The sequence below is a fragment of the Dryobates pubescens genome, chromosome 20, assembly GCF_014839835.1.
Source record: "Dryobates pubescens isolate bDryPub1 chromosome 20, bDryPub1.pri, whole genome shotgun sequence".
Taxonomy (NCBI): Eukaryota; Metazoa; Chordata; class Aves; order Piciformes; family Picidae; genus Dryobates; species Dryobates pubescens.
The window spans coordinates 7,974,480-8,099,704 of record NC_071631.1 but is presented as its reverse complement, the minus strand read 5'-3'; the positions used below and the strand labels follow the sequence as shown (position 1 = coordinate 8,099,704).

The 125,225-nt window shown below is 54.9% G+C and overlaps 7 protein-coding genes and 1 non-coding gene across 11 annotated transcripts; 3 read left to right on the top strand and 5 right to left on the bottom strand.

Moving 5' to 3' along the window:
• Positions 1-6,846: 6,846 nt before the first annotated feature.
• On the top strand, positions 6,847-11,822 carry PTAFR (platelet activating factor receptor). The gene is made up of 2 exons (XM_009911511.2): positions 6,847-7,023; positions 10,632-11,822. The coding sequence occupies exon 2, from the start codon at positions 10,685-10,687 to the stop codon at positions 11,744-11,746; it is 1,062 nt and encodes a 353-aa protein (XP_009909813.1). The 5' UTR covers positions 6,847-7,023; positions 10,632-10,684; the 3' UTR covers positions 11,747-11,822.
• Positions 11,823-15,372: 3,550 nt separating this feature from the next.
• On the top strand, positions 15,373-63,686 carry EYA3 (EYA transcriptional coactivator and phosphatase 3). 3 transcript variants are annotated; one of them, XM_054170626.1, is made up of 18 exons: positions 15,373-15,478; positions 32,671-32,766; positions 36,572-36,615; positions 37,651-37,730; positions 40,234-40,300; positions 41,457-41,599; positions 46,162-46,299; positions 50,604-50,686; positions 51,892-52,075; positions 52,465-52,604; positions 53,747-53,830; positions 54,318-54,407; positions 56,896-56,954; positions 57,694-57,854; positions 59,960-60,074; positions 60,453-60,574; positions 60,806-60,906; positions 61,909-63,686. In XM_054170626.1, the coding sequence occupies exons 2-18, from the start codon at positions 32,734-32,736 to the stop codon at positions 61,987-61,989; spliced, it is 1,725 nt and encodes a 574-aa protein (XP_054026601.1). In that variant the 5' UTR covers positions 15,373-15,478; positions 32,671-32,733; the 3' UTR covers positions 61,990-63,686. The 3 variants fall into 3 exon arrangements, with proteins under 3 accessions (XP_054026601.1, XP_054026602.1, XP_054026604.1); XM_054170627.1 differs by lacking the exon at positions 46,162-46,299; XM_054170629.1 differs by lacking the exons at positions 15,373-15,478; positions 32,671-32,766; positions 36,572-36,615; positions 37,651-37,730 and adding an exon at positions 40,435-40,580.
• A 2,591-nt stretch (positions 63,687-66,277) lies between these two features.
• XKR8 (XK related 8) lies at positions 66,278-68,923 on the bottom strand. The gene is made up of 3 exons (XM_009911509.2): positions 68,543-68,923; positions 67,661-67,860; positions 66,278-66,978 (listed from the first exon to the last, which is right to left on the bottom strand). Exons 1-3 carry the CDS (start codon positions 68,836-68,838, stop codon positions 66,278-66,280), a joined length of 1,197 nt encoding a protein of 398 aa, XP_009909811.2. The 5' UTR covers positions 68,839-68,923.
• Positions 68,924-70,513: 1,590 nt separating this feature from the next.
• On the bottom strand, positions 70,514-77,168 carry SMPDL3B (sphingomyelin phosphodiesterase acid like 3B). 2 transcript variants are annotated; one of them, XM_009911508.2, is made up of 8 exons: positions 77,096-77,168; positions 76,776-76,989; positions 75,103-75,200; positions 74,492-74,635; positions 73,758-73,930; positions 73,464-73,644; positions 72,052-72,185; positions 70,514-71,207 (listed from the first exon to the last, which is right to left on the bottom strand). In XM_009911508.2, exons 1-8 carry the CDS (start codon positions 77,145-77,147, stop codon positions 70,824-70,826), a joined length of 1,380 nt encoding a protein of 459 aa, XP_009909810.2. In that variant the 5' UTR covers positions 77,148-77,168; the 3' UTR covers positions 70,514-70,823. The 2 variants fall into 2 exon arrangements, with proteins under 2 accessions (XP_009909810.2, XP_054027029.1); XM_054171054.1 differs by lacking the exons at positions 75,103-75,200; positions 77,096-77,168 and having other exon boundaries at positions 76,776-76,819.
• Positions 77,169-77,326: 158 nt separating this feature from the next.
• Positions 77,327-82,701, top strand: RPA2 (replication protein A2). Its single transcript, XM_054171039.1, has 9 exons — positions 77,327-77,466; positions 77,649-77,761; positions 78,033-78,134; positions 78,216-78,329; positions 79,812-79,886; positions 80,521-80,634; positions 80,933-81,043; positions 81,222-81,316; positions 82,072-82,701. The coding sequence occupies exons 1-9, from the start codon at positions 77,451-77,453 to the stop codon at positions 82,154-82,156; spliced, it is 825 nt and encodes a 274-aa protein (XP_054027014.1). The 5' UTR covers positions 77,327-77,450; the 3' UTR covers positions 82,157-82,701.
• Positions 82,702-91,899: 9,198 nt separating this feature from the next.
• Positions 91,900-96,284, bottom strand: THEMIS2 (thymocyte selection associated family member 2). The gene is made up of 5 exons (XM_054170905.1): positions 96,178-96,284; positions 95,099-95,239; positions 94,800-95,000; positions 92,625-93,719; positions 91,900-91,994 (listed from the first exon to the last, which is right to left on the bottom strand). Exons 1-5 carry the CDS (start codon positions 96,269-96,271, stop codon positions 91,900-91,902), a joined length of 1,626 nt encoding a protein of 541 aa, XP_054026880.1. The 5' UTR covers positions 96,272-96,284.
• Positions 96,285-106,128: 9,844 nt separating this feature from the next.
• On the bottom strand, positions 106,129-124,557 carry PPP1R8 (protein phosphatase 1 regulatory subunit 8). The gene is made up of 7 exons (XM_054170342.1): positions 124,452-124,557; positions 116,530-116,590; positions 111,837-111,990; positions 110,908-111,128; positions 109,738-109,882; positions 108,101-108,165; positions 106,129-106,526 (listed from the first exon to the last, which is right to left on the bottom strand). The coding sequence occupies exons 1-7, from the start codon at positions 124,511-124,513 to the stop codon at positions 106,173-106,175; spliced, it is 1,062 nt and encodes a 353-aa protein (XP_054026317.1). The 5' UTR covers positions 124,514-124,557; the 3' UTR covers positions 106,129-106,172.
• On the bottom strand, positions 113,409-113,574 carry LOC128898263 (small Cajal body-specific RNA 1). Its single transcript, XR_008462784.1, has one exon. It is a non-coding gene; the product is annotated as a small Cajal body-specific RNA 1 (non-coding RNA).
• Positions 124,558-125,225: the final 668 nt, after the last annotated feature.

Sequence of the window (125,225 nt, the reverse complement as noted above, 5' to 3'; positions counted from 1 at the left end):
GCCCCAAGGCTGCAGATTGATTTTCATGGCAGAATCCTCTGCGGACCTTCCCACAAGCCCTCCCCAGCTGCCCTGATGGCCATCTCCATACTTGGGTCTTATGGGTAGCCTCCCTCCATGAAGATGCTGCCAGCTCCTTTCAGCTGGGCTTGCTGCCCCTTGTGCCCTCATCTTCAGCTGTGCACTCTCCCTTGTGCTGCACTTTGTGTCTCAGGCACTCACAAGGTCTCTCTTCAGAAAAACTGCTGCTGCTGCCCCTGAGGAGATGCCTCCATCTTCTGGTATCTGGAACAAGCAGTGCAGGGGCTCAGGTGCTCAAAGCCCCATCCAACCCACCTTAACACTTCCAGGGATGGGGCTTCCACAACTTCTCTCCCAGTGCCTCACCACCCTCATGGTGAATTTCTTCTTAATACCTAATCTGGAATGTTCTGGGGAAGGACCTCTGCAGCTCTCCAGCTGGACCTTGTGTTTGAAGCAGGGCTGTCACTAGGTGAGGTCAGTGAGGGCTGTGTCCAGCCAAGTGATCAGGATGAGACCCCAACCTCTCTGGGTACCTGCCCCATGGGAGCACAGTCCTTGTATTGAAAAGGTCTCATCAGTGTGAAGCTCCTGAGTGTCCTGCACCCTAGGTTGTGCCTGCTGGCCCTTGTCACATCATTTGCCAACACTAAGAAGAGTTTGTTTCTGTCCTCTGCAACATCCAACAGCTGTGGGTAGTGATCACAGAATCATTCAGGTTGGAAAAGACCCTTGAAACCATCAGGTCCAGCCACTGACCCTACTCTACCAAGGCCACCACTGATGTACTGCTAAGTGCCACATCTAAATGACCTTTACACACCTCCAGGGACTGGTGACTCCACCTCCCTGGGCAGCCTGTGACAATCCTTGACCACACTTGCAGTGAGAAAATGTTTCCTAATGCCCAGCCTAAACCTCCTCTGGTGCAGCTTGAGGCTATTCCCTCTTGTTCTATCACTAATGACCTGTGAGGAGAGACCAGCACCAATCTCTCTATTCCTTTTGTGGAATTATAGAGGTCAATGAGGTCTCCCCTCAGCCTCCTCTTCCTCAAACTAAACAGTCCCAGCTCCCTCAGCTGCTCATCATCATTCTCAGGGCCCTTCACCAGCTTAGTTGCTCTTTGCACCCACTCCAGCCCCTCAATGTCCTTCTTGTAGTGAGGGCCTCAAAACTGACCCCAGTACTCGAGGCGTGGCCTCACCAGTGCCCAGCACAGTGCCATAATCCCTGCCTTGCTCCTGCTGGCCACACCATTGCTGATCCAGGCCAGGATGCCATTTGCTTTCTTTGCCACCTGGGCACTGCTGGCTCATCTTCAGCCTTTTGTCCATTAGAACCCCCAGGTCCTTTTCTGCCCAGCAACTTTACAGCCTCATTGCCCCAGTCCTGTAGCCTTCATGGGGTTGTTGTGACCCAAGGGCAGGACCCAGCACTGGGCCTTGTTGAAGCTCATCCCATTGACCTCAGCCCACAGATCCAATCAGGTCATCCCTCAGCCTTGGGGCTATCCCAAACCGGCTTCCTCCTGGAGATCAGACCATGGTGACAGCTCTCTGCCCGTGCCCCTCCAGTTCTCCATGTCCAATTTGAGGTGTTCACACTGCTCCAAGTGCAGCACCACCAGTACCAAGCAGAGAGAGTATTAACTGTCCTCAGCCTGCTGGCTGTGCTCCCAGCCAGCCCATTCCCAGGGGCATGCTGGCAAAGCTTCCTTCTGGGCCAGGCAGATCATCTGGGGCAGCTCTGCTGCTCAGCTGGGGCCTGGGGATTTGCTGCAGCTCCCCATGCTGCAGGCTTCGATGGCTACAGGACAGAGAAACAGCCAGCTCCTGCTGCTGGCAGCGCAGGTGCAGGTGGGGTTGCCTGCTCAGCTCTGCTTTCATTACTGTTCTGCTCCAACCAGTTGTGACTGTCTGGCTCTTGAGGGCTGTCTGGGTCCTCACAGTTTCTTCCTTGCATAAGAGTGCCAGTTCTTATCAGCCAAGACAGCCCAACAGCATTTCCTTGTCCACGGTGGCTCAGGGGCAGGCAGCCACACGTGTGAGCTCTTGTTCTGGGCAGGTGACTCAGGCGGATGTGGAAGCCATGCCTCAGGAGATGCCAGTGCTACAGGACAGCTCCGGGGAAATCCCATCTGCAACCTGAGCAGAGGAATGGTGGAGGAACGCAGCAGCGAGCAGTGGGTCCCTCCTGTGCCCACCCCTTCTTCTGAGGCTGCAGGAGCTCAAGAGCCATGGCAGAGTTGTAAAGATGCAGAGGGGGCAGGGATCACAGCAGAGCAGCCTCCCCCCGCAGCATCAGGTCCCCACCTCCAGTGGAAGGCTCTGAACAGCCTCTGCTGCTGCTGCGCTGGCTCCGGCCCCGCGGCTGGCAGGAAATGAGGAGCCCAGGGCACAAATCAGCCGCTGGCTCCCCCCGGCCAAGCCCCTGCACCTCTGTGACCTTGTCCGGGAAGGGACACTGCCCTGCGGTGCCTTTGCGGCAGCCCCACCCCATCTCTGCGAGGCACCGGGGACCACAGAAGCCCCTGGCCAGGAGGGAGCCTCTGCCACCGGTTCCCTGACACCTCCTGCTCCAGGAAGGGCTACGGGAGTCAGTGTCAAGCTGCGCGGTGCAACTGGGGCACTTCGGAGCTGTGTCGCAACTGCAAGGAGGGAAGTGAGTCACCCACCTGCGAGTAAGCGCCGTGTCCTCCCCACCCTCCGTGTCCTCCTCCCCACCCTCCGTGTCCTCCTCCCCACCCTCCGTGTCCTCCTCCCCACCCTCCGTGTCCTCCTCCCCACCCTCCGTGTCCTCCTTCTCACCCTCCGTGTCCTTCCCACCCGAGTCTCTTCCACGCTGACAGCTCGGCCCTGTTGGTGGCTCCACTTGCAGCAGGGCCCTGGCAGGCTGCGGTCTGCTGGGACAGGTGCTGTGTCCCGAGGTAAGAGGCTCCCCTTCCTTCTGCTTGCTTTCCCGGGGTGCTTCCCCGGGGTGCTTCCCCGGGGTGCTGCCCTCCCTCCCCGAGCTCCATAGGTTCCTTCTCTGTCTGGCTGTCTTGGGACGTCCCCTCCCCGGATCTCTCAGCCCTGGCTTCTCAGCTCCGGGGGCTTCAGAGCTGTCCTCGTCCTGCCCATTGCCGTGCCCAGCAAGCAGGGTGAGCTGTGCTCTGCTGGGACAGACTGCGTGCATGGGGACTGCCCTCATCTGGGTCCTGGCCCACACCTGGGTAGCTTTACTGGGACACTGCAAAGCGAGGTGAGGAGTCCTGCCATGGACCTTCCTCCCGCAAGGAAGAGGAGGCGATGCTCAAAGGCTCTCACGGAACCGAGGTCCATGCTGGCGCATGGTCCATGTCCTTGCTCCCGTCAGGCTAGGGCAGGGAGTCAGGGCAGAGCCTGGCCAGGGCAGAGGGCCGGCAGCTGCTGTCGGGTGGCAGCCTGGAGCAGCAGGGGCAGAGCGGCCTGGCCGTGGGCTGAAACTTTCCCCTTCGGCAGAGCTACAGCAGCCCGGGGGTACAGCACACGGACCCGGTGCGGTGCCCGGCGGAGCTCAGCTCTGTCCGCTGGGCTCCGGCTTCAGCCGCCGAGGCCAGCCGGGCTCTGCCCTGCTCTGGTGCTTTGCCCGCTGCCGGCAGAGCTGCCCAGCTGCCGGCAATGCCGTTCCTGCCAGGCTGGGTTATCCCAGGAGCTGTGCCCTGCCTCTGCAGCTGTCAAATGGCTACCGGGAAGAGTGGCCCCGGGAGGGGCTCCTGGCCGCTGGGCTGGGTGCGTTTCCCTGCCAAGCAACCGGCGCTCCGGGCACATTCCTAAGCGCTGGTAAGGAGGTGCGGATGTGTTGTGCTGGGCTCGGGAACACTGGCAGGGGAAAGCTGCAGTGGGGTAGCATTTCCATTGCCTTCCTGCAACAAGCACAGGGAAATTGTGCATAGGGTGCAGGATGAGCAGTGGAGGCTCAGAGAGTGCTTAGTGCCAGGCTCTCAGTGCTCTGGTTCAGAAGAACTTCTAAAGGGCTGTGTGGCCAGGACCAGCAAGGATGACTCTCAGCTGTGTGCTGGCCCTGCATGCTGTTTGCACCACACAGCTCTGAGCTCTCAGGTGCTCTTACTAGCTCCAAGTATTTCCTCTTGTCCTTGTTCCCTGCTCTTGTTACCAAAGAGCAGCTGTCTGCAGGCAGAGCCTGTCGGCTGCAACACTACTCCTCCTCACTCCATGGAGAGCTCCTCTCCACTACCAGGATGTGGCTTTGCTCTGGAAGGAGTTGTCTGGCTCTTTGTTTTCGTAACCAGGAGAGTTTCTGACCCTTGCAAAGTGTGTGTGTGGTCATCCAAAGTGGGGACAGCTACCAGGCTGCATCTCAGAAGTGACCCCCAGGACACACCAGAGGCAAGCATTGCCCACAGGAGGCAGTAAGCATCTTCCACAGCAGTGTGCATGAGAGTGCTGACATGGTGCCAGGAGCAAGAGGACCATCCCACTGCCCACCAGCAGTTTGCAATTTGCATGAAGTCGTTCCCAGGAAACAGCATTTGCAAAGCTGCTGCAGGATCCATGTCCTGGTACAAGAGCCTGAAGAGCCAAAGAGCCACTAGTGCTGCTCAGCAGCCTTGTGTGGGAATCAGCTGTGGTAGAAGCTGATTTGTTTTGATGTTTTTGATGAGTGTTTTACCACTGAAATTGGTGTGTTTGCAATTTGCTTCTCTGGGCTTTACAAACTTTGCTGAACTTCGGGGCCATGCGTGTGTCCCATCAGAGGCAGAGCCAAGGCAGGCCAGGCAGAGGAAGGATGAAGATTCTGATGAGAGCTCCTCCCTAGCTCTGAGCTTCCTGGGCTTTCATTTCCTCTAAGAACTTGGCTGTGACAGGACAGCAAACTGTGGCCACTGCTGCAGCCTCTGCAAGCTTGCCTTCCCTCTGTGAGCAGACAACCTCGCTGGCTGCTGCCAGCCTCCTTAGCTCTGCCCAGCCCGTGAAGGGTCTGCTGCCTTGGTCCTTCTTTACAGCGACTTATGGGGAAGGAGGGAGGAGGGCAGGTGGCAGAGGGACAGAGACAGCTGCAGCCTCTATCTAGCCCAGTACAGCTCTGCAAGAGGAGCCTCAGGTCACCCTTCAGGTCACACTGCCTTGGCCAGACAGAATCAGAGCCTGGGTGTTCCCTGACCCCTTGGTGCAGACCACGCTGCTGGGGCAGGGCAGGGCCTCCCACTCCGTGCAGAGCTGCTTCTGTGGTGCTGCTTTGCTCTGGGGGAGTTTGGGTTCTGCTCAGGTTGGGTAGCTTCCAAGTCCCTTGGACACTCCAGGCTGTTGATGTGGGAGACAAGGGTGATCCCAGAGCAGCTCAGGGCATGTCCAGCTGTGTGGCTACCTGTGGTGTCCACCCACCTCTGGGTCTTTTAGAGCTTCCTCTGAGCAGGACCTGGAGCAGCAGGACACCCTGGATTGCACAGCAGTTTGCTGAGCACTTGCACAACCCCTGCCAGGCTGGAAACTGGGCTGGGGCTCAGGGTGCCTGCAGGCAGCTGGGTGCACACCCTGCCTCTGCTCACCCCTGGGCACCAAGAAGTGCACCCCAGCTGCTTCCCTCTGTAATGGCCCTGGGAAAGCTGCCTGCCCCCTCTGGAGAAAGACCAGGGCAGAGGTGACTGAAGCAAAGAAGCCCAGATCAGTGCTGGGGTTTGCCAGGCCCCTGGCTGGGGACATCCAGGCCCTGCATGGACAGAGGGTCAGTCCTGGCACCATACCAGCTGCCCTGATGTCATGCAGCCCTTCGGCTCCAGGTGCCCGAGGCCAGGCAAGCCTGGTAGAGCAGTGCTGCTGCTGTCCCCCTTGCCCTCTCCATCAGGGGCTCATCTCCCCAGCTGATGAGGTTTCTGTGTCCCACTTGGAGCTAGGGCTCACCAGCCCAACAGCAAAAGCTCCGTGGCAGCTCCTGGCTCTTGGAGAGCTTTGGCTGGTGCCCTCAACTGGTGTGGCACAGGGGACATAACCCACAGCCCGTCCCTGGTGGCTCTCCCAAACATGGCACCACACCATGGGGGTCTCTGGTGCTCCTCACAGCTTGGACATGGCCAGGGCCTACCATGGGTTTGCCCCCCATGAGAAAAGCCAGGAGAGCAAGGGAGCAGCATGTGGTGCTTCAACTTGGACCATGCTGTTTCTCAGGAGCCTTGTTGCAGGCTCTCTTGTGCTGGTGATGGACTTTGTGGCTCTGTTCCTGTGTGTTTCTGTCCCTGCATCAGGCTGTGAGCTGCAGGGTGTGATTTATGGCTTGGCTGGAACCATGTGTGCAGCTCTGCTTTTCACCAGTGCTCCCTGAGCACTCCAGCAGTTTGCATCACTGAGATGAGTGATCTTCAGGCTGCCACAAACGATGGTGGTTGTGATATGAAGGTCAATGGGCAGGTGAGGACCTGCCATGCTGTGGTGTCTCAGTGTCCACTGAAGGTCCCTGACAGAAAAGGAGACTTGAGGTGGCTCTGTTCCTGGCTCTGTTGAGCCCCAACACAAGGATGAAGGCTGCTAGGAAATGAGTCTGCCCATGGGATATCTGAGTCTCCTGGCATTTCCTTTTCTAGAAGTCATAAAATGAAAGCTTCTCTGCTTGGAAGAAGGATGCTCAAATACTCTCTTATCCCAAATCTAATCAGGGGCATTCTATCTCTAAAGAAAAATCCCAATGTTGCCCTCTCTCAGGCTCATCAGCAGCAGAGGTACTTTGAGGAAACAGCTTTAAGGACTTTCCAGATCTTGGCTGTGGTTAATTGCCTCTACAGCTTATTTTCTCTCTCATTTCCTTTGAGCTGATGTCACACATTTCCTCTTCTCTAGTGACTCTGCATCATGCTGCAGTTGCTCCCATCCTGGTGTCCTCTTCTTGAGAGCTGCCTGTGTGGAGACCTTCCAGCTCCAGGTCAAAGAAAATAACACCTGGGAGACGCCTGATCATCTCCAGTAAAACCTCCTCACTGCTCTGCCAAAGCTGAAGATGGATGCCCTGTGCTGAACCCTTCTGACTGTGGTAAGCAGAAAATATCCTTTATTAGTCCTGCTGCTCTTGCAACACTGCTATGGATGGCACAGCTTCTGTTGGCACAGCTCCTGCACCCCACAGCCAGGAGCCAGCACAGCCTCATTGGGAGAGCATTGCCCATGGGAGCCTGCAGACCCCCAGAGCCTCCCAGAGCCCCAGGCATGCCCTGCTCACATCAGCCACTTGGGTGCTGTCAGCACTGGTTGGTGCACCACTGGCTGAGGCGCTCATGATCAAGGTAGTGCCTGGGCTGGAGCTGCCAGAGCCCAGCCTGCTGCCACACAGCCCAGGACATGTGTGACAGCTGTGCCCATGCACAGCTCCGTGCACTGCTCCAGAGCCTGGGGCTCAGAGCACCTCACAAGTCACAGGAGCTGGGAGCTCAAGTTCCCTCCGAGGGAAGTGGGCACTGAGTGCATTTAGTGGGCAGCACTGCCACGCTCTCCTCTAGCTGTGTGTTGTCTGGCTTGGCAAGCAAGAAGGATCTGTGGTGATTCCCTGAAGGAATCGGCACTGCACAGCCTACCCAGGCAAAGGTGGATGAGCTCTACCAAGTGCTGCTGGGCCCAGAGACAGCACTGCCATCTCCCACTGCCCACCTCTGCCAGCCATTCCTAGCAGGCTTACCCACACAGATCATGTCCTTGTGTCCCCCTCTCCCGGGGCCAGCTTAGCCTCGTAGCTCAGCCCCATCTTCTCTGCAGGGAGGGAGACATGCAGTTAGCTCTGCATGGCACCAAGTGCCACGCCCAATCCCCTCTTGAACACCTCCAGGGATGGTGACCCCACCACCTCCCTGGGAAAAAACAACTCAAGACAGCTGGTTGGTTTGAAATTCTGGATGGTGTGCACCCACCAGAGTGTCTCATCAGCATTTGGATTTTTAACGGACTGTAGAGCTAGAGGAAATTTCTCTCTGCACAGGAAGGAAAACCTGTTTCAAGTCTGAATTTTGGACTCCCCAAAACCAAAGAGAATTTGTGCAGGAGAAAGGGACCCAAGCTAACCTATCTCTATGTGTGTCTCCACTCTGAGCTCTCCACTCTTCTGACTCTCCACGTTGAAGGACAGAAATGGATGGCAAAAGAACAGTCACTTTTGCAGAGGCAGCAGTCTCTCAGAACATAGGGCATATAGCTTTGATCCAGTGCTCTAATTACCTTAGCTAATTAGACTCCCCTTTTGCTTTTTATTTGAACATCAGAATCCTGTATCAAACACAAAGCTCCCCACTGGTTTCTCTTGCCCTTGCACAGTCTCACCCCTTCCCTGACTGTCTGCATCTGCCAGGTGCCCTTCTGAGCTGAGAGATGCAAACTGTTCCCAGAGGTGGTGCCTTGGAGGGTGGCAGAGCTGGTCTGGGCCATGGGCATTTGTTTAAGGCAGTGTTGTGACAACTGCCACTCTCCATAGATGAGGATGTGGAAACAGACCATGAGATGACTGTGGGACTTGCCTTGGGTCCTGTGTGAAGCAAAGGAGGGCAGGGTACAGCACAGGCCATTGCCTGCTCTGGGACTGCTCCACAGGCCAGCAGGCAGTGACAAAGTTATTCCTCAGGGATGTGCCAGACCCTGAGATGTCACAGCCCTGACCATCCTGGCTACCACCACCTGCATTAGCTGCTACCCTTTGAGACCAGTGGGTTCTCAGCAGGGTGGCAGAGATCAAGGCAAAAGAGGACAGAGACTTGTGTCACCTGGCTAGCTGCTAGTACTGACACAGCTACCTTAAAGGATTTTCCAGCCCAGACTACTCTGATTCACATGAAACATGGCCAAAGATGGTATTGAAAGACACTCAACCCCCAGTGCTGCCCAGCATGCAGCAGCCTGTGAAGGTCCCAGGACAAGTTGTGGCCATCTGTAGTAGTCATGTACTTAGGGGTCCTGTGAGGGTGAGGCTCAGGAAGATGACTATTGCCTTCCTCTCCAAAGAATCACCCAGGGGGCTGCAGAGTGTTCTGAAGAAAGGGGACCCTGCTTGATTCAGAGCTGACTTCCCCATTTGCAAAGGAAAATTGCAAAGTGCCAATGTAAATGAGGAACCAACAGCAGACTGGCACCAAGAGAGCCTCAGCCCTGAGATGGTGAGGTGAAGCTTCATGCCACCCTCTGCTGCTCCAGGAGGTGTGGAGGCAGGAGGGTGCTGCTGAGGAGGCAGTACCCTTCAGGGGAAAATGCTTGGAGCTGGCAGGGCTGAGGTGAGCAGGTCACAGTGTGCAGCACCCAGGCTTCCCCTCACAACTCACACCAGGAGCTTGGGCCTCATGACTGGGGGTGCAGTGTGCTCACTCTCAGGGAACACCACCATCTTCTGCAAATCAGGCTAAACCCCAGCGAGTTTCCATCAGTGAGCAGCCTCATGTCCTTGCTGGCAGCTCTCCAGCTGCTTTCCCTGCTGCCAGTTACCTCCCCATGAAGGAAAAGGGAGAGAAACCCAAGCAGATATGCAGGGTGGTGTTATGGAGAGGTGAGTGCCTGCTGGCACTGCAGCCAAGGGCATCCTCTGAGAGGTGAAAGCTGCAGGGAAAGTGCACAGGGGTTAGACCCAATCCACATGTAAGAGACAGGAGGAGTGCACCATGGATGATGCAGGGATTTGGTGTGTCCAAACTGTAAGCAAGATCTGGAGAAATCCTGAGGTGGAGACTGGTAATATCCAAACCCTGAAGGAGCTTCTTTGGGGCCAGTGTTTGCCAGCATCCTCACCAACAGCACAGGGAAGTACAGAGCTGCTGCTGCTGCCACTGGCATTTGAGGCAGAAATGGTAGGGGGAAGACAAAAAACAGACAGATTGGTTTAGTGACATCTTGAATGCAAAATGATGACACAGGAGACAACAGCCAGGATGTTAAGAGAAATAAACTGTAGTTAAAATCAACAAAGCACCACAAAACACCACTCTGTGACTCATCTTTTTCATCAGTCAGTGAGTAAAGCAACTGAGAGGTCTGGGAGCCTCTGAAGTGAGTGTGAGATCCTGCAGTGCCTGCAGCTAAGGAAACAAATCCAATCTTGAGAAGGAAAGGGTCAGAAAACAGCTAGGGGTGACTCTGGACATGGCACTAGTGAGACATCTTTACCAGATATTGTTTCACTTCTGGAATTTCTAGGTCAAAATAAACATAGGCAGGTTAGAAAGCACTTAGGAACCACAGGGGTGGGGAAAAGAGACCCAGAAACCTGTTTGTTTACAGTAAAAGATGGAGCAGAGTGACAGTACCTAAGAACTTTCTGAGATGAGGGATCTGGGATCCACACTGCAGCAAACAGTGCTGGATGAAGACACAAAGGCTGGCGTGGTGAGGGAATGGGATCAAAGAGAGGACCAAGGGGTCAGGGCTGGTGTCTGTGACTGGAGGCATCTCCAAGGCTGCTCCAAGGCATAGAATCATAGAACCATGGAATGGTTTAGGTTGGAAGGGTCCTTAAAGGTCATTTAGTTCCAACCCCCTGCCACGGGCAGGGACACCTCCCACTAGAGCAGACATGGAGCAGAGCTCCTGATGCTACAGACAGCTGAAGCTGCCAGGTGGGGTTTGTCTTAGCAATGGCACCACAACAATCAGCTCATTCCATGTTTGTATTTCTAGGTAAGAAGAAAAGCTCCAGCAGGACTTTCTGGTTCAGACCACTCAGCACCACAATGTCTGGAAAGGGTAAGGCTGGTGCTGAAGGTGCTGCCGACTCCTACATTCCATGCCACATAGACTCTGAGTTTCGCTACAACCTCTTCACTGTTTTCTACAGCATCATTTTCATCCTGGGCTTTGCTGCCAACTGCTACGTGCTGTGGATCTTCAGCCGCATCTACCCCACCAAGAAGCTGAATGAGATCAAGATATTCATGGTGAACCTGACGGTGGCTGACCTGCTCTTCCTGGTGACGATGCCCATGTGGATTGTGTACTATCACCACCATGGGGACTGGATCATGCCCAGCTTCCTCTGCAACGTGGCTGGCTGTTTGTTTTTCGTGAACACCTACTCCTCCGTTGCCTTTCTGATGGTCATCACCTACAACCGTTACCAGGCCGTGACCAACCCCATCAAAGCTGCTCAGTTCACCACCCAGAGAAGAGGAATCTACTTATCAGCAGCTATCTGGATCATCATAGTGGGGAGCTCTTTGTACTACCTCTTTGACAACAACACTAACCAGGAGAAGGTGGGCTCCAGGAATTTCACGCGGTGCTTCGAGCGCTACGATTCCTCTGGCAGCGTCTCGGCGGTGCTCGCCATTCACGTCATCATCTGCATCCTCTTCTACATCATCTTCCTCTTCATACTGGGCTGGAACATCATCATCATCAGGACCCTGTTCTCCAAATCAGGGCAGCCACGGAAGAGTGCCCACGTGAAGCAGAGGGCACTCTGGATGGTCTGCACGGTGCTGGCAGTGTTCATCATCAGCTTTGTGCCTCATCACATCGTGGACCTGCCCTGGACCCTGACCGTCCTGGAGCAGTGGAAGAAGGAGAACTGTCAGCTGCGCCAACAGCTCAATGACGCTCACCAGGTGACTCTGTGCCTTTTGAGCACAAACTGTGTGCTGGACCCTATCATCTACTGCTTCCTCACCAAGAAGTTCCAGAAGCACGTTTCAGAGAAACTGAAAAGCATGAAAGGGAGCCGCAAGTGCTCCAGGCAGACCACGGACACAGTGATTGAGGGAACCATTCACCAGGAGGATGACGTTGGGATCTAGTGCAGCTCTGCTCTGGCTGCAGACTGAGGTGTGTGAATCAGTCATTCAGCTCAGGGAGACACACTGAGGGACACAGCAGAGGATTCTCCCATGGGGAATCCAGCATCAAAGCTGTAAGAGACTTCTAAAAGACCTGGAAGAACAGACTGAGCTGCTAGTGCCAAGTGACTTTTCTAAGCAGCTTGCATGCTTCTGTGAAGAGAGTCTGAGCTGAAGAGGCTCTGGGGTGGCTGGAAGGGGTGGAGTCCATGGAGATCTCTAAAATGCCATCAAAGAAGAGATCTGACTTCTGATCCCTTCTTACCTACTCTCACAGTCTGCTGGGCTCCATGCTTCACAGATCTCTGGAGGTGCCCATTATGATCATTTGCCTTTGCTCCCAGCTCCTGGAGCAGTCACCTAACTGGACTAGTGGGCAGGAAAAGGAAGAGGAATGGGCAGAGCCTCATCCCCCATCCCCAGGTCAACATTATGCCCAAAGGGGACTCTTGTCTGCCCTGGCTCCTTGTATGAGAGCAGAGCTGCCAACCAGTGATCTCTTGCACTCAGTTTGGTAATTTTTGACTGACTGATGTGTCTGTGAAATCCAACCTCATTTTGGAGGCTCCAGGTAACAGAAGAATTTTGTCAGGGTGGGCATTATGATAAAAAAATAAAAGCTTAAAATGCTTCAGTATTTTAGTTCTCATTTAGTTAAATACTGTTTGTAGAAAGCAACTGCACCTCATTCCTTCCCCAGCTTTTCTATTTCTGCTATGAAGAAGTGAGGCTGACTTCTTCTTGATGTCCTACCGCAAGTGAAGTATTAGATGAGGTCGTGGCCATTTTCCTAGGTCTGCAGAGGGTCACAGTGCAGAGGACCACAGGTAATTGGCTCACTCAGGACTGGCTGCAGTCAGTTGGGGCCCAGGATGTTGTTTTCCAGGGGTGCTGAGGTCTGCTTCCTGTCATGAGCCACTGTGGGTTCCTTTTCTGACCCAAATTACTCAATCCAGCACAGGAAATTGGGCAGGGAAGGGAAGGGAACTTCATTGTTTTCACAAGAGGTTTTGGTTCCCTAAACGACATGGGAGAGCCTGGCTGATGACAGGAAAAGTGTTTCTGACCTGTGACACTGCTAATTCTTGTGCAGGACAGCAGCCGTCTTACAGCCACCAGAGGATGTGAAAGCAGAGCTCCAGGCTCTCCAAAGATAGGACCAGGTTGTACCAGACTACACTCAGTGGACATAGAGGGCCTTTTGATGCATCTCCTGAACATTCTCAGGCAGCTTCTGTGCTTCCTTGAGAACTAAGATATTTATTTTTCTATTCCAGGCCCAGTGCCAGGCCGAGGAAAGAATTTGATCACAAAATGAATGCATTTCCCTCCTGGTACTGGCCTCTGCTCCGGTAATGGCCACCCACACTGAACACCTGCTGGCAGCTCTTAGCAGGGCTAAGCGCCTGGCGATGCCCCTCAGAGGCTTTGCTTTCAGTCTGCAGTCACCTGAGCCCCAGCATGCAGCAAGGGAGGGCATTTCTCCAATTTAAAAGGCTGAATCCCACTTGCTGGAGGAATCTGCCTCTGTATTTCCACCCTCACAATACACAGCATGTTCTGGCTAAGGAGCTTTGGCAGCTGTCAGAGAAGATGGAGCTCTCCCCCTTTTCCTTTGCCCTTTGCCACCTGAGGCAGCAGTGGATGGAGCTCTCTTGCTCCACATCCCCCTAGGCAATGGGCAGATGGAGTTCAGCAGCTCCTCAGAGGAAATGGGAAGGGATTTTATGTGGAGATCTGGTAAATGTGTGACCTCCTTCTATTGATTCCTGGAAAGCTTGCAACAGCATTTACAGTTTGGGTTACTTAATGCAGGTCAAGAACAAGATCTGCTCCAGAGAAACCGCTGTAAGGCCAGCATGGGCTCAGAGGACAAACGTAAACCTGCATCGAGAGGAGGAAAAGGCCCTTCAGGGGGCTGTGTTGCAGTAAAACTAGAGTGGTAACAATGAGCTTCTGAAAACCAGTCTGAGGTTCTCCTGCTCCTGAAATTGCTTTCTCAGTGTTACCACAATGCTGTTCTGCTCTGCAGTAAAACGGATCCTCAGAAGATCCTCTTTCAAGGGAACTGTGTTCCCCCAGCGTTTGGCCCTCGAACCTCACCCACCTCTCATCTTTCTGTATTCATGCTCAAGGTAGAAGCCTCAGTACCACGCTGACACAGACCGGGTTTGGTGTGTCTTTTAAACGCAGAGGTGAAATCAAAAGCTTAGCACGTTCTGACCTACAGGTGAAGGGGAAAGAAATTATGTCACGGAGGTAACAGCTTCTGAGAAACCTGCTAGAGCTCTCCAAACCCCAACCAGCCAAACCCTGCTCCGCGCACACGGGAAATTCCCTACACGCACCCTCACCGTGCGGCTTGGACAGCGCCGCTGGGAGGTGACAGACGACTGCCGCAGCGCCAGACCGCAGCCCAGGGCACGGCCCCAGGCGTATCACAGAATGTCAGGGGTTGGAAGGGACCTCCCGAGATCACCGAGACCAACGCCCCTGCCAGAGCAGGGTCACCCAGGGCAGGTCACACAGGAGCATCCAGATGGGTCTTGAAAGTCTCTGAAGTGGACTTCACAACCGCTCTGGGCAGCCTGCTAGAGGGCTCCAGCACCCTCACACCAAAGAAACTCCTCCCCGTGTTGAGATGGAAGCTCCTGGGTTCCAGTTTGTGTCCATCACCCCTTGTCCTATCCCAGGACATCACTGGCATGAGCCTGGCCCCTTCTTGCCCCCCACCCCTCAGTTATTTGTAACCATTGATCAGATCCCCTCTGGGGCTGCTCCTCTCCAGGCTAACCAGCCCCAGGGCTTTCAGCCTCTCCTCTTCACACAGATCTTCCAGGCCCTTCAGCATCCTCATAGCCTCTGCTGGACTCTCTCCAGTAGATCCCTGCCCCTCTCAACCTGGGGAGCCCAGAACTGGACACAATCCCTGTGGTAGTTTAAGGCTATACCTTTAAAATGTTTTTCACAGATCTTGAACAGAAAGTAGTAAAAATGTAAACAAATCACTATTGGGTGTGAAAAGGAAAATAACTATAGTTCTAAACAATCCCATTGGAGAACTGAGGAACCAAAACTGGTTGTACAAAACAATCTCCTTGCTTCCTGGGGCTAGCAGATGCTAACTTTTGGACACGATGATCTCGAAGGTCTCTTCCAACCTGGTTAATTCTATTCTAACTTGCTTCTGCTTGACCTGGGCTGCACTGCTTTGTTGTGACTGCCGATAACGTCTCTGCTTCTGTCTCTTGTCCCTTGTGCAGAGGGGTAAGGGGCAGGCAGGGAGGGAGAAGCTGGTAGCTTCCCCGGGTGCTTGGCCAGGGGGTTCCCGTGCTGATCGTCAGTTGTGAGCACTCTAAGTCCTGTCTAGCTGTACACATTCACTGCGTTCCCTTGCGGGCTGTAGTTTTGTTTTTAACTACAGCTGCCAGCTGGGCTGGCAAAGCTAATGCTGGGGGAGAGCTTCACCCCACCGCCACCCCACAGCAGGGCAGCGGCCAGCACCGCCACCGCCTCGCCCCGGGCCGCCCCCGCCCGCAGCCGTCCCCGGGCCCGCGGCGTCACTTCCGGCGCGGCCAGCTCTGCTTCCGGGTGGCGCCGCGGCGGGCGGGGCGAGGTGAGGAGGCGCGGGGCCGCCGCTGCCATGTCCGCTGCGGGACGCGCTCCCGGGCCCGGCTGCGGAGCCGCCTCTCGGTAAGAGCCCGCTGAGGGAGGCCGGGCCGGCGCTGCGCGCCCGGCGCCACTGAGGGGAGGGCGGCGCGGAGCTTTGCCCTTCCGGGCTGCGCTTCCCCCCGCGCAGCCCCCGGCGCCGCTCCCCCGCCTCGGGCCGAGGCCCGGCGGGCCCGAGCTCGTCGGCCGCGGGGCGCAGGCGACGCCGCGTGTGTGAAGTGTCTGCTCCTGCCCCCGGCCCGGGTGTGGGCCCGAAGGGGCGCCGAGGGGCGCTGCGGTCAGGGCAGGAGCGGCAGTGCTGGGCTAGAGCCCAGGGCTCGTCGCCCCGAGCACCGCTGCCCCGGGGCACGGCGGGGTGTTCCAGCAGCCCAGGTGCTTCAGCCGCGGCTGCTGGTGCTTGGAAGAGCTGGGAAGCGGCCAAAAGATGCAGAAAGACGCCAACTGATTCCCTTAGCTCAGGTAACGAGGAGTGGCTTGGAGGTAACCGACAAAACTGGCCTGGGATGTGCCCGCGGCTTGGTGGCTTCTGCACAGGGCCGGCAGCAGGAGGTGACCTCAGCTTAGGGCAGCCCTGCTCAAACTCTGCTGGCTGTGCGAGGACGCAGCTAAACATACCTCCACTTCTTACCCCGGAGTGGGTTTAGCTGCTCACACTGCAGCTTGTGTAGACAAGTCCAAGAGGATGTTTTTGTGCTTGGCAGGGCCAGGATCAGTCGGGCTTTGCAAGCTGTGCTGGATCCGGCTCAGCTCTGCTGGGCATTCCTGGTTCTGGGAATGCTGTGCTGAGTTGCTGAAGCTGTATGTGGAGCCAGCTCAAGCACGGCACGCCTTGCAGTTTGGTTTCTGCACTGCTTGGTGTGGTTAAATTGTTTCCAGGCTAGAGCTAGCCCTCGATGCAACATAGCTGTGGTAATTCAGATGGAGCATTGTACAAAACAGCCTGGGTGGACGTTGCCTTTGGAATGGAGCAGGTTTGCTGCTGCTTCTGTAATGCACTTCATCTGCAGCATTGTAGCTTCCACCTGGTAATTAAGTCAAGTCTACTCAGCAAGATAATGTTTTTACAGTTATCATCTGCCTCTGTTGTTTGGTTTCCTTTGATGTTGTCTGTTGCAGATTATCTTAAATCCATCATACTGGGTTAGGTTTTGGGAGCTGTGGCAGTTCACATGCCTGTCATAATCAGCTGCTTTTCAAGATGCATGCAGATAGTGGCTTCCTCAACCTGCAGACCCACTGGCCTATCAGAGTCACCTATCACATTTTGGGCTTTTTCTTATCACCTCATGCTGTGATGTTTCTTACTTGCAATCCTCCTCAATCCCACTTTTGCCAGGTGAACTGCAGCAGGTCCACTCTCAGTGCTGTGGCTGTAAGGCAGGTGAAGGTCTCACGGTTCACAGGCTGCTGGAGTGTCTGCACAGGGACTTGCTGCAGCCTTTGCCTCCCAGGCACCCACAGCACCTAGCTATGGCACCTTGGCCACTGCATTGTTGAGTCGTGTCATGCAGAGCTGTCACCTGCCCGTTACAGATGGATGCAGAGCTGCATTAACTCCTGAGTAATTGGTGACCTCAGAAGGGTTTATGGCTTCTCAAAACCTTGCCTTGTAAATGTCCAGATGAGTCTTGAATATTAAGCAGTTTGCATGTTGTGTATAAGGGGTTGGAGTACCCCCCCAGCAGATGAATCAATGATTTCCCAACTTCTGTGTGCCAGAGGGTTGTTGTGTGTCACTGGATATAAACCTGGATGAAATACACTGAAATAGAACCTGGCAAGTAGCACAGTCTCTGAGCAGGTCATGGTAAGCATGAAGAGGCAGGTCAAGGGAGGTGATTCTCCCCCTCTACTCAGCTCTGGTGAGACCCCACTTGGAGTATTGTGTCCAGTTCTGGAGCCCCTATTACAAGAGGGATCTGGATGTGCTGGAAGGTGTCCAGAGAAGGGTCACGAGGATGAGCAGAGGGCTGGAGCACCTCTGCTGTGAGGACAGACTGAAGGAGTTGGGGCTGTTCAGTCTGGAGAAGAGAAGGCTCCGAGGTGACCTAATTGTGGCCTTCCAGTGTCTGAAGGGGACTACAAGAAGGCTGGGGAGGGACTTCCCAGGATATCAGGGAGTGATAGGACTAGGGGGAATGGAATAAAGCTGGAGGTGGGGAGATTCAGACTGGAGGTGAGGAGGAAGTTCTTCCCCATGAGAGTGGTGAAGCCCTGGAATGGGTTGTCCAGGGAGGTGGTTGGGGCCCCGTCCCTGGAGGTGTTTAAGACCAGGCTGGACGAGGCTCTGGCCAGCCTGATCTAGTGTGAGGTGTCCCTGCCCATGGCAGGGGGGTTGGAACTAGATGATCCTTGTGGTCCCTTCCAAACCTGACTGATACTATGAGTGCTCTGAGGCTTCAAACAGGTAATGTGTCACTGTGGACAGGAGTGACTCAGTGCCTGTATCCCTGATTATCAGAAGTAGGACTGGGGGGTTTCCCCTCTCTGCAGCTCTGTGGGGCCTTTTTTTTGCCCTGAAAGGTGCTCCTAGACAATGGATGTTTGTTACAACTTGTACTGGCTCTGCAAAACCCTGTGACTGGAAAAGGAGTTGTCAGGATGGAGATGTAGAGGAAACTTCTGAGGCCTTAAATGAAATCGTGGCAGAATGTAGCAGCTGGTGGTGTGTGTGTGGTGCCACACTGAGCAGTGTCTGCAGACAGCCCATCCCCAGACAGCTTTGTCTCTTACAGCTCCTGAGGGCTTCTGTCACTTAAACCACAACCAGTGGCACACAGTGGTTACACTGTGTGAGTCAAGGAAGGTCTTTTTCATTTCTTTCTTCCTTTGTCTTATTAATTTTTTCCCCCAATCCTAATTTGTCTGGAAGTTTTCCCTTTGATTAGTTACCAGGCAACAGACCAGTCTCTTCAGCAGGCCCCCTCTAGCAGTGATCCAAGGGTGGTTGATGTGGATGCTGTAACTGGAGGCACTTCAGTCCCTCAGGCAGTAACTTCCTCTCTTAAGTCCTTTCTTCCTTCTTGAAGCCACATCCAGAGCTGCAGTGCAGGTGGTGCTGCAAGGCTCAGCTCTCCTAATGTGTTACTGACATTGAGGAGAGTGCTGTGGGCAGAGGAGCTGGTGTGGCACAGCAGGTCCTTCAGCCTGTGGTGGCAGTTTGAGCCATGCCACACCAGGCACTGCTGTCTTGGCTTTCCCACATTGTCCCTGTCCCATAATGAGAACTAGAACCCAGGCTTTTACTTAGCTTCATCATGATACTAAATTGTTTTCCTAACTGGGAACTTTTTCAATCTCTTGTGTCCTTAATCCCATGCTTACAGGGCTTGCCTGATTCCAGAGGTAGCTGAACAGTTCTGCAGGAGGTCTCTCCTGGTCTGAGGGCCATTTACAGAGCTGCTCTTACATCCCAAGAGCTTCCTTCCAGGTCTTGCTATCTGCACTGTTTGTGTTTGAACACTGACAGAGCTGCTTCTCTGTGTCACCAGCTGAAACAACCAAGTCTGTGGCAGCTTTTGACCATGGGCATGGCCCATCATCACCTTCAATTCTGTGCTGTCATCTGGGGTTCCATGTCTCCATGTCTTTCCTATGACAATTTCCCCCCAGTCCTGGTCAAGAGAGGTTAAGAAATGCTTCCTTAACTGTGATTGATTTAAGTTGATCAGAATACTCAGAACCAAGATCATTTGAAAGAGTAGGTGAGGAATTGTTTTCAAAGCAGAAAAGGAAGTGGCAGCTCTTCTCAAGACCAGGTGGAAGTGCTCTGAAGTAGGCTTGGTCAGTGTGTTCCTCTTGGAGTTTCCCCATGCTGCTTTTTGAAGGTGTGGTTGTTCTTGTATCACTTTGGGGGAAATACTGTCACAGAAAGTTACCCCATTGGGTCAGGGCTTTGGAGTTTAGCACAGAGGTTTGGTCTCATTTACAGTATCCTGGAATGGCTCAGGTCAGAAGGAACCTTGTAGATCATCCATTCCAACCTCCCCACCATGGGCAGGGACACTTCTCAACTGGACTCAGCTGCTGAAGGCCTGATCCAGCCTGGCTTTGAACACCCCCAGGGAGGAGGCATCCACAGCCTCCCTGGGCAACCTGTTCCAGAGTTTCACCACCCTGGTACTGAAGAACTTCTTCCTCAGCTCCAGTCTAACCTTGCTCTGCCTCAGCTTCAAACCATTCCTCCTTGTCCTGTCTCCGGACACCCTCAGGAAAAGTCTCTCTGCAGCCTTCCTGCAGGATCCCTTCAGGTACTGGAAGGCAGCTCTTCTTCAGGCTGAGCACCCCCAGCTCCCTCAGCCTGGCCTCACAGCAGAGCTGCTCCAGCCCTTGGATCATCTTTGTGACCTCCTCTGGACTTGCTCCAGCAGTTCTGTGTCCTTCTGCTGGGGACACCAGAACTGGAGGCAGGATTGGAGGTGAGGTTTGAGCAGAGTCAAGGGACAGAATCCCCTCTCTTGGCCTGCTGGCCAATATCTAATGTTTTGTTCATACCTTTATAACAACTCTTGACAGTTCAGAAGCTGCTGCCTTGGCTGTTCCATGTGCCCCATTTCCTGTCCATCCAGAGTTCTTAGGGTATTAGCTGGCCTGCCTAGAAGATAAAAGAACTTAAAGGAACTCACTCATTAGCTTAGCTGGAATGCTGGAGAGCTGTAGAGACACACAAGGGTTATTTTTTCTACTCAGTTATCTTTTTCTATTCAGAGTTAGCTCTCATGCCAAGCTTATTGCTGTGTTGACCTTTCTGGATATGAGGAGAAATTAATTCTTCTGGCTTAAAGAAAGAGAGAAGTTACAGAATGCTCACTCTTGCCTGACCTGAAGAGAGTCAAAAAGTCCCCATGAGCTGATGATAACCACTGCTCCCAGCATTTGAAAAGAGAGAGCAAAAGCAGTGTGACAGTGCTACAGTTCCCTGAGTAGCTTTCCAGGACCTAAAGAGTGTTGCTTTGTGCTGAAGGAAAACCAGCACCAAGTTGTTAAGCTTCCCTGATCTCTGAATAGAATGAGGATTTTTATGGGTGCTGCTATAAAGAGCAAATGTCATTGGTCTTCTGTGAGAGTGCTGGGTCTTGCTGAGCTGCTGCCAGGATGCAGTGCATGGCATGCAGCTTCTGTTTGCAGTGAGGGAAGCAGGAAGTGGAGCGCTCAAGAGAGTTTGGGCAGACTCCATTAGCTGCAGCAGGCCTAAGCCAAAGGTGGCAGCCCTGGGAGGGGTTTCTTGGTGTTGACTGATTCTGGAGCTAAAAGGTAGCAGGAAATCCTGTGGACTCTGGTTCCTCAAAGGTTATCTTAGCTGTGGTGAGCAAGCAGACAGAAATTGCTTAGCCTGAGGCTGTGGTCATCCTGGGTCCTCTTGGTCCCCTGGCTGCCCAGGGGCACAGGGCTGTGAATATGAGCTGTGGCTGTACTCCCTGCTCATCTCAGCTGTCAGGTAGCTCACTGGTGTGTGGGGTTAGCCTGTCTGGCTCCAGCTGCAGCAGTTTGCTTGGTGTGGTTCACTTTGCAGCTGATGCCAGCTAAAGCTGAAATGCAGGATGCTGCCACTTGCCACAACTCAGCTGGTTACCAGTGTCTTGTTAAGACAATCCCTGCCCATTGCTCTGCACACCTTCACTCTGTGCTCTGGATTTGCTGCACCCATCAGAAACTTCAGCACACACAGCAGGTTTTGCTGGTGTTCATTTGTTGTCTGGTTAGGGATTAGCTCTCAGATTAGCAGTGAAGGTATCTTTGTGATCTCATTTGTGTCCTCCTGGAAAGAAGCAAGCCTTGCCCACAGGGGAAGCTTGGAGGACCAGGTTTGCACAGTGCCTGAAGCAGTGTGACAGGGTGAAAAGGGAGCTGAAGAGCTCCTTGCACAGGAGACTCTAAGCAGTAAATACATTCTCTTGGTGCAGGCAGTGATTGTGTGGGGCTGCTTGGTGACCCAGGGTGATGGGGAGGGCACCTGGGGATGATAACAGAGAAGCTCAGTGAATGTTTTGTTGTTCTTCTTACTGCTAGAGATGGGCTCTAGAGGACATCCTGGGATGTCCTACAAGAAGGTTGGAGAGAGACTGTTTGCAAAGGCCCAGTCCATAGGACAAGGGGCAGTGGTTTGAAATTAAAGAAGAACAGGTTTGGATTGGATGTGAGGAACAAGTTCTACACCATGGTGAGGCTCAAGAGGCTCTGGCCAACCTGATCTTGTGGAGGATGTCCCTGCTGACTGCAGAGGGGTTGGACTAGGTGACCTTCGGAGATCCCTTCCAACCCAAACCATTCTATGATTCTGTTCTATGAACACCATACAGGAAACTGACTTCCAGCAGCAATAGGGTGATAGAGTTAGAAAGGACAAAATCTCTTCTGGCTGGAAAATGCACTCCACTGGGAAAGAGTCAGCAGGGCTTCTGTGAAGGGAAGTTCCACCTTGCTAATGTCCCAGAGTTCTGCAGTGCATCCACAGAGGGAAGCAACAGATGGGATCAGATTTTCAGAGCATCTGACTTGAAGGGGACATTTGCCCTTTTGCACTTATCAGTCACCTCCCACAGTGAGCCTTCAAACGTGACAGAAAGCAGCTCCTGCTGCATCCTGGTTGGTCTCAGGGAGTTGCAGATGTCCAGTTACCTTAAGGTGGTCTCATCAGAGCTTCATCTGTCTGTACATTGTTAGTGTCTGGGAGTAGCAGGGACATGCTGTCCCCAAGGGCAGGGGGTACTCAGTGCAAGGCAGGCAGCAGGAGTGGCCTCACAAGCAGGGGTTACAGTCGGGCAGGACAAGCCAGGCAACGGCTGGTAGCAGCGTTAAGGCAGGAGCCTGGGCTGGCAGATGGATGTATGGTGAGGCAGCTTTACAGTCAAGCCTGCAGCTCAGGTTTGTGCTAAAGATGACAGGCATTGCTTGAAAGTAGCTCCCAAGGCAGGGCTTGGAGATTTTTGCTGGAGGGATGCCAGTGGGCACCAGGGAGGTGTTGAAGTCAGCAGGCTGCAGCCACATCTCATGTGCTGTGTGCTATGCTGCCTGCTGCATCTCAGGAGGAAGCAGAGAAAGGCAGGGGGCTGGAGCAGATGCCTTCAGAGAAGCTGAAGGCTGGGCCCCTGGTTTGGAGAGAGGCTGTAACCAAGGGGTACAAAATCCTGAAGTCAGGGGAAGTGCTGCAAGCAGAGCCAGCTGGGCAGGGACTGAAGGCACTGAGCAGCCAGCTGTGAGACAGCCAAGAAATCCATTCTGTGGCAAATCCTGAGCTGGTTCAGCTAGGGCCCAGACAGATTGGTGGGAAGCATCCATGAGTGGAGGTTGAGGCAGGGCTGTCACCTCTGGTCCCATGCTTGTGGCTGCTGGAAGGGGCATGCAGGGGTGGCAGAGCGTGGCCAGGCTCATGCTCTCCCTGCTGCTGGTGTCTGCTGCTGGAGACTGCTGAGCTGGGCTGGAGGGACCATTTGGCTGCCTCTGCTTGTGCTCCCACCTGCCTCTGCCAGCAGGACTGATGCTGTGTGAAGCAAATGGTGTAGTAAACCCCTGAAATGAAAGCAGTGGCTGTTACTGAGCAGCTGAGTGTTGAACACCACTGCGTAAACTGCTTTTATCCCCAGTAGAAAATCTCCACTGTCCAGCACTTTATTCTTTCTTTCATTTTTTGAGCAGGTTACTCTAGCAGCTGTTGTTGCTAAGACACAAATAGCTACAGATGTTCTCAGAACTGATGGCACCCTGATAAATGCCATGGCTGCCTCTCCTGCAAAATAACAAAGAAGGAAATGGAACGTGGTCACAACTTCTGGAACAAAGTCATGGTGAAAGTTGAGTGCTGAAACAGTTCTCTAACTGTAGATTGATCTGGTAGCCTCTGGTGGCAGCTGTGTGGCAGCTTTTTCATTTGAGTGAAATCTTCTTATTCAAAGTACCATGTAGCTCTTCATAGCATAAACAAGGCCCTTTGTGGGCAACGTGAGGCTGATTTGCTGAGTGATAGAGGATTGAAAACTTCAGTCCTTTGATCCAGGAATTTCCCAATCTAGTTGAATTCATCCGAATTGGCTTCTAGAAGCTAAAGGCAGCGTGCTCTGCTGTTTGCACCTTTGCTTTAAGCAGCTTTGAGGCCAAAGAGCGCTTTTTGAACTCCCAAGATGCAGCTCTGGAGGTTTGCCTCCTATTTATCCGTTACCTAAAGCCACAGGGCGTGGAGTACCTTAGCATTTGGCATCTTGTGAACAAACCTGTTAATTCTCAGTGCAAGTTAAATCCTCCCGGACAGAGGAGGGAATCGGCTTCTCTGCTCTGCGGACACAAATTGCTGCGCTGTTCGTACCTCGCAGCTAGCAGCAGGGAGCTGTCCGTGCGCCGGCTCCGCTGCGCACGCCGCCGCGGCAGAGCCCGCACCCGCCGCCTCCTTTCTGGCCTCAGTGGGAGTTGTTTTTCTGCAGGATGAAGTTGTTCTTGCCAGATTTTCGCTTTGTGAAGACGGTTCTCCTCCCCATTAGAAACTTCCCTGCTGCGTTTCACAATCCCATTTCCCGAAGCGGCTCAAGAGCTGGGGGAGCAGGCGGCCCCTGCCCACAGCCCTGCAGGGCTTGCAGCCCGATGGGAGGGCTCCTGTTGCCGAAACAGGCGCTGCTGAGGGGGCTTTGCAGTCCCACATTGCCTCTCAGGGATTTTCTCACTTTATGAATGCTGCACGTTGTTGTTGTTTGTTTTGTTTTCCATTGTAAGATGATGAAATTTTAATCAAAGCAGGATTTTCCAGCCCTGCAGGGCTGGGTTGGCACTCTGTGGACGCTCGTCCCTTCCAAACCAGGACATGCTGGCTGGCTGCCTGCCCTGCAGCTTCTGCAGTGGTTTATTCTGAGCATTTCCCAGTTAATGAAGAAGGGATGAGAGAAGATGGAGAGGGAGCAGCAAACAATCCAGCAGATCTCATGGCAAAGGTCTGTTCTTTGTTGCTGTTTGCAGCATTTTGCAGGTATCCACATGAGGGGGGGTGTGTGTTTGTGTCTGGGGGCGTGCCTTGAGTGAGGGACAGCAAAGAGTGGCAGAGCATTAATCTTTGCCCTGAGATCTGCTGGATTGGATAAGGGTAGGAAATGGGCAGCCTAGTGTGTTGTAGCACAGCTTTCAGGTGTTAACTCTGTTCCTTTGTATTTTAAACCTCTGCTCTCTGCTGCTGAAGGAGGAAACTAGTAGAGAGCTGTGCTTAAGGAAGGGCTCAAGTTGTGGTGCCTTGGAGATTGATTTTGAGGGGAGTTTTTAAGAGTTGTTTTGGAAAGCAAGACTGGTGCCTGATTGTTGACACCATTAGAAAGTAGAACTTGGGGTTATCACAGTTTGAGGTTAGGAACTCGAGTTCCTTTCCTCTCTCCTGTATTGTCCATCCCTGCAGCGATGCCTCTCCTCTCACCTGCTGCCCAGTGCTGGCATGGCTGCCCCTGCAGCCTGCCTGTGGTGCTGAGCACCTTGCACAGGAGAGCATTCACAATGCTTACAAACCATTTGCTCTGACAAGTAGAACTGTATTAGCTCTTCCAGTCCTTAGTGGAGGAGCAAAGCCTTCATCTGCTCACTCTGCATGCCACTGGAGCTGCATTAGCTGATTCAAGATCACATCTCCTGTTTCTGGAAAGGTACCCCTGAAGTGTTTTGGGTGTGCATTCAGAGTCACCAGGCAGAACATTTTGCACACCCAGGCATCTGTTTACTCATTCATTTCATTTGCACCATTGTGATGGTACAACTGTACAAAGAATTTTCATTATCTTGCTATTGCCTGAGGGAAGGAAAAATGGAGCTTAGTACACAAAACAGTTCAATTCCTCACAGCAGCTGAAGGGGCTGGTTTGTGGCACAGCCCAAGCTGGGAACCAGGGGGATGCTGTCATTTCCTGTGACCTTTGATCAAGCTGTTTAAAACCCCCAAAAAAGGGGGAAAAAAACCAAAAAGGAGATATTCTTCCAAACCTCAAAGAATGCCAGTTTCTGCCAAACCCTGCTGAGGGATCTGTAGGAGTGGGCAGCAGGCTGAGTTTGCCTGCTGGGTGTAGCCAGAACCCCAGTTTGGCTGCATTGAGTACCACACTGGAAAGGCCTTGGCAGCTTGGCTGCTCCAGCAGGAGTAGGGAGGTGATTGCTCTCCTAGGCTGGGCACTGGTGAGGCCACATCCCAAATTCAGTTTTGGGCCCCTCGCTTCATGAAGGACATTGAGAGCTGGAGCAGGTCCAGAGCAGGGCAACAAAGCTGGGGAAGGGTTTGGAGAACAGGGCTGGGGAGGAGCAGCTGAGGGAGCTGGTGTGGTTCAGCCTGGAGAAGAGGAGGCTGAGGCAAGGCCATCTGGCTCTCCACAACTCCTTGAAGGAGCTTGGAGCCAGGTCAGAGTCGGTCTCCTTTCCCAAGCAGCAAGTGAAAGGACAAGAGAAAGTGGCCTGAAGTTGCACCAGGAGAGGTTTAGATTGGGCACTCGAAAAATGCTTTCACCAAAAGGGTTGTCGAGGCCTGGCCCAGGGCAGGGGTGGAGTGCCCATCCCTGGAGGGATGTAAAAGCTGTGCAGATGTGGTGCTGAAGCACCCTGTGTAGTGGTGGCCTGGCAGTGTTAGGATAATGGTTGGGTTTTTCCAACCTGAATGATTCTGATTTTGTTTTACCTTCCTGTTGCCAGCTCTGACTTTGTTGTCCTAACTGAGGCTTCGTGCTCAGGGAATGGTGGTGGTTTTAAAGTAACACAACCTCACATGCACACAGCTTTCTTCCTAATCAGTTTAATTACTGCTTGCTTTTATCACAGTATCCTTGACATTAATTATTTGCAACTTGAGAGAAGAACTCTCCTCAGCTGAGATGTGATGTGCAGAGGCAAGGCAGATGAGATGGGCTTGAAGAGAGTGAAAGCAGAGCCTGGTGCTCGGAGCAGATCGCTGTCAGAAATGATATACACAGCATCTGCTGATAGGAAGCCTGCCCAGGGCAGAGTGTGTGGAGTAGGATTTGTCCATGTTAAGCCATGGATCCTTGCCAGGGCTCCTGACAGGGAATCACAGGATCAGAGGATGTTAGGGGTTGGAAGGGGGGGGTCCAACCCCTCTGCCAGAGCAGAACCATAGAATCCAGCACAAGTCACACAGGAACACATCCAGATGGATCTTCAAAGTCTCCAGAGAAGGAGACTCCACTAATTCCCTGGTGAGCTTGTTCCAGTGCTTTGTGACACTCACAGAGAAGTTCTTCCTCATGTTGAGGTGGAGCTTCCTGTGCTGTAGTTTATATCCATTGCCCCTTGTCCTATCATAGGGCTCAGTGAGCAGAGCCTGTGCCCTCTCTCTTGAGCCCCAGCCCTCAGATATTGATAGACATCAGATCCCCTCTTATCCTTCTCTGACTAAACAGCCCCAGGGCTCTCAGCCTCTCCTCACCAGGCAGTGCTGCAGTCCCTTCAGCATCCTTGTAGACCTCCCTTGGACTCTCCAGCAGATCCCTGTCCCTCCTGAACTGGTGACCCCAGAACTGGACACAATATTCCAGACAAGGTCTCACCAGGGAAGAGTAGAAGGGGAGGAGAACCTCCCTGGATCTGCTGGACACACTCTTAATGCACCCCAGGACCCCACTGACCTTCTTAGCCACCAGGGCACATTGCTGTCCCATGCTGAACTTCTTGTCCACCAGCACTCCCAGGTCCTTCTCCACAGGGCTGCTCTCCAGCAGATCACCTCCCAGCCTGTCCTGCTGCAGTTTGTTCTTCCTGCCCAGCTGCAGGACTCTGCACTCATCCTTGTTGAACCTCATGAGGTTCCTCTGTGCCCAGCTCCCAGTCTGTTTAAGTCTCTGAATGGCCTCACAGCCTTCAGGTGTCTCAGCCAAGCCTCCCAGTTTGGTGTCATCAGCAAATGTGCTGAGCAGACTCTGTCTGTCTGCTCCCTCAATGTCATTGATGAAGATGTTGAACAGGACCAGACCCAGCACTGATCCCTGGGGGACTCCACTAGTTACAGCTCTCCAGCTGGGCTTGGCACCACTGACCACCACTCTTTGAACTCTATTTTGTAACCAGTTCCTAAGCCTGGCATAGCAGTCCTGGGCAGAGCAGAAAGCAGCTGCCCAGGGCAGTCCTGTGCTCCCTTCCTCTGCTCTGCTCACACATGTGATCTCCTGTTCCCAGGGCTCTCTGAGGTGTCTCCATAACATCAAACAAAGCCACATGGAGAACCTCTCCCTGATGACACTGTTCTGTGCAAGCTGGCATGAAACCAGGCTGGCTCCTCAAAGCAAGTCTAGAATAAGTCAAAAATGTTTAATTCACACAGTACAAAATAATTTTCATCAGGCAGATAATGAAAACCACTCCACAAAGGGAAGGAAGTTCAGGTTGCTGCATTTCAGAAGTGCAACACTTGACTCATTTTCCTGAGGGTTTCTTCCTGTGCTGCAGCTCCTCTGATGGCTTCTTGCACACAGGTGCATTTATTTGGTACTGCCTTTCCCACTCACAAGCCCAGTGGCTCACAGAAGTGTTCTCACCACAGAGTCTGCTCCTCACACACACAAGTATAAAGAAATGGAGAGATGGATGCAGAAGAGACCAAACCCCCAGCTGCCTCCAGAGCTGTTAGTCACAGATTGCCTCTCTCCTGAGGCCAGCAAGCATCAGTCCCTGCTGGGAAGCTGTGGCTTTGTGTGGAGCAGGGAGCAGGGCCAGTGGTGGTTGCTGTTCTCCTGTGTTGACATCCCATGTTGTGGGTGCAGTGCAGCAGTTTGGACTCTGGAGCTGAAGATATCAAAGATCTGCTTTGACATCTTCTCTGTTGCAGTCATTTATAGTTTCAAAGTTCTGTAAGAGAGACTGAGTGGTAGCCTTGTCTGCAGCACAGCTGCCTTGAGTTTTGTACAAGTTAGAAGTCAAATGCTGAGATCTGAGGTGTCACAAAACCCCCAAACAAAACCCAGTGTTGTTCATCCTCAGGTCTTAGACATCAGCTTGGTCCATGGCAAGCTGCTGGCTGCTCTGAGGCAGCCCAAGCCTGGTAGGGGCCTGGCTTTGCCTTCTGGAGCCCAAGCCCTGGTGGGTGCCTCCCTCTGCTCCTGTGTGAGGAGGTGGCTCCGAGGGGCTGCTGGAGCTGCCCTGGGGTGTCTGCAGCCCGATGGCTGGAGGCGCTGGAGCTCTGGGTTAGCCCTGCTGGGGGGTGAGGGGGAGGATAGGGCAGCTGCTCCCCAGCCTTTGGCACTGAAGCTGTTGGCAGCTTGGCCCAGCCTCTCCCTCAGAACAGACTGCAGCTGCCCTGTGGAGCACCGGGGCTGGGCTGTGGCCGGGGCCAGGGCAGGCTCAGACTGTGCCTGGCCATGCCTGCGGCCCAGGTGCTCTCCTGGTGCCCAGCCACAGACAGCTGAATGGGGGCTCTGCACGAGGGCCTGGTGTGGGCAGAAAGGCTGCTGGGCTGCAGAGATCACGGTGGCTGTGTCCTCTTGCCAAAGGGAACCATAAAGAAGGTGGTCAAGTGATGGTTTGATTTGCTGGGGCTGCTGCTGCCAAAGGGCATCCTGCTGCCCTGCTCCCCTCCTGCTGGCCTTGCCCCTGGCACAGGGCTGAAAAGTTGTGCTTGGGTGCCTCCTCTCTCCTTTCTCTCTTCTCTTTTTTCTCCTCTTTCTTTGCTCCTCTCTCTTTGCTACCCCTTTCCCCTGCTTTGCCCCCCTCTCTTTTCTTCCTTAGAAGGGCAGATCTCTGATCCTGACTGGTGTTCAGCCACACAAGCACTTTGGTGGCCACAGAGGATGAGGTGTCAGGCTAGCAGAAGTGGATTGCTGGAGGTAAGGAAGGCCTGGAGCTCTTCCTTCAGCAGCAGCTTAAACTTTGTGGTGCAGGAGGCATCTGGTGGAGAGAGACCCTCTGCGGGTCCCTGCTGGCTAGTCAGCTGTAGCTGTTAGGTACTTCCCTTCCATGCTGCTTCTTGTCTGCCTGCTTCTGTCCAGCAAGAGCTACAAGCACTAGGTGTTCGTGAGATGCCTTCTGGCCAAGCTGCTATTTCCTGAGTATGGAGAAAGTGTGAAGCCAGTAGAGGTCAAGTTGCTGTCTGGGCAGGCAGTTGCTGCTCATCTGCTTTGGGTCATTCATTTCAGGAGCCACCAGATGCCTCACTCATTTGGGAAGAGAGTTTTGCTCACAAGTACAGCACAGCTCACGGGGCTCTGGAAACCACTTTTTCCCCCTCTAACTGCATAGCTCCTTCTCAAAACCAAACCTAAAGAACTCCTAGCTTTTAAACCAAACATGGAATGGGAAGTTACTGCTTGGGGGATCAAAATGCGATGTGAACTCTTTCTCCATACTGAAGGGTTTGGTTGGGGATTTATCTAAGAAATTGCACAGTGGAGCAATGTCAGATTACAGAAATGAAGGACAAGGGCCAGGGCAGGAGCTCTTGGTGTCAGTTTCAGATGTTCTTGTTGTTTGCCATTGGATTCTTTGCTCCTCCTCTTCATGCTGTTGTTTGTCTTCAGTCTTGACTTTTCCTCTGTTATTCCTATAAGAACTAAAGAGGAAATAAGCTTGATATTTAAAGTAAAACCAATTAAAACTGATGGGGGGGAAATCTGGAATGGTGTCAGTGGTGCACTTCCAGGAGAGCCTGGGTTATTGTAGAGCCTTCCTGCAAATTCAGGCAGTAAAGGAGCTTTGGTTAGGGGAGCCAGCCTGGGGAGAAATACTCAAAACCTCAAGGAAATGTTACCCTAGCAGAAAGGATGCACCCTGGCATGTCAGACTTTTACCTGTCCTCAAGTAAGGGAGAAGAAACCCTTCGTGTTTTCATGGTTGGTCTGGCATCAGTGCAGGCTGTGGTGCTGCACTGGCACTTGCCCTGGGTTTAAGTAGGTCTGACAGGGGCAGTAGGGGGAAGGAGCAGCGATTTTGAGGGACACAGGGAAGTTGTTTGTGTCAAGCTGTTCAGTCTTTTGTCATGGGGACAGCTCGATGATGTGAGGGTGGCTGGGTACTCAGACCAGGATGGAAGAACATTAGGACAGAGAGAAAGGAGAGCTGGGCAGGCAGCTTTTGGCATTTCCTCTGATGCCTGCAGCAAAACCTCAGTGGCTGTGGAAGCAGGGATAGGTTGGACCTCAGCACATCAAGTGTCTGTATTTCATTTCTTCCACATTACTAAGTGGTTTTCAGCATTCTGATTGCTGTAACCCACTTGGGTCCTGCTCTGTGTGCAGTAACACATTTGTGTGACTATGGAGGGGACATCTGGGATGGGAGCTGTGCTGGTTTGAGCTTTAACTAGAGTTTAAAAGCTCAGAGGATAACAGAATGAGATTCCTCCCCCCTCCCTTTCCCTAGTAAGGAAAGACAGAAAATAAGGGGGGGCAGGGGAAAGGGGAGGTGAAGTTATGAAAGAAATAATCTGGAATCGGTTTGGAAGTAGGAGGTAAATTTTTAACTATATATATAGAGCAATGACAAAGAGGGTTCACAAAGGTAAGGGACAAGGATAAATAGGAAAATATACAAAACCAAGCCTGGATGGCCTTGTATTCCCCTGGATGTGAGCGGATTCAGTCCTTTAGGGAGCCTGGATGCAGCTTGGGGCACAAGCCCTGAGCACATGGTCAGTGCAGTAGGCAGCAGCAGCTGATCTCGAACCTGCGAGGCAAGAAAGAGAGGGGAAGCAGCAGCAGCAGATGTCCCCTTTTTAGAGGCTTGCTGGACAGGAAGGGGGAGTGGAATAGACCACCCTTGACCCAGGGGACCCCTTCTCCTGGGAGGGGGAAATCCAAGTCCCTCTCTGCCCACCTGGATCAAGTTTCTTTCGTCCACCTGGGGGCTGGGTTCTTCCAGCGCCCCCCAGGATGAGTGTAACCCAGCACAGCAGCCTTGCTTTGGGTGCAGCTGGGATGGAGCTTGTCTGAAGAGGGTAGGAGAGAGTGAAAGAGCAATCACACACAGGTCATGCTGCTTGTGACTGTTGGTTGGGCAGAGGGGAAAGCCATGGGGGGCTCGTGCCTCTGTGTTTTGGCCAGCAAGCTGCAGAAGTTCATCAGTGGTGAAAGTAATCTGTAGAATGGAATGGGAATGGGAGTGGAATGGGAGTGGGAATAGAAATGGGAATGGGAGTGGGAATGGGAGTAGAATGGGAGTGGGAATGGGAGTAGAATGGGAGTGGGAATGGGAATAGGAGTGGAATGGGAGTGGGAATAGAAGTGGGAATGGGAGTGGGAATGGGAGTGGGAATAGAAATGGGAGTGGAATGGGAGTGGGAATAGAAGTGGGAATGGGAGTGGGAATAGAAATGGGAGTGGAATGGGAGTGGGAGTGGAATGGGAGTGGGAATAGAAATGGGAATGGGAGTGTGAATGGGAATGGGAATGGGAATAGGAGTGGAATGGGAGTGGGAATGGGAATAGGAGTGGAATGGGAGTGGGAATGGGAATAGGAGTGGAATGGGAGTGGGAATGGGAGTGGGAATAGAAATGGGAGTGGAGTGGGAGTGGGAATAGAAATGGGAGTGGGAATGGGAGTGGGAATGGGAATAGGAGTGGAATGGGAATGGGAATAGGAATAGGAGTGGGAATAGAAAAGAAAACATCCTTTCCATGGCTTTAGCCCCTGGGGGGATGGCAGCTCTTGGACCTAGCCTGTAAGATCTCTCCGCTGGCTGCTGCTGCGTTACTTAGCCTCCGAAAGAAAAAAGGGCTTTATACATTGTCATCAGGTTTGGGCCTTTTTCAAGGTGCGCTCGAAACGCTAAACTTGCTGTGTGACTCTGGCAGGCAGCAGAGCTCCAGGTCAGTAAATACCCGTCGGTGTCCAGTCTTGCCCTGGTTTTTTTGTTTGTGGGTTGTTGGGTTTTTTTTTTAATTGGTCTGTTATATAAATGTTCTAAATTAAAACAGGTTAGATTGAATCACGCTGTTTACTGACCTACTAGAGCAAAGTTGATCATTTCAAGTGTCTCTTAAAATGACGGCGCACGTGTCTGGGGGCTAGGTGAGCTGCCGCAGGCAGGCCGGCCCCGGCGCGGGCCGCGGTGCCCTGCCACGTGCGCGCGGAGCTGCAAGCTCGCCGCTAAATCCCTTGTTTGTGAAATCTCCCCTTATATGAGTTTCATCTTTTGCTTGGGAGATGGCAGCACGAGTTTAGGAAGCTTGTGGGTAGCATACATAACCGTGAAGGCTCTCTGATAGCCTAAATGATAAGCCTCCCCCCAAAAAGTACATAAAGCTATGAACACCTTTTGTGTTTGACAGGCTTTGAAGGCTGCCGGGGAACGCACGCTCGGGATCGGTTGAGCGTGAAAAGGCTGATCCCCCATGGAAGAGCCACAAGACTTAGCTGAACAACCAGTAAGTACCTTTCAAAAGGCTGGACGTGAGCGTGGCAAACTAACTGGTCAGCTGAAGAAATTCAGGGTAGGGGTTTTTAATTAACCCTGGCAAATGAGGCTTGGTACTCAGGGCGTTAATCTGGAGGTGACAAATGATGTTGCTGTGAGTGAAGCGTGCATTTAGTGTGCTGTGATTGCAGGGGCAGGGGGATTGAAGGCAACAGTTCTGTGTGCTTAAACTCTCTAAGGTAAAATCATGACTTGCTCTGCTCTGCAAACCAGGGCATTTCAAGCCTGCTCTAGAGACATTAAAGTTCACTCTTTTAAGGACAGAATCAGCATGCTGGTTGTTGCAGTGGGGAGAGTCCTTAAGATCTTGAAAAGGTCCCACGAGCCATCACCTCCACAGCTAGAAAGTGGCTTTTTAAAGGGTGTCAGAGTGAGGAAGCATGTCTGGAGTGACAAATCGCTGTGCAGACATCTCCCATGTTTGTGTTACCAAGAACTGAATCGGTCACACCACTGAAGCTTTGAGTAAAGTGATTATTGACACAGTGTGACAGGAAGCTAAATCGGTGTGTCTGAGATGTAACAGCATAGGAATTAAGCAAGAGATGTGTCTTAATGTTCTGCTCACAACTCAGACATGGGACAAACTCAAGAAGTTCCCAAGTTCCCTTGACAGTGAGGTTTATTTCAGTTGAATTTCAGAGGCTGTCACAAATGCACTCAGAGAGAGTCATGTGCCAGGAGCAATTTCTCACTGAAAACATTTGGATGCTTTTTGTAATGTGAGGATGCTGTGTCCTGCAGCTGACCAGTTAGCAGTGACATTGTCATGTCCTTTATGCCTTTTTGTCACCTAGGAACCAAGTTGAATGAAATGGAAAAGTCAATTTCCAGCTGTTCAAAATACTGCTTGGCACAACGCAGGGAGATGTGGTTGGGTCAGGGTGCACAAAACCTGAAACTCAGCAGCAAAACCATGCAGGTTGTGCCCCAGGTCTTTTTAGGATTTAAGCCACAATTAAATGTGTGTCCACAAAAAGAAAATAGCTGTAAATCCAGCTGTGTGTAAGGGAAACTGAGGTAGAGAATTCTGTGCCTCAGGGCAGGAGAGATGGGCTGCAGCTAATTTTTGGTACATGGAAACATTCTCTGTAAGCAGATTCTGCTGCTGTTTTCCTCTGAAGAGTTTCTTGGTAACTTCTCTGAAGTACATTGAGCCATTTTGAGACTAGTGAGCACAGCTGGTAAAGGAGGTGGTATGTGAAGTATAGTGGCAGGGTGGAAATCAGGTGTTCAAGAGGGGATTGGACGTGGCACTTGGTGCCATGGTCTAGTCATGAGGTCTGTGGTGACAGGTTGGACTCGATGATCTTTGAGGTCTCTTCCAACCTTGGTGATACTGTGACTGTGAAATGAAAACAATAATCTTTTGGGTTTTTTTGGTAGAGAGACCATTCCTGCAACATTTTCCTAATAAAAAGGAAAAAATCCCAATTAAAAAAAAAAAAAGAAGAAGAAAAGGAGGGGAAAAAAAAAGAGGAGGTGAAAGGAGGGGAAAAAAACAGGGGTGGGGGGGAGGACAGCAGTAAAAGGGGGGGGGAAGGGTGGAAAAAGGGGAGGAAGGGGGAAAAAGGGGGAAAAGTAAAAGAAAAGGAGGAAAAAAGGGGGAAAAGTAAAAGAAAAAAGGAGGAAAAAAGGGGGAAAAGTAAAAGAAAAAAGGAGGAAAAAAGGGGGAAAAGTAAAAGAAAAAAGGAGGAAAAAAGGGGGAAAAGTAAAAGAAAAAAGGAGGAAAAAAGGGGGAAAAGTAAAAGAAAAAAGGAGGAAAAAAGGGGGAAAAGTAAAAGAAAAAAGGAGGAAAAAAGGGGGAAAAGTAAAAGAAAAAAGGAGGAAAAAAGGGGGAAAAGTAAAAGAAAAAAGGAGGAAAAAAGGGGGAAAAGTAAAAGAAAAAAGGAGGAAAAAAGGGGGAAAAGTAAAAGAAAAAAGGAGGAAAAAAGGGGGAAAAGTAAAAGAAAAAAGGAGGAAAAAAGGGGGAAAAGTAAAAGAAAAAAGGAGGAAAAAAGGGGGAAAAGTAAAAGAAAAAAGGAGGAAAAAAGGGGGAAAAGTAAAAGAAAAAAGGAGGAAAAATCACAGAATCAATAAAGTTGGAAAAGACCTCAAAGATTATCAAGTCCAACTTGTCACCCAAAATAAAAAGGAGAAAAGAAAAGGAAAAAATAAAAAGGGAAAAAGTGGGGGGAAAGGAAACAAAGTGGGCAGGGGGGAAGGAATAAAAGAAAGAGGGAAAAGCCTCTTACTGTAAGAGAATCTCTTTTGCCGTTGGTTTTGTGGACTCAGCTCTGACCGTCTGTCAGCAGAGGTGAAGGCTGCTTCTTTCAGCCACACATCCACATGTGGCAAGGTTCCTTCTAGCAAACAAATCAGCTGCTCACCAGCAGAGCATTCCCTGCATTCCTGTACAGATCTCTGAGTGTGGCCCCTTTGAGCTGCTCACCATTGACAGCGGAGAGGAGCTGGAGGAGCCCCTGAGCAGCAGCTCTGAGCTCACTGCAGGCCTGCCCAGCCCTCTGCTCCTTGGTCAGGAACAGCCAGGCTATCCCACCTGGGCTGCCAAAATGCTCTCCCAACTCTGGGCTCTTTACCTGGTGTGCAAAAGCCAGGGGGCACAGAGCCCAGAGATCTGGCTGCTTCCAGCCCTGCACAGACAAGGTGCCAGGTGAGAGTTCCACAAAGCTGGCACTGGCTGGAGTTGGCAGCAGAGGCTTCTGCAGTGAAGTGGATTTGCTGCAGCTCCTACCAACAGCTGCTAACTGTTGCTGGGTTTCTTTCTTGCTTTGTCTTACAGACACAGCTGCCCTTGCCTTGCTCTGCATGCTGGAGGCAGTGCTGCAGGTGGGGTCTGAGAGGGGCACAGGACTCACCTCTGTTTTATTAATTTACTCTAAGAAAATAATCTCTGAGCCAAATTTGAGCTCTCATGCTCAAACTGCATTTCCCTGCTGTTTTGTTTATACTCCCCTGAGAGAGACAGGCTGGGGTCCCGTGGTGAGGGTCATGCTAGCAGCTTTCATGTGGCAGCAGGCTTGCTCTGCCTGCTGTGCCTGAGTTGGGCTGCGGCCTGACACCCAGCACAAACCTCCCCGGGCCCCATCCCCAGAAGCCATGAGCTGAACAGCTGCCTGTCTGGGACTGGCATGAGTAGGGGTGCAGCTGGGTACTGGGGCAGCTAGGCTGGCATCTACATGTGCTCCAGAAACGTGGAAGGCTGCAAAATATTCTGCTAGAGAGAGGAGATGGGGGAAAGAGTCATGGAATGGTAGGAGTTGGAAGATGGAGATCATCCAGTCTAAGCCCCCTTCCAGAGCAGGGTCACCCAGGGCAGGTCACACAGAACACATCCAGGAGGGTTTTGAAAGTCTGCAGAGAAGGAGACTCCACAACCTCTCTGGGCAGCCTGCTCCAGGCTCCAGCACCCTCACAGGGACAAAGTTTTCCCTTCTGCTCCCCTGGCACCTCCTCCGCTCCAGCTTGCCCCCAGTGCCCCTTGTGCTGTCCTTGGATATCCCTGAGCAGAGCCTGGCTCTGTCCTCCCCACACTGCCCTGCACATCTTTATCACCAGCAACGTGGGCACCCCTCAGGCTCCTCTGCTGTATCATCCCAGCACATTCAGTGTTTCCTAGTGAGGGAAAAGCTGGTGAGCTCTGGAGTTCACTGCAGGGCTCTCTGTGTTTGAACACTGTGAACTCTCTGCTAACCTGTGCCTAGGCTGTGTCAGGCACAGCTCTCCATAGCTCTTGAATGGTTTTGTCTTTGCAGGTGAAAAAAGCCAAGATGCAGGAATCCAGAGAACAAAGCCTGAGGTAGGTAATTTCGAATTTTATTTTAGTGTGGAGCAGTAACTACATTTTTTCTGTCCTCACAAGCTTCCACTTGAGAGGCCTCACAGGGAGGGATTTGCCCCAAGGGCAGGGCAAAGAGAAGCCACTGCTGTACCTGATACAACTTTGAGAGTGAGGTCCCAGGAAAACAAACAAACAAACAAAAACCCCTGACCCTTTTCTGAAAGTGTCTGTGAAAAGCCTTATTTGCATTGTAGAATCATTCAGGTTGGAAAAGATCCCTGGGATCAAGTCATAGAATCACAGAATGCTCTGGGTTGGAAGGGACCTCCAAAGCTCATCCAGTCCAACCCTGCAGTCAGCAGGGACATCCTCCACTAGATCAGGTTCCCAGAGCCCTGTCCAGCCTCACCTTGAATATCTCCAGGGATGAGGCCTCAACCACCTTCCTGGGCAACCTGTTCCAGTGCCCTACTCATCAGGCATCCTGTGTTTCACAGACTGAGGAGACTGCCAGGTACTGCATTTTTGGTCCCTGTCTCTTAATCCTGCTTGTCATGGCATCTGCTGCCCTGGGACTTGATTTATATCACTTCTTAAGGAGCACTTCCATCATCTAGGGTGTGGTGAGAACTTGCTGGTTCAGTTATCAGAGAGTCATAGAATGGGACTCTTGTCTCCAGCTGCAGTTGTCTCTTGTGCAGTTTTGCTCCCCTTGCCCATGGAGTCGCAGGGGCACTGCCAGAGTTGCTGATGGCCAGCAGCAGGTCTGGTTTGGAGGCAGCTGGCATTGGCTCAGTCAGACACAGGAAGCTTCTGGCAGCTTCTCACAGAAACCACCTCTGTAAGCCCCTCTGCTACCAAAACCTTGCCACAAAAACCTGCTGTGGTCAAGTGTCTCAGGAGACCTGCAGCTCTCTTGGCATCTCTGTGCAGAGGTAGCTTCTGTGAAGAGTTTGCCTGGGTTAGGAAGGTTGAACCCAGGGGTTGTGATGCCCAGGAATGCTAATTTAAGAGTTCATGATGCTAATGCTTAGCCTTTGTCTGTCCTGGCAGTCATGTGAGCAGCACAGAAGTCACCGACCAGAAACCTGAAGCTTCAAGCCTTGGTTCAAACCTTCCCTTGTCCAGTGACAGTAAGTACCCTCTGCTCTTCTCCTGCCACTGCTCTCCTTCCTTTGCTTCCTCAAGCAGGAGCTTGTGTTCAGTGTTGAGCCTGTCCTCACTCTCAGCTGGAAGGGAAGGTTTGCTGTGGTGCTTACACAGTGCCAGTGCTGATGGGCAGCAGATCTGCCTTTCAAACAAAGATTTTGGTGTCACTGCCCCACAGCCTGCTGCTGGGTCCTGCTGGGTCTTACCCCACTGACACATAGCTGTTCTTGAGGGTAGGGCTGGGGTCTAGTAATGTCTGTATCTAAGTCACCTCTACACAGCTGGCTTTGGGTCTTTGCCATGCTCTTAGACTCTGAACTGTACTGAACCTCTGCAGAAATCCTTTAAGAAATAAAGGGAGAGGAAACTGAGGCAGAAAATGAAACAGTTGCATAGTGGGAGGTGGAATGTCTGCTTCCTGCTGGCAGAGGAGGATTTCTGTTCAGAATGTCTTTGACTGCCAGTCCTAAATTATGGAGTGGGTTGGGTTGGAAAGGACCTCAAAGATCATTCAGTTCCATTCCCCTGCCATGGGCAGGGACACCTCCCACCAGCCCAGGGTGCTCAAGGCCTCATCCAGCCTGGCTTTGAACACCTCCAGGGAGGAGGCATGCACAGCCTCCCTGGGCAACCTGTGCCAGTGCCTCCCCACCCTCACTCTAAGGAATTTATTCCTCATCTCCAGTCTCAGTCTCCCCTCTGCCATCTCAAAGCCATTGCCTCTCATCCTGGCACTGCAAGCCCTTGTCAAAACTCCCTCCCCAGCACGCACTTACAAGTGTCAGTTCAACCTGATTGGAAATACCAAACATGCCACTTCCCATTGCTCACTGCTCACATCTGTGCTGTGGTGGTGTAGTTGCAGGAGCTAGCAAAAGCCTGCAGGATCAGCTGCCTGGCTGGACAGGCCATGTGCTGGTTGCAGAAGCTGCATGCAGTGGTGCTGTGCTCTGGGTTTGGATTTGTTACACCATTACCTAACCCTTTGTGCCCTGGTGAAAAAGAAGAGGTCTAGAGGAGCCATCCCCGTGTCACTGTTTGGATGACAAAACAAACCAGGGCATTGTTGCAGGAGGGCTGTGATAGTATCTGACAGGTGTTGAGTGAAAGCCTTCAGGCCCAGAAGTTGCCTGTGGTATCCTTGTGCCACATGGGCTTGGCACCATGAGTAAAGGAAGCAGTGGATTCCAGGAGCATTCATGGTTTGTGGCTGGTAGTTTGTGTTCCTCAGCTGCTTATGCTTGGGTTGCAGTCAGAGGAGGTTGTGTAGGCAGCAGAATGCAGAGGGTAGGGTCAGGGCTGTCTGTTGAGCTTGCTGCCCTCACTAAGAGAGTTCAGTACATGGTCACACCAGAGCAATAATATTGCAGGACTCTTCCACAGGGGCAAAGCTTGACTTGCTGGAGCACACCACTGGCATCTGGAGCAGATCCCAAGGCTGTTACCTGTGCCCTGCTTTCTTTTTGGAAGCCCTTAGCTGAGTCTCTCCAAAGGGGACGTGCTAGCTCTGTAGTGTGAGTGGTGGAGGCTGTCACTAGAGCCAGCTAGCTTGGGGATGACTGTAGCATGCTGCAGCACTCTGGTGGCAAGTGCCAGAGGGGGCTGCACAGTGCCCAGTTCTGTGCCAGAGGTCCTGCACATCTTTGCTTTCCTAGTGTGCTGGAAGCTGAGTATCAGGTCAGCCTCTCTAAACCCAGGGGGCTTTAATGGCTCTTGGGTTAAGCTGTGGCAGCTCAAGCCCCCTTCACCCCAACAGAATGCTGGAGCTGAGAAGTGTCTTACATGGAGTGGACTAGAGTGAAGTGGTTTGAACATTGCCTCCTGTGTGTGCAGCCTGAGTGACTCTGCCTTAGCAGTTTCACAGTGTGATTGCAGTGGTTTATCCAGATGGAAACATCTCATTACATGGAGCTGCCACTTTTCTTCAGAGGCCATCTGAGCTGAGGGCTCAGCCTCCTGCACTGCAGCTCAGCCTGCTGCCACTTGATCTGTGAGATGAAGTTTGTTGAGCTGGGAGCCACTCCCAGCAGTTTGTTGCTGGAGCCATGCTTTGGGCAGAGCTTGGGGAAAAGGGAAGGAGAAGAGGAAAGCCTGGCAGAAGGAGCACCTGCTTTGGTCTCTGCTCCAGGACACACAAGAGAATGCTCAGCTTGGCACAGGTGGAGCCCCCTTGGAATGTGCAAGGTTTTGAGCAGGACTGAAATCAAAGCTCTGTCAGGACAGTTGCAGAAGATGACAGCAACTGGTGAAGAGCACTGTTAGGAAGGGAGAAACAGGACTGGCTGAATTCCCTCCCTGAGGACATTTTGGTGCCCTTCCCACAGTGCACTTTGTGAGAGTTGGCCTTGAAACAGCTCTTATAGGCACTCAAAGACCTTTGAGACCCCTGTGCCTTGGTTAAGTGTCCTGTGGATGCTGCTGTGCTGCTGTCATTGTTTGTTAGGTGTTGAATTGCCCTTGGTCCTGACACAAGCTTTTCTTTTGCAGTTATGACATGCACTGATTATATCCCAAGGTCATCGAATGATTATACCTCACAGATGTACTCTGCCAAGTAAGTAACAGATTGGTGCTGAGTTCTGGAACTCTTGCTGCTTTCTGAAGTCATCTTTTGGCATCTTTCTGCATCCTTGGAATACTCTAAATCACACTTTCATCTCCTCTGGCAACACAAACTCACTGCTGCAGATGCTGAAGCTGATAGAGGCCTCCCTTTGGCTTCAGTGGCTGTTGGTTTATGATCACAAGGATAAATGAGGCCCTTCGAGTGATGCACAGCACACTGGGCTTGTGCAGGGATGCCCAGGAGGAATCAGCAAGCTGGACAGATGCATGTAAGGAATTTCCTTACTGTACAGGGTTTCTGTGGGATTTGCTATGTAAACAGAGGGTTTCCTCTTTGTTCACCACCTTTGGGGATCTCCATAATCCTCCCTGTTGCACCACAGCAGGCACTGATCCCCTTTGATTGCTTTTCATAGGATCAGAGAGCCCTAGAATGCTCTGGGTTGGAAGGGACCTCCACAGCTCATCCAGTCCAACCCCCTGCACTCAGCAGGGACATCCTCCACTGGATCAGGTTGCCCAGAGCCTGTTGAGCCTCACCTTGAATATCTCTAGGGATGGGGCCTCAGCCACCTCCCTGGGCAGCCTTTGGTGTGGTCTCTCTGTGTGTTCCAGTGGTTTTGACACAAACTGCTGTGTTGTATTGGAGTCCTAGAAAATCAGGCTGGAAGGGAAGGGACCTCAGGGAACATCTGGTCCAACCTTGCTTGGCAGCAGCCTGGTCTGGCCAGAATGTCCCAGCACCATGTCCAGCCAAACCTCAGAAGTGCCCAGTGCTGGGGAAATGTTGGCTGGTATAACTGTGGTTTATAGCTTAGATTTGGCTTCCTAACTTTAGGATTTGGTGTTGTGAAACTGACTGCTTGTGCCTCATGGAACAGGGAGTTTGTTCTCCCCCTGCCTTCCCAGTGCTGGAGTAAGCACTGGTGCTCTGGCATCACAGAGGAAAGGCTTTCCCCTGGCATCACTGCAAGAAACAGGCAGAGATAAGCCCAAGGGCACTGGGAGCAGCAGCTGTTGGTGCCCTGAGCACATCTCAGTGTGTTGGTTTCTTTCTAAAGCAGTTGGTTTGGTGTTTTCTGGTTGGCAGCTGCCAGATGCATAGTGTAACCAGTTCTTCCCTGCTGTTCTGTCTCTTGCTCTAGGCCATATGCACACATCCTGTCTGTACCTGCATCGGAAACCATGAGCCCCTACCCTGCTCAGACCCAGTACCAAGCCCTGCAGCAGTCTCAGCCCTACACCATCTACCCCCAGACCACCCAAACCTATGGACTACCTCCTTTTGGTAAGAAGCAACTTTGCAAAGCCTCCTCAGTGCCTGCAGGTGTTGTCCTGTGCCTCACTGCAAACCCAGTGTTCAGCTTGAGGCTGTGTGGTGGAGAGCAGAGCACTGAATTGTGCCTCAGCTCTGACTCTGCCTGGGACTGCAGCATATCAGATGCTCCTCACAAAGTTCTTCTCCTGGCCATCACCTTGGGTGTCTCCCCATGCAGCTTGCCAAATGGTTCTTACTTTAGGCTGATAATTTTCTCCACTTGTGGTTTAGCTGTGTTCAGTCAAAGGCTTAAGGTCCAGCTGGAGACAGGTGATAAGTGGTGTCCCTCAGGGGTCTGTGCTGGGACCAGTGCTGGTCCATGTCTTCATCAATGCTGTAGACAGAGAGGCTGGGGCACACTCAGCAAGTTTGCAGGTGATACCAAGCTGAATGGTGTGACTGAGAAGACTGAAAGGGGGGATGGTGTCCAGAGGGACCTGGAGAGGTGGCTGAGGAGAATCCATGAGGTTCAATAAAGCAAAGTGTGAGATCCTGCACCTGGGTCAGGGCAATCCTCAGTATCAGTCCAGGCTGGGGGAATGATCCCCTCTCAGCCTTCTCCTCTCCAGACTAAAGAGCCCCAGGGCTCTCAGCCTCTCACAGTGGATCTGTTCCAGTCCCCTGCTCGTCCTCACAGCTCTCCACTGGACTCTCCCAGCAGAGCTTCTCTCCATTGGTTCCTTCCCTTTGTCTGTTTGCTGTTCATTGCCAGTTTGCTGTGGCCCTGCTCTGTGTTCTCAGGTGGTTTACTCTGTTGTGTGCCAGGGGCTTTAAAGGCCAATCTGTGTAACTGTCTGTAGATGTGGTCCTCAGTGACATGTTTTAGTGGTGGGCTTGGCAGTGCTGGCTTAAGGGTGGGACTCCATGACTTTAAAGGTCCTTCCCACCCCAGATGACTCCCTGGATGTGTAAACAAGCAGTCACAAAGATGAGACACAGGGAACTGCCTCTCCTCTTTGCTCACATGGCACTGAATCAGGGTGCAGAGTCATCAAGGGCCTTAAAAACCTCAGAGCAGGATCCTGGAAACCTGAGGTGTAGAAAGTTATGTGGTGAAGAAGAGGAGGCTAAGGAGAAACCTCACTGCTCTCTACAACTTCCTGAAAGGTTTGGGTGAGGCTGGTGTTGACCTCTTCTCCCAAGTAACCAAGGACAGGACAAGAGGAAATGGCCTCAAGCTGCAGATTTTTTCACAGCAGTAGTCAGGGAGTGGAACAGGCTGCTCAGGGTGGTGGTGCAGTCACCATCCCTGGAGGGCTTCAAAGCTCAGTAGATGTGGCACTTCAGAACAGGGTCTGGTGGTCATGGAGGTGTTGGGCAGAAGGTTGGGCTCCAGCTTAGAGGCTTCTCCAAGCCAAGCAGTTCTATGTTTCTGGTCTCTGTGGAATGCCCTTGGAAGTGCCAGGCCAGGATGCTTGGGAAGGTGTTTCAGGCTTCTGAGATCTGGGGTCAGGACATAGGGTGAGTAACATTTGTTAGTGTTTTGTGGGGGTGCTGTTTTGGTGGTGGCTGGGCTGGGGGGTGGGGGCAGCTTATGGTTTTTTAATCCAGAGGTTCTGGAATTCAGGGGTACTTGGCTGCTTCTGAGTGTAGCAGCAGGAATTCTTCTGAAGACCTAGGCAAGAGAGCAGGGTTTGCACAGGAGCTGCTGTCTGATGCACAGCTGAAATGTCATCAGTCAGGACCAGGTCTTGGTATGGATTTTGAGGTCTATTACTAAATGCTTGAATTTTTAATCTGGATTTGAGTGTTAGGAAGATTTAAAAGGTCCTGTTTCCAGTTCTGGCAAGCAGGCAGGAGTGCTGCCAGCTCCAGCACTGAGAAATGAACCTTGCCTGCTGGGATGGGCAGGTGGAGGCTGGGCGTGCACACTGCAGAGGGCACTCTGCACATTGCTCCTGCTCACAAAATCTCCACAGCAGGTGAGGAGTTGTGCAGCTTGGTCAGAGATTTGGCTCAGAGGTTTCCCTGCCTTGCTGCTGTGTGTTGGTTCCTAAGCCCAGAGGAAGGCAGCAGGAGTGATGTAACTGGAGCAAAGCAGAAGTGTTTAATGATGAATTCAAGCACAGTGCCAAACAGTTGCAGTCCTGAGATCACCCAGGGCAGGAGGCAGCTTTCAGAGGGGAGAGGTCACCTGTGCTGTTGACAGCTTCTCACCTCTGCTTGTGCTGCAGCACTTTCTGGATGCTGTTGGTGCATTGTTCTGCCTGGGACATGCTTGTGGTCTGGGGGGGTTGTTATGGGCTGTGCCATACCAGCTGCATGCCCGTGGCTGTAAGCTGCTGTCAGAAACACTGTAGCTGTGGTGGCTGGACTCAAGAAAAGCTCAAGTGGTGTGGGATGGCCTGTGTGCAGCCTTCCCATGTACCTGCATGTGTCCTGTGACATTCCTGTGCCCAGCCCAAGTGCCACTGTTGGGTATGGAGGGCTCTCACCTCCTCTTGCCATCCTTGAGGCCATGCTGGCTTTTAAAGCCACCCAGAAGCAGAGAGGAGGACAGGTGCCTGCAGGCCAGGAGTGTGGGAAGTGTGCTGAGAGATGACAGAGAGACAGTCATGGAAGGCAGGGGCTGGAGTCAGCTCCTGCACTCACATCCAGCCAGCCCTGCCAGCACCTCTGATCACCCAGAGTGCAAGGGACCTTGGGAGAGCATCTGCTCCCCTCCCCTAGCTGTGTGTGTCCACTCCTCACCTGACAGTTGCCCTACAGCATTCAGACTTGGTTTGGATTTCATGGACTTGGCACTTTTGGGTGTCCTCTGAGCACCTCTTGCTGCTGCTGTCTGTCCTTGTCCATCTGTCTTGCACTGGGAGGAGCTGTTGGTCACTGTCCCTTCTGCAGCCTGCTCACACATTTGGCTGTGGCAGCACTCTCCTTCCAAACTAAACCAATGCAGCTGCTCCCACTCTGCTGAGAGCATCTCTCTGCCCTGTTCCACTCTGGAGCTGTGCCATGCACCCACACCCCAGGGTCAGCCTCTCCCTGGGCTCTGTTGCTGCAGCTCCAGAGCTTTGAAACAGCAATGATGACAACTTGAGAGTCCAAGCATCACAGCCCTGGGGTGGCTGTGCAGAGAGCTGAATGACTCCACTTGACTCCCAGGTGATACTTTGAGATCAGATCTGCTGCAGAGTTCAGCTCTGGCTGAGCCCTGGGAGTTCCTGCTGTTGGCCAGCTCTGAGGCTGCCCTGGGTCTTCTGGATAGCCTGGAGAAGAGGAGGCTCAGGGGAGACCTTATTGCTCTCTACAACTACCTGAAAGGAGGCTGTAGACAGGTGGGGGCTGGTCTCTTCTCCCAGGCAACCAGCAACAGAACAAGAGGACACAGTCTCAAGCTGCTCCAGGGGAGGTCTAGGCTTGTGGTGAGGAGAAAGTTCTTCACAGAAAGAGTAATTGGCCATTGGGATGTGCTGCCCAGGGAGGTGGTGGAGTCCCCATCCCTGGGGGTGTTCAAAAAAGCACTGGATGTGGCACTTGGAGCCATGGATTAGTTGTCAGGAGGTGTTAGGTAATAGGTTGGACTTGATGATCTCTGATGTCTTTTCCAACCTTGTTGATTCAATGATGAGAGGCTTGGAGCCCACAGCCACTGGCTCTTCCTGCTGCTGGTGGCTTTTGCAGCCTTGGTGCTGATTTTGGGGGGGTTAAGAGGGAAAGTGATCTTTCTGCAGGCCCTGAGCTTTGTGTCTAGCTCCAGATGTCCTTTGTCACTCTGCTTTGCACACTCCTGCTAGTTTTTAAGTAGATCCCCTCCACTGATTCCTGCTATCTAGCCCCAGCTGGGGAGAAGTGGCTTTGCCTTTGGCTGTAGGTCTGGAAACACACAAAAGAAGAGCCCTGAAGAAGCAAGGCCTGACCTGAGCTGCTGCACTCAGATGCTGGTTTCCCCCTGTCAGTGCAGTAGACAGACAGCCCTGAGCTGCAACCACTGCATGTGTGCCTCATGCAGCTGGACTGCTGGCTTTGTGCTGTGCTCAGTGTCAGAGATGCTCTCCAGAGGCAGCAGTTTGGAAGACACAGTCAGATATTTCCCCCCTGGTTATTTGAGCTCTAGATTCACTGTTGTTGGTTTATGGAAATTACTGACTTGTGGCTTGATGTAAAATCCTCCACCCAAAGAACAGTGAAGTGGCAGAGTTCACCTTGACCTTAACAGAGACCAGCTTCAGCCTTGCCATCTAATAGCTGAGGGCATTTGCAGTGCTGTGCAGCCCAGCCCAAGCTGCAGAGGGATTAGCAGCTCCTCCAGGCCAGGGTGGCAGGGAGCTTCCTGTGACAGGAGCAGATCTGTAGTTGACAGCTGTGGAGATTGGTCTTGTTGGTGCTTTTAATTCTCTCTTTTCCAGCCACTTTTGTCAGCAGCTCTAACCCATGCACAGCCTGCCAGTCAGCAATCCTGCAGGAGGGTCACAGCTGCCCTCTGTGGTTTGCTCCTTGCTTTTGTGACAAGCAAAACAGCTTAACCTGAGCTAGCAGCATGCTCTTTGGTCCCAGCATATCTGTTTGTAACTGGTCCAATTTATCTGATTCAGGTGCACTGTGGCCAGGTATGAAACCTGAAAGTGGTTTAATTCAGACTCCATCTGCAAGTCAGCACAGTGTTCTTACCTGCACTACAGGGTTAACCACAAGCCAGCCCAGCCCAGCACATTATTCTTATCCCATTGAAGGTAACTTGGCATGGTTTTTATCTGCATCTCTCTCCACCTAACTGAGCCCAGACCCCACAAACAGAGAGGCTTGCACGTTGGCTCCTGGGTTGTGCATGCTCCTGTCTGCTTGGCCTCTTTGTGTGTGTTTGGTTCTGTGTTTGCTGCATAGCTCTGTGTGCACCAGGCTGGCTTGTTGGTGCCATGCTGATGGACTGAACAGGGTGAAGAGCAAATGGGAAGGGAAGAGGAGACTAAATGTTGGGTTCTTGCATGCCATTACTGGGGATGCTCTTGCAGCTCAAGGCCTTCCTTGGTGGTCTTCAGCTCCATGTCAGGAGATGCTTTGACAATGCACTTCTGAAAAAAGAAAGGTTTTATGATTTCTGGAGGTAGATGGCTCCGAGATGTGACACATTCCCCTTCCCCCCAGCTTGGCAGATCTGCCAGGGAGTGAACTTCCCTGTACAGAACTGGCCTACAAATACTGCAGCTGCTGGAAGTGGCACAGCTAAGGACACGGGTGCTGAGTGCCAGCAGCTTCCAGAGCAGTGCAGAGTGAATGTGAGCAGTGGAGATGGGGGCTGAGGGCAGACATTTGCAAACTGCTGCTCTGTTTTTTAGGCAGGACTTTTGCTGGTGGTGCTTGGGTGATGCAGTGAAAACTTGTCTCTCTCCCTGCAGTTTTTAAAAAGCATTTCATTTCATTTCATGCCTTCTCTGCTTCTTGTGTGATGTTTTCATAGGGCCTTCAGGAGAGCTTTTGCTCAGCCTTGATACTGAATTCAGGACCAGGTTGCTCTGGCCTTTATACAGTTGCATCTCAGACCCCTCTGAGGATGGAGGTTCCAGCAGTTCCAGGCCCTGGCTGTTGTCATGGGGAAGGCTTTTCTTTTGTGCAGTTGGAGCATCCCTTCTTGCATGTTGGAACAGTTTCTCTTCTTCTCCTGCTGTGCACCTGCAGAAAGGAGCCTGGCTCTGTCTCCTCCATGCAGCTACCAGCAGGCTTCTGTCCAGTCCCCAAAGCCATCTCTTCTCCAGGCTTGCCCAGTCCTGCTGCCCCTCAGAGGGGGCATGCCCCAGCTCCCTGACTGTTCTGGTGGCTCTTTGTCAGACCCACTGCATTTTAGCAACATGTTCCTTGTGCTTCAGGCCCCACACTGAATGCCATATCCAGGTGTGGCCTGCTGAGTGCAAAGCAAAGGGGGAGAACTGCAGATGAGCACTGAGTAGGGCTGAGCACCTTCCAGTGAGCAGAGAGGGCCATGGCTGTGCTGTGGGGCTTGCCCAGCCTGCATCACTGTAGCATTAACTGGCCCAGTGTTGTGTTTCTCCTTGCTTTGCTTTCCACCTCCATGGCACAAGCCAGGCAGCACTGCAGAGACCAGGGGCCTTCAGACACAGCTCTGCAGGACTGCCCTGGCAGAAGGCATTCAGTGTCCATAGCACACACTTGAACTGCCAGGAGTCAGGAACAGTTCTGCATGAGGTGACCCCTGGCAGGCTTCCAGGGATGTGCCACAGTGAGCACCCAAGGCCCTGGGGACAGGTGGGGTGACAGGGCCAGCCTCAGGCTGCTCTGCAGAAGGATTCCAAAGCATTTGATCCCCTGCTGTGAGGATGTGAGGTGGCAGAGTTTCCCTGCCAGCTGCTGCTGGAAAGTGTGAAGAAGTCACCTGAGCTGTAAATGCTGGTGGGAAACTGTCACAGCCCAGCAGCAAACTCTTCCTGCTGCCTTTTGCTGCCTTTCCTGTTTGTAACATCAGCAAGCAGCCAGCTAAGGGCTCAGGCCAGCTGGTGCCACAGAGGTGCTGGAGAGCAGGAGCTGGCAGGCTGGACAAAGTGGCTTTGTCTCTTGGCAATCTCTTTTCTCCCCAGTCAGGGTGATGCCCAGCTGCAGGGTGCAGCTGTCCCACCTGCTGTGCATCCAGAGCTGGGGTCTGGCTTAGTCTGCAGATGCCAGACAGAAGCAGTGTGGTGCCTGAACGCTGGGCAATGGTCAGAGGCACTTCAGTGACTGAGAGTTTGGCTGCCCTGAGCTGTGGCCATGGTGGCACAGTGCAGAGGCACTTGGAAGCAGTGGGAGCCACATGGGAGGAATGGCTGCTCCTGCCTCCTCTTCCTCCCCTGGGAGAGCAAAGCAGCCAAGGAAGCATCAAATGCATTCATTGCAGTATCCCTTACCAGCACGTGGTGCAACTGAAACAGCTTTGGAAGGGACTGCAGCAAAACTGAGTGGGGTAGGGGGGCAGAGGTGTGAGCTCTGGAAGTGGGGAAGAAAGGCACAAGAGGAGAAGATGACTCACAGCAGCTTCCAGGCAATACTTTGCTGATCTTTCAAAGCTGGAAGTGGTCTCTGCTGGCACATTAGTGCCAAATGTTTTCACCTGGGTTTGGCCCAGTCACAGGCAAAAGAAACTGCCCCAGGGTGCAGGAGGAATCTGTTCCCCTGTGCAGTGGGGGCTGGTGGTAAAGGTGTGTTGTGCAGCACTGTGTAGACAGAGGATGATTCAGACAGAGCAGAATTAAGATCAGCACTGAAGGGGAGCTGGGGGAGCTGGGTTCTTGCCAGAATCCCAACACTTGGAATCCTTCTGTGATTTCTTAGCTTCTGTTCTCTGTCTCAGTGCAGGAGCACTGCAGATGAGATTCACCTTCTGTTTGCTCTCTGTCATAATCTGGAGAGAGGAGGCAGAACAGTGTCTCCTGGGTAGTTCAGCTCCTCCAGCTTTGCAATGGGGAGGGAGGATCTTTTCTGGAGAGCTGCTCTTCACAGTGCCCTAGGCAGTGACCTTCTCTTTCCCATGGCAGGTCCAGCTGGAAGGGTTCTGCTTGGAAACTAACCTCTGTTCTCTAGCAGCTGCTCATGAGGGGTGCCTGTCAGGGGTCCCCTTTGCTTTCAGCTGTGCTTCTAGCAGCAGCAGCATAGCTTCTGTAGGTGCTTGAGCATCTCCACCATTGCTGCTGTTCTGAGCAGATTTCCTTCCCTTTTCCTGGATGTTCTCCACTCTCAGATGCTCTGCCACCTGTGAACTCTGCTGCTCCTATCTGTGAGGAGATTCCCAGGGGCTAATGATTTGTCTTCTTTTCTGCTCCCACAGAGATGCCACCCTTCACACTCCTCACCTCTGGGAAATGCTGCAGTATTTACTGCACCTCTTTTAAGATCTATTTCTTCTGCTTTTCATCTTTTTGAGGCATGTTTTGGATCCCTTCCTCTTTCCAGGAGCCATTCACCAGCTGGTATCTGTGCTTGCCATCTCACAGCATGCTTTGATCCAGACTTGGTGGCTGGGCCTGTTTCCCTGGGCTAGAAAGACTGAAGCCTGCAGAAGCTCTTGAGGCTTGAAGTAGATTCTGCATGAGTGCTCTCTGCAAGAGGGAGGGCTTTCCTCAGAGTGCTGGTAAAGTAGGAGATACTGTGGGTTTCTGCCTTTTCAGAAGCATCTACAAGTGATCCTTGGTTTTGTTTGTGTCCAGAGAGAGAAGATTTAGCAAAAGGAAATATTTCTTGGTAGCTCCTGGTTTAGTGCATCCTGATTTTGTTCATGCTGGTTTCATTATTTGTTGTCACTAACCCTTGAGGGTCCCCAAAAGCCCTTGTGGAGCATTGCTTAATGGGATAAAGCTGCTCAGTGACTGGTGTGCCCTGATGCTGCTCTGGCAGCCTCCTTTGTGTGTTGGAAGAACCAAAAGCAGTGATCTGAGGGCTATTAAACATCTTGAAATCCATCCAGACAGCTGCATGTCTCTGGTACTTTGGCTTACAAGCTGTGGAGAAACTACTGTAGAGAGTCTGTCCCTGTAGTCTCCCAGGGAGCTGGGGAGATCTGTTCACCTTCTCCAGTAGGAAGCAGCCTTTCTGTACTATTGGAAGTATTTTTCCTCTTCCCTTGAATGTTTTGATCTGATCAGGCTAAATATACCAAGTCCCATAGAGAGAGAGCTTTTCTGTCAGAGCTGATGTGAGCACATCCATATCCCTTCTCCTGACTGCCTCTGAATAACCAGCTGCTGCTGTCTGACCATCAGAGTGTGATTGGCACCTTCTCAGAAAGCCATTTTCCTCACACTGCAGCTGCTTAGCCAGCACGGAGGGAGAAGCTTTCTGAAGCCCCCTGGTTTTTTCCAGGCAGGCTGGTGGCCTTGCCTGTGAGCCCAGCTGCAGGGTCACTGCTTTCAAATCACACCACAGCTCCTTTTGGGCTCTTCCAAGCACAAACGCTTCCACGTGCTCCTAGTGCGTGCTTGTTTCGCAGCTGGGGTTGTTCTTGTCTCTGAAGCCCTGCTAGAAGCATCTAATGCAGTGATTCTTCGTTTTACAGCACCAACCACCAATGCCAGTCCAGCCTCCACAGCTTCAACTGTTGTCAATATTTCCACGTCAGCAGTAGCCAGCATCTCGCAGGTAAAGCCTCTCCCTTGTGTTTCTCCTCCAGCTCTGTCTTCCTGCTGCTCTGAGCTAGCCAGGGAGGGACACAGTCGTGCACCGCTGTGAGCAGGGCACCAGGGGGCTCAGGATGTAACTCCAAGTTAGCAGAGTTACTCTTGCAGTCTCTTTGCTCAGGACCCCTCTCCCTTTGGCCTTCACAACAAACTCGCCTCAGCTGTTCCAAGCCATTTCCTTGTCTGTGATGAGTCTCACACAGGGCACTGAGGTCTCTGCAAGGGAGACTGGAGAAGAAACAGCAGCACAGTTCTGAGAGCCAAACCTACAGGGAGGATGGTTTTTGAATGGCTTTGCTCTCCCCCAGCAAGAGAACAGCAATAAGCTGTGGGTGGTGCATGGCACTGTCAGCAGTTAGCTGCCGTTCTGAACCATTAGATACCCAAAGGAACCCTGAGGGTCACAGCTCTGCAGGAGGAGAAGATAGGAAGTATGGAAGATGCAGTGGGTGCAGGGGAATCCTCATGTTGCCTTCTGAGAGTCTTTCATTAACACAAACCTGGAGCTGTGAGGGGGAAAGGATTTTCTTTCAGTACTGCAGACCAAGGTACCTGGTTCCCAAATCCAGGAGGGGGGATCAGGAGTGTGCAGTGTACAGAAGAGTGAGTGACATTTGAGGGGCTGCTGTCTTTCCTACCAGTGCTGGAGATTAAACTCCTCAAGCACAGATTTGGGTGCTCGGTGATCTCAGTGACTAGCCTTCATAAATGGGCACCTTTCAACACAGCAGGCAAAACCATGGCTTGCTGAAGTCAGGACAGCAGCACAGGCAGTTCATCCTGTAGCTCCTGGGGCTGATCCCTCAGGCAGTGCCAGAACCACTCTCTGCTGCTGTCAGAGGGTAAAGCGCAAGACAGAGCCACATACTGCAGAGCAGAGTGGCCTGGAGGTGTCCCCTCCACACTGCCCTGGTACTGTTTTGAAGAAGCTGGAGGCAGAGGCCCTGTGACTGCTGGACTGCTGTCTGCAGAACCTGCCAGAGCTGTGTGGGGCCACTGGGGATGCAGATCTCTCCACTTTGGGGGCTGCAGAAGGCAGTGGCATGCAGCCAGGCTGCGGTGTGCTGTGCTTTGTCTTTGGCAGGCACGTCCACAGCAGAGATTGTCACAATGTGAAGTGTTTGCTGAGGGGAGTGTCCTGTCATAACTGCTGCTTTCCCCTACCAGGAATATCCTACCTACACCATCCTTGGCCAGGGGCAGTACCAGCCGTGCTACCCCAGCTCTGCCTTTGAGGTCCTCCCAGCAGCAGACAGCAGCGCGGAGAGCGCAGCGCTGGCAGCGGCTCCCTACCCCAGCGACAAGCCTGGCACAGTGGTGCCCACCCAGATGGGGCAGAGACATTCCTCTGGTAAGGGCTGCAGCTCACTGGGGGGCTGCAAAACACCTGTGACAAACAGCACAGTGTGCAGGTCTGGGCAGAGCTTGTCAACAAAAGGGAGTTGTATCGTGCCTGTGTGCTGGCCTGGGCAGGGCATCTGCCTGCCCTTGCCACACTGGGGTCTTGGGGGTTATGCTGGGCCAGCCAGACTTCTGTGTGGGAAGTCTCCAGGAGGCACCTGCCACATGTTCTGAATGCCTCAGGGAGAGGGAAGTCCAGAGGTGACTTGAAGAGTTGCCAGCAGCAGCAGCTCATTGGATGTTCCTGCTGCAAAGGAGATGTGTGCCCAAAGGCTGTGAGCTTTGCCACCGGTGTTTTGAGACATGAGGGCTGAGAGCTGTGTGATTTCTTTCCTCTAGGAGATGCATCCACAAGCCCTTCACTGTCAAGAGCAACAGCAAGTAAAGAGTTAGATGAGCAGGCAAGAAAAAACATCCCTGGGAAGAACAGGGGGAAGAGGAAAGCAGATACCTCCTCTTCACAGGACAGTGAGTTGGAGGTAAGCAGCAGTCTTGGTTTCTACAGTAGCCTGGCAGGATGGTGTGGTAGTAAAAGTCCTCTCTTTCTTTCTTCCCATCCCCATGGAAATGGAAGACCTTTCAAAGTCACCTACTCCAGCCCCCTGCAGCCAGCAGGGACATCACCAACCAGAGCAGGTTGCTCAGAGCCCCAAACAACCTGACCTGCAGTGGATCTGGGGTTGGGTGCCTCCCACCTCTCTGGGCAACCTGGGCCAGGCTCTTACCACCCTCAGAGGAGAAAATGTCCTCCTTATATCTGGTGTGAATCTCCCTCTTTTAGTTTAAACCCATCACCCTGTGTCCTGTCACAGCAGGCCCTGCTAAAAAGTCACTCCTCAGCTTTCTGACTTGCCACAAGAAGGTGTCCCTGAAGCCTTCTCATCTCCAGGCTGAGCAGCCCCAGGTCTCTCAGCCTGGCCTCACAGCAGCAGTGTTCCATCCCTCTGATATTTTTGTAGCCCTCCTCTGGCCCTGCTCCAGCAGGTTCCTGTCTGTCCTGTACTGAGAGATCATTTGGGACATTTATCTGACCCATGTTATCTGAGAACTGGCCCAAATGAGTTCTTCAGTGATCCTTGACAGGCATCACTTAAACCTGTCATGAACTCCCAGTGGCATCACCTGAGGAGACACCTGAATGGCTCTGGCACTGCCTCCTGCTCAGAGCAGAGCTGTCTTCAGCACCAGAACCATGGCTTTGTCTTGCTGAGTCTTGGGTGTGTAGCTGCACTGCAGTGCACTGGGAGAGTTTGATGCTGCGTTCAGCCTGAGAGCAATGGTGTTCAGAGCTGGGCAAAGCACACTGCAACCAACCCCAGATTAACCCAAATTAGGACAAGGGGCAATGGATATAAACTCCAGCACAGGAGGTTCCACCTCAACATGAGGAAGAACTTCACTGTGAGAGTCACAGAGCACTGGAGCAGGCTGCCCAGAGAGGTTGTGGAGTCTCCTTCTCTGCAGACTTTGCAGACCCATCTGGATGTGTTCCTGTGTGACCTGTGCTGGATTCTATGGTTCTTCTCTGGCAGGGGGTTGGACTTAATGATCTCTGGAGGTCCCTTCCCACCCTTAACATCCTGTGAGCAGCTCAGCTCTAATTTGCTTTTGTTCTCTGCAGAGAGTGTTCCTGTGGGACCTGGATGAGACCATCATCATCTTCCACTCACTTCTCACAGGCTCTTATGCCCAGAAGTATGGCAAGGTAAAGTCCTTGTGTGGGAGGCAAAGCATCTGTCCTGCAGAGTGAAATGTGTGTGTTTGGAGCAGGAAGTGCTGCTGTGTTTGAAATGCACAAGGGGATGCTTTTAACTCCTGGGCAGTTTGGGGTGGGGGAGGAGCACTACCACTGGCTTCATTCGTAGCTGGGCTGTAGGCATCAGCAGCAGTGCAGGTCGTAGAATGTCAGCCTGGCTTTATCACCTCTGGGAATGACTGAGGTCATGGCACACAGTGAAAGGAAATCTTCTGTTCTCCTCAAAATGTATTGGTGGGGTTTGTGCAGCCTGGTTAATTCTGTTCTGTTCTCTGAAGCTGCACCAGGCCCTGCTGTGCAGGAGGAATTCTGTCAGGCTTGATACAAAGGGGAAGCTGTGTGCAGTGACAAATGCAGTGACTGGTGACAAATGCATCCCAACTGAGTGCCCCCTGTAGCCCCAGGGAGTTCAGTGTTTCTCTTTTTGCTTTGCCAGGATCCAACTCTGGTGATTGGCTCAGGTCTGTCGATGGAGGAGATGATTTTTGAACTAGCTGATACTCATTTGTTTTTCAATGACCTGGAGGTAGGTGGGAAGTGCTTTGGAAAGGCAAAGCTGTGGGCTTACAATCACCCTGCACCATTGGTCATAGACTCACAGAATGGTTTGGGCTGGAAGGGACCTCCAAAGCTCATTCAGTCCAACCCCTGCCATCAGCAGGAACATCCCCAACTACATCAGGTTGCCCAGAGCCCTGTCCAGCCTCACCTTGAATATCTCCAGGGATGGGATCTCAGCCACCTCCCTGGGCAACCTGTTCCAGTGTTCCCCCACTTTCCTGGTACAGAACTTGTTCTTCACATCCAATCTAAATCTGCTCTGCTCTAGTCTGAAGCCATTGTCCCTGGTCCTGTCCCTGCAGGCCTTTGGGAACAGTCCCTCTGCAGCCTTCTTGTAGCCCCTTCAGGTACTGGAAGGCTGCTCTAAGGCTTCTCTTCTCCAGGCTGAACACTCCCAGCTCCTTCAGCCTGCACTCATAGCAGCTGCTCCAACTCCCTGATCATATTCATGGCCTCCTCTTGACCCTCTCCATCAAGTCCATGTCCTTCCTGTGCTGAGGGCTCTAGAGCTGGAGGGCTGTTGTGCTTCTGAGCCACAGCCCACAAACACTGAAGTGCTTCCAGACACAACCAGATCCAGCTCAGAGGTTACTCCTTCACCTGAGACAGGCATTCTGCAGACTTCTGGTGTCAGCAGCTCTCAGAGCTCTGGTGGGTTTGTGCTGGACCTAGTATAAATGGAGTGGTGTCTGCTTTGTCTGCATTGGTGCACTGCTGAGCACTTTGCTTTCACAGCTCCTGCTCTGAAATGAGACCAGAGGTGTGGGGAAAAGGTGACCTTGAGAATGTCGTTGCCAGGGGCTCAGATGAAGCCTTGTGCACCTCAGGCAGTATCTCAGTACTGGCTGTGTGGCAGCTGTGAAGGACTTCCACAGACAAGCATTCTGTACACATGGAGCTCCCACAGCACCCTCCACTTTCCTTTCCTGCCAGCTACCTCTGCTGCTGTCCCATTTCCATCCTGCCTCAAGGACTTCTGATCAGCCCCCATCCTCTCCCAGGCAGAGTGTTCTTTGCCAAGTTAAACATCTCACTGCCCTGGGCCTTGCACTAAAGCTGAAGTCTTTGCTTTAATCCCAGCAGTGCCCTGTGCTGTGCTGTCAGGTAGTGCTGGGCACAGTGGTGCCATCTGTACAGGCAGTTGTGGAGCTGTGCCAGAACCTGCAATTCAGTGCCTGGAAACAGTGAATTCAGAGAGTCACAGAATGCACTGGGTTGGAAGGGACCATCCAAAGTCACCTTGTCCAACCCCCTGCAGGCAGCAGGGACACCTCCAGCTAGACCAGCCTGACTGGGGCCACAGCAAGTCTGACTTTGAATGTCTCCATGGTTGAGGCCTCCACCTCTGCTCTGAGCAACCTGTTCCAGTGTCTCACCACTGTGCAGAGCTTGCTCCTGATATCCAACCTGACTCTGCCCTGCTCCAGTTCCAAACCATTGCCTCTCGTCCTATCCCCACAGGCCCTTCTGAACAGTCCCTCCCCAGCCTGCCTGTGGGTGCCTTGGGGGAGCAGTGGGGTGCCCCTCTCAGGTGCCCAGGTGAACTTCATGAGGTTCAACAAGAACAAGTGCAGGGTCCTGCACCTGGGCCAGAACAATCCTCACTGTCAATACAGGCTGAGGGTGGAGGAGACAGAAAGCAGCCCTGAGGAAAAGGACTTGGGGGTGCTGGTGGAGGAGAAGCTGGACAGGAGCAGGCTGTGGGAGCTTTCAGCACAGAAGGCCAAGGGCAGCCTGGGCTGCATCCAGAGATGTGTTGGCAGCAGATCCAGAGAGGCGATTTTGCCACTTTGCTGTGGTGAGACCTCATCTGCAGTACTGTGTGCAGGTCTGGAGCCCTCAACACAGGAAGGATATGGAGCTGATGAAGAGGGTCCAGAGGAGGCCACAAAAGTGATCAGGGTGTTGGAGCAGCTCTGCTATGAGGACAGGCTGAGGGAGCTGGGGGTGTTCAGCCTAGAGAAGAGAAGGCTCCAAGGAGACCTTAGAGCAGCCTTCTGGTACCTGAAGGGTGAGCTTTGGAGGTCCCTTCCAGCCCAGACCATTCTGTGATTCTATGATTCTGTGCCTCTCAACTAGGCTCAATTGCTCAAGGCCTCATCCAGCCTGGCCTTGAACACCTTCAGGGAGGGGGCACCCACAACCTCTCTGGACAACCTGTGCCATTGTCTCCCCACCCTCATACTAAAGAACTTCTTCCTTAACTTCCTAACTACTTCTTTTCTGGTATTTCAAATCCCAGTCTTGGCAAGAACCTGCAGGTGCTGGGAAGTGAAACCTCTTAGAGACAAAGCTGTGGAAGCTGTGTGAGGGTGGTGTGGGCAGTGTGGCATGGCTGGGTTCTGTTGGCAGCATGAGGAGATTGCTTCAGGTCACTCTTCTTCAACCTGCCAGCTTCAGCATGTTTCTGGGCTGCAGCCTTGTGACTTTGGGTTTGTGTTTTGCTTCAACAGGAGTGTGACCAGGTGCACATAGAAGATGTGGCTTCTGATGACAATGGCCAGGATTTAAGGTGAGGAATGCATGAAAAGTGCAGCTGATGTACTCTGGTGTTTTGTGGGGTTCAGGGGTTCAGGTCAGCATCGTGCAGGGGATGTCTGTCTGCTGGGTGTTTCTTGAGGACCTACAGAGCATGAGAACTTCCAGAGTTACAACATGAATGATACTGGCCACTGCTGAATGCTGCCTGTGTGCTCAATGGCATGTGATGAACAGGGAGCTAACCCTCCAGACTCTGAGGCTCAGACATTGGGAAGTCTCTCTGTGGTTTGCATCTCTCTGTGAGCTGAGCACATTGTCAGGGGGGTGAGGGTAAGTCTGGAGCATTAATGAGCTGGAATGGCTCATGGGGAGGTCTGAGAAGTGCCTGTCTGCAGGGGGAAAGAAACAGGGGACAAGTGGTGAGGCAGGATCTGCTTCCTGCAGTGCTGAGCTCCTCTGCTCGTGGAGCTGCAGCTGGGGTGTAAGGTCCTGTTTAGAAGGCAAGACTCTGGGGTCGCTCACTGCAGGGTGAGCAAGGGACTAGTGGGGAAGATGAGGTTTTGTAGTAGAGGATGTGAAAGAGTTGGATCAGTGCATTTCAGCACAGCAGCTCAGAGCTGGCAGCAGATGTGGCTGGGTACACCCTGCCCACGGCTGCTGCTCTGCCCTGTGCAGAGCTCCTCTGGCTGCTGTCAGAGCTGACCTCGCCGGAGGAGCTGCAGTGACTCTGCTGCTGTGGCACTCCTAACAAATCTGCTCTTCTGCTGCAGCAACTACAACTTCTCCACGGATGGCTTCAGTGGCTCTGGCAGCAGTGCCAACCACAGCTCCTCGGTGGGCGTGCAGGGGGGAGTGGACTGGATGAGGAAGCTGGCTTTCCGCTACCGCCGCGTGCGCGAGCTCTACGACAAGCACAAAGCCAACGTGGGAGGTGAGCCTCACCTGGCCCTCAGCACTGCACTACTCCCATGCCCCCTCACAGCTCCTGCTTCCCTGAATAACTATCCTCCTGGTCCTAGGACAGGCTGAGGGAGCTGGGGTGGTTCAGCCTGGAGAAGAGAAGGCTCCAGGGAGACTTAATAGCAGCCTCCCAGAACCTGAAGGGGCTGCAAGAAGGCTGCAGAGGGACTGTTCCCAAAGGCCTGCAGGGACAGGACTAGGGACACTGGCTTCAAACTAGAGCAAATCAGATTGAGATTGGATGTGAGGAACAAGTTCTGCACCAAGAGGGTGGTGGAGCACTGGAACTGGCTGCCCAGGGAGGTGGTTGAGGCCCCATGCCTGGAGATACTCAAGGTGAGGCTGGACAGGGCTCTGGGCAACCTGATGTAGTTGGGGATGTCCCTGCTGATGGCAGGGGTTGGACTGGATGAGCTTTGGAGGTCCCTTCCAACCCAGAGCATTCTGTGATTCTATGAAATGGGTCCAAATCTCCACAGAATCCAAGAGGCATCTCCCAAAGCTGAGTGGCCTGCCTGCCCTGCAGCCAGGGGTGGTGATCTGTGCAGAGAGCCTTCTGGTGCAGTGTCCCCTGGCTGCCTGTCACTGCTGAGAACAGGCCTGAAGGGCTTACATGGCTTGCTGCTCAGGAGGCCTTCTCACTGGGATCTTCACAGCATCTGTCTCATGCCACTGCCAGGCAGTGCAGTGCTCACTCTCTGGCACGAGGCCTCTGCTGTCTGTTCACAAAGTCACTTGGAATCTTCTCTTGCTTCCCTTTCAGTGCCCAAGTGGTAATCATGATGGAAACCACAGATCTCAAACACTGATACATTCTCTGTTTCTGAATCATGGCACTGAAATCCCTGGGAAGGGGCTGCTGCTGGAGCAGCTCACCTGGCAGCGTGCTGGGTTGTGGGTTTGGATGCCCTTTGCCTGCACTCGATACAACATTCCTTGGACAGACTTTCTCAACAGCCAGGAGTTCAGAACCATAACTTCCAGCTTGAAAAATCTGAAGTGTCAGTCTGCATTTCACTTTGCTGCAGGTGCCTGGTAGGGATCACAGAATCACAGAATGTTAGGGGTTGGAAGGGACCTCCAGAGGTCATCCAGTCCAACCCCCCTGCCAAAACCAGGATCACCCAGAGGAGGCCCCACAGGAAGCATCCAGATGGGTTTTGAAAGTCTCCAGACAAGGAGACTCCACAACCTCTCTGGGCAGCCTGATCCAAGGCTCTGTCACCCTCACACCAAAGAAGTTTCTCCTCAGGTTGAGGTGAAACTTTCTCTGTTCCAAGTTCATATCCATTGTTCCTTGTCTGATGACTGTGCACCACCCAGAAGAGCTTGGCCCCCTCCACTTGACACCCACCCCTTAGATAGTGCTAGACTTTTATCCCATACTTTGCATGTGGGAGACCTGGATGCAAGGTTTCTCAGGGCCTGTCATAAGCCACATGGTGAAGCAGTTGTCAGTGCAGCCAGAATGGGTCCTCCATGGTCTCATTGGCACAGCACTGCCTCAGGGCTGGAGTGAGTGTGGGGTTTATGTGTCAGGGCTGGAGAGAGGCTCAGGGTACTCCTTTCCTCTTGTACTGTACTGACAGGAGTAGGTTTGAGCACATGGGCTCCATTTCAGGCTGCTTTACATTCAAAACTGGATGCTTTGAGGAAAGATACCTAAAAGGGATGAAAATTATGAGGAGTGAAAAAAAAGGCAGGGGAGGAGGATTGTAATGGGACTAAAAGAGACTGGGAAGTAGGAAATCAGAGGGTGACTGCAGGAGTTCCTTCCCCTGCTGTCTGTGGCCTCAGACACCCCCTGCTGCTCTGAGTGCTTTGTACAAGGGAAATGCATTTTGCTGCCTGCATCTGAGCTGTGGTTTGGTGTAATCAGAGGAGAGCACTGCCCCAGCTCCCTGCAGCCCGGGGCACAGGTGGTGTCCGGGCTCCTGGCTGTCACTGCTCAGTGCCTGCAGTCTCAGCTGTCAGCTGCCTTCAGCACTGTTATTTATTGCAGCTGTTGCACTGAGTGCTGGCTCTGGGTGTGACTTGGCAGCTCAGCTGGGCAAGCTCCTGTTGCTTTCCTTCCAGGCCTCCTTAGCCCACAGAAGAGGGAAGCTCTGCAGCGGCTAAGGACTGATATAGAAGTGCTAACAGATTCCTGGCTGGAAACTGCATTGAAGTCCCTGCTGCTCATACAGTCCAGGTATGCAACTGGGAATGTGCACATTGCTCTCAGCCCTTTCTCTCACTTAGGCCTTGCTGCAATGTCTGTGTCACACTGCTGCTGTCTGTCACCAAAGTGCAGAGCTCCACTCCTGAGGACCCCCGGGGGTTTGCTGCATCTGCTGTTAGGAAGGGCCCCACAGCAGGACTGTGCTGCCAGGGCTGCATTCCTGCCAGAGAGTTTCTGTTTAGAACAGAAAGCAAGCAAATGAAAACCACAAATCAAAATCTTGGCCTAAAATGCCTCTCGAGAGCAGGATGAAGCCCATGACACTTTGGAAGGCTGAGCAAGCTGCTGGAGTAGCCCTCAGCACCGCTGGCCCCCGCTGCGCTTTTCCAGCTGCTTTTCCTCTTTCAGGAGAAACTGTGTGAACATCCTGATCACCACCACCCAGCTGGTGCCAGCTCTTGCCAAAGTTCTGCTGTATGGACTGGGAGAGGTGTTCCCCATCGAGAACATCTACAGTGCTACAAAAATAGGTGAGGGGCAGCGCTGGGTGCCCGGCACGGCCACGCCCGCAGGGACCTCTGCACGGAGATGCCTGTGGCGGAGCGGCCTCCCCGCTGCCGTGTGCCGGCCCGGGGCCTCGCCGGCTCGGCTGCCTGCTCTCCCCTTCCCAGAAGGCCCAGAATGTGTTTGTGCCCTGGGAAGCAGGGAGCTGCTGAGGCCGCCCTGTGCCCGGGGCGCTGACCCGGGCTGTGCTTTGGCAGGCAAGGAGAGCTGCTTCGAGAGGATCGTGTCGCGCTTCGGCAAGAAGGTCACCTACGTGGTGATAGGGGACGGCCGCGACGAGGAGGTGGCGGCCAAGCAGGTGGGTGTGCGCCCTGTGCCCCTGCGCCCTGTGCCCCTGCGCCCTGTGCCCCTGCGCCCTGTGCCCCTGCGCCATGCGCCCCTGTGCCCCTGCGCCCCTGTGCCCCTGCGCCCCTGTGCCCCTGCGCCCCTGTGCCCTGCGCCCCTGTGCCCTGCGCCCCTGTGCCCTGCGCCCTTGCGCCATGCGCCCCTGCACCCTGCGCCCCTGCGCCCTGCGCCCTTGCGCCATGCGCCCCTGTGCCCCTGCGCCCTGCGCCCCTGTGCCCTGCGCCCCTGTGCCCTGCGCCCTTGCGCCATGCGCCCCTGCACCCTGCGCCCCTGCACCCTGCGCCCTTGCGCCATGCGCCCCTGTGCCCCTGCACCATGCGCCCCTGCGCCCTGCGCCCCTGCGCCCCTGCGCCCCTGCGCCATGCGCCCCTGCGCCACGCGCCCCTGCGCCCCTGCGCCCTGCGCCCTGCGCCCCTGCATGGCTCTGCAGGCACTGCAGCGCTCTGCTTCTGCAGGGACAATTGCCAGCGCTGGCCTGGGGGGCACGGCTGGCCTGGGGGGCACGGCTGCCCTGTGGTGCACAGTGCATGAGATCTTTCACTGCACTTAGAGGGGCAGTTTGCTGGCTCTTGGGGTTCAAGCTTCTGTTCTGCGGCTGTCTGGCACTGCCTGTGACACTGTCCCTGTATAACAGTGTCCTGATGTGGCCTGTCTGGATCATAGCACGCAGCTACCAGTTAGGATCAGGCAAATCCTTAGCAGCAGGGAAAGGGGCAGCTGCCAGCAGTCAGGTCAGTGCTCAGCATCTGCCTTTAGGCTGAGTACAGGCAAGAAGCAAACAGTTTGGGTGGTGGGGACAGGCCTGATGGGATTGTTGAGTCACTGACTGAAGGCAGGGCACAGATCACTGCCAGGGCACCATGCTGGGGGCCAGAGCTGAGAGCCCTGGGAGGGCTCCTGTGCCCTCTCTGGCAGCTCAATGTGCAGTAACCTGCCCCTGTGCCCTCTCTTGCAGCACAACATGCCTTTCTGGAGGATCACCAACCATGCAGACCTGGTGTCCCTTCACCAAGCCCTTGAGCTGGACTTCCTGTAAGAAGCTGGAGCAGAGGTGTGACTGCAGCTGCTGCCAGCCCTGCCTGCTGCTGGGGAGGCAGAAATCTCACACGTGTGGGGACTCAACTTTTCAGCTTGATGAAGAAAACAAACCCAATGCCAACTGTACAGCAGAAGGTGGCTCCAGGTCATTTCCTCAGGCCCTGCCAAGTACAGAGGTGTCCTCTAACGTGGCACCAGACTCAGCAAAGCTCGAGTTTGTCTGAAGGAAGAGCGTGGGGAAGCCAGCTGGATTCCTCTAGCAGGTTGTCTCCAGACAGAGAGGGTGGTACAACAGCAGAAGTATTTGTAAGAGCCTTCTCCTTTCTATTCAGCTTAGTTGTAGAACCCAAGGAAACAGAAATCCTTATTTTTATAGAAAAATTCCTGATGGCAGAGCTGAACCTCCCTTGTTTTGCAAAGCCAAAAAGAGCTGTGGGGTTTTTATAGGAAATACTCCTCAATATGTCAGAAATACCTCTACCACTGTGTCCTCCCTCCTGCCCCAGTGTTCAGAGCAGTTAATTTATTACAATGTCCTTATGTTGTTTCCTCAGTGTGGGATTACTGGAAAATAGATAAGGGAATGTTCCTGGGGTCTGTGGTTCCTGGCAGAGGGAAGTGCTGGGAGTTCTGAGTGCTCAGTGTGTGCTCAGGCACTGCTGGCAGGCAGGAGGTGACTGGATTCCAGCTGTCCATGACCCAGACCACAGACCCCACAGGTTCTCCCTGGGAGGGAGAGCAAAGCTGGCTGTGGACAGCAGAGCACAGCACTGCTGCAGCGTGCCCAGATGTGTCCTGACTCCTGCTCTGACCCAGAGAACTAAACCCTCCGGAGTGCCACAGAGAGAGGTGTGGTTGGCATCAGTCACCTCTGCTTCCCTGGCTGCCTCTGTGAGTAAATCCCTTGTAGTGGAGCCTCAGTGTCCTTGTCTTTGTCTCTGCCTTGCTGCCTGCACAGCTGGGCACAGCCTGTGAAGGACTTGTTATTCACAACAGTGACCTGACAGCCAGGGGCTCCCATCTCCAAAGAACAGCTGGAGCCAGTGCCCTGCAGCACCCCTGCAGCCTGGGGCTGGCATGGGGCTGGCACAGGTCAGGCTGTGCTGTGGTGTCTGCCTCCTCTCTGCACCCAGTGCCACCAATCCAGCAGGTGCCTGGTTTTGTGAGGCTCCTGCTGAGCCAGCCCCACAGCTGCACCCAGAGCCCTCCACATCTCTGCTCTCCAGCCTAGTGTCACTTGTCTGGTGCGCACAGGGGACCAATCCTGCCACATCAGGGAGGGCACTGAGCTGCCCAGGCCATGCCCACAGAGGCAGGGCATTTGTTTGCTGCATTCCTTCCAGGGCTGTAGCTCCTGAGGAATTTCCATCAGTCCTGGGGAGGTGACAGCCAGCTCAGCACATCTTTGCTGTACCCCAGGAGTTGCTGTTCCTGGACCAGCTCTGGTCACCAGCTCCGAGGGGTTTGGATCCCTAGAGCTCATGGGCTGGATACAGAGGTCCCTGTGCCACAGGTTCCCAGCTGCAGAGGAGATTCTCTTTCTCCAGGGTGGTCACAGCAATCAGGAGTGTTCTGCTCTCCACCAGCTGCTTGCTAGGTGTTGGCATTGATCTCAGGTGGGCACTCTGGGTCTGCATTTCCCCTGCACCTCCCTGCTTCAGGAGCTGCTGGCTGTAGAAGCTGCTGCCCAGGAGCAGTGTGGGCTCTCTCCCATTAGAAACATCTGCTGTGGGTGGCCCTGAGCAGTCAGTGAGGGGGTGGCTTTGAGCTGCACCAGAGGCTGCTGCTCTGCTCACAGCTGCTGGCCCAGCAGAGCCCCTGAGCAAGCTGGTTAGATCCTGTGGGGTGCCCAGCAGCAGGTTCTGAAGAGAACATGAGATGGAGAGCCCAGGGGGCAGCCTGTGGCAGTGTGCCCTGTGCCCAGCAGCAGTGGAGCTGCTTTGCACAGAGTCCCCTTCCTCTGGAGGCTCTGTGAGCTTGGCCAGAGTGGCTCTAGAAGAAGTGAGCCAGGTCAAGGAGCAGCCCCTTTGCCCTAGGGGCTGAAATGCCACCAGGAGATGAGGGCTCAGCTGCAGCCACAGGAAAGCCTCTGCTGCATCCTGAACATCTCTCAGTGGGTCCCCAGCCCACCCAGGCTCTCCTGTAAGCTGGCCTGGGAGATGTCCCAGCCTGCTGGGAGCAGGCCTGGCCCTGCAGCTGCCTGCACTTTGGGATTAAAGCCTGTGCCTTAACGTCCCCCTGGCAGTGCCCCTTGCTGCCCCCTGCCCACAGCAGTGCATGGAGCCAAGGTGTGCAGGCAGTGCTGTGCCTGGGCAGCCCCAGGGGCACTGTGCCCACCCAAGCAGCCTGGCAGCTGGGGCCTTTGCTTTGTGTTTGTTTACTTTACAATGGTGTCAGGAAACATCCTGGCAGTGGCAGGCCTGTGGCAGAGCCTGGAGCTCTGGCAGCTCTGAGCAGGGCATCTGCAGGGGTCCCTTGAATATATGTAAAGACCTCTGGGCAGAGGTCACTGCCCCTTGCTGTGTCTGTTCAATAAAGGCTGCCCTGGCTCCTCTCTTCCTCTGCTCCATTTGAGACACTGCCTGCCCTCCCCTGCAGCAACAGAGCTCTGCCCAAGCAGTGATTTTTCTCATGACTGTCCCCAGAGGCCTGGCTGTAGCTGAACTAGTGCCAAACCCTGCTGGGTACTGCTGGCTTCAGGACAGTCACAAAGGCTTTAAGCACGCCCCCCAGGCACTGAGCTTTGCTGCCTCCAGCAGCCCTGGGGCCGTGTCCTGGCTGACACTCAGCCAAATCCTGAAACCCACAGCAGCCCCTGCCGTGAGCTGGGGTGAGACCTGCTGGAAGCAGAGCTTCTGGCCCCCCAGGGGCTGCACCCTGGGAACTGTGCTAGGGACTGGACAAAGCTGAAGGCCTTTATGTTGCTGCCTCAAGACTCTGGCAGCCCTCAGTCCCTGTGACAGCCTGGGCTGGGCTCAGGAGCAGAGACCTTGCTCCCCTGGGCTGTCCTGTGAGAGGCAGCAGTGGAGGTCCCAGGCCCTTGGCTCTGCTGTGGTGCCCAGGGGAGCCAGGTGGCACTTGGACAGTCCCACAGACAGCTTCCCTTTTGCACAAGGCCAGCAAACAACCCTCCTCTCCTCTGCTGTGGAGCTTGTCTTGTGCTAGGCCCAGCTGTGACAGCAGCAGCCCAGCTGCTCCTGCCTCCTCCCCCTGCCCTGGTACTGGGGGGTTGTGGGGTGGGGGGATGACCTCTCCTGGGACAATTGGCAATGGAGATGAGGGGCAGCCAAGATGTGCCACACCTGCTAGCTGAGCAGCAACAAAAAGAGCCAGGGGCCATTTTGGGGCCTGCTCAGGCATTGGGCAGCACTGAGTGTCCATGCCCAGGAACCTGCACAGCCAACCACTGCCCACATCAATGGCTGAGAAACCAGTGGTGGATGCCAGCCTGGTCATGGCAGTGAGAGCACCTCCCAGGGTGTGGTGGGAATGCCAGCAAAGGGCAACCCCCACCCCCCAAACATTTGCTGCTCAAAGGAGAAAAGCAACAGGACCCTGCCCAGCTCCCAGGCCCCAGCCTCAAGCAGAGAGCTTCATCTGTGCCCCCTCCCAGCCCACAGCAGGAAGGGAAAGGCAGCAGACGTGGCTATGGGCAGGGCCAAAGGTTCTGCCCACGGGGAATCCCCACGGGAATGTGCTGCCCTGCTTCCAAAGGAGCTAAGCTTTGCCACAGGGCAAGGGCACAGCCCCCACGCAGCCTGACCCTGCACGGTCCCACGGCACCCTCCCAAGGGTGTGGGCACCTCACTGCCCCCACGCCCCTGGGGTGGCTGCAGAGGAATCCCTGCCTGCCCCAGTCCCTCCCTGCCCCTGCTGACAACAGCAATCTTTGACCTTCACAGCAGCGCAGGGAGGGCAGAAAATCCTGACTGGAAACAGACCAACAGCTGCCAAGGAGGGAACAAGCTCTCCCCCACACCCCCACCAGCACCTCCTCGAGCACTGAGGGTGGCAGCAGGCACAGGAGAGGCACAAGAAGAGACCAAGCCCCTGCTCTTTGTGGAAAACACTGATTATAAATAACAAGAGAGGTATCAAAGTCCACAGCAGCACAGCCCCAGGGGGCTGGACTCCCCCCCACCACAGCCATGAGGGCACAGCCATGGGAGCCGTGCAACTCGCCAAGGGCCAGCCTCGTTCCTGCCAAGTCCCCCCAGTTGCCCAGAACAGCCTGGGGGAGCAGGGCTAACAAATCTACCCCCCAGAAAGCCACATCAGAGGTGGCCTCAGACAGCAGACTCGGCGGCCCCGTTGAGGAAGCGCTGTGCTGCCAGCCGGCCCCTGGGGAAGTGGGCCCGGGCCAGGCACTGCATGCGCCGGTTCACAGCCCCACGGCCCCCGCTGGCATCCACCTCGTCGTAGCCACCTGCTCGCTGTGCCCACACGTTGGGGTGCAGCCCCTGGTAGTAGGCGACTCTCAGTGCCAGCCCCAGCAGGTAGCAGGGCAGCGCTGCCCAGAGCACTGGGATGAGGTAGGAGTGGTCCTCAGAGTGGGAGCAGCCCCAGAGCCAGGCCAGGACCAGCAGGGCGCTGTCCACCAGCAGGAAGCTGTGGTAGATGATGCTGCGCTGCAGCGTCCTGCCCGGGGACACGTTGAACCAGCTGAAGTAGAGGATGACGGCCACCAGGGCCCGGTAGAGCTGCTCGGGGCCCGGCGACTCCATGATGTCTGTGCCCTGCAGGCTGACCCAGAGGAACATCGCCAGCCAGACCAGCGGGAAGTGCAGGGCCAGCCCGTAGGGCCAGAGCAGGGCGAAGAGGGCCAGCGCCAGGACGCGCGGGCAGATGAGGAAGAGGTTCCACAGGAAGTAGACCACGGAGGAGCCCCTGCCCAGCTCGTGCTTGTCCTGCAGGAAGGAGCGCAGGCACTGGTGGTAGTCCACTAGAGACCAAGTCACACACAGGAACGCGGTGCAGATCCCCAGCCCTGCAAACACAGTGGTGGAGATGCTGAGGGCCCGGCTCAACCCTCACCCTGCCCAGCATTGCCAAAACGAGCTCCCCCCCAGCCCACACAGCAGCTGCTCTGGAGGCTCAGAGCCTCAGCCCCTGTGTCTCCTCCTCCCAGCCTTGCCCAGGAGATGGGGAAGAAGCAGCAGGACCAAGTGGCTCTGCAGAGCCTGTCCCAGCCCACATGGGCAGGGAATGAGAGCTACCTCCACCCAACCAGCACACGGTTGGGCTCCCCATTTCCAGGCAGTGATATTTCCTCCCCACCCTAGGATGGGCACCAAAGCACCTCAGTGGTCTGTGCTCCACTCCATCCACACCCACACCAGCATCTCCCTGATCCCCAGCAGGCTCCCAGTTTCTCACCTTAGCTTCTCTTATTCAAGCAGGAGAATGACCACTAAAGTGCCCCAGCTTCAACCCTTCCACCCCAAGCCCAACAAAGTCCATTGGGGCAGAAAAGCACAGGGCAGGGACCCACCCTCCTGTGTGTCACATCAACAGGAGTGATGTGGGAGAAGGCTGGCTCCCAAGCAAGGACAGATGAAGTGTCCTGCTGGGTCCTGCAGCTCTTGGACACTCCATCTGGTCTGCCCCATCCATACCCACTCTGACTTCGGTACCCCTGCAGCCCCCCTGCCCTGGCCCCAGAACCTCACACTGGGAGGGCTCTGCCTTGTTTGTCCTCAGGATGACATAGAGGAGCAGGGTGAGCTGTGGAGTGTTCTCCAGAAAGGTCTCAAAGAGGCGCAGCATGCTGATGTCGTGCGAGAGGAAGGCCATGTGGCTCTGCTCCTCCTCCTCCTCTTCTGCCTTTGCCCTGCACACCTTCCAGCCCACCTTCAGAGCGTGGAGGCACCTGTGGAGACAGTCAGTGGTGAGGGGCTGCTGGGTGGCAGCGCCGTGCGCCCCTCGCTCCTCACACTGCCCTGGCAGGGCAACCTAAACCGCCCCGATCCGTGCTCAAACCGCTCCCTTCCCGCTCCCAAGCCCCGCAGCGCAACACCCGCAGCCTGCCCGCCGCCGGGCGAGCATCGCTCGGAGAAGCCGCCGGATCCCGCCCTGCCCCGGGGGCGGAGCTGCCGCTCCCCGGCGCCAAGCAGCCAGGAGGGCTGAGGCCGGGACGAGGCTTTGGGGCGTTCGCTGCTGCTGCAGGCTCCGACCCCCTGCCCTGCTCCGCCTGGAAGAGGCCTCTGGCAGCAGCGGCAGCAGGAACGCAGCCGGGACTTTGGGACACGGGTTGAAAACTTCAGTTGGAATGACTCGAGCGGCTCCAACCCGGCGCTGGAAGCCCAACCCAGAGCTCCTTGGCCACCCTGACAGCTCGGGGGTGGAAGCGCTGGGGTGGCCAAGGGCCTCCCTGGACAGAGCATTAGATGCAGGGGGTCGGGCCCCGGGGATGGGGAAGAAGGGGGAGCGAGTGGACGATACAGTGGGGATGCCCAGGGCCGTGGGGAGGCAGCAGAGCGATAGCGGGGTGGGGGGGAGAGGGGAGCGCAGGCTGCCGGGTGGGCACCGGAGGCAGCGAGGCCTTACCGTACCTGAAGAGGAAGCCGAGCTGGAGGAGGTGGAGGGCGGCGAGCAGCCACAGCGGCAGGTCGGGGCGCAGGGCGGGAGGGTCAGAGCGCAGCCAGAGCCAGCTGCAGGCCTGGGTGGCCAGCGAGGCGGCGGCCAGCAGCGCCAGCACCAGCGCGGCACAGCCTGGCTGCCCGCCCCGCGCGTACCCGGCCGCCACCCACCCGTCGGCGATCACGTCCAGCGCCGCCGCCGCCGTCCCCGCCGCCGCCAGCACCAGCTGCAGCGGCCCGAACCGCGGCGGGGCCGCCCGCGGCGCCATGGGCGGGATGGCGGCGACCGGCCGGGTGACGGCGACCGGCCGGCAGCTCCCGGGCCCCGCCCCGGGCAGGCTCCACCCCTCCCGGTTAGATCCCGCCCTCGCCGAGCCGTCCCGCTCTGCACCCCCCTGCAGCCCCCGCCCGCGGCAGCTCCGTTACCCTCCCCCGGTCACGCCCTGGTGGTCATCACACCACCTTCCTCGGGCACCCTAAGGCACCCCTCGCTCTTCCCCCTGCCCAGGGGGCAGCTGCCACTGCACGCCTCCAGCTGCAGCCCCCGAGGGACTCTCGGCACAGCTCAGGCAGGGCTTTTGCTCCCCCCTCGCGACGCCAATCGCAGCCCCCCGAGCTGCTCCAGCCCTCACCGGCAGGATTTTCTCCATCACCTTTCAGTGACCCCCCCCTGCACTCCCCCCCTGCAGGGGCCAGACGCTGCTGCGGGCACCCCCTGCACAGCTGCTAGCAGGGCCAGACCCCCTCCCAGGACCTGCAGGACCCCCCCGGCCCCCCACCCGTGCCCGCCTCAGCAGGCTGCTTCAAAGCAAAGCAGGGGGTGAGCAGGGCCCAAGGACGCAGGGCTGGGCAGTGCCAGCTTTATGAGCCTGTTGCAAACACGAAGATTTCAGGACACAGCAAAGCCTGAAGCTAGCACCTGGCTCTCACTGCTCCTTTCCAGATCACTCTCTGCTCCAGGGAGCTCTGGTGTGACAGAGCTGGAGGGGCCAGGAGGGGGGGAAGGTCTAGCTAGGGTTAGCTACCCCTGCTAGTCTGGAAGCAGAGGGGGAGCTGGTGACAGAGGGGGGCTCAGCTGGTACCAGCTTCCTGCATCCAGCTAGGTGCCCAGGAGCAGCCCAGCCCAGCACAGCTGGGCACAAGCAGGGGACAAACAGCACCCATGGCTGTGAAGCCCCAGAGCTGTGGGCACTGCTCCCTCTGCACCCACTCACCCTTCACTCTACCCACTGCCATCATCCCACCACAGCCACCCCACCGAGCACACACCACAGCCCTGTGCCCTCTGCTTGCAGGCTCCATCCTCACCCTCAGCCCTTTCCCTCTTGGGCCCTGCCTGCACCTCATTTGTGGGATGCTGTTGGCAGCATGCAGGTGGCCTGTGGAGCACCCTGGGCATGCCCAGGCTTCATGTTCTGGGCACAAAGCCCCAGTACCCTGCCAGCTCCTGCTCCGCCACATCAGGCGCCTGCAAGAGCCCAGGGCTGCCTGTCACAGACAGGCCAAACACTCCCCATGCCTGAAGGCCCAGCACCATTGCTCTGCCTTGGGCCCTTGAGGCTCTGCAGGAGGCCAGCAAGCCCCAGAGCCACTGAATCACCAAACTTTTTAATGGCAAAGTGGTTAAGGCCAGCTGGCAACACCCAGCTGAAGGAAGGAGCTGAATGAATGAAAGCCAAGAGAGCACAGAAGGGAGGGAAGAGCTGCCCATGCTCAGCAGCCAGGGGAAAACAAACAAAAACTAAACCAAAAGTAAAAATCAAACTTCTTACCCTGGAGCCTCATCTTGAGCAGTGAGGAGAAAGCGGTGGCCCAAACCTGCTGAAGGTCACACCCTAGCAAACAGAACTAATCCCACCTGGCTTTGCCCAAAAGCTGAAGGCAAGGCTGCTGCTGAAGGCCACCAAAACAGGGCCTTGTGTGGTCTTTCCAGGAGAGCAGCATGAACCTCCCTGGCAGCAGCTCACAGCTCTCCTCTGTGGCAAGTCCAAAAGGAGGCCTGGTCCTCATCTCTTTGAGGGACACAGCAGAAAGGAGACAGACTCCCCAGCTCAGTCTGGTATAGAAGGCTCTGCAGCAGTCCCTGCCCTTGCTGGTTACCTTCAAGCTCTTGAAGATTTCACACCAACGTCACAGAGCTGTTAGGGAAAGCCTCTGACCTCATTTTGGTGTCCAAGCCAGCTCTCAGCACCTGGAGCCTTCACGCCTGAGGATCCATCTGCAGGGTGACCCTGGGCACTCTCCAGCACCCTGCTCACTGTGGGCTCAGCAGTCCTAAGAGCCAGCAGAGCAGCAGCAGGCAGGCACTGGGGAGGGCAGGGGCAGAGCTGCTGCCTGTGACACACTGCCTGTACTGTGTGAAATCCACCTCCCTAATGGCACAGAGGTGATCCAGCCGGCAGTCCTCCCCGCATGGGCTGCGGTCGTACATGACAGAGTTCAGCTCATGGTACTGCTGCAGGCAGCCTGCATCCTCTGACAGCTTCTGCAGCACTGCCTGCATGGAGTCCACAGAGCCATCAGGCACCTGGAAGGCTTTGGTCAGCCTGTACTCTTCCTCCCACGCTGGGCCCCCTTCCTGCCTTGTCGAGGCCATCACATTGGCATGAGTTAGGTTCAAGTAGTAAGTGACCATATCCTGCAGAGAGAGGAGAACATAATGAGGGAAACCAGGAAAGGATCAGGCTGTGAGTGCTTGGCTAGGATGTGATGAGCTCCTCTCCCTGCAGATGTGTCCAGTGCTGCACACCAACGTCTGCACTGCAGGCAGCAGGTCTCCTGGTGCAGAGGGGAGAGCTGCTCCCTGCAGGTGCCTTCTACCAAGATATGAACCTGGGGAAGGACACCTCCAGAAGTCACAAAACCATCCTGTTTCTCAGCCTCTTGCCCTTTGTCTCTCTGCTTCACCAGCTCCCCAGCTCTCCATGATGCACTTCAGCATTCATTTCTCATGCTGTAAAGATGTCAGAGCTGCTTTACCCACTGCAAAGGAAGGTACAAACTCCCCATCCTCTGCTTCTTGGCAGAGGCATGAACTAGAAACTGACCTTACAGCTCACCAAGATTTGGATCCATCACAAGTGAATCAATTTAGCAAGCAGAGAGACCCAAATCATTTACTAGATGGCTAAAAGTTTTTGGAAGGGGTTTGACAAGTCTGTTAGTCCTCAGAGGCTGTCCAACCCCTGTTACCTGGGCAGTAAAGGAAGTGTCAAAGGACACTTGATAAAGGCACAAAGAACACAACCAGACCTGTCCTGCACGGCCCTGGCGTTTCCAGCAGAAGGCCTCAGCCAGCTGACTGCAGTCACCCTGCCTTTGCTCACCGATGCTTTTACTCAACCTTTGTTAGACATGAGCCTGACATCTCTTGGCTGATGTCCTCTCCTACATAGCTGCTTGACTCCAGTAGTCACAGTAAAACTGCAGGAGGCATTCAAGTACCCCAGAGCTGCAGCGTGCAGCAGATGGGGATCCCCTACCAGCACTCGAAGGGTGCCTGGGTCGTAGTCGACCACCCGGATCCCAGGGTTGTTGGCTCCATTGGTCACTCCAGGCAATGTGGTCTTCCAGGGAGTCACTCCAGGGGCCAGGAACATGACACTGATTGGAGAACCTTAACAGAAAGGCCAAACAACTCATGAATGAGAGACCTTGGCTTCTATCACATCTTGAACACACTGCAGCAGCTCTGCCGCCAGCCCCAGTTACAGCAGCAGTGCATAAAGGTCAGCACTGAACAGCATCAGGGACTGGGCCTGCTGCAGCTGAGGACAGCCTGGCCACTGCTGCCAAAGACTCCTGCAGCCAGAGTGCACAAAGGAGCCACAACAGCAAAGGAGGCCCAGAGACCTGTAACCCCAGGGCAAAGATCTGTAACTGCTCCCTTACGTCTCAGTTGATGTCCAACACTCATCAACAAGGAGCAGGCAAGAGGCTGCAAGGCACTGCCATTTCCCACCCCCTCAATCTGAGGGCAAACAGGAAGGAGGGATGAAATTATGGGCTGGGGGGAGCTCAGGACCACTGCTGGTGGAGTCACCATCACTGGAGGTGTTTAGGAAGAGACTGGATGGAATGCTTTGTGCATTGGTTCAGTTGATTAGATAGTGTTGGATGATAGGTTGGACTTGATGATCTCAAAGGTCTTTTCCAATCTGGTTAATTCTATTCTATTCTTGCTGACCAAAGCATTCAGAAGCCTCTTCTGGCTTCTCAGCTGCACTCAGCTAACAGCCACCAAAAGCTCTCACTGAGAGCTATTCCTGGGAGCTGGCAGAGCTACCACACAGATGCCTGGTGGCCATGTGTCTCTGTTTAAGGAGTGAGGCAGGTGCTCTTTAACCCTTGTCAAAGGAGTTAGACTGCACTCTGGATTGGATAGAATTGGAAGGTTTAAATGGAAAGGCTAGTCATAACTAATACTACGGTGCAAAGCAGATAAAACACCCAAAATCCACACAGAAGCTCATTAAGCCAAAGCTTTTCCCAACCCCCACCAAACCAGGCCAAAAATCTAGGCCCCCAATGCCCATATTCCCCCACCCCCATGTCTCTCTACCCACCTCCTGCTCCCTCAATACCAACCCCAAGTGGCATAGCTTGTGGTTTAGCTTGCCAGCTCCAGGCCCCAGCCAGGCTGCTCCAGGCCCAGCTCCCACACATAGACAAGAGAGCCAGCCAGGAAGGGGGAGAGAGAGGAAGAAGAGGGGGAAGGTACAGCCTGTGCTGTTCCCTTGTAAGTGGGAGATGCAGGCATACGGGAAGGGAACAACAACTTGCTGTGCCCTCCCTCTGGGCTGGACGCTTCAGCTCCTTGCACCCTCAGGTACGCTGGAGGAATCATCTCCACGGTTAGGAGAGAGGCCCCAGCCCATGCCAGCAGGAGGGGTACCTGTGTCGCTGTAAAACATCCGGAAGCTGTCGGTGTGGTGGTGCCCAAAGAACTGGGCAGCAATGACGCCGTGGTGCCGCCGCACCGCCCGCAGGTAGCGCTCGTTGAAGCCGCGCCGGAACCAGGCCTGGCCTCGCTTCTTCTCGAAGAAGCCAGGAGGGACGTGCCCCACCAGGTACACCTACAGACCAGCAGCTGTGAGCTTCCCACTGGCCTGCTGTGACTGTGCACAGGGGACAGCAGGAAGAGCTTCTGGGCTGGGAGAAAAGTTTGTTTATTCATTTCTTTTAATACCTTTTCGTTGGCTCTAGAGGCATTGGTCAGTGTTTCCTCCAGCCACTGGAACTGCCCTCCAGGGTCTTCCTCACCAGCTGTCTCATTGTTCTGCTCATAGTACAGGTTGGTGTTGAGGACAACTATTCGCCCTCTTGCCCCTGGGCCAGGCAGCTTCTCACTGTAGAAAGCTCCTGAAAAGTGCAACCAACGAGGAAGAGCTGAAGGTCTGTGACACCAGATCCCTTTGTTTCCATCCCTCTCAGCTCTCCTTGGCAAATGGTCATAGCAAAGTCACTCTATGGAGAGGGTGCCAGCAGCACTGTGACCACTTCAGGAGCAACTCTTCCTACCCAATGCCTCTTGTTGTGCTTATACCTCTCAGGTGAAGGGAGACCTTGTGTGGGGACAGGATGCAGCACCAGGAGCTGGGCAGCTCTCCAGAGCCACAATGCTGCCTGCACCAGCAGCTTCCTTAAAAGATCTTTTTTCTCCCACTGAAGCTCAGCACTTTGTATTCTCTACAGGAACACTTTCCAGCAACTCAAGAAAAGCAAGAGAGGCTAAAGCATAAAGAAATTTCTTTTCTTGCAAGCAGGAGAACTCGGTGCCAGAAATGGGTGTTCAGCCAGACCATTCCTCTGCAAGTGCTCTTAAATACTGTTGCTCCTAGGACAGAAGCAGGAAAGCCACTCATGGTATTCTCCACCCCCATCTCCCCAGAGCCCTGCCAAGAGGAGCCTGTGGTTCCATACCTGCTCTGAAAAGGGTGTTGGAAGCATCACTCAGCCAGGGCTGCCACAGCTCGGCTGTTCGGTTGTAGATCCTGTGCCCCTTTCCTGGGAACTGGTTCTTGGGGTGGAAGTCATGGTTACCCATGGCTGCATAGACCTTAACACCTAGAGACACAGACAAAGGCCACAGAGGAATCCATGCTGGCCCCAGAGCTCCCCAAGGCACTCAGAGACTTAGAGAGAGCAGCATGGCTGAAGAGCTCTGCGAAGGGAATCATTCACAGCAGCAGGGGCACAATATAGCAAAGACCACCTCCCCTCCTCTGGACAAGGTACCCCAGAGGGGTGAACCAGTGAGCTTTCACAATCAGTAAGGCTCCTTCCTCCACTGCTGACATGGTTTAAGCACAAGGGAATCTTGCAGCCATTCCTGTTTTAATGACTAATTGCAGCAACTTCTTGTTTTCCTCTTTTGAGCTAACCTGAAACACGAGTGTGCACCGGACACCTCAAACAGCAACTAGGAAGAGGGCAAACAAGTCCAGTGACCATAGCCCTTCCCAATTCTCATTTCTTCATCCTGGTAAGCTCTTCCTGTGAGACTCTGTGTCCTTTGCCCCTTCAAATCCTACCTGGAAATGCCTCTTTTATCAGAGAAGTCAGGTTCTCTATTATGTGCAGAACCTTCTCTTCTCCAAGCTTCTCGTTGGGGACATGAGGAGTATCATCCCTAGAAGAATGAAAGCAGCACAGGCACAGTCACTGTCTGGGATAAGCAAGGCAGGGAAACTTGTTCCCTTCTCTTTGTGCCTTCTACAAAATAAAGGTGAAGCTGCTGGGTCCAGGGCTGTGCTGTCTGGCCAGGGCACTAAAGGAGTTTCAAGGAACTGCTCCAAGTGAAAATGGGCTCTGCTTTATCCTGCCTTGAAAAACCTGCACACAAGGGGAGGCTCCCTCTGCCTCAGTGCACTTAGAGGCAGCAAAGCTGGCTGGAAACATTGCAAGGAACAGCATTTTGCAATCTCAGGTCAATGTCTGATCAACAACAGCAAAGACAAGCTGCCTGCAGAGCTGAGTGAACAGCAGAATAACATCTCCCACTACCAGGAGACAGAGGAATGCTCCCAGGAAGGCTGTGGTTGTGGAGGCCTCCCTGGAAGCGTGGACACAGCTTCTGTGCTGTCACTGCTGTGCTTCTGGCATTTGTCAAGGACGCTGTGCTGTCAGCCAGGCCATGGGAGAAGATCAAAACTAAAATTACATCAAAGGGCTGAGGGAAATAGTTTGCAGACAGAAGACAAAGCCACATAAAGTCATAAGGACCAACAACTACTTCTGAGTAGGAACCCACAGAGACAGAGAATGAAAGCATGGGGTCAGGCAGCATTGCAAGCTAGGGTGGAGGTCACAGCAATCACAGGTTGGTGCTGCACTGTCAGACGAAGAGCAAACGCTACAAGAGGGCAGAGACACATCCAATAATGGTGCAAAATAAATCTGTCACTGCCTGTAAGTGACACTGAGCCCTCCTGTGCTACAGGGCACCCACTGCTGGAGACCACACTAGGAGAAGACATGCTCCATTTGGGGATGGTCTTCATGCTTCTAAAGCAAATCAGCTCTTTGAGATAAGTCTCCCAGGTGCCTGATGGTCTGAAGAAATGACACACATCTGTTTTGCAATGCTCTCCTCCCATTGCCTCCAACAGGTTCATCAACAGAAAGAGCATGTTCCATTGTCCCACGGCTTTCAGGTGCTCTATGTGGAGGCAGACAGGGCTGGCAACAATTAAGAGAAGGAAGGATGGTGAACTGTGATACTTGCCTCACTGCTTCTCACTGCTGGGGTATTTTGGGAGTGTCTCGCCGGTGTCAGAGGCTTGGCTGTGGCTGTACTTTCCCCTAAGTCTCCATTCTGCACTATTGTAAGGCCGACGGTTACCAGGTAAAAAGCCCTGGATGCCCCACAAGCTCCTCATGCTCCACCCCCGGCTGCCCCTCCTGCCCTCCAAAGCCTGGTAGCCCCCAGCACAAGCAGCATCGCACCACAGCCCGAGAGCTGAGCCCCAGCACGCCCACTGCCAGCCGCCGGGGAGCTTTCGGTGTTTCTCCTCGTGCAGAAGCAGACCCTGAACAGGCAGCCGCCGGCCCTGGGACTGCAGCAGAAGGATGGAGGTGAGCCACGGAGAGCCCCTCCAGTGATCGGGTTTCAAGTTGGACCGACCGCCGCTGCTGTGGAGCGGCTGGGCAGCGGAGCCCCTCCCGGCGGGCCCCCGGCGCGTCCCAGCCCCCGGCCCGTCCTCACCCGGTCCAGAGGACGAAGTCCGGCTGCGGCATGAGGCTCCGCATGGCGCGCACGGCGGAGTCGAGCAGGAGCCAGGGTGCGTCGCACAGGTAGCTGCCCCAGGGTCCGGCGGGGGGCACGGCCCGGGAGCCGCCCGAGGGGCACACCTGCCCGGCACCCGCCGCCGCGTTGTAGTCGGGGTCCCAGTGCAGGTCGGTGATGTGCCAGAAGTGCCCTGCACGCCGAGAGACGCCGAGGCTCAGCGGGGCGAGCAGCTCCCACCGGGAACCGCTCCGGGCTCCCAGCCCGGCCGGGGAGCGGGGCACGCTGCCTCCCCTTACCTGACAGGGCTGCAGCCAGCGGGCAGAGCAAGAGCAACGCGATGCGCTGCATGGTAGCCAACGTCTGCCGTGCCGTGCCGTGCCAAGCCGCGCCGTGCCCATAGCCCAACCCAGCCCCGCCTACCGCCTCGCCCCGCCCACCGTCTCGCCTGCCGCTCAGGGAGCCGGGCAGTACCCGCACTCAAGATGGCAGCAGTCGCTTCACGGTGGCTTCACCCTATTGGAAGAAGCCGGAAGACGGGAGGTCGCTATTGGCCGCCGGTCGGCGGAACGGCACCTACGGATTGGCAGGAACTGGCGGCGCGAGGACGGCTGGTGCGCGCGGGCGGCTGGCTCCCGACGTTCGGCTGCCGCCATGTGGAGCGGGCACGGTGCGGGGGACCGGGGCTGGCGGGGTCGGGTTGGGCCGGACCGGGATCGGTGCCCAGGCTCAGTGCCTGGGCTCAATGCGGGGGTGCTTGGCCCGACGGAGGCCGCCGCCGCGCCCTGTGATGGCGGGAACGAGGGGCGCGTCACCGGCACCGCTTCATGGGCTTTCTCTCTTCGCCCTCAGGTACCTTCGACGGCGGGTTCAGCTCCATGGGCACCTCGGGGCCTCCGGGCGGCTACACGCAGTCCCCGGGCGGCTTTGGCTCCCCTGCCGGCACTCAGGCGGAGAAGAAGCAGGTAGGGCGGGAGTGGGCCCTCGGCCGGCTCAGAGGCGCTGGGCCGCGGCCGGAGGGGAGGGGAGTGGGGGCAGCCGGAGGGGAGCGGAGTGGGGACAGCCGGAGGGGAGGGGTGTGGGGGCAGCCGGAGGGGAGCGGAGTGGGGGCGGCCGGAGGGGAGCGGAGTGGGGGCGGCCGGAAGGGAGGGGAGGGGAAGGGAGCGGGGCGGCCGGAGGGGAGGGGTAGGGGGCGGCCGCTCCCCGCGGCGCTGACGGCCCCTCGCTCCCTTGCAGAGAAGTCGCTCCCAGAACATCGTACCCTGCACCGTGTCGCAGCTGCTGGCAGCCGAGCAGGTCGACGAGTCCTTCCGGATCCGCGACGTGGAGATCTCCCAGGTGAGCGCCGGGAGGGCCGCAGGTGAAACGCACTCCTTCCCCGGGGCCTCCCCAGATAAACGCTTCCCTCTTCCACCGCAGGTCACCATCGTGGGGATCGTTCGGCACGCTGAGAAAGCCCCGACAAACATTCTCTACAAAGTGGATGATATGACAGCAGCCCCGATGGACGTCAGGCAGTGGGTGGATACTGATGTAAGCATTCGAGTTGTTAGGAACATGCTTCTGAGAGGGTTTGGGGAGCAGTGAAGAGGGAAAAGTTACAGAATCACAGAGTGTCTCAAGTGGGAAGGGATCCGTAAGGATCATAAAGTTCAAATCCCAGCTCCTTGCAGAACTTGCAGTTGCTGGAGCAGGTCCAGAGAAGGGCAGCAAAGCTGGGAAAAGGTCTCGAGGACAGGGCTGGGGAGGAGCAGCTGAGGGAGCTGGGGGTGTTCAGCCTGGAGAAGAGGAGGCTGAAGGGAGGCCTCATTGCTCTTTACAGCTCCCTGAGAGGAGGTTACAGTCAGGGGGGATTGAGCTCTTCCTAGGATCATTTGATGGAATGAGAGGAAATGGCCTGAAATTGTGTCAGGGGAGGGGGAGGTTGGAGATGAGGAAAAATGTCTTTGCTGCAAGAGTGGTCAGGGATTGGCACAGGCTGCCCAGGGAGGTGGTGGAGTCCCCACCCCTGGAGGTGTTTAAGAAAGGTGTGGCTGTGGCACTTGGGGATATGGTTTAGTGGCTGTGGTGGTGCTGGATTGATGTTGGACTGGATGATCTTGGAGGCCTTTTCCAACCCAGACCATTCTGTGACCTGCCAAACAGAAGGGGCATTTCTGAAAAGTGTTTTGTGGATGACATCTCTGAGGTGCTGCTGGAGCAGGGATCACTGGTGCTGAGCATGACTCCTGTGTTGTAATCCATGCAGATTGTTCAGCCTGTCTTTGTTCAGAGTTTAGCTGCTGGAGCTCAGCAGTTACTCCATGGCTGAAGTGAGAGCTGCATGCTCAGTGCTTCTCTGTAGAGATACAAGGAGAGAGAGTGAGCAGATGTGGCTCAGAGACTGAGGTGAAGACACTTACCAGTGGATGCTGCCTCACGTTGTGATGCATGGCTCCTGAAGTGCTGATAACTTTGCCTGGACTCTCATGGGTCTGTGCCACTGTAACAGACATTTGCAGGCAAACACCTGAGGTCAGCTGAACAGCTTTGGGGAGCAGGCAGACATTCAGTTAGCTTAACTGCTAGTTTAGCACAACTGCACAAAAGGTTCTGGCCTGCTTCTCTGAGCAGCCTGACCTAGCTGAAGATGTTCCTGCTTGCTATATGGGGCTTGGAATAGATGAATTTTAAAGGTCCCTTCCACACCATGTTTCTGTGCTTCCATTCCCCTGGCCCAGCTCCACAGTTGATCTCCTGCTCTGTCACTGTTGGGGTGTTCATTGCTCTGTGGAGGTCTCTCTGAGGGGGCAGCCAGCAGGGCAGCCAGGTGGCCTTGCTTGCTGTGGGGTGCACAGGCCATGCACCCACTGCCTGTTCTCCTTTGCAGTTCCCTGGCTGTTCTGGCTGACCGTAGGAGTGTGTGCTGTTAGTGTGAGCTTGGGATAAGCCTCCTTTCCAAATCATTTCTTGTGGTGACTGAGAAATGGAAATGTGGCTCAACAAAGCCTTCTTTCTCCTTTTCCTCTGTGCTAGGAGGCAGGTGGTGAGAATGTTGTGGTCCCCCCAGGGACTTATGTGAAGGTAGCTGGTCACCTTCGCTCTTTCCAGGTAAGGTGGTGCTGCCCATGGCTGCTGGGGTGGTGGCACAAGGGTTGCTGGCACAGTGGTAGTGGGCTGCCTTCACAATATCCACTTCACTGTGGTCTTTTCTCATCCTTTCCTGTGGACAAATCCTTGAATGCTTCTGCCAGGGCTGTGTTTAGTAACACTTTAATTGTTCCTCAATGCAAAGGTCAGAGGACCTGTTCAAAACTCCCCTCTCCATCAGTACCTCGTCTCCAGTGGAGCAGAGTCTGGCCTCCAGGTTCTTGGAGTATTTGTACTGCAGAGCTCAGGCTGGGTTCTGGGTAATGGGGATGCTTCTGGTAGCATATTATGTGCTGAGATAACCTCTTAACAGCATAACTAAACATACAAATGCATGCTCAAATAACAGGGGCTGCCTTAAGGCAAAGTGCAGTTAATGAGCAGCTGGTTGGAAGGAGGAGTTGTCCTGTCTGCACTGTCTTGCAAACTCACCCCTCCCAGTGCCAGTCAGAACATGTTGGGTAGGTTAGAGGCAGTCAGGCTCCCTGTTCCTGGAGGGAATGTTCAGACTGGCTGTTAATAATTCAATCTCTTCCTGTTGTGCTAATTGTTTTGTCTTTATTTTTCCTGCTTTTTTTTCCCTGTTCTCTGAAAGAATAAGAAAAGTTTGGTGGCCTTTAAGATTATGCCTCTGGAAAACATGAATGAGTTCACCACACACATCCTGGAGATCGTCAATGCACACGTGGTCCTCAGGAGGAATCTCATGGTATGTGCCTGGAGACCCTGACTCCATTCTGGCCCTTACTGGGTTACTCTACCCCCAGAGAGGGACCTCTTGCTCCACTGGACTCAACCTGATACACAGATTGTGAGGCTAGGAAGGTTGATGCTGTTGGAAGGCTACAGTGAAGGCGTGGCAGGAGTCCTGGCAGCTCAGGGAGAGGCTGTTGGGTTTCTTTGGGGAATCTGTTTGTAATTACTGCTGCTCTGCCCCAGCACCAGGTCCTTCCTGTGCTGGGCTTGCAGCCTGTGTAACCAGAGCCACTTCTCTCTTGCCATGGCAGGAAGCAGTGAGAGGGCCGCAGTCATTCCCCTCGGCTGGTGTGGGTGACATGGGCAGCTACGGAGGAGCCTGCAGCCTCCCCTTGAATGGACTCACAGCACACCAGAGCCAGGTGGGTGCCACTCCAGAAGCTGGCAGTGGATGCTGCTGGCAGTGGATGCTGCTGTGGCATGGTATAGGACAGAGCAGTGCAAGCTCAGTTACTCTTTGACGATGGATAGTTCCTCTCCCACCTCGCTGTCCACTGCTGATGCTGAGCTGAATGCTGATGGTGGTTCTTGTTTTCCCAGGTGCTGAACTTGATCAAAAACTGCCTTGTCCCAGAAGGCATGAGTCTGCAAGAGCTGAAGGCTCAGCTCCACAGTATGAGCATGTCAACAATCAAGTGAGTGTGGATGTTCTGGAAATCCAGGCAGTCCTCCCTGGGGTCTGACCAGGGTGGGCGAGCCCAGATCCTCAGCTGTGACACAGCACTGGTGACTGCAGGTGTTCCCAGTGGGATGCAGCAATGAGCCAGAGTTGGAGTCTTGAACTGTTGGACTCTTGAAGCAGCCATTGCTAGTGGAAGGGATGCTGAAATGCTTCCCTCCTGATTTTCAAAACAAGCTGTTCAGTAACTGAGGAGCAAAGTTAACAGGCAGCTGGGAGTACCCAGTGCCTCAGCAGTGTTTTCTCCTGTTCAAGGCCTGCCTTGCTGTCTGCACACCAGTCAGACTTGGGAACAGATTGTTTCTGTTCTCTTCTCCTTTGTTGTCTCTTACAGCTTCTCTCTAAGACTTAGAAAACCACTGAAGCCTGGAGGCAGTAATTAACATCTTTCTGTGTTGTGTTCTGTCCCCTTCAAACCAAGGTGGTAGCTACTGCTTTTACCTGGCAAGTACTGCGAGTGGGGACCTTCCCCTCTGTGGCAGGTGAAGTCTAAGAGCTGCTTTTGCCACAGCTCTGGAGAAGCTTTCTGTATCTGCTGCCTGGTGGAGCAGCACTGAAACTGCTCACAGCGTGGAGCCACTGGGAGCTCCCCTTGGCAGGTGCTGGACAGGAGCAGCAGAGTTGGGGTCTGTAAGTGGGAAATCCTTGAGGGAAAGGTGACAACAGGAAATAGTTAACAACTGCTGACTGTTGCTTCTTTTGTCTTCAAAGGCAAGCTGTGGAATTCCTTAGCAGCGAGGGACACATCTACTCCACTGTGGACGATGACCACTATAAGTCGACAGATGCTGAGTGAGGTTGGCCCCCGCTGGATCTAGTTCCAAGCAAACTCTTGTTGGTGTATCAAGTTATCCTGCCAAGCCTTGCCCTGTGGAAGGTCATCTTTGCTCTTTCTAGCCTCTGGACATCCCAGTGAGTGCTTCCCCCTTGCACTCCAAGGACAAGGATTCTGTTAACTGGATTTGGTTCTGTGCTGTCACCATGTGACTGAGAGCATCAGCAGACATGGGAGAGGTGAACTCTGAATGCTGCAGAGCCTGGGGTTGGCTTTTGTCTTTTTTGAGGATGCTTGTGTTAGAAAGAAGAACCCCTTTGTAGTCTTGCCCTCTGGTCCTGGGCAGATCTGCTGTTTCTAGAGCTGTTGCTCCTAGGTCACATTTCATTTTAATTTCATGTCATTTCTTTCATGTCATGTCATTTCAGTTACAAAATGGGTAGGCAAGAGTAGTATTCCACTCATGGACAGTAATCATGAACTGATCTTTTTAATTGGTTTAGTTCATTAATTTCAATCTCTATTTGTACTGCCAGGTGGCCTTGTTACCAGACCTTTTGAGTGTTTCCAATAAAATTTTAAGTTGGATGTGTGTGTGGCTCTAGAGGCTTTTCTTCTTCTGCCCTGAAGCATCACAGAATGTGGGCAGTTGGAAGGGACCTCAAAAGCTCCTCCAGTCCAACCCCCCTGCCAGAGCAGGGTCACCCAGGGCAGGTCACACAGCAACACATCCAGACAAGTCTTGAACACTTCCAGAGGAGACTCTACAACCCCCTGGGCAGCCTGTTCCAGGGCTCTGTCACCCTCACAGGGAAAGAAAATTTCCTTCCCATTTCCATGGAACTTCCTCTGCCTCAGCTTCCACCATTGCTGCTTGTGCTGTCATTGAGCATCACCCAGCAGAGCCTGGCTCCAGCCTCTGGACACTCACCCTTCACATCATCATAAACAGCAGTGAGGTCACCCCTCAGGCACCTCTCCAAGCTACAGAGCCCTCAGCTACCTCAGGCTCTCCTCCTAAAGATGTTCCACTGCCTTCATCAGGAAAACACTCTGCTGATCTAACATGGGTCAAAACTCAGCTCATGCTTTCAGAGTTCCTTGAACTCTACCTACTGTGTCCTTAGCTTTTGAAGTATGGCTTTAAGAGTCAGACTGAAGTGAATGTCTGACACCAGGAGATTAAATAATTGTACTACACCTTGTCTCAGTGTGCCAAATAGAGCCAGAATCCTTTCTGCCCCCAAAAGTACTCTAGCTGAAGCTTAAATGAGTGCCAGTTTAAGTCTTTGCCTAGTCTCCATTTGCTCTTTGATCTTTAAAGCATGCAGAAGCATCTGCTGTCATCCAGCTAGAGGGACAATTTGGGACAGGTCTGAAGAAGCAGAAAGCTTGCATTTAAAACTGAAATCCAAGCTCAGAGTGCTTTTGCCTCAAAAAGAGGAGGCAAGGAAAACACTTTGGCGTGTTCAGTTGTAGTTTCCTCTGTGCTCTGCTCCCCTCCTCCTCCCTGCAGCCCATCTTCTCCCCAGCCATAGGCCAGCAATTAGTTTTAGCCCAGGAGCAAGAAAAACTGCGTTCTAGGGTGACTTAAACACCTGTTGGTCCCTGCCACTGCAGTGGGTCTCTTGGCTGACACTTTGTACATCCTACAAAGCCACAAGGAAAGACTGAGCTGTCATTGTTCAGCCTGGAGAAGGCTTTTAGGGACACTTTATTGCAGCCTTTCAGTACTAAAGTCAGCTTCCACGGATGACTTGGGAGCCCTGGGCCCCCTAAGGTGTCCAACTGGGCTGCAGACTGGAAGCTGCCTACAGGAGAGCATCCTGTGGCCAGCCCTTGGACACAGCTGCCCAGCAAGATGTGATCTGCTCCTCAGGAGGGAAGCTTTCCAGCCTGTGCTCCAGCAGCTCTCCATCAGCACCCCAGGAGCTGTTACCCTGGGCCTGAGGCCGCACCATGGCCGTGAGGGGCCTGGGCCTTATTCTGAGCTCACACCATGGCCTCTGACATCACAAAGCCTTGCTTGCTAGAAGCACATCCCCTCAGGCCGTGGGCTCCCCTACTGCAGGACAGCAGGCAGGCAGCAGCCAGCAGAAGCAGCAGTAGAAGCATGGCTTGAGAGCAGAGGGCCATGGCCCTCCTTCGCCATCTCTTCCTCCTCTTCCTCCTCCTCGCGGCCCTGCAGGTCAGGGCTGTTGGTGCAGCTCCACTGCGAGCAGGAGGAGCAGGTAAGCAGCTGTGCTGCTGCAGCCTCTCCTGGCCAGAGGCTCTTTCCCCCCAGAGGCTGGGGGAAGGTTTTCCCTCCAGGGCTTCAGTCAGGCTTTGCTCTGGGTGCCTGAGACCCCCAGGCCCCTCTGCAGCTTCATCAGTCTCCACCTTCCCTGCTCACACCTTGCTGCCCCAGCCCCTGCCAGGGCCCGCAAGCTGCTGAGGCAGAAGCGGCTGCCAGTGTGCAGTGAAAGGTTTCTCATCTGTGCTTGCTTCCAGAAGAGGATGGAGGCCTCTGTGCTGATCCAGCTCCTCTGCTGGATCCTGGACTCGGGGCAGATCCCATGGAGCATCGCGGAGGTACATCCTCGGTGTCCCTTTCCTTGACAGTGTGCCAAGGAGGTGCTTCTTGTGCGCTCTCTGCTAGCTGCCAAGCCAGGGGCTGCCAAGCCAGGGACTGCCTGGGGTCGAGCTCAGAGCTTAGCTGGGCCCCAGCACGGTGCCACTGCAGGCAGGGGTAACTCTTTGCAGCCTGCTGCTGAGTGCAGGGCAGAGCTGAGAGCTGTGGGGTGCCCGGCTCTGACTGGCACTCGGTGCCACTGCCCTCTGCACAGGTGTCTGTGGCTGTGTCTCAGGAGCTCTTCTCCCCTGTGCTTCTTTGCAGATGTGGCTGTAGGCCAAGACACTCCAGCTTCCCAGCCATGCTCCAGGACTGAGGCTCAGGCAGACGGCACAGGTAGGGCAAGGCTTCTGTCTCCCTTTGAGAGGTGCCAGCTCCAAGCCCAAGGGGCACCTGGCTGGGCACCTGGGCAGGCATGAGGACGCAGAGCTGCCTGTGCTGGCCTCTGCTTGGGTGAGCCCTGACAGCTTCTGCGAGTCAGCTCTGCCCAGACACAGCAGGTTTCCCATAGTATATTGGTGTGCTACTCAGCTCAGTCCCTTCTGTTTAGGTCCCCCAGGAGCCAATCCCCCAGCTGAGGAGGGGAAGAGCTCCAGGAAGGCTCAAGAAATCCTCAGGAACCTGTTGCAGGGAGTGCAGAGAGAACAAGGTGAGTATCCTTCTCTCTGCTGCTGTTGTCAGCCTTCTGGATGTCTCTGAGCTGCATTGCAACCTGGAAATGGCATCTCCCTGATGGAGAAGGCTTCCATCTCACCCAGCTGTCTGGTTTGCTTTCTTCAGGCAGGGAGCAAGAGCCTAGGCAGCAACAGGAGGTGCTGGAAGGGAGCAGCGGTTCACCCCCAGAATCTGCCAAAGAACCAGAGGCCAGCAGCTGGTCAGGTAGGTGCTGTCCCGTGCTCAGCTGGCAGCATCCATCAGCACTGAAAGTGATTTGTGAGCCCTGGTTTCCTCTAAGGTGTCACACTGGGCTCCAGACGGGAAGCTGCCTACAGGAGCGCACCCTGTGCTTGTCTCCAGCCTGAAACCCCTCACTCCTTAGGCTCCTGAGTTGTTTGGAACAGCAGCAGAGAGTAGGTCAGCAGCTCCGAGCTGTGGTTTCCTCTTGCTGCCACGTTGCTGCCTGAGCCCCTTCCAGAGCCCGCAGGTGCCTGAGGCAGAAGTGCCTCCCAGCATGCAGTGAAATGTTTCTCATCTGTGCTTGCTTCTAGATGAGGAAGGACTCCCCAGCTCTGCAGCTCTGCAGCTGGATCGTGGTGCCAAGGCAGAGCCCACGGAGCGAGTGCCTGCAGGGAGGGCTCTCCCAGCTCCTCCCCTGCATGGTCCATTGCCTCCTGGCCGGCGTCGCAGGGGTGAGCCTCTGCTGACCTCACGGGTCAAACACTGCTTTGATGTAGTCTGTTTGTGTGAAACTCAGCTCAATGCCTTCTCCCTAGGTCCTCCAAGAGCAAATCACCCAGCTGAGGAGGGGAAGAGTTCCAGAAAGGTTGACGAAGCCCTCAGGAAACTCTTGCAGGAAGTGCAGAGAGAACTGGGTGAGCATCCTTCACTCTGCCTTAGCTGTGAGCCTTGGCAGGGGGAGGCTGCAGACACAGGTCTGGCCACACTATGGCCTGCACAGGGGGCAGAAGGGGTCAAGGGGTCGGTCCCAACTCTAAGCTCCATGAGCTGAGCTGAAAAGCAATGCCCATGCTGGAGGAGAGGCAGAAGGGGAGAGCAGTGCTCAAGTGCCTCTAGAGAAAGCCCTACTGTGTCCTCTTTGGATGTGGGAACTGGCCCAGGAAGAGTGAGGAGATGGAGGGGTGGCAGTCCTTGCTGCAGGGATGCTTTGTGTCTGTGTCCCTGGAAGGAGCAGCTAGCCAGGCAGCTGTGCTCCCCCGTCCTCTCCTTCTGGCCTCCTGAGTTCTGCTGGGTAAGACAACCTGTGCCAAAGGCTGGGACTGTGCTTCCAGGCACCAGCACTGGGGAGGGAGCAAGGAACTGCCTGGGCAGAGCCAGGGTGCTGTAAGCTTGCTGGCAGTGCAGAGGACAGACTTAACCTTCCCATTGCTCCTGCAGATACGGGCGAGGAGAGAATGGCAAATGGGGACGGTGAGCAGAGGAGCAGAAGCTCACAGTGTCCCCAGGCCGTGCTGCAGCACTGCATGGTCGCCACAGCTTCCATCGTGGTCTCCGTGCCAGTTACTATCCTGCTGTGCTACCTGGGGCTGTGGTGCCGCCGCAAGAAGAGACAACGGTGAGTTGCTGCTTTTCCCCCACCGCTGCCCCCGGCGGCTGCTCGTAGCAAGCGGCTGTGGTGTGGCTGCTGCGGAGCGGGGACCTGGTGCTTGTGCAGAGAGCTCCGGCAGCAGCCGAGCACTTCAAGGGTCTCCTCTCTCCACAGGGAAGCAAAAGCTGCCGGAGCAGCCAAACACCGGCGGCCAGCCCACGACCAGCCTGACGGCCGGAGCCCAAGCCAGGCGCCGCGGCTCCGTCCTGCGCGGCCACCGCCTCCGTCCCGCCCAGCGTCCCCCCGCACCCCGCTCCTGGCCAGCGCACAGCCAGGCGAGCAGCCCGAGACCCTCCGCAAGCCTCAACGTCCCACCCGGCCGCCAACCCCCCTTCTCCCACGAGCATCACCGCCTCCCGTGCGGCCCCAAAGCCCCTTAGCCCAGCGGACCCCCCCGCTGTCACCCAAATCAGACCGGGTCCCGCCACCATCACCCCTCCTTCGCCACCCGTGCTCCACATTCCTGGCACCCCCTCCACCTCCCCCACCCCCTCCACCTCCTCCACCCCCTCCACTGCCCCGATACTGACAGCCCCAGCCCCCTCACCATGAAACTCAAGCTCCCCTTTTCCTGTTGTAAATAAAGGAGTTTCCTGTGACAAGCTTTGCCGGGGTCCTTGGCAGTGCTGGCTCAGGGCTTGCACTCCAGCATGAGCTGAGCTCTCTGAAGTGCCTCTCCCCCAGTGCACTGCATGGGGAATAAACTGGAAGAGATCTGTGTGCAGTCCCCAGCCCTGCAGCTTAGCCATGGAGGCATGGGGGCACAGCTGGCAGGGCTGCAATCTTGTCATGGACAGCTCTGCACGGCCTGGGCAAAGACAGCCCAGCAAGGAGAGCTGCTGCAGCTGCTCCTTCTGTGCAGGAGCAACTGGAAGGGACCCAGCTCTGCCCAGGGGTGATGGAGAATGTGCTGAAGAATTAAGAGACAGGCTGGTGGGGTGATGCTGGTCTGGGTGGTTACTACTGACTCAAAGACCTGTAGGAGGAAGCCCATGAGGTGGTCTACAGACACCTCAGCATGGTCTGTAGACCTCTGGTGACATCCCAAAATCTCATGACTTTGTGATGACTGCTAGGGTTCCTGGGCGGTTGGGGCTCCCTGTTGGAGCCTGTTGTATTAGCAGTGCCATCCACTCTCTCCATGGGGCATTGTAATGGGTTGGGGCAGACCCCCTCCCCACCACAGGCAGAAATAACGACTCAGACAAACTGATTGCAAAAGTAGTGGAGAGTTTAAATAGAGAACAGTGAGTGTGCACAAAAGGAAACATGGTGACAAGAAAGGAACCAAAGTAAACCCAGAAAGACTCCAACCCCCACCTGAGGGTGCATCCAAAACCCCCAGGGCTCCTTCTTCCCCCTCCCTCTGCTGGGCTAGTCTCAGCTGGCCAGGCCTGAGACTGCCCATCCCCCTGTGGCCTTGGGCCCAATCAGGCCCATGGCCGGGAGATCTCTCCCCCAGTTACCAAGTCTCGGAGAGGGAAGGAAAGAGGAAGTGCCAGACCCCACCGCAAAATTGATAGTGGTGCAAGGGATTATGGTAGAAATACCTAACTTCCTGAGTCCACCCACTGGGATGGACTTCTGGACACAGGAAACACCCCTGTAGCAGAGGGCACCCAGCCCAAACTACGACAGGCATCAGTTGTGTGATGGCAGAGGAGACTCTGTCTTTGAGGGTCCAGCCCAGCACTGGCAGCTGGGGGGGCAGGAGGAGCTGTGTTTCTGTACCCATCACCTCCGAGGCAGCTCCAACTCCTTCATATGCTGCCAGTATCTCTTTTTTGGCTGGAGTGGAGTTGGCCTCAGCTCCTTTGTAGCTTTGACTCCAAAACCTTAGAGGTTGCCCCCCTGTCTCCCCTAGTGTTCTCTGCCAAAGCCTCCATGTGGGACTGTTCTTCCCTCTGTAGAGCACGTTTGTAATGTCCTCTCCTGTCTGCTCTGGTCCAAAGGCTCTTGCATGAACCATCTCCTGTTGGATTGGTTCAGAGCCCTGCCGCTGCCCAGGGCCCCACTGGAAATTGTTCTTCTTCTGAGTCACTTGGCAGAGAGGGCTCACAGTCAGACTATAGGCTGGGACATGCAGAAATCCACAGCACCCAGGAGAGCCTGGGCCTGTTCTTGGTGGGTGGAGACAGAGCTGTGCTCTGTTGATGACACCCACCCTGCCATTTTATCCCATAGAACTGGATCTCTCCTGCAGGTGCCTTGACCTTATGGTGACCCCAGCCTCCAGAAGAATCTGGATTAATTCCTTCCCTGTCTCATAAACTTCCTCTTTGGTGTCACCCCACACAATGATGCCATCAGTGTACTGCAAGTGTTCTGGAGCTCCACCCCATCCCAGTGCAGTCTGGATCAGTCCATGGCAAATGGTGGGGCTGTGTTCCCACCCCTGGGGCAGTCGATTCCGGGACACCTCTCCAGGTGAAAGCGAACCATGGCCTGCATTGCAGTGCTGTGAGAATGGGGAAGAATGCATGAGTGATGTCAGTTGTGGCACAGTCCTTGGCTGCCTTAGACTGCAGCTGGTACTAGAGCTCCAGCACGTGTGGCACAGCAGCACTCATCACTGGTGTGACCTCGTTCAGACCATGGTAGTCCACTGTCAGTCTCCATTCAGCACTGGACTTCTGCACTGGCCATATGGGGCTGTTGAAGGGTGAAGGTTTAGTGATCACCTCTGGGCTCTCCAGCTGTTGAATTTAGATGGGGATCAGAGAATCCTGGCTGGAGCTGCAGTGGCACTTGGCACTTGCTGGTCTTCAGCGTCTAACCACCCCACCACACAGGGATCCTTTGAAAGACCAAAGCAGCCTATCATTTTGTTTGCTCTTGGAAGACTTCTCACTGGAAACTGGGGCAGCATTCTTCTGAGAATGCACTTCACAGACCTGTGCAGCAAGGGCTGAAGTGGACTTTCCCTCCCACTTCCTCATGGCCTCCCACCAGTCATGTGAGTAAAACCAGAAGATGTTTCGTGGTGTCTGCTTCCCAGATTCCTGCCCTTGGACAGGGAGATGCCTGCTTCTAATAGCTGAGACACTGGGCTGCACAGGAGGGGAGTGGGATGAGTTCCCCTGGAGTTGGTCAGACCTTCCAGTCAGTTCCTCCACAGCTGAAACAGAGGCCTCCTATTGCCAGGGCAGGCTAACCAGCTTGTCTACTGCTGGCCCTTCTCTCATGGCCCAGACTGGCACTGCCAGTGAGCTGGCATATGATGGTGGTGCAGCTCACAGGACTTTTTCCACATGGCTGGTGTGCACACTGCCTCATCTTGGGCAGGGGTAAAGGCCTGGGAGGTGGAGTTGTTAGTTCAGATAGGGACAATACATAGAATACACAGAATAAACCAGGTTGGAAGAGACCTTCAAGATCACCGTGTCCAACCCATGAACCAATCCAACACCACCCAAACAACTAACCCACAATCTACCACTCTGTTGCAGGGATATCAGATTACACCAGAGAGAGAGGGGAAAAGAAGGAAGAAAATACCTGCTGGGTCATACAGGTACCCATGCCACAAAAACCCTGTGTGGAGCCGCTGCACAAATCCACACCAGCAGAAGCAGAGCAACCAGCTCCAGGACCAGGACATTCAGGGACTGCAGGACATCCCCTGAGCCTCACAACCCCTGGCCAGCCCACTCCTCTCATGCAGCAAGCACTGCTCAGAATGGTGCAGCAGATAGGACCCAGCTTCAACCAACACACTTTGCCAGGCTCCAGGAAAAGAGCTGAGCTTTGGGTCTTGCTTTTCAGGTCGTTTTTTGTACCCGATGCCATGAGTGCCCTGAGGGCCAAGAACCTGCAAGAGTGCAACGCTCACAAGGCAGGAGGGACCACAGAGTTCTAGGACAGAGCTTGCTTCCAGTTCCAAGTGTAATTAAAAGTTGAGGAGGAAAACAGCCAGTCCTAAAGCCACAACATTTTTACAGTGGTTCTATAACCTTGGTGAGAAATGGAGCCAGAGGGGGAAGAGTTTGGCTGCACTTGAGGAAAAAAGCAGCTTCTGCTTTTCTGATGAAAGTGCATCTCTGACATGCAATGGCAGAAATGTCACTTGGTGCTCTGCACCCCAGCTGGGGCATAACTTGCACTCTGTGAAGTACCTTGGCATGGCTCCTTCTGTCCCCATCCCAGCCCTTGTGCTAAACATTGTCAGGGCACACTAGCCCTAAAGCATCTCCTGGGAGCAGCTGTAATCCCAGCCTGGATGCCAGGGGAAAACAGCAGAGCAGTGTCCCAGAGTTTGGGCTGGCATCTTGGTGACTGTGGGGGGACTGTGATGAATCTGTGGACCTTCTGAAGAGCCCTGGTGAGAAAACATCACTGTGTTCCCATGAGAAGCTGGAAACTCCCTGGGCTGGATGTTGGAGGATGAGAAACCACAAGATAAGATAGGAGGCCACCTGGACTAGCTTAACAAGCAACTATAGCAATGCTATCACTAACCCATGAGAATCTTGAGAAGAGTCTGCTAACCAATCATGCAGCCACACCAAGATAGATACAAATATGTGCTGCTTGCTGGAATAAACAAGAGTCTTTTGTCTTTCTCTGTACTGCTTGCAGTTTATCTTCCTTGCTCTGACTGTCAACAGTGACAGGTGACTGCCCAGCTGTGTGCTGGTCTGGTGCTGTTGCCAGAGTCCCATGGGTGACAGAGAGGACAGAGCCCACAGCACAACAGCAGGACTGATGAATGTGCCCAGGGCTGCCCACAGGCTCGCCTGTGAGGACAGCAGGCACCGCTCTGCAGGGGCAGGGCAGCTGGGGCATGTGCTTTGGACTCTCTGGGCTGTGTTCAGCCCCTGCAAGTAACCCAAGTCACGTATGGCTTCTGAGTCTTTGGAGGCTGGGTGGCTCCCAGAGACAAGAGGACTAGAAAGGGACAATGGCCTGCGTTTTGTGAACTGTCTTTTGCACGCTGTCATCCACAGTTTCGTAATCGTGTTCAGCGCTGTCAGAGTCGGTGTCTGGAAGGGAAGAGAGAGCACAGCCTGTAGACACTGCCACAGACCACAGCAGGAACCCCATGGGGGACCCCTCGATCTCCCCGCTCTAAGCTGCACCCAGCACAGTAGGGACTGAGGTGGGGGTGTGGAGAAAGGCTTCTGGCAGTTCTGTGTCAGCTGCTCTGCCACTGCAGATCTCAACCTCTAAGGCCACAGGTCCTCTGCCATCGGGAGGGATGGGAGGGTGTTCAATGGCAGAGGCCAAGGGCTCGTCAGTGGTGTTCACCTTGAGGTCAAGTCTTGCTTCCCCTCGTGCTAGGGACCTCGCATGGGACAGTGTCAGGGTGGCCTCCCCATGGGTCCCCCTGTTCTAGGTCAAGGTGATGGGGCAGCTCTCCTCGGATTCCCCCAGTCTGGCACCGGTACCTATGGGCTCCCCACAGTACCTGGGACAAGGGGCCAGGGAAGTGCAGCCCCAGCAGGTGCCCAGCTGAGCGCCCGCCCCGGGTCCCGGCGAGGAGGGCCCCGGGGTGGGGGTGGACAGCAGCACTCTCCAGTTAAACTGAAGCCCTCTGGCGGCGCTGGGGGGCCGCATCCCCTGCCACGGCAACGTCTCCCTGGGCTGCCCCCCGCGACGGGCCGGGGTCTCACCTGCAGCCCCGGGGGCGCTCGGGCCGGGCGGGCCCGGGAGCGGCGGCAGCGGAGGAGCCAGAAGGCAGCTGACAGGCGTCGCGGATCTGGGGGCCGCGGGGCGCCTCCCCCCGGGGGCCGTCCCCGACCGCGCCGGCTTGGGAGGGCGCGGAGGGGGCTGGGCCGCGCTGCCGGGCAGCTGTGCCAGCAGCCGGTAGTAGAAGGCTTCGGTCAGCTCCTCCAGCCGGCAGCGGAGGGTGCAGGGGGTCAGGGGGTGGACGGGCCCCTCGCTTAGCAAGACGGAGAGGTCCAGCCACCGCGGCGGGATCTCGAAGCCCTCCTCCGGCTCCTCGCAGAAGCTGCCCACCAGGAAGGGCTGGTGCAGGAGCGCCTCCAGCCGCAGGGCAGGCAGGGCGGCCAGCGCGTCCCGCCCCAGCGCAGGGTCCGGGGCTGCCAGCCGCACCTCGCAGGGCAGCGGCTGCCGCTGCAGCAGCTCCTCCAGCCTGTACTTCTTGCTGTCCGACGCCTCCTCCAAGAAGCCGCCGCTCACGTCCAGCGGCAGCAGTAGCTCCTCGCCCTCCTCCTCGTCCCCTTCCCCGGCACGGCGGTGGCACAGCAGCCGGGTGCCGGCGCCGCTTCCCTGCAGCCCCTGCACCTCCAGCCGGTCCCCCACGGCGAGCGGGGCCACGTCCCCGACCAGGCCTTCGCAGTCCTGCGTCACCACGAGGCGCAGCCTCCGGCCCGGCTCCAGGGCGGCCGCCAGCTCCCGCACGGCCGCGAAGCGCCGTGGCCGCCGGCGGAACCAGCCCTGGTAGGCGCTGGACAGGAGGAAGTAGCGGCCGCTGCTGGGGGCCGAGGCCAGCACCCGCCAGGCACGGGAGCGGCCGTGGAGCTGCAGCCACTGCCCCCGCCGGAGCCGCCGCTCCCAGGCGCTCTGGAAGACGGCAGGGCCGGCCGGACCCTCCAGGATCTCGGCCAGGGTCGGCATCGCCTCCTCCATCTCCAGCACTTCGCTCAGTAGCAGCGGCCGGGCGAAGCGGACATGCTGCGCCTCTTCTGTCACATCTTCCACGTCCACCTCCAGTGTGGAGGGGACCTTCACCAGATCCCGGCGCACTGCGGGGCACAGCGGCGTCAGCCGCGCCCGGATCTCGCCCGCAACAGCCCCCACCTGCAACGCACTGCAGCCCCCCACACCTGTGCTCCCAGCACCCAACTGCTGCAGGCCCCCGCTGCTGCAGCATCCCCATCCCACGCTGCAGCATCCCCATCCCACGCTGCAGCATCCCCATCCCACCCTGCAGCAGCCCCATCCCACGCTGCAGCATCCCCATCCCAACCCTGCAGCAGCCCCATCCAACCCTGCAGCATCCCCATCCCACCCTGCAGCAGCCCCATCCCACCCTGCAGCAGCCCCATCCCAACCCTGCAGCACCCCCATCCAACCCTGCAGCATCCCCATCCCACCCTGCAGCAGCCCCATCCAACCCTGCAGCATCCCCATCCCACCCTGCAGCAGCCCCATCCCACGCTGCAGCAGCCCCATCCCAACCCTGCAGCATCCCCATCCCACCCTGCAGCAGCCCCATCCCACCCTGCAGCAGCCCCATCCCACCCTGCAGCATCCCCATCCCAACCCTGCAGCATCCCCATCCCACCCTGCAGCATCCCCATTCCACCCTGCAGCATCCCCATCCCAACCCTGCAGCATCCCCATCCCACCCTGCAGCATCCCCATCCCACCCTGCAGCAGCCCCATCCCAACCCTGCAGCATCCCCATCCCACGCTGCAGCATCCCCATCCCACCCTGCAGCAGCCCCATCCCACCCTGCAGCATCCCCATCCCACCCTGCAGCAGCCCCATCCCACCCTGCAGCAGCCCCATCCCAACCCTGCAGCATCCCCATCCCACCCTGCAGCACCCCCATCCAACCCTGCAGCATCCCCATCCCACCCTGCAGCATCCCCATCCCACCCTGCAGCAGCCCCATCCCACCCTGCAGCAGCCCCATCCCAACCCTGCAGCAGCCCCATCCCACCCTGCAGCAGCCCCATCCCAACCCTGCAGCACCCCCATCCAACCCTGCAGCCACATCCCACCCCTGTAGCATCCTTACCCTGACCCCAGCAGCCTCGACCCCCCATCACCTCACCCTGAGCCCAAGCCCGGCCCCCCCGTGCCCGTGGGGACTCACACTGCATGGCAGCCTGCACCTCATAGACGGGGTGCAGGAGCAGGGCGTGAGGGCTGATGGCAGGGCACAGGAGGGGCTGTGGCTGCCTGTCCCACAACCCCAGCACCTGCTGCAGTGTCAGGACCCGCTGCCTGGCAGTCTTCGGGAAGGGTTTGTGCAGTGTTTGGTGTGGCCCCAGGGCTGGGGCAGGCTGGAAATGACCTGTGGGATGCTGAGGCTGAGCCCACAGGGCTGGAAAGGTCTCCCCCAGGAGGAAGGTACCCACGGGGAGCAGGCTGGGGCAGGGCAGCCCCACTCACCCTCAAAGGTCGGTGGCAGTTCCATCGTCTGCCCTGTCTCTGTGTCCTCACAAACGACCTTCTGCAGCTCCACTGCTGTGACTTTGAGCAGGTCACCCGTGGACAAGCAGCACTCATTGCCTGAGATTTCATACACAGACCCTGCAGGGAGAGGAGATTTCCTCAGAGAAAATGCCTCCACAGCAGCTCATCGACTCATGGAACGCTTTGGATTGGAAAGGACCTTTAGAGGTCATCGAGTCCAAGCCCTCTGCCACAGGCAGGGACATCTTTTGCTAGATTTGGTTGCTCCAAGTCCCATCAGTCCTATCGAACCTGACCTTAAACACTTGCAGTGATGGAGCAACCTGCAAAGCACCTCACCCCCCTCTGAACTGTCCCTTACTGCATCCTCAGAACACCTGCAGATGGTGGGTGCTCCTGTCCAGTGCCTGGGAGCTCCTGAGTGAGCTCAGGGTATGAAGGAGGCTCCTGAGTGGTGGCAGCAGGGGCAGGTTGCCCAGTGGTGCTGCCTGGAGCCTGCTGTGCTTTCCCAGCCCTTTGGGGAACCCCAGAAATGCAGCAAAAGCCTTTGGCAATCTCTGGTTTTGTTTCACTGACAGCATTGCCACCAGCTGAGGAAGCCATGTTGGTAAAGGCTTCTCCTCAGCCTGAGGTGTCTCCAGGGATGTGGTCCAGGAGAAAGCAGAGCTCAGAGCAGGCTGACCGAGCACTTGCTGGGCTCCTGGCACTGGGACAATGCCCTCTCTCCCCCCACAGCCACCAAGCACGGGGCTCAATCCCTGCCAGATCCACTGCTGGCAGGTGGTTCACTGCCTGGAGCAGGACCAGCTTGGATGGTTCTTGGTGCCCTACCACTTTCCTAGCAGCATGACTGGAGGTACAGGGGCACTCAGCTGGGTGGGCACTGGGTGTAGAAGAGAAAGGTTTCTGCCAGAAGCTGTGCCTTAGGCACCAGTGCCTGGCGGTGGCACGAAGACCTTTGCCTCTCCCTGGGTGCAGGCAGGAGCCAGGGTTGCAGCTGGGGGAGGTGGCACAGCCTTGGGCAGCCTTCAGGGGCAGTGGATGCCCAGACTCACCTTGGAAGTAGACACCAGAGCAGATCCTGAGGACGCGGGGCAGAGTGGTGGGGTCCAGCGAGCAGATGTACCTCTGGAAGGAGAGAGGCTCCATGGCCCTGCTGTGCCTGCTCCGGGGCAGAGAGAGCTGCGTGGGAAGCCCCTCTGGGCTCTGCTTCCTGTTCTGCCTGCCTCTCACTTCTGCTTCTGGCAGCACCAAGTTTCCTCTTGCCCCACATTCACACTGCTGGCAGCTCTCCAGCCTGACCAGCAGTCTGGCTTGGGGTTCTCCAATCGTGACCTTGGCAGTGCTGAGGCTGGGGGAGGGCATGGACCTCTGCCCTGGTGCTGTCCTGGGTGGACCAATGATGCAACCAGGGGTGCCCAGGCTGTCCCCATAGCACATCTCCTGTCCACCAGCTCTGCCCCTCCACTGTTGGGGCAGGGGCCAGGTCTGAGTGGACCACACCAGAGATGGTGAAGTTCTGTGTGCAGACAGCCCCCAGCCCTGACAAACAGACAGCTCCACCCTGCTCACCTCTGGGCCTTCAGACCCCACTTGCCCCTGGCACAAACATCCCTGTAAGGGCAATGAAGCTGGGGAGGGGTCTGGAGAACAGGGCTGGGGAGGAGCAGCTGAGAGAGCTGGGGGTTTTTAGTCTGGAGAAGAGGAAGCTGAGGGGAGAGCTCATTGCTCTCTACAGCTCCCTGAAAGGAGGCTGCAGTGAGGTGGGGGTTGGGCTCTGCTCCCCAGTCTCAGGTGATAGCAGAGCAAATAACCTGAAATTGGGTCAGGGGAGGGTCAGGTTGGAGAAGAGGAAAAATTTCTTTGCTGCAAGAGGGGTCAGGGATTGGCACAGGCTGCCCAGGGAGGTGGTGGAGTCCCCATCCCTGGAGGCGTTCAGGGAATGTGTGGCCATGGCACTGGGGGCCAGGGTTTGGTGGCCATGGTGGTGTTGGGTTGATGCTGGAGTGGATGATCTCAGAGGGATTTTCCAACCCAAACAATTCCATGAGTCTGTGATCCCATGCACCATGCCTTGGCTGTACTCACTGTGGGGAGCAGAGGGGAGCCAGCAGCTCTGGACTGTGTGTCCCTGCAGCAGCAGCAGCCATGGGAGAGGCAGAGCCAAAGCTCTGTGCCTCCAGCACAGGCAGCAGCTACCTCCCTCTCCTGCCTAGAGAGGTCCTGTCCTTCCCCAGAGCAGCTGAGCACAGTCCCCATGGCTGCCAGCTCCACAGGCTGCCAAGGTGGGAGCGGTGGCTCTGAGAGCTGCTGCTCCTGAGGAGCTTCATCTTTGTGGTGAGTTTTGTTTTACTTGTGCTGTGAATCAAACTGAGGCTTCAGGCTGGGAGCAGGGCTGAAAGCAGAGCTCAGAGCTGCTTCCAACCCAGCAGCACAGCCATGGAAGCTCTCATGCAGAAATGAAACTTGGAGAGAGGTACTTTATGTGTATGGTGCAGAAAAAGAGGCCCTTCTGCTCTGAGTGTGGGAATCAGCTGCAGTTAAAGGAGTTGGTGTTTCCTGTTACTCAGTGCAGGGTGAAGCAAGCTGAGGGCAGTGCTGGCACACCAAGGATGCCCTGCACTAGGCAATTCCGACATGCCACGGGGGCTGGCACAGCAGCAGGGACACTCTACAGAACTTCAGGCCCAGCTGGCATTTGGAGCTGGACTGTCCTTGGCACTAGAGCAAGTCAGATGTGTCGAGGTCTGGACAGCCTCCATGGAGCCCTTCCACCCCTCAGGGTCACCTGTAGGAGGGCTGCACTGCCCTGCCAGAGGAGCTGCTTTCCTACTGCCGAGGGGATGCTGAGAGCCCAGCTGCAGAGCCTGGCTGTGCAAGGGCAGATGAGCACCCACTGTGCAGAGCTCCTTGGGAAGTCTGGGGAAATAAAAGGGCCATGGTGGTTATCCAAGCCCTGGACAAAGACACAATGGACATGGCCATGGGGTGCAGTTATGGTCAGCTCAAGAGCCCAATGGCTCTTGCCTGGAAGAGGCTTCGAGGAGCAGGTCTCAAGGTTCCAAGCTCCAGCAGTGAAGAACCAGGGCTTTGCCAAGGCAAGGCAGAGTCAAGGAGGAAGCAGCATCCCTTCAGGGATGGGGAAGAGCTGCAAGGAGAGGAGAATGAGGAGAGGCAGACACATGTTCTCTCTACAACTACCTGAAGGGAGGTTGTAGACAGACGGATGTTGGTCTCTTCTCCCAGGCAAGCAGTACCAGAACAAGAGGACACAGTCTCAGGCTGCGCCAGGGGAGATTCAGGCTGGATGTTAGAAAAAAGTTCTATACAGAAAGAGTGATTGCACATTGGAATGGGCTGCCTGGGGAGGTGGTGGAGTCACCATCACTGGAGGTTTTTAGGAGAAGACTTGACGGGGTACTTGGTGCTGTGGGTTAGTTGCTTGGGCGGAGTTGGATTGGTTGATGGGTTGGACGCGATGATCTTGAAGGTCTCTTCCAACCTGGTTTATTCTATGTATATTCTATGTATTCTATGTTCAAGAGAGCCAGCTGTGGGGCTGAGCAGCTCTGCTTTGGGGCCAGCACTGCCTTCCATCCTCTCCTGGTAGCTTAGCCTTGAGCTTGATTTCATCAGGGGATGGGTGAAGGAGGTTGTTGCTCTGCACTGCCCAGAAGCAGAGCTGTGAGGTTGGGGGTGGCTCTGGGAACAAGAGAGAAGCTGCAGGAGGAGAAGGCAGCAAACCTGCCTGTGCTCCATCATCCATTCTGGGCCCCTGAGGTCAAGAAGGACCTCAGGGAACTGCTTGAGAGAGTCCAGTGCAGAGGCTCAAAGCTGCTGCAGGCAGTGGAACATCTCCTTGTAAGGACAGGCTGAGGGAGCTGGGGCCCAGTGCTCAGCAGGGACCTTCCTCTTCCTGTTGCAGAAATCTCCACATCAGCCACCCGGGGCTGAGGTCAGGATGGCTTAGGCTGGACACAGTCCCTGGACTGAGGGTCCTCTTTGGGAGCACCACTTGCACCTCTCTGAGCTCACAATCAGAGGTGATCCTGCCCAGCAGGTTCCCCTCCCTGAGGGGTCTCCTGTGACAGCACAGCAGCACTGGGGACACCAAGTGCTAAGATACCCCAGGGATCAGGACCCAGCTCGCTGCCAAGGCCAGGGGAGCTGGGCAGCAGAAAAGCCAAGAGGGAAGGTCAGTAGCAGAGGGCAGGTCAACAGCAGAAGGACCTGATGGCAGTGCAGGCTCTGCCCATGCTTACCTGTTGAAGCTCACAGTTGCTTTCCTGCCCTTCACCACCCAGCCCTGTGCTAAGGCTAACCAGGCATCACCTTTCACCACACCAGACAGGTCCTTGTGCTCCCTGAGGCCAAGGACTGGCCCAGGACCCAGCTCAGGCCCGGACTGACCCAGGACCCAGCTCAGCAGTATTTGTTTCCCTGCAAAGGGATCCTCTCCTCCTGCTCCAGGTAATCCTGCACCACTGCAGAGCACACCGGGGGGTTGGGGGGTGGTGAGCCAGGACCCATGGGCAGTTTTGTTTCTTACCTGCTGAGGCCCTAAGAAGGGTGACAGGGAGGGACAGTGGAAGCAGAGGACTTGCAGTAGAGGAAGTTGCCACTTTCTGCCTCAGGCAATGAGCCAGGAAAACAAGCAACTGCTTTTCGTGCCCTGCAGTTGTGTGCTCGCTCAGCAGAGCAGGATGTGTCCTTCCTTGTTAACACCACAGAGGTGAAAGCACTGCTGGGGCTGGTTTGCAAAGGCTGGACAGGGCTGAGTGAAGGCCTGGAGCAGGATTCTGCGCAGCAGCAGCAACTGTAACACTGCATCTCTGCACAGCCTGCTGAGTTCTGCATCCTGAGCACTCTGAGAAAGCTGCTAGAAGGCAGCAAGTCAAACCAGAGCCAGATGTGCTCAGTGATAGCAGAGGAGGAACCTGCTGGCTACCAACTGTCACCAGTCAGAGGGCCACTATCAGCTCCACACAGGCTGGCAGCAATACCTCCTGAGTAGAGGCTGCTGGCACTGGGCATTGCCCTGCTCCCCACAACAAAGCCAGCACACAGCCGGTCCAAGGAGCAGCTCAAAGGATTCCTGTAAACCACGTGGAGTGTCTGTGCTCCCAGGCTGGTGACCAAGCAGAGGGGACGAGTAAAGAGGAGCTGGTGTAAAGGGAACCTCTTGCTGCAGCTAACTCCAGCACTGTCCCCAGGCAGAGCTGACCCCATGGAGGGGTTCAGCTTGCACTGAGCTCACCCCCAGACTCCTACAGCCACTGGAGAGAAGTGGTTGAGCCTCCTTTCAGAGAGGGCTTGCCCGTGGCTGAGAGGGACACAGCACATTGCTCACCCCCAGGGGAAATGCTGCTTCCATTTCCTCCAGGCTCAGGCAAGGGAAGGCCTCTGGCATATTTAGAAGCAGCTGGGGAACCTCAGGCAGGGAGTGACCCATGAAAGCCAAGATGTGAGTGGGGGAAGCCTCTGTGGCCAGCCATGACCGGAGCTGCTCTCTCAGCCCAGTTCTCCTGGCCAGTAGCACACACAGGCAGCTGCCCACCTTTGCCTTTGCAAGCTGCCAGTAAACAACTTGGACCACAGCAAGATGGGTCAGAATGGTCAGAGCAGAATTTCAGCTCTAGCAGTAGCTCCAGGGTTTAACAGTTGCTGCTCTGCCACTGAGCAAATGTGATTCAAACCTTGCAGAGATGCAAGCCAGAACGTGGGCTGACAGCAGGCACGAGAGCATGGCCAGCAAAGGGCTCTGCAGCTACCTTTCTGTAGCTGCTTCTTGAGGCCTCTCTGAGAACTCTTAGGAGGCAAAAGGCAAGAGAGAAGCAAACACCAAGGCTGCTGGGAAGCTCCTGAGTTTGTGCAACAGGCAGCTCTGGGGGAGGCAGGAGAAGCTCCACAGGTAGCAGCCATACAGAACCATGGAACCATTTAGGCTGGAAGACATCTGAGCTCATCCAGCCCAACCAGCCTCTAAGTGCCAAGGCTGGGGCTAAGCCACGTCCCTCAGCACCACCCCTCTGCCTCTTTGAAACACCTCCTGGGGTGGGGATTCAGCCACCTCTCTGGGCAGCCTGTGCCAGTGCCTGATCCCTTCAGTGAACAATTTGTTGCTAGCCTGAGGCACTGGCATGGTACCAGCAAGTGAGGTACCACTTCCTCTGGTACTGGTTAGGGGACCTTCAGTGAAGGCTAACTGGGGCAGGACCCAGACACACCTCTGCCTACCCTGAACTTGCCACAACTTCATCCTGTCACCAAGCAGGGAGGTCCCAGTGACACCACGGAGCTCTTATGAAGGAGGAGCTGTTCCTGGTGTTGAGCAGCAGTACAAGCAGGAGCTTTCCCCCTCCCCCTTCACCTACCAGTGCTGGGTTAAGGCAGAGTTTTGGGATCAAAGAGCCTACAAAGGACCTGCTGTGTGAGGCTGCCTTGGAAAAGCCTCTCAAGCAGCACCTAGCTGAGCTCTGAGCCCTGCAACAGCCACTACAAGCCCCAGGTCTTTTGCTTGGCCTAAGCCACATCTTCCAGTCCAGCCCTCTGCTGTGGTCACCCCCCCATGCCCCTGAGTGTGCACACCGAGGCTGGCACACTTCAGCTGGCACACTCACCTCTGACCTGCAAGCTGCTTCTGCTCTCCTAAGGGCCCTAGGGAGAGGTCATCTCCTCTCCAAGCAGTCATTAGCTCAGAGATGCCATCCCTGGGTCTGGCACACTGGTACCTTCCTGCACAGCAGGACGACAACTGTCTGCTGCTTACTGGCTCTTGCCCTGCTGGGTGCTGCTCTCTTGTCTTTCACAGCCAGAAGAGAGGTTACAAAGACACCACAGTGACTGCCTCGAGGACAGATGTTCCTGGAACTCTGCCACCATTCTTTAGCTCAACCATTTATTGAGCTGCAAACTTCTCCATGTCTTCATTCCCATCCCTGCTTTGCACCCTGCAGAGTGCTTTAGGTCATGGTGCAAGCTGACTTCTTTCCAGCACTCCTTTAATGCAGGTAGTTAACCACCAGCTCTGGCAACTGCTAAGCCTGTACCAACTGTCTCCTGCAGCAGGGCAGCAGCTAGCACACTGATTGTGAAGACTCAGCCTCCAGCTGCCTCAAGCACTGAGCAGAAACCACACCTCACAGAATGGTGGGGATGGAAGGGACCTCTGGAGATCACCCAGTCCAACCCCACTGCTACACAGGATCAGCCAGGTCAGGTTGCACAGCAATGTGCCCAGCTGGGCTTGTAGCCTCTAGAGGAGACTCCAGGAGCTGTCTGGGCAGCCTGCCCCTGTAACCCTCACACCACAGAAGTTTTTCCTTATGTTTAAGTGAAACCTCCTGGGCTCCAGTTTATGTCCACTGCCCCTTGTCCTGTCCCTGGGCACCACTGACAAGAGTCTGGCCCCAGCCTCTTTCCCCCCCTGGGCCCTTTAGCTCTTGCTGAGCATTGCTCAGATCTCCTCTGGGGCTGCTCTTCTCCAGGCTCTCAGCCCCAGGGCTCTCAACCTTTGCTCCTCACAGATGCTCCAGGCCCTTCAGCAGCTTTGTAGCCTCCACTGGACTCTCTAGCAGTTCTCTGTCCCTCTTGAACTGGGGAGCCCAGAACTGGACCAAACTACTCCAGGTGTGTTCTCACCAGGGCAGGGTGGGGTGGGAGGAGAACCTCTGTGGCCCTGCTGGCCACTCTTTCTAAAGCACCCCAGGAGCCCATTGGCCTTTCTGGCCCTGAGGGCACATTGCTGGCTCAGGGGCAACTCACCAGCACTCCCAGGTGCTTCCTTGAAGAGCTGCTTCCCAGCAGGCGAACCCCTAACCTGCACTGGTGCAGAGGTTATCCCTCTCCAGGTGCAGAACCCTACACTTGCCCTTGCTGAACTCCATGAGGTTCCTCTGCCCAGGCCTCACTGGGTGGCAGCACAGCCTGGCAGGGTGTCAGCTACTGCTCCCAGTTTGGGATCATCAGCAAACTGGCTGAGGGGACACTTTGTCTCTTCATCCAGGTCATTGATGATGAACAAGACTGGAGCCAGCCCTGACCCCTGGGGAACACCACCAGCCACAGGTCTCCAACTTGACCCTGCAGCACTGATCACAGCCCTCTGAGCTCTGTCATTCAGCCATTCCCATCCACCTCACTGATCTCATCTGACCCACACCTCCTCAGCTCCCCTGGAGGGATGGTGTGGGTCACAGTGTCAGAGTCTTGCTGAAGTTGAGCCACTGCTGTCCCCTCACCTGCCCAGCTGTCACGCATCACAGCAGGCTCTCAGCTGGCTCAGGCATGGTCTCCCCTGGCTGACCCCATGCTGACTACCCTGATCACCTTCAATTTATCTTTAATTCTCCTCAGTCTGAATACTCACAAACAGCCCAGCTAACCTCAGCCAAGCTGGGGATCCCTCCCAGCCCTGTGCTGCAGGCACCATGGTAATCTTCAGCCAGCTCCCAGTTCACTGTTTGTCATTGCAGCTCTCCCCAGTGAGCCAAGGACAAGCTGCAGACACTGTGACGACGTCTGCTGCATTTAGACTGCCCAAGGCCACTCTGCATGTCAGAGGCAGCAAGATGGGCACTGAGAAGACCAAAGCTGGGCTCTAAGTTTGGAGAGAGGATTGTGCCAGAACCAGACAAAACTTGGCTCAGGAAACAAAAGCAGCTGCAGTTCAGAACTGTCCAGTATCAGTCGTGTGCAGAGCTGCAGCACGAGGCAGCAGAGCAGGTCTCAGGCAAAAAGCTGTGAGAGCTGCAGCCTGAGCCAGCCCTGCAGTGCTGACTGCTCTTCACCAGGGCAGAAATCCCTCAGCAGGCCACCACAGCATGCAGAGTCTCAGCTGCAGAGTGCAGGCTGGGAACGAAGAGACTGCACTCCCCCAAACTGGCAAAATCTGCATTTAATTTACAACATAGTAAAGGTTACAGGTAAAAAGCTCAACAGAAGGTGTGAAAAGGCCTGGTACATATTACACAAGTGTACAAACCTCTGTACAAAGCCCCTAGCTGTTGTCCTGTCCCCTCCTGTGAGGGCCAGCTGCGGCCCCTAAGCTCTGAAATAATGAGAGCTTGTTGGAACCCAGGGAGGAGAAGAGCTTTAAAAACCAATGAGCAGCAAAGCTTCCCTTGTCAAGAAGAAAATCTTGCAAAGAGCCACTTGCCAAAAAAAAAAAATAACCCCCCAAACCCCCCAAAACATCCTCCCCACCCCCTCCCAACAGACCCCACCCAACAGCCAGCAATGGAAACAAAGGAGGAAGAAAACCTCTTCAACTTTTATTTGCCCTACCTAGTCTTACCCTAACGAGTTGCCTTTGTGAAGCAGGCTGGCTGGAAAAAGAAGATTCTACATACCAGAAAGAAGCAAAAATAAAAGTGAAAGGAGGAGGATCTGGAGTCAGCAGGGAGTGTTTGGAAGCAGCACATCTGGGGACTGAATGATTTCCAGCAGCAACTAAACACAGAGTGGCACAACCGCAGGTGGAGGAGCTGCAGCAGCCTGAGCTAGATCTGATGGTGTGAGGAGGGCAACCAACCACCCCTAAAGCCCTCCCTGCTGTGAGAGGAGCAGCCACCAGCCCACCTTCACCTCAGTAACATGATAGGAGCAATCCTCTGGTCACACTGATCTGGGAGCACCTGGCCACACGGCGCAGCAGCCACGCAGGGCACTGCCCCAGCTGCCAGCCACTGTGCTCCTCTGCCAGGCAGCCCCATCGCTGCCAGCAGGGAAGAGCTGGGCATGCTGCTGCCAGCCTGTGCCCCTTCCTGCTGAGACCTCCCCACAAAGGAATGGGACTGCCCAGCTGGACTGGAGAACATAGAACAACCCAGAGTGAGCCTAAGGGAAACAGCTCCGTCCCCACCATAGGCAATGACAAGACAGTGTCTGCCTGGACAGAGGCAAGCCAGGTGGTGACAGCTAAAGGATGTGAAGGGCAGCAACCCAACTGAGTGTCTCATTTTAACCAGTGAGAAAAAGTGATGGAGTAGTGAAAGAAGGCAGTGCAAGAAAGCCTACTTGTGTTGTGCTTTACTCAAGGCAAGGCAGAGCCTCTCCCGAGAGCTCCCATCCCAGCTCTGAGCAGCACTCAGCTCCCATCCACTGGCACTGGCAGCCAGGTGGTGGCTGTGCCCTCCCACACCGTCTTGTTGCATCTCACACACTCTAAGCTCCCAAGTCCCATTTGCAAACAAAAATGAAGCTAGTGAAGTTAAAAGGGCCACCAAGAAACTGTTCTCTGTGTTCAACTTCAGCTAGCACAGAGCAGAGCCCCAGCCCTGCTTTGTTGTTTGTGCACCCCCCAGGAGGCAGTGCTGGAGGCCTTGCCACGCTTGTCTGCTGCTACCAGCACCCACACCAGCTCAGGCCCACCCCTCTGTGCACTCCTTCCCCCACCCAGCACTGCACAACACTGGGCCACGGCAAAGCAAGCCACCGATCGCTGTCCAGCTCAGCTGCACCTCCTCATGCACCAAAGGGCTGCTGTAGTGTTGTAGGTGGAAATCAAACCAGGCCATAGCCAAACTAAAACCCCAAAGCAACCCCCAAACGATATCGCCCCAGGCTGTGGGGGGGTCAAAGTGTAACAAACAAAAGCTGACCTATACTTTGCAACTTTGAGCACTCCTAAAGGCTTGGCCCCACAAACATCGACTGGTGATGCAGCTGCCCCGCCAGGAGCAGGTGCAGCAGGAACAGTTACTCACCATAGTAAGCACGACACCTAAAGACACCAATTTGCAGGGTCATGGCCTAAGTGAGAATTAAAACTGCTGACTCTGCCCCTCCTGGTTGCAGATCAGGACTCAGAGGGATGGTGACGTTATCAAAAGTACCTCTGGGGCCAGAAACGGCTACGAGAAGGCTGCCAGGTGTTGCTGTATTTGTGTTTAAACAGACATATAAAAACGTTTGCACAGAGCTGTCAAGGACATTCCACTGCTCCCCTCTGGGGCTGACACCTGGTTAGGACACTGGAAGTTTAAAAAGACGATACTGCACACCCACAGTTCCGGAGTTCGTGGCTCCCCCTCCCTCGGCACGGCGCCGCTCAGATCAGCAGGGAAGGGGTCGGCTTCTTGCCCGGCCACGCCTCCTTGGCGTACTTCTTCTTCTTGGGCTCGTTCACAGCTTCGGGGTTGAAGACGGCGGGGTTGGGGGCCGGGTTCATGTTCACCGTCGAGGGCACGACGGGAGTCAAGTCCACGTCGGGGGCGAGGTTGGGGTAGGGCATGGGCAGGCCGCCGATGAGCGCCGTGCCGTGGGCGCCGTGCGGCTGGCTGCCGGCCTCGCTGTGCGTGGGCGGCAGCCCCCCGTAGAGTCCTCCGCTGTAGGGGAAGCTCTGCAGGCGCCGCGCCGCCGCCTCCTCGCCGCCCAGCGCCCCCGAGCCCTCCAGGCGCTTCTTCTGCGGGAGAACAGCCACAGCGTCACCCCGGGCACGGCACAGCCTGCCCACGCCGCCCGCCTCGGCCCACGCCGCCCGCCTCGGCCCAGGCCGCCCGCCACGGCTCATGCCGCCCGCCTTGGCCCACGCCGCCCGCCTCGGCCCACGCCGCCCGCCTCGGCCCACGCCACCCGCCTCGGCCCAGGCCGCCCGCCACGGCTCATGCCGCCTGCCTTGGCCCACGCCGCCCGCCACGGCTCACGCCGCCCCCCTCGGCCCACGCCGCCCGCCACGGCCCACGCCGCCCCCCTGGGCCCACGCCGCCCGCCACGGCTCACGCCGCCCCCCTCGGCCCACGCCGCCCCCCAGGGCCCAAGCCGCCCGCCACGGCCCACGCCACCCGCCACGGCTCACGCTGCCCGCCACGGCCCAGGCTGCCCGCCTCGGCCCATGCCACCCGCCACGGCTCACGCTGCCTGCCACGGCCCACGCCACCCCCCTGGGCCCATGCCGCCCGCCACGGCTCACGCTGCCCGCCACAGCCCAGGCTGCCCGCCTCGGCCCATGCCACCCGCCATGGCTCACGCTGCCCGCCTCGGCCCACGCCGCCCGCCATGGCTCACGCTGCCCGCCTCGGCCCATGCTGCCTGCCACAGCCCACGCCACCCGCCATGGCCCAGGCTGCCCGCCTCGGCCCACGCCGCCCGCCATGGCTCACGCTGCCCGCCTCGGCCCACGCTGCCTGCCACGGCCCCAGAAAGGCAGAGGCCGGCCACACACAGGTGGTCAGAGACCACGGGCAGGCCTCTGTCCCAGAAGCTTGCTTCTGGTTTCCCCTGCAAATCACTCAATAGTAAACTCCTGCAGGTGCAGAGAGGGGTGACAGGAGCTCAGGTCTGAGCACCTGGTTACCTCCAGTCACAGGATTGAGCAGGATCTGTCAGTAACACAGAGCCTCCTGTCCCCCACAGCGAGAAACTGCACCTTCCAGAGCCCTTGGGTGGTTTTGTCTAGCTCCTGATCACTCGAATCTCCTGCAGCAGTCTGGGGATTCTGCAGAATTCTCTCTTTCCACACACATCATTTACTGCACAGCAGCAACAAGTGGCACTGCTACTTGGGGCTTGGCTACTCTCAACTGTTACAAACCTCCTCTTCTCCTGCAGCACTTAGCACTGGCAGCACACTCACCATGGAGCGAAGTTCGAGCCCTGCCAGCTCCACCAGACCACCTTATGAGATCCCTAGCACTGTAAGCAACCAACTTCTCATTTACACTTTCTATTTTCTACACTTCACACAATTTTAACTGCTGCCTGGAAACTACCACACTGCAGTCCTCTGGAAGTGTTTCTTACTCAGAGGTCAAAAGACCCCAAGCCTGCCACTGACCCCAGCTGTTATTAACAGAGCCCAAGCTGGACCTGAAGGGAAATGATCACAGCTGCTACAGAAGACCACTGTGAAACCTGACCACGGCTTTTGCTTAACACTTCCCACCACAGAACATTCTGTTCCCAAGGGGTAATTCCCAGAAGGAGTTGATCAATGGACAGTATCAATGTATTGATTAGAAAGCTGGAGTTACTCTGTACCTTGACAGGGACTACTGCTGTCTGCACCATGTTCCTGAAGCGCCCCACTGATGGGTCCACGTCCTCTGCAAAGGCAAGAGCAGGGAAGGCTTCAGGAAGGGTAGGGGGGTGGCAGTTTTAGGCAGATGCCTAGAAAAGCATCCACAGATCTTGAGCAAAACATGGTAGAATGTAAATAAATTACCACTGGATGCAAAAGGAAAAGGATGGTAAGGTCTAAATAACCTCCCTGGTCTGAAAACCAACATCCAGCTGGTTGTGTAAACTTCACTTTTTCTCTCTGGTTTCTTCACTCTGGCAGACACTCAGTGGTGCTGCTGCTGGCTTGCTGCCCTTGCCTGTGGTTCTTCGTGTGGCTAAGTACTACTAACTTCTCCCTCTGCTTTCCTCCTTTCTTCTCTTCTCCTGTGTACAGGGGGGAAGGGAGCAGGGAGAGGGCAGCTGTTGGTAGCCCCCTGGTTTTGTCCAGGGGGGTTCTTGTGTCTAAATTGTAAATATAGCTAAAGTTAGTGTGTTTGGGGCATATTGATTGCATTCCATATTTCTAGCTTGTAGTTGTGCTTGCAAATATATCTTTATTTGCTTTCAGCTGGGCTGGTCTGGCAATTTTATGTTGGGGGCAATTTCAACCCACCACAGGAGGAGGCACAACAGCTGCCAGGTGAAGAAGCCTACAAAGAGAACTGCTTCCTGAACCTTCTCTGGTAGCTCTCAGTAAGGACCAGCAGGCCCCAGTCAGAGGAGCCCAGGGGACATCTAGTGGCTGTGTCTCGAGGTGAGCTCACCCTGGTGAGAAGGGGAGCAGATGGCACTGACCAGAACGGAGTTCTGGGCTGAGGGCTGCTGCTGACAAGGCTCTGCACATGCTCAAAGGCACAGCAGCTAGCCCCAGAAATCCTTGGGGAGCCTTGAAGGAGGAGTCAGAAGAGGTCAAAGCAGTCTGAAAGCCTGCACAAATTCTCTTTTTGGTGATGTGAAGGGCTGCTGTTCACAGCAGGATGTTCTGAGCACTGCATTCACACCCTTGTGAAGCAGGGTGTGCTGCTGCCAGGGGAAACCAGCTCCAGGCTCTTCTTTAAGATGCATGCTCCTTAACAGCCTACTCCTGCTCAATGGAATAGTATCCATCATTGACAGGAATGCCAGGAATACAAAACAGCTAAGGGAGAAAAATGACTCATTAGGAACTGGCCACATCTTCAAAGGCATGAAGGATGAGGGTGACTTGTTCCAGAGGTAGAGACAAGTAGTCAGAAACCTCTGAGCTTCAGGCACATACCCCCTAGGCAAGAGGTGAGGAAAGCATTTAAGGGAGAGAGGACAAGCAAATGTGTTCAGTTCCCATTTAGGTTCTAAAGAAGGCAAGAAATTTAAACCATTTTCCTGCTCTTGGAGCCATGAGATTTTTCCAAGGTGTGAGGATTCTGAGCAGTGATATCCCTGTCCTGCACAAAGCATGCAGCTGTTTTACAGGCAGAGAAATGGAGAGAGCTCAAAGCCCTAGGGGAGACTCATGGTAGCTTCTCTGAAACAGCAGATCCCAAATTTCTGTTCTCCTTCTCCATGAGGAATGCCTATGAGAACCCTGGGAAGCAGGTCTTCAGGGCATCAGCTAAAGATTAAGCCACACATCTTACCTGGATTGATGATTTCATCATCATCACTGAAGGTGACTCTGGAGTTCTTCCGTTTCCTCTTTGGTCTCTGGATGTCCAGGTTCCCTTCCTCGATGGTCAGTGTGGAAATCCTCTTGTTGTGGGCTGTGTTGAACTCTGTCAGGTTCTAGTGGCAAATTGGAGAGGAAGGAGTTTCAGCAGCTCCTGTATGCAGCCTGCTTTCACGGTGTGACTGTGCACACCCAAACATCACAGCACACTGCCTGCCTTCAGCTTTAGAGCCCCAGGAAGGAGAAGGGCTCCAGAGCTACAGCAGCCTGTCCAGGGAGGCTGCAGAGACATTCAGAGCCTGACTGAACATGGTGCTGGGCAGCCTGCTCCAGCTGACCCTGCTTGAGCAGGGGGCCTGGACTAGATGATCCTGAGAGCTCCCTTCCAACCTCAACCATCCTGTGCATGCCACACACACAGAATGTCTCATTCTGTGAAGGAGAAAATGGGAAACAGGACAGCATTCCCTGTCACCTGTGGGGAAGAGCCTGGGAAACCATTCCTAACCTGGGGGGAGGCAGCTGGAGGATCTGCATCCCTGGCAAGCCTTTGTGAGAGGACCATTGGAGTATCAGGACAATTAGGTCACTGATTCTGGGAAGCAGCATCATTTCAGGCTTGCCATGGCAAACCCAGATGGGTTATGCATATGTGTGAGCAGGAGACACCTCAGGCTATTGTCAAGGCCAATTAAGAACCTGAACCTAAAGCAAACCAATGGGAGACCTTAGAGCAGCATTTTGATATCTGAAGGGGACCTAGAGGAAGGCTAGGGAGGGACTGTTCAGAAGGGCTTGGGGTGATAGGACGAGGGGCAGTGGTTTGAAACTGGAGCAGGGCAGATTTAGGTTGGACATCAGGAGGAAGTTCTGCACCATGAGGAGGGTGGTGAGACACTGGAACAGGCTGCCCAAGGATGTGGTGGAGGCCTCACGCTTGGAGACATTCAAGGTCAAACTTCATGTGGCCCTGAGCAGCCTGCTCTAGTTGTAGATGTCCCTGCTGACTGCAGGGGGCTTGGACAAGCTGACCTTTGAGGGTCCCTTCCAACCCAGTGGTTCCATGACCTACGATTCCCTAAGCGGGGAACACTACCTGGTTAGCTGGAAGAACCACATAGCACAGCATCATCATACTCACATCCAGTTCTGTCTCCTCCTCTGGCAGGCCCAGCAAGCCCTTCAGCTCTTCATCTTCCCCACCCATCTTCTCATCCCCTTTGACAGCCGAGGGCAGCGTCTGGGGCTTCTCCCGCAGCGTGTAGGCACGCGTGGAGGCGCCGAAGGACACCGTGGAGTCGATGGGGATCTGCTGGGGCTTGTGGGGCTCCAAACGGATGTGACCCAGGAAGGTGCCATGTGCTGGGAACAGCAGAACGCAAGTCAGGCTGTCAGCCAGCAGCTGCAGCTCGGGCTGTGTGTGAGCTCAAGCCTCGAGAACGCTTCCTGCTCTGGAGAACAAAGCTTGAGGGGAGAGGCTGAAGCAGCTGGGGATGGTTGGTGTGAAAAAGAGGAGGTGAGGGGAGACCTCATCGCTCTCTGCAGCTGCCTGAAGGGAGGCTGTGGAGAGCTTGGTGCTGCTCTCTTCTCACAGGTGACAGAACAAGGGGGAACAGCCTCAGGCTGCACCAGGGGAGGGCTAGGCTGGAAATTCAGAAAAACCTTTTCCCAGCCAGAGTGGTCAGGCACTGGGATGGCTGCACAGGGAGGGGTGGAGTCACCAACCCCGGAGGTGCTCAAAGGTGGTTTGGATGTGGTGCTTTGGGACATGGTTTAGGGTGACCCCTGCAGTGTAGGGTTAATAGTTGGACTTGGTGATCCTGAGGGTATTTTCCAACAAGTTCTGCACCAGGAGGGTGGGGGGAACACTGGAACACGTTGCCCAGGGAGGTGGTTGAGATCCCATCCCTGGAGATACTCAAGGTGAGGCTGGACAGGGTTCTGCACAACCTGATCTAGTGGAGGATGTCCCTGCTGAGTGCAGGGGGTTGGACTGGATGAGCTTTGGAGGTCCCTTCCAACCCAGGCCATTCCATGACTCCATGATGATTCTGTGATGATTCTACTTACTGCTGTTCAGATCTATGAGGAAAACTCTCTTGAGATGTTTGTGGTAGACCAAGGCAGCATGGACCCGAGAGCAGGACTGGTGGTCAATGGTGAAGTCACAGAGGTCAGGATTCCTCCCAAACAGGTAGTACTTCTTCTCATCAATGATGAGCTTCTGGGGGGGGACAGCAAGCAGAGACACAGGTTAGCCCCTCAGCCTTTCAAGCACATGGGTAAGCAGAGCCATCTGCAAACGAAGCACCAACAGCTAATCAATATTTCTGTTTGATCTGACACTGGTAAAGACAGAAACTCCAGTCTCCTCCCTGAGAAATCAGAGCAGCTGAACAGGGCAGAGCCCCAGTTACTGCCTCCAGCAGCCAGCGTCAGACAGCCTGGGGAGAACAGCAACTCTTCAAAGCATGAGCCTGGCTCATCTCCCAGCCACTCTGGCACATTCCTTGATGCAGATGACCTTGGGCCTTCTCTGAGCCAGGCATCTATGCTGCATGATGGCCAGGCTGACACAGGACATCACAGTTCCCTTTCTGTCCAGAAATGGACATGCAGGAGAGTCCAGACCCTTACAGCTGTCCTGAGCATGCACTGCGATGTGGATCCGCACTGGGCTGGTCATGAAACCATCTTAATTCAACCCAGTTCTTGTCTCTTCTCCAAACAAGACCTCAACAGCCCAACAGCAGTCAGAGAAACCAGCTCTGGAAAGCCAAGGTGCTGGCACAGGCCCCCAGTGCACACAGCAGACACTTCTTCAGGGGAACCTCTTGCTCCTGAAAGCCAAAGCACCCGAGCACTGCAGCCTCTCTTTCTCACTGCATTCCAGGTGCTTCACCCAGCCTGGTGTGAAGCACCCAGCCTCCTTTCCAGCTGCACGAGTCACGGGCTGGCAGTGCAGCAGAGGTTTGTCACCAGATAGCTTCTGCTGCTTTGTGAAGTGCTCACCAAAGCCCACACAGAGGTTCAGTGCCCTGGATGGTTCCTGTGTACTCTAGGCGATGCTGCTCTGGCAGGGGGATTGGACAGGATGACCTTCTGAGGTCCCTTCCAACCCCTAACGTTCTGTGAATGCTGCTGATGCCTTTGGCATCAGAAGGAAGCAGATTTTGCTCAGGGAAGGAAGGGCTTCCATCAGATGGTCTGAGCTGAAGGAACATTTTACCTGCCAGAGCACGAGGATCGCTCCCCTCTCCCCCCGCCCCGGGCGCGCACCCCCAGCCCCGGGTGCGCACCCCCCAGCCCCGGGTGCGCACCCCCAGCCCCGGGTGCGCACCCCCCAGCCCCGGGTGCGCACCCCCCAGCCCCGGGTGCGCACCCCCCAGCCCCGGGCGCGCACCCCCAGCCCCGGGCGCGCAGCCCCCCGCCCCGGGCGCGCACCCCCAGCCCCGGGCACGCACCCCCCCGCCCCGGGCATGGACCCCCCAGCCCCGGGCACACAGCAGCACCATTTGCACTTGGCAGGGCTTCAGGAGACTTTGCAAAGACAGAAACCAATTCATAGATTGGCAATCCTGCAACAAACCATCCATGAGAAAATCCTCCACTGCCTGTACTTCAAGTGCTGTTCCCCAGGGGTTCTGTGCCTCTGAGCTATAACCCAGTGTTGCCCTGCACACACTGAGCTTAAACACTTCATGGCTTGCTTTAGTCTTGCACTTTTCAGACCCAGCAATCACAAGGTGTACCTCAGACCTCTGCACGAGGCCTGGGACACAGATGGCTCGGTTAGTATCAAGTGCTCAGCAATCCACAAGAATCACAGAATGGAAGGGGTTGGAAGTGACCTCTGGAGGTCATCCAGACCAACCCCCTGCCAAGGCAGGGTCACCCAGGGCAGGGCACACAGGAACACATCCAGGTGGGGTCTGAATGTCTCCAGAGATGGAGGCTCCACCACCTCTCTGAGCAGCCTGCTCCAGGGCTCTGCCACCCTTCAATCACAGAAGTTCCTCCTCATGTTCAGATGAACTTCTGATCTTCAGTCTGTGCCCAGTGCCCCTTGTGCTGTCCCTGGGCACCACTGAACCAAGCTTGGTCCCATCCTCCTGACCCTCACCCTTGAAGTATTGATCAGCATTGATCAGATGCCCCTCAGGCTGCTCTGCTCCAGACCAAAGCCCCAATTCTCTCAGCCTTTCCTCCTCACAGAGATGTTCCAGGCCCAACTGCATGAGCCATGAGGAACAGGCTGCTGAGGCTGCTGTCCCAGCCAACCCTCCTGCTTCTAGCTCAGCAGCAGCAGCATCATGGCAAGGAGAGCTCTGAGCTGCACAGGGGCCTGCCCCTGCTCACCATGGGACACAGTCAGGGCAGGCAGGCTGCACTGAGCCTGGCAGCACTGAGCAGGCAGTCAGGAGGGAAAACACAAACTGCAGCCCCTCTGTGACCTCTGGGTGAGCACTGAGCACACCTTTGCAGCACTTGGACTGCAGACCTGCAATGGCTGTCAACAGCAAGCTGCACAGCAGCAAAAAGAGCCTCTTGTAGGTTACCAAGAGGGCTGCAAGATGTTTGCAGCACCACAAATCCCAACTGGGCCTCTGGTAGCTCCAAAGGCTTTGAGTAGCCCAGCCACCAGATGATATTCCTGACTGTCAGTTTACCAACACCAAATCTCCCAGCCATTCCCCAAACCAGTGGTGTAGCCTCAGCTTCCACATGGCATTTTGCTGCCTTTTTTCAGTCCTGGTCAGGACTCCATGATGCCCATTTGCCAAGCACCTGAGGATGAATTCAGCAGAGAGCTCCATATGAACTCTTTACCCTAAAGGCTTTCTCTCTAAGCCCAAAACTCCAAAAGAAACATGGCAACAACACCCTCAGAGAGCCTCCCAGGTGGGCAAGCTGCACTATGTTTGGCCACCTGCCACATACTAAAACACCTGAGGTCTGCCATTTGGCTTTGCTCTCTCATTACATGGCCTGAAGGAAAACCCAGTGCCAAGTGCAACCCTCACACCAGATGCTCTTGCTAGCATGGCAGCGAGAAGGCAGAGCTGAGGTCCTGCTACAGCTCTCTGCCCGCTGAAAATGCTTCTGGAGATGTCACAAGACCACCAGGCACAGAGTGTATGGTCCATGATTTGAAGACAAGCACAAAGCCAAGGGTTTGAAAGCTGCAGTGTCCAGCAAGGGCCAGTGAAGCACAGCTGTGAGTAGTGTGTGTGACCCAGCTCAGACAGATCTTGAGCTGCTCTGGATGTGTGTTAGTGCCAAATTCCTTTCCAATTAAAGCTCTTAGCTCAGGACAGACCTTCCCAGTTTTCTGTGTCTCTAGCTCCAGAGGAAACAGCACTCTGCAGTCTGCAAAACCATAAAGCAAAGCTTCATGTTACTGGTTTCTGGCCTGGGAAAACACAAGTTTGTGACACTGCCATCTGCTGCCCTGTGGCAAAGCAGAGTCTGGTAACTGACCCCAGAGGAGTGCATCTCCCCTGCCGGACACTGGAAGGAGCACTGGGCACTGAGTGATGCTCCTGTGGCAGCACACATGAAAACCCAGCCACCTCTGAAGCTACCACAATATTTAGACTGGAGATGAGGAAGAAATTCTTGAGAGTGAGGGTGGGGAGACAGAAACCTTCCCTCAGCCACACTAAACCACAAATCCCAGTGCTTGATTTCTTCTCCCCAACCCCCATTAGGCCTAAGCAAGCCAAGACTGCACAGGGAAAATGAGCCAGGCCTCTGCAGGCCACAAACAGGCTACTCCCCCTTGGTTTGTCAGACAAGGGACTCCCTCCAGAGAGATGAAAGGAGGACAAAAGAGTGAGGTGGCCTTGCTGCCAGCTTAGAATCATAGTATCAGTCAGGGTTGGAAGGGACCACAAGGATCATCTAGTTCCAATCCCCCTGCCATGGGCAGGGACACTTCACACTAGATCAGGCTGGCCAGAGCCTCATCCAGCCTGGTCTTAAACACCTCCAGGGATGAGGTCTCAACCACCTCCCTGGACAACCCATTCCAGGGCTTCACCACTCTCACAGTGAAGAACTTCCTCCTCACCTCCAGCCTGAATCTCCCCACCTCCAGCTTCATTCCATTCCCCCTAGTCTTATCACTACCTGAGATCCTGAGAAGCTTCTAAAGAGACAGCAGAATTCTGGGATGGAATAATCAAGTTACCATTTTCTGATCCATCTCTGGACTTTTCTGGTTCTCCTGGAGGACTCAACTCTACCTTTGGTGGTGTTTTTTCCTAAAGGCCTCAAACCACCACACTGTCCTTGAGGTTTCTTTCTCTGTGTTTCTGCTCCTGCAGTTCCTAAGTTCTGGCTGCACTCTGGTACCTCCTATAGAAGCACCTTGCAGGAAACAAAATGTCAGCTTTGGTCCAAAATTCAGTTTTGAAGCAATAGAGCTCTGCAAGGTATCAAGTTTCCCTTACAAACATTTTCCTCTCTTACTAGGACAGGTTTAATGTTCAGGAATCAAAGTGTCACTGCTGGCTGAGTGCTGCAGTTTTGTGTCCTCTCCAACACTGCCTTTACCTGCACAGTATGGAGCCCCTTAGAGGACAGGGAAGGGGAAATGCCCTTCAGAATGAAGTTTCAGAGTACACCAAAATGATTTGAACATCATGACCATGAGAGAAAGGAAACAGACATTTGAGTGAGTGCAGAAAATGCTGGGCAGTGCCCTGCTGCTGGTGCCTACGTGCAGGGCACACCACATGCACACAAACCATTTTCATACCTCAATGAGTTTGTCTCCTTTGACTACATCCAGGTGTAAGCCAGGTGGTGGTTTTCCTGCCCTGGAAAATAAAGAAAGGAAAAGATAGTATCAAAATATTTAATAAAAGCATTGGAGCTAAGACTGTGGTAGAGCTACAGACCAAACCCACAGACATGCAGCAGAACTCTTTGGGGGGGGAAACACAAAAATATCCAAGTTTCCTTTTCCTCCCTGCAGACTCTTGCCCAAAGAGACAATGTGATTTGTTACAGTAAGAAAGCAAGCTAACAGGACATGAGGCACCTCCAGCTTTTCTTGCTCCAGCTGACAAACAGCTCCTTTACAAAAGGAACACAGCAGCTCCTAAGAGAATCACAGAAATCAACTGACTGCAAGAGGCCTCCAAGCTCACCCAGTCCAACCCCCGACCCAGCACTGCAGGCTCAACACCAAACCATGTCCCCAAGCACCAGGTCCACAGCTGCTTAAACACCCAAAGGGTGTTGAAGAGGGATATGGCTGAGAGTGATTCTTGCTCTTTTGGATCACCAAACAGCAGCAGCAAAAGCAGAGGGTGCCAAGCTCCAGGGTCATCTGCTAAAATGCTGACTGCTCTCTGGAGGTGGGATCATGAGGGCATGAGGGGGAGGCCAGCAAATAAAAGTGCTCCCAAGGAAGACAGAGTCCAGCTGAGGAGCTCTGCTCTTCCAGTCACTCCTGTGCAGCTGGGGCCTTCTCTTACACACTGCCCTAGGACACACAGGCAGGCTGCACCTGGGCACTACTGCCTTCCTACCCCCTCAGATCTCAGCACTCATGTCTCACTGGAAGGCAGGCTCCATGCATGGATTCATGTCCACTTCTCAGTGCTTCCTCTTCCTCAGCACCACCAGAGTTGTTTCTTTCCACTGCACTGAAACCACCAAGCTCTACATGCTCTGCAACACGACTTCTGCTGTCATCAATCCTGCCTTACTCTGAGCAAACCACAGCTGCTTCCCCCACCTTCTCCTTCCTCCAAACAGGCAAACCTTTCAAGAAATTAACTCCACGAGCAAGTGTACTCCCTCCTCTGTCTGCCCTCTTTGCTTTTCAGTGGTCTCTTCCTGGACACTCCATGCTCAGTCTGCCCTCCCATCATCATAGCCATGTGCTCAGCACACCTGCCAGGCCACAGGGAAGCTCCCAAGTGCTCCAGCACAACCACTTTCCTGTTCTGCAGACTGAATCCCGCCTGATGGTCATCTTCTGACTCTTCATTACCTCCTCGAATTTCAGCTTCACTCTTGCTGCTGTATTTACTCTGCTTTTACTTACATGTGAAAGACCGAGGGAAAGCCCAGGAGCAGCAGAAGACAGAGCTGCTCTCCAGAGCTCAGTGCTGGGGACAGCTCTCTGGGATGTCTTTACCAGTGATCTGGCTGAGGGGGACTGACTGCACCCTCAGTCAGTCTGCAGATGACACTAAGCTGGGAAGCAGTGTGGCTGTACCTGTAGCTCTACAGAGGGACCTGACCAGGCTGGCTGGCTGGGCTGAGTCCTGTTGTATGAGATCCAAGGCCAAGGGCTGGGTCCTGCACCTGGGTCACAATGACCCCATGAATGCTTCAGGCTGGGGGCAGAGTGGCTGGAACCTGCCTGGCAGAGAAAGCCCTGGGGGTGCTGATCCACAGCAGTTGTGTGCCTGGCCAGCATGTGCCCAGGTCTTTGACAGAGCAAAGACACCACAGAAAGGAAAACTACAAAGTGATGATGTTTTCACATCTGGAGTGCTGCATGAGCTCTGCTTCTCTTGCTGAGAAGGACACAAGATGATAACCAGTGTGGATGGCTCCATGCATGGGGACAAAAAGTGGAATGCATCAGATCAGAGCCTTGGAGAGAAACTGGGCAGGCATCCATTGCCTTTGTGCTCTGAACAAATGCCACAGAAGCAGGGTGCTCATTATTTCCTGAAACAAGGAGGAGCCCTGGCTCTGCAAGGGAGAGTGCCTCTGCCAGCACTTGCACAAACTGGGGGAGAACTGTCCCCCAGCTTTGGAATTAAGATGAATTAACAAAGAAAAATTAGACAATGTGTGGAACTAGGTCTGGTGTGAGTGGGTGAACACAACCTCCCAGACAGAGCCCTCAGCTCACAGGGTCCCTTTGCTTCTGCAGCCAAAGGCCTGGAGGGTGTACTAGCAGATGGAACACTTCAGGCTAACACAAAAGTTATTGATCACTACCACAGTATGACAAGAAACCACCTGGGTGGTTGTTTTCAGCTCATACAGCCAGGTTTGTTCTCTTCTCTGCAGAAAGAAATGAGAACAAAGAGAAGTCCTCCTCTTTCCAAGATGCTGGCTGAACACAAAGGTGTTGCTGATGCTGTGCATCACAGGTCCTCCTCACAGCACAGCATGGCCACCACAGGGACTGGGACCAAGCTAGCACCACAGTTTGTCAGGCACCTTAGTTTCAACAAGGCAAGGACACCATGACAAAGGTAACACCAAAGCCCTCTGGGTAACTATTTCAGCTCACACAGAATGGTTTCTTGCCATGTGGAAGAAGAGGGCTGGATGAAGAGCAAACCAATGATTCTAATCCAGCCTTGTTTTGTCTGGAGGCAATAGGATGGTCAGGGCATTTGAACTGCAGAAAGCAATGCAGGTTGATGGCAGGCATTTGGGTGGGGGCTTGAACAGCCTGGGCTAGGGGCAGGTGCCCCTGCACATGGCAGAGGATTGCAACCAGAGGATCTTTAAGGTCCCTTCCAACCCAAACCATTCTGTGATTCCATGACTTATGACTCTCTCTGCTCTTAGAAGCATTAATGCAACAGTTGCCAACCTGGCAGTTGGAACAAATACAGTGAAAGGAACTTGTTCCAACCTGATGATCACCACAGAGCTTCCCTGAACAAACCACGGCTCTGTGTTGGAGGAGCACTTTATGGAAGGCTTCTGCTCAGAGATGAGGCTGCTTCAACTGAGCAAAGCATTCCACTTGCATTAAAGCATCTGCCTGGCCTCACCTTGGCAGCAGGGAAGTTTGCTTGCTACGAGGCAGTTCCACACAGAACTAGCTTTCACTGGTTCCCCCTGGTTCCCTTGGCTACCTGCTCAGGGGTGAAGTCTCCATGGAATACATGGAGTGAAACCTGCAGACTGTACACAAAATGTAATTCCTGAGAGCAGGACCATAAATATTCTGTTAGGGAGAACTACAGGTCTCATGACACCAAAATTCACTGTGAGTATTATGCAGTGAAATGCAGTGCTTGTGCCATGCCACTTATCTCCAAAAATGAACCTCTGTCCTTCCACCTTTGACTGTTGTGTCTCTGGGTTTGAGAAGTCCTTGTTCTTGGTCTCTGTTTTCCATTTTCCATGTCTGAATTTTATCTTCATTTTACTGTTCTGGTCTTTAAATTACAGCCAAAAGGCCTGCATAATGCTCTGGCTTCCATGTTGGTCATGCCTGTGTCCCTAACAAGGATTGTGGTCACGTTCATCAAGGTCATTAATAAAAACCCCAAACCCAACCCTGAAAGGGTTGGCCCACACCAACTGCCTCTTCCAAGTCCATTCCTTGCTCACTCAGGGTTCTTGTATGAGCCCCTCCATTGCTTCCCAAAATGATCATCTCCTGTGTGTTCTGCAGATCATGACAAAGTCAGCCTCTGGCAGACACAGCACATGTACTTCTCTGCCTTCAATAATCAGCACTTTCAAAATACAACCCAGCAGGACACAATGAAGTTCAGGTTCTCCCACAGCAGCTACATCTACAGATTTGAGGCCTTGTGGCAGATAGCAGCTGCTTAAAATGCTTAACCACAAACTGACCGAAGGACAAGTCACAGCACAGGCTTTTCAGCCTGAAGACATCTGCAAGCAACATTCCTTCCTGTAGATTAGAAAATGTCCTTCTTCATGCTTCACCTTGGGATCCCCAGGCCAGACCACTGCTCTGGGCATTCCAGCAGGTTGGAATTTGTGCAGATTTCTGCCACTGAGGGCAAACCCTCTATTGAACAGCTCTGTAGCAATGGGTAAAAGCAGGGACAGAGAACTCAAGCAGAGGAATGAAAGCCCAAGCCCCTGAAAGGAGCACACTGAGTAACAAAGAGAAACCCTTTCAGAAAGAGGGCCCAGCCCCTGATGCTCTGGGATGTGATGCTAGCCAGAAGTACCCAGGAAGAGAAACAGGGGTAAGAGCTGACAGTGCCTCCTGGACAGGCTGAGTTCAGTGGTCACACAGAGCTGGGTCACAGCAGCTACACCCAGCAGGCACAGCAGCCCCACTGAAGCACATCCTGCCCAGTCTGAAGAGAGATATGGAGCTGTAGCTAATAAGGACATGGATGGGACAACTTTAACTACTGTGTTAGTTTCAAATGAGGGCAGCTATTTAGGTTTCTAAATGTGGACTCAGAAGTCTAAGTTTAGCCACTTCCTGAAAATCCTGGCTTCTGTGACTACTGTATACAGCTCCATGGCCAGCCTCAAGGACAAGGTGGAATTTCCAGAACTCAAGATCTCATCTTCTCTGAGGTCTGTGTACAAACAATGCTAGGAAAGCTTGCTCCTGGCTCAGAGAGACTGGAGAGGAACAATTGCTGCCTTTGTAACATGCTGTTATAAATTGATGTCCATTCCAGAACAAGCTTCACATCCCAGCTAACCATGTGGGTCAAGACAGAGTGAAGAAAAGGTCACCAAGCAGGTTAACCAGGGCAAAAGGAGCAACAAGCTGGACACTCAACCAGGATCCAAAAGAGGAAAGCACAGGTGGAAGGATGGAGGCAAACCTCAACAGCACAGGCAGCAGTTGAGAGACAAGATAAAAAGTACTTCTGCTTTTACACTTCAGATTCATTTCTCATCTGTTCTGTGTTGGCAGTCCCCAGGGCAGCTCTGTAAATACATGGCTAAAGGCTGTGACTGCAGCATGGGTAGGTGAGATTGAAGATAATTCCCTACAGAAGAAGTTGTTACTGAAGCAGAAGCCTCATGAAGACTGCAACTCCCTGGTGTTTTGCCACCCTAAGCTCTCCCTGTGAAGGTGACAGAATCACAGAATGGTTTGGGTTGGAAGGGACCTCAAAGCTCATCCAGTTCCAACCCCCTGCCACGGGCAAGGACACCTCCCACCAGCCCAGGTTGCTCAAGGCCTCATCCAGCCTGGCCTGGAACCCCTCCAGGGAGAGGACATCCACAACACAGAAGATCTTCCAGTGCTTGATCAAGACATCAAGAATCCTGCAGGATACCTTTACACCAGGACTTGCTGTTAGCTTCAAATAACAATACCACTGGTGTAAGCCTGCTACTGCAAACCACTTTCACTCTGAAGAGTCTCACCTAGCATCACTTACCCAGCATCATAACCATGTGCTCTTTGCTCTGCCAACTGTTAATGCTGTAAAATGCTGTGAGCTAGAATCTGTAACTCTGCAGATGCCAGCAGAGGTCATGTAAAGCTTTAACAGCAAACATACTCTGCTTTTTGTGCAGACTAGGGAAATAAACTAGAAGTAAATAAATCCACCTGGTGGAAGAGCTCCTCCTTCCTACTGGAGGAGGCAGTGGAAGCCCTCAGCCAGAGCTGCCCATTCCCAGCTGCCCATTTAGCAGAACACAAACACTGCAACTGGCACCTGTCCATTACCAGCTTCCTGCTACACTGTGGGAGTTTCCTGGGTGGAGGGGTGGGGTAAGGGTGTCCCCTGGGGTCTTCTTTCTGCTGTTGCCAGTTTTTTGTTATTGTTTGCTCTTGTGGTTTGCCTTTGTTGTTGTTTTTTTTCACACTTGGGAAACAACAAATGGCCTGTTTCAAAAGAAGTGTTACATGGTAAGCTTTTTCCCCACTAAAATGTATCTTTCACCGACATGAACTGCCAGCTGCAAGCACCACAGCTGGACTGAGATCAGGCTGCACTGGGTGGGTTTTTCATGACACCAGTATAAACACAGAGCCTGCCCAAATCTGGGCTCTAAAATGTTGCAATGTGCATACATACAGCAGAGGCAGGAGGGGAAAGGAGCCTCCTGAGAAGGCAGAGTCCCTGTAAAAGCCTTGCTTTGCCTGAGAAAGATTTTAGAGGCTATGGCAAGAAGCCCATTCAGGCTGCAAAATAAGCAGATAATCAAAAACCTTAGAAGAGTCAGAATGAAACAGACCCTGCCACCCACACACCATCCCCTTACTTCTGGGTGTAAATCAGGCTCAGATCACCTCCCTGGCAACTCATCCACCTCATTTCTCTGGCAATCAGCACAAGGGGCTGTGCTTCAAACCCAAATCAGGTCAGCAGCAGCAGAGTGAAAAGCTGGCTTCCTGCAAGACCCTGCTCTGTCTGTACTGGCAGCCAGACATTATACAGCTTCAGAGCCCCTCACAGGTACAGCTGTGCCAGTCCTCCCCTCCAGATGTATTTCACAGGTCTGAGTTGAAAGGGACCAGCAAAGCTCATCCAGTCCAACCCCCTGCAACCAGCAGGGACATCCTCCACTAGATCAGGTTGCCCAGAGCCCTTTCAAGCCTCACCTTGAGTATCTCCAGAGATGGGGCCTCAACCACCTCCCTGGGCAACCTGTTCCAGTGTTCCACCTCCCTGATGGGTAGTGCAATAGCTTGTGGGTTACTGAAATACTGTGAATAGCAGGTAGGTAACTGAAAGTAAACATTTCCCAGGTTAGACTTCTCCAGGTGTTCACTTATACCTTTCAAAGGCAAAAGTCATCTCAATTCACCACTGCATGCCAGCTGGATAAAAACATCAAGGGAAAAAAAACCCACAACCCTGCTATTCCAAATGTCAAGTTCCAGAAAGTGCTACCACTGAGTAATTTCTGGCTTTATCTACTCTACTGTGTCATCACTGTATGGAGCACCATCTCATCTCCTACAGGGTTTTGTTGTTGTATATGCTCAGTACAAAGAAAGCACCGAAATACAGGAGCAGCCCTGTCCGAAAACAGGGTTGCATGGCTTTACTAACTGCAGCAAGCACTTATTAAAAGAATTAAAAAGCATCCTCACTAAACATTCACTCACTGAGCAGTGCCACTGAAGACTCAAAGGTATGGGATCCTGTAGCAGATGACAATGCAATTAAAGCCTGCAGCCATGCATGCACCCACAGCCAGCTCTCTCACACACGTAAGGGCTCAACGTTTCAGCTGCAACGTTTTGTCCTCTTCTGTGAGGTTTAAAACCTGCAGGCATCGCCTCAGGAGTCAACATCCTGGCACCCAAAGCAAAGGGTACATCACATACCTATGTAGCAATGGATCAGAAAATCCAAAGCAAATGAAGCAGGGCTCCAGGTACCATAATCTAAGGCCCTGCTTCCAGCAGAGAGTTGGACCAGATGATTTCCAGAGATCTCTTCCAGCGCTGATCTTTCTATGGGTCTAAGAGCAGCCCAGTCCATGGACCTGATACTGCTTCTGCAACACCCCGCTCTGCCCTGACATCTCAGCGGAATCAAAAAATCCAGGCGGGTTTCGAGCCCTTTGATTTCTTACACGGAAAACGCAACTTGATCAGAGAACTAAATCTGTACCACATCACATATTCTGTTTGAGCTCTTGGGAGGAGAAATGGCATCTGCGGGCAGCATTCTAAGCTTCGTCCAGCGCTGCCCTTTGGCGTGCAGCCGAGGCAGCCCGCAGGCGCTGGCTGCCGATGGATGCCCCCGCAGGCCCGTGCGGCGCCGAGCCTGGCCCCGCCGGCAGACCCCGCCGCGGCAGCAGGCGGCCAGCCCCCACCCCTGCGGGGCCAGGGAGCGCAGGCCCGGGCGGGCGGCCTCAGCCCCACGGCCCTTCCCGCCCCACGCTCCCCGGCCCCGCGCCGCTCCCCCGGCCCGGCGGGCACCCGCGCTCCGCCGCGGTCGGCCCGCGGCACAACCAGCGGCGAGCGGCCCCGGCCCCGGCCCGCCGGCTCACCAGCTGGGGCACTCGAAGAGCGAGAGCCCGCCGCCGCCGGCCGAGTTCGCGTTGGCCGCCATCTTGCCTCTGCCCCATTCAGGCGGGCGCGGGGCAGGCTGGGAGGCTGGCGGACCGGCGCGCGAGGCTATCCCGGCGTGCCGCGCGAGGCGCTGGCGGGGCGGGGCCGGCCGCGGGGCTGCGCCGCCCTGGGCGGGGGCAGGAGCGGGCGCGGGGCTGGGCGCGGGGCTGGGCGCGGGGCTGGGCGCGGGGCTGGGCGCTGCCCGGGGCGGGCGGCCTGGCTCTCGGAGGGCACCGCCGGTTCCTCCCGCTGCGCTCGTGTGCTCGCGGTCCCAGCTGGCGGCCGCCGCCTCGGTGCTGCGAGAGGAGGGAGGGTCGGTATAAAGCTGCAGTGTAAAGGCAGGGGAATAAGCCCCCTGCAGCCCTCCTAACAGCTTCTCGGCGCCCATTCTGTAGCAAGCGAGCAGCGCGGCCAGCAAGGTGGGACGTGGCTCGTCATGCACTGTTGCTATCGGAGGGAATCCCCACAGTGCGCCGCTATCGCCCCCGGGGAGCCACAGCTCTGCCAGCAGCTGGCACTGGGGCCAGCTCTGCCCTGCAGCACAGGCAGAGCTCCCACAAGCTCCAGGAGTAAGGTAATCCTTTGCTGGCTCTCACAGCCAGCACCAGACTTCCCATAGTAAGTTTCTAGCAGATGTTGGGGTGGTAGAAAACACATCTGAAAACCAGGAAAGCTCAGTGCCAGGCTGCTGCAGCAAGTGAAAGGAGCTCACA

Excerpts from the sequence above, each read along its gene's own strand:
- RPA2 (XM_054171039.1), top strand. Across the intron at positions 80,635-80,932 it reads TCCTCAGGAGGAATCTCATG|GAAGCAGTGAGAGGGCCGCA; the intron begins GTATGTGCCTGG and ends TTGCCATGGCAG. Across the intron at positions 81,044-81,221 it reads TCACAGCACACCAGAGCCAG|GTGCTGAACTTGATCAAAAA; the intron begins GTGGGTGCCACT and ends TTGTTTTCCCAG.
- PTAFR (XM_009911511.2), top strand. The coding sequence starts at position 10,685 with ATGTCTGGAAAGGGTAAGGCTGGTGCTGAAGGTGCTGCCGACTCCTAC.
- XKR8 (XM_009911509.2), bottom strand. The coding sequence starts at position 68,838 with ATGGCGCCGCGGGCGGCCCCGCCGCGGTTCGGGCCGCTGCAGCTGGTG. Across the intron at positions 67,861-68,542 it reads CAGCTCGGCTTCCTCTTCAG|GTGCCTCCACGCTCTGAAGG; the intron begins GTACGGTAAGGC and ends CTGTCTCCACAG. Across the intron at positions 66,979-67,660 it reads CAAGGCAGAGCCCTCCCAGT|GGCTGGGGATCTGCACCGCG; the intron begins GTGAGGTTCTGG and ends CTGTGTTTGCAG.
- THEMIS2 (XM_054170905.1), bottom strand. The coding sequence starts at position 96,271 with ATGGAGCCTCTCTCCTTCCAGAGGTACATCTGCTCGCTGGACCCCACC. Across the intron at positions 93,720-94,799 it reads GGTGCAGGCTGCCATGCAGT|TGCGCCGGGATCTGGTGAAG; the intron begins GTGAGTCCCCAC and ends TGTGCCCCGCAG. Across the intron at positions 91,995-92,624 it reads GAGCGCCCCCGGGGCTGCAG|ACACCGACTCTGACAGCGCT; the intron begins GTGAGACCCCGG and ends CTTCCCTTCCAG.
- PPP1R8 (XM_054170342.1), bottom strand. The coding sequence starts at position 124,513 with ATGGCGGCCAACGCGAACTCGGCCGGCGGCGGCGGGCTCTCGCTCTTC. Across the intron at positions 111,129-111,836 it reads CCTCATAGATCTGAACAGCA|CACATGGCACCTTCCTGGGT; the intron begins GTAAGTAGAATC and ends TGCTGTTCCCAG. Across the intron at positions 108,166-109,737 it reads TGATGAAATCATCAATCCAG|AGGACGTGGACCCATCAGTG; the intron begins GTAAGATGTGTG and ends TTGCCTTTGCAG.
- EYA3 (XM_054170626.1), top strand. The coding sequence starts at position 32,734 with ATGGAAGAGCCACAAGACTTAGCTGAACAACCA. Across the intron at positions 36,616-37,650 it reads TCCAGAGAACAAAGCCTGAG|TCATGTGAGCAGCACAGAAG; the intron begins GTAGGTAATTTC and ends CTGTCCTGGCAG. Across the intron at positions 56,955-57,693 it reads GACAATGGCCAGGATTTAAG|CAACTACAACTTCTCCACGG; the intron begins GTGAGGAATGCA and ends CTTCTGCTGCAG.
- SMPDL3B (XM_009911508.2), bottom strand. The coding sequence starts at position 77,147 with ATGCAGCGCATCGCGTTGCTCTTGCTCTGCCCGCTGGCTGCAGCCCTG. Across the intron at positions 73,645-73,757 it reads CCTCTAGAGCCAACGAAAAG|GTGTACCTGGTGGGGCACGT; the intron begins GTATTAAAAGAA and ends GCTGGTCTGTAG. Across the intron at positions 71,208-72,051 it reads CAGGCACCCTTCGAGTGCTG|GATATGGTCACTTACTACTT; the intron begins GTAGGGGATCCC and ends CTCTCTCTGCAG.